General features: G+C 35.9%; 1 protein-coding gene across 3 annotated transcripts; it reads left to right on the top strand.

Moving 5' to 3' along the window:
• Positions 1-29,643: 29,643 nt before the first annotated feature.
• Positions 29,644-95,130, top strand: PANK1 (pantothenate kinase 1). 3 transcript variants are annotated; one of them, XM_051981614.1, is made up of 7 exons: positions 29,644-30,085; positions 61,965-62,317; positions 76,732-76,985; positions 80,976-81,152; positions 81,859-81,982; positions 87,394-87,519; positions 93,043-95,130. In XM_051981614.1, exons 1-7 carry the CDS (start codon positions 29,770-29,772, stop codon positions 93,100-93,102), a joined length of 1,410 nt encoding a protein of 469 aa, XP_051837574.1. In that variant the 5' UTR covers positions 29,644-29,769; the 3' UTR covers positions 93,103-95,130. The 3 variants fall into 3 exon arrangements, with proteins under 3 accessions (XP_051837574.1, XP_051837575.1, XP_051837576.1); XM_051981616.1 differs by lacking the exon at positions 29,644-30,085 and adding an exon at positions 30,661-30,871; XM_051981615.1 differs by lacking the exon at positions 80,976-81,152.
• Positions 95,131-144,179: the final 49,049 nt, after the last annotated feature.

Raw genomic sequence — 144,179 nt, 5'->3', positions numbered from 1 at the left:
CATCTTCCCTACCTCACCTCCAAAAATTACTACCTTTTCTCTCTTCCCCATTCCTTTTCATTTTCCATTTGTGAATTGTTTTCTTCCACTAAAATGTAATGAGGACAGGTATTTTTTTTTTTTGTATTGTATTATCTATGCTTAGCTCCTAGTATATATTTAGTGCAATGTTTGTTGACTGCTTCCTTCACAAGCTTCACAAGTACATCTTGTATTTGGATACATCTTGTTTTCCTACTAAGAGAGATCTCTGCTTGGCGCATAACTCTAACCCAGAACAGGTCCTTCTCTAAGGTCCTGTTCTTCTGACTGCTTAAAGTTCACATTATCTAACCCAAGGAGACACAACATCATTCCCAGACCAGAAATTGAACCCTGGAGGATTTAAGCTCCATTGACTACATGGAGTAGTGCCTAGAATGCTAGCTAGATTTGGAGTCAGAAAGATTCAAGTTCATATTCTACTTCAAACACTTACTAGTTATGTGACTTTGGGCAACTCACTTAATTGTGCTGACCTCAAGTTCTGACCTCATATGTAGAGGTAGGAGTTGATAGATCATAAGTGAATTTCCTATCAATTCCAAATCTATGATCCCCAGAACCTTTTATACTCAGAACTCTTGCCCTGGAGAGTAATGGTTGAATGGTGGTTGACTCAGTCAAAAACAGGTATGTCCACATTATATTCACACTCTGACACATATAACACATTCTTGCCTTGCCCTCTCCTGTTTTCCAGTTCTGGAAACACAATATTTTTCCAAAGTCACCCTTAACTCTTTGAGGACAAGGACTGTCTGCTTTTGTATTTCTTTTCCCAGGGCCTACTACAGTGTTCTGCAAATAGTAAACCCTGGATAAATGCTTTTTCATTCATTCATTGTCTTCCTCCCTAATCCCCATTATCTTTCCTCCCCTATTTCTAGGAATAAGTCAACATCACACCATTCCTGGAAATGACTGACAATACACTTCTATGTTCTGCTCAAAATCCCTATAACTTAGCAAAACAGAACATCTCTCCCCAGCCACCATTTCCATATGTATTGTCTTCCTCTATTAAAATGCAAGCCGGAAAACAGGAACTATATTGCTTTTTTTTCTATTTGTATTCCCTGATCAACTGTCTGTCCGCAGAATCAGAAAGCTCAGACTTTTACCCCCTTCCTTGATAACAAACTGACTATGGGAGCTCAGCAAGGCTCTAGATGTCTCAATAGATGATTCTCTAAGACTTAAGATGTAGAGAAGATGCCAATCTGCTTGGTAGAGAAAGTTTCCAGGAGTTCACTAACCAATGAAATCACTATTGCAGCCTTTGTCTTTGTCCCCAATCTCAACACTTAGGACAGTGTCAAGGAAATAGTAAGGGCTTAATAAATATGCATGCATTCATTTACTATTAAACACTTAATATCTTTTTTTTTTTTTTTTTACCATTTTTAAAAAGCATATCAGCAGTACTATCTAGTGGCTAATGAGTTTTCCTTGGAGTCAGGAAGAGTGACAGAATCAGTGAATCACAGAATTTGAAAATTGATGGAACTTTAGGGGTCATCCATAAAGTCCAAGTCATTTAAGAAAGGAAATCACCATTTTAACATACTCTACTAGTATTTATCTGAGTTCTAGTCTAATCTCTGACACATATGCAACTATAACCATCAGGTAACACTCTAAGACTGTAAGTAACAGAATCATAAGTTGACGATCTGAAACAAAGTGAGTTTCTATATGAGGAACTTCCCAACAGGAGATAGATATAAATAGATATAGAGATACACAAATATAGATGTATATATGTATATGTGTATATGTATAAATGTGTGCACATATATATGTGTGTAAGTATGTGTTTATTACTAGATAGACCTATATGTAAATAGATGTATATGTATACATATACATATGTCTTCATGAAATCACAGGTCTTGATGGAGGGAAAATGCACAGAACTTAACACAATAGCTTGAATATAACTGTAGCATAATGAATGTTGGCTGAATTGATTTGACATTTAGTGAACAGGAATAAATATCAAAGTGTGATTGACATAAGCTGGTCAATTTTTTCATAAGTGAAATCTGAAATTTGAGGAATTAAAGGTTTGAGCTTCCAAGACATGTTAAGCAAAGCATGACAATTGCAAAAACAAATCAGGATCATGTCTCCTCAGCTTGGCATTGGACTTTGAAACAGATTTTTGTATATTTAAGGAAAACAGTAAATAAAAGATAAACTAGCATACAAAATTAAATTATCTGCTTTCTAATTTGAGGAAAGATTAGGGACTTTCTGAGTTGAGGAGCGGATGAATGATTTTGAGATTTGGGAGAGTAGAGAATGAATAGTACAATTACCTGAAATCAGAAAAAATGTTCCACTGGCCTGCCCATAAGAGTCTGTATTCAATAAAAGGAATAAGGAAAACAGTAAGTGATAGACTACTATAGGGCCAGTTTTCAGATAAGACATGCGTTTCTTGAAATATATAATTTATTTTATGTATCTTCAGATGGCATTGGTTTCTGGTCAGTAGAGCCTAAGTCCTTTGTCAAAGATCTCTAAGCAGCAGGTAGACAAAGTCTGGCTTCCCAGTCACATAGACCTAAGTTCAAACAATACAATAAAGTTTTCTCTCAATTCCCCAACTGAAAGTTTTCTCATAAGATAAATATTGACCTAGACCTATAATGAAATAGAAATGGAATTGATGTAGATCCAGAATTGACACAAATAGCACAAATTGGCACAAAATGGTGTCAGTAGGGTCCATTTGAGTAGCACCCCCCACTCCAGAACTTCTGGGGACAATTCTTTAGCTTTCTATGACTTCCTAAGTTTCTGGTTCCTTCTCTCTACTGTTCTCTCTTTTTTCATCTACTTAAATTTGAGGAAATCCTAAAGTATCTTTCAGAGGAAGATATGAGTGCCAGAGAAGGTTTGTACCTATTAGTTTCTATGATCATACTTGGATAGACAATTATTTTGAATCCTACAGGCAATTGAACTAGATAAATCACTCAGGACCAACAAGTCTAAACTTCTGTGATTGTGAATATGTCTTTAACTTTTTTCCAATTTTTGATGGTAATGCACAACTGAGGTTCACACAACTAGAGCCTCAGAGATGGAGTCTGTCAGAACCAAAAGCCTCATTACTTTGTACTAAAAATATACACTTTGTTATAGTAACTTTCCCAGATCACTGAAAACTGTTGCGGATGCAACTGACCATATGTCAGATGATCTAGCATAGAAGTAGGAGAGTGGAAAAGGACATATCAAACTGTTCATTACATTCTCACAATCATTCATTCATTCAATATTTTTGAATGTCTAATGGTTCAAAGCACTATCACCTTCTTTACTCTCTGGCTTCCTCCTTTTTCCCCATGTGACTAAATCAACCTTTATCTATATCAATCTACAACATAGACTCAAGTCAGAAAACTGTTACATCCAATTTATAATTTAGTTTGCAAGATGTATGTCTGCAAGATATAAAAGAATCCCTTCTAAAATACAATAACATACAGTGATCATTCAGCCTTCATTTGAAGACCATTAACCACTGCAGATAGGTAAACAGGGAACAGTGTTGAATTTAGACCAAATTCAAATTCTGTCTCATATAATTACTAGCAAGGTGATCCTGGCCAAATCACTTAGTCTTCATCTGTTTCACTTTTGTCATCAGTAAAGCAGAGATAATAGCACCAATTGAAATAATATACATAGAGTGCTTTGCAAATCTTAAAGTGTTATATAAATGTTGCTGTTGTTGCTATCCACTGAAGGCATTTTTATATCTGTAACTGCTAGAACAGTTCTATTATATCAAAGCTGAATTTGTCTCTTCACAATTTCACATCAGTGCTCCTAACGGTGCCTTGGAACCAAACAGAACAAATCCATTCTCTCAAAAACAGCTGTTATGTCTCCTTAAGATGTCTCTTTTCCAGGATAACTTCCTTATCTCCTCTAGCTGATTTTTGTATAGCGTCACCTTGAACTCTTTCACTATCTTCATTGTCTTTTTCTTGATACTTTAGCAGCTTATCACAGTCCTCCCTAAAATTTGGTGCTTAGACGCTATACCAATCAGACTCCCAAAAAACTACTTTGATGAACTAGAAAAAATAACCACAAAGTTCATATGGAAAAACAAAAGGTCAAGAATTTCAAGGGAATTAATGAAAAAAAAAATCAAATGAAGGTGGCCTAGCTGTACCAGATCTAAAGTTATATGATAAAGCAGCAGTTACTAAAACCATCTGGTATTGGCTAAGAAATAGACTAGTTGATCAATGGAATAGGTTAGGTTCAAAGGACAAAACAGCCAATAACTTTAATAATATAGTGTTTGACAAACCCAAAGACACCAGTTTCTGGGATAAGAATGCATTATTTGACAAAAATTGCTGGGAAAATTGGAAATTAGTATGGCAGAAACTAGGCATTGACCCACACTTAACACCGTACACCAAGATAAGGTCAAAATGGGTTCATGACCTAGGCATAAAGAATGAGATTATAAATAAATTGGAAGAGCATAGGATAGTTTACCTCGCAGACCTGTAGAAGAGGGAGGAATTTATGACCAAAGAAGAACTAGAGATCACTATTACCCACAAAATAGAAAATTTTGATTACATCAAATTGAAAAGTTTTTGTACAAACAAAACAAATGCAGACAAGATTAGAAGGGAAATAATAAATTGGGAAAACATTTTTACAATCAAAGGTTCTGATAAAGGCCTCATTTCCAAAATATATAGAGAATTGACTCTAATTTATAAGAAATCAAATCATTCTCCAATTGATAAATGGTCAAAGGATATGAACAGACAATTCTCAGATGAAGAAATTGAAACTATTTATAGCCAAATGAAAATATGCTCCAAATCATTATTAATCAGAGAAATGCAAATTAAGACAGCTCTGAGATACCACTACACACCTGTCAGATTGGCTAGAATGACAGGGAAAGATAATGTGGAATGTTGGAGGGGATGTGGGAAAACAGGGATACTGATACATTGTTGGTGGAATTGTGAACACATCCAGCCATTCTGGAGAGCAATTTGGAACTATGCTCAAAAAGTTACCAAACTGTGCATACCCTTTGATCCAGTAGTGGTTCTATTGGGCTTATACTCCAAAGAGATACTAAAGCAAGCAAAGGGACCTGTATGTGCCAAAATGTTGTGGCAGCCCTGTTATAGTGGCTAGAAGCTGGAAAATGAAAGGATGCCCATCAATTGGAGAATGGTTGAGTAAATTGTGGTATATGAATGTTATGGAATATTATTGTTCTGTAAGGAATGACCAGCAGGATGAATACAGAGAGGACTGGCGAGACTTACATGAACTGATGCTAAGTGAAATGAGCAGAACCAGGAGATCATTATATATCTCAACAATGATACTGTTTGAGAATGTATTCTGATGGAAGTGGATCTCTTCAATAAAGAGAGCTTTAATTGATCAAAGATGGACAGAAGCAGCTACACCCAAAGAAAGAACACTGGGAAATGAATATAAACTGTTTGCATTTTTGTTTTTCTTCCCGTGTTATTTATACCTTCTGAATTCAATTCTCCCTGTGCAACAAGAAAACTGTTCAGTTTTGCACACATATATTGTATCTAGGATATACTGTAACCTATTCAACATGTAAAGGACTGCTTGCCATCTAGGGGAGGGGGTGGAGGGAGGGAGGGGAAAAATCGGAACAGAAGTGAATGCAAGGGATAATGCTGTAAAAAATTACCCTGGCATCGGTTCTATCAAAAAAAAAGTTATTTAAAAAAAATTTGGTGCTTAGAAGTGAAATAATAGCATAATAATAATGGCAAATAGTAATAATTATTATATAGCACTTGGATTTGTATCATGTTACACATATATTATCTCATTTGAGTCTCACAACAACCCTGAAATGCAGATACTATTATTATCCTCACTTTATAGATGAAGAAACTGAGGCTGAAAGCTTACTTGATTTGTCTGGAATCATATAGCTATTAAGTATCTGAGGAAGATATGAACTTCTTGACTCCAAGTGTACTATTTTATCTACTAAGCCACCTAGTTGTTTCCAAAAGCAATTAATGCAGAGCTCTCTTTTAGGTATTTTTAGTAATATCCACCCTCAGGTCCTACTCTCAACTCCTCTGCTGATCCCTGGAATTCCATGGTACCACAACCAGAAAATAAAATCAGAACTGAACTTAGTTTTAGTTACTTGAGTTTGGGAGTCTGTGGGTAGTGAGGAACACCCATGAAGAGTGGCAGTAGCAGCTGCAGATTATGGATTCCATCCAGATAGTCTGACATCTGACTTCATCATGCTTCTCTGGGATAGCACCTTTGACATCATCAGTTTGCTTAGGACAGGTAATCCAAACCTGACTGTTCCCCTGATAACAGGATACCTGGCCATCTTACACCAGACAGACAGTCCTTAGCAAAGGACAGAATCCAAGCCATTCTGGTCCCTGAGGGACCATAGATAAAACACTATCACTATCATTGCAGTGAGTACTGCAGGCCAGTACTCACTAGATACAAAATGATAATCAGGTTAAAGAATTTAAAAGGGCAACAATTCCAGCACCTTGGCAAGGGTAATACATGCATGACCTAACAGAGAGGACATTAATGACATGAAGTTTTGATATGGTTGTTACTCACTGCTTTCCAAGAGATTCTTGAATCCCTTCCATGTGTGTTGTGTTTCCATTTAGGGAACTCTAACTTAATACTGTTTTAATTAGCAAGAATGTATGAAGCATGTAGATTGTATAGCAAGGAAAGCACAGTACTCAGGAAGAACTGAGTTCAGAACCTAGCTTTAGTTACTTCTAGCTGTACCTCCATTTCCTGACCTGTAAAATGAGGATAATCAAGGCACTTGCCTCACAAGGTTGCTGTAAAGATCAAATAAGGTAATATCTATGGTGCTTAATGTGTAGCATAAATGCTAGCTATTATTATTTTATTTCAATCTTAAATAATCATTTCCCCCCACATAACAAGATGAAAAAAAGACTTGTTGCTCTGTGACTGTACACACGAGACGAACTAGACTGATTCAGGGCCTATATTATGTCAGTTCTCTGGGTTTTAGTGATAAATGTATTATTATTCTAAAAAACCAATGGATCAAAAAAAAAAAAAAAGAGTTGCTTTACTCCCTTGATAATACCTCCATATTTCAGTTTAATGTGGCTCAGAGTTTTGTGTTTTAATAGTATATTCCAACTGTACAAAAAGCATGAGATGCAGATGAATATATTTTCCCCAGGATGTTTCTTTTATTTTAATATATGTTCATATAACAACATATAATAAGTGTTAATATACTTAATGTTATATCAACTTATAATAAGCTAATTTATGTGTTAATAAATGTAGTATATAATAAATAGTAAAATAAATCATTATATTAACTTTTAAGTTAACTTATAAATTTTAATTTATCTCAATATGTAAATGTTAATATAACTTCATATATGTTTTAAATAATTGTTTTATTTTAATACGTATTTAATAAAGGTGTTTCTTACCTAAGTTTTTAATGGACTGGGGTTTGAAGACTAGTATAGCAACTTACCATCTATGTGATCTTAGATAAGGCATTCAATGTCTTTGACCTCAGTTTTCCTATCTGTAGACTCAAGAAGCTGGATTAAGTGTTCTTTAAGATCTCTTCTAGTGCTCTGATATGAGTTAGTCTAGCTAAACTTCAGAAGTGAAATTTATTAAGGCTGCAAATGTAAATAGCCCAGAGAAATCTGTTTCTTCTTTGTCTTCCCTTCCTCCTCAGCATCCCCTTTTCCTTTTCACTCCCTCCCCTTCAGCTTTAATCTTATTTTTATGTTCTGAATTCCAAGGCTCCTGGGTTAGAGGCTATCCGAGAGGAGAAACTCAAGCAGACCCTCTTCCAGAGTTTATCCATGTGATGACATTTTTTGAACTTGGCTTCCGGGGACTGTGTGTTAAGGCTGGGAGAGAGAAGTCTGAAGAAGAGAGTTCCTTTATCTTGCACTACTCAGGTAGGTAAAGTTGAATGATGTCTCTATCACAGTCAGGCTTCAGTGGACTGCTGTTGCTAAATTAAGCAATCAGGGCCCTGAGACTCTTAAGAAACTTCTCAGAACTGGGAGCCATGCTCAGTGAAAAAATACAAACACCACAGTGCGTCACCTCCCTGGGTCCCTATCTCCATTCCAGGTGAGAGAACAACTCCCCAGTAGCTTCTCAACTCATCGGAGCTCCAGCACTTCTCTCTACTGGTGAGCCTGATCATTGAGCTGTCAATCACCTACAGATCCCAGCTCTAAATGAACTGGAGAGATCCCTATTGAATGGGATGATCCCATGACAGAGGTATTTTGTGAAGGTCAAGTTAGCAACCTGGATACCTTAGAATCAGCTAGAGTCAGGATAAGCAAAAGTCCTTGGTCTTTATCCTTGGTTTTTAGGGACAGAAGAGAATTGGAGGGATGCAGTGTGATGACCATGTATTTTAAAATCAGCTGGAGTCAGGAATTCAGGTTAAGGGAAAATCTTCAATCTTTATTCTTTGTGGAGGTGAAGAAGGATGGTGATTGAAATGTGAGCAACTGCAACAAGACACCAGCCAGCAGTCTCTCCTGCCTCTCTCCCTGCCCCTCTGCCTCCACTCACCAAAATCATCTTTTCCTATACAACACATCAGGACTTGCACAAAGAGTGGGCGGGGGCCATTCTTTCTCCAAGCATATATATTAATAGAGTATGGTCCAATTACTATTTAGCCTCATGTGCTTGGGACCTCAGTGCATCAACTTGAGCCTCAGCCCATTACAACGCAGGATCTCCATGACCATCTTTTTCCTCATCTACCACCAAAGTGACTCTGGCTTATCTAACTCCACCTCCTAATCCTTCCCACAATTATCTGTATACACCAAAAGATTGAACCAGCACATAATAGTGGGAAGGGCCATTTTCCAAGCATATGCTAATAGAGTATTCTCCAATTGGTAATTAGCCTTAAGTGCTCTCTTGTCCGACCTCAGAGTTTCAGCCCTTTACAGCACCTGACCATCTTTCAAACAGAAATCATATTTGTTCTGAAACTATGTACAGAAAATATCAGTAACAGTCAACTCAGGGGTAGATTGATGGCCATAGCTTCTCTTTCCCTTCGAGACAGGCACTCTGTTCCCTCTCTATCATAATCAGAATCAGATGAGACTGAGAATGTCTCAGGACAGAATTTAAACATTAATCTCCACTTTTCATTTCTCTCCTGCTTTGTTTCACTTTGGCTTGCCAGGGTCACAACCCCTTTTGGATTTCCCAACATAAAAATAGTGTCAGAAATTGCTCTCTGCTTTTTTTTCTCCTCTGACTTCTGACAAGTCTGAATTGGGTGAAAAAAAAAATGCAAGGTGGGCTTCAGAAATGAGTGAGTTGGGAAGAGAAGGGGAGTCATGAAAGGAAAGACTTGCTGACAGGGAAACAGAGAGGAATTAGGACAACTAGGTTCTAGTTCTAGTTTGCTACTAGCCAAGTTTGTCATCTTGGATGTATAACTTCCCTTTTCTTTGGTTTTTTTCATCAGTAAAATTGGGGTGCTAAACCAGATAAATTACTAAGGTTAATGATTATATTACTTTAAGTTTTATAGTCCATTTTTTTCAGCTCGAAGAAATTTGAAGAGAGAAATTAGAAAAGTAATAGGGTGGAGAGGAAAGGGAAAGGTAATAGGTACAGGATGGAAGAAAGCACATTGACAACAGTAAGAGACAGATGACAACAAGGTAGGATACCACAAATAAGGCCTGAAATTTTTTAAAGACTTAAAAAAATTTTTTTAAAGCATGATCAGTTTAGGGCCATTTAGTTGGAGCAAATAGCTCAAAGAGAAATAATAAATGTTAAAATGATAACCATGAAAACTCTGAAAAAGTTAAATTATATTCTCTTTAAGAAAATAGGGAAGCACATAATGAATTTTGATTTACATAAAAATAATTTAAAATAAAGTAAATTTTGACATTGAAAAAGGCAAGTTTAAAATGTAGAGGAAATCCATTCATTCTCCAATATTGCTAGACAAATAATGTCATTGCAGTTTCAAATATCATTGTTTTTGGTTTTATTTGAAATCAAATAGACTTATGTAATTCTATCTTTTAATGAGAAAAACAAATTACTAATGGAACAAATAAAAAGAGTTAAAATTCAATTAACAAATGAGCTGTTCTCTTCATTATAAAAACCTTCTTAAGAGTAGAGCTTCTTGTGTAGCTAAATGAAATTATATTATTATATCTCATTATATAGTTAAAATACATTTACTTATAAAATATCTTTCTTTTTTTTTAAGATATTTTAAGTGAACTTCCATTAAAATTTCCCTTGGATTCCTCTTGATTTGGAATTACCTGGTGAGCTTAGGGGCTACTCCAGGAAAGAGCATGAGCCCTGGCAGGTTCTACCAAGCTAAAAAGTCAGAAACAGATTCTGCATCCTTAGAGGTGGGGCAAAATATGTTCACCCTTGGATACCTTGTGACAAAATTACTGAGAGTAAACCCTAGAGAAACAAACTGATCATTGCCCATATAACAAATATTGTCTTTATGCCCTTTTCATTTCTATAAAAATTTTACATGTAAAATCTTAATCCCTCTACTTTAGACCCTTACCCTTCATAAATGAATGACCTTGCTTTCTCCTTTATTAAGAAGATGGATGCCATATAATTCTTGATTTCCTTAATCTCTCATTTTCCATTTCAAAACTTTTCCATGATTTTACTTACTCTCTTCTCCGTCCCTCTAGGATAATGCCTTCATCATGCCTCTGATCTCATTCTCTCTCTTTTCCAGTTTCTTGCTTCATTAATAATTCCTTCTCTGTGAGAACTGTGGGTACTGAGAATGGATCACAATATGGTATTTTACCATTTTTTGTTATTTGCTTTTTGTTTGCTTTCTCATTTTTTCCCTTTTTGATCTTATGTTTGTTGGGCAGCATGATAATTGTGGAAATATGTATAGAAGAATTGCACATGCTTAACACATATTAGATTACTTGCTGTCTAAGGGAGGGAGTGGGAGAAGGAAGGGAGAAAAAATTTGGAATACAAGGTTTTTGAAAGGATAAATGTTGAAAACTATCTATGCATGTATTTTTTAAATAAAAAGCAAAAAAAAAAATCCTTCTCTGTCTTTATCTTTTTGGTATTCAGTTCCTCCCTTATTACCAGCTTTTTTCCCTCTGTCTATTATGTTGCTCAGGTAAGCATTAATCCTAACAAAACAAAACAAAACTCTGTCAATAATCAAAATCCAACACCTCCTTTCCTTGATCTTGGGATCTCCTCAAGCTATCATATGTCTCTTTCCCCTTTACTGCCAAACTTCTAAAAAGAGTAGTTTTCTATATTGCTTTCACTTTCTCATTCATTCTTCAGCCCAGGTAACTAGATGTCAGCCTCCACAGCACTGCCTTATCTTTTCTTTGCAACTCTTTTCAAGGCCCTCTCAATTATCTAATTCAATGACATTTTGTAGATAGAATAACTGAGACAGATAGAAATTAAATGACTTGTCAGTCTTGTCTTGTCCCTGGAGTTGTTCAGTTATGCTATACTCTTTGTGATCTCATTCGGGGTTTTCTCAGCATTGGAGTAGTTTTTCATTTCTTTTTCCAGTTCATTACATAGATGAGGAAACTGAGGCAAACAGGGTTAAGTGACTTGTCCAGGGTCATATAGCTTGTAAGAAGCCACATTTGAACTCTGGTATCTACCTGCATCTAGTCCAAAACTGCACCATCTAGCTGCTTCCAGTAGCAATCCTTTTTCAATGATTCAATGGAGCTGCAATTTCCAGTGATGCATACTGCAACCCTTTCATGCATTCTTAGTTTATCTTGTCCATAGTCTCCCATGAATCCTATACTGTTCAATCTACTGGTGGTCTTGCCCATTAGAACCTTTGACATTCCATGGATAAAAATATGGAGTTTGAACTGTCCATGTGTACATCTTTCCACTGGATCCATGACAGTCTCATCTTATTTACATATTCAAATATTTATGATACTGTTTGTTTCCTATGCTTCTTTGTGTACTTACTTTGTCATTTTTAATAACTTAAATTCTTTTGCAACCATCTTGTGTCTCACCACTGCTTTTTGGATGAACTGCAATTTTGATGACAAAGTAAAATGTCAAATATTTTCCAAACTATTTTCAGGCATCACTATGAGCTCAATCATCACAAACGAAATAAAAAATTTTGTAGAACTTGTTAAAAACTCACTGTATGTTTCCTTCTATGACAAGCAATACCAAAGCTCTGATGTTAGGCTTAAAAGAGTGTTAACATCAAAGATAATAGTCCATCAAAGCCCATTGGAGATGAAAGGTTAGCATGCTTTTGTTTTGTTTTGTTGGTTATTGTTTTTTTTTTTTTTTTTAGTGAACCTATAATACTTTAAGGCTAGATCATTCACTTCACTTTAGATCTTTTAAGAGATTTATATGAGAGAAAATTTCTATTTTTAGAGTTAAATAAGGTATCTAGATACTGCCTTCTAAAATAAACTTGATAAAACACTTGAAAATGAACATGTACAAACACTGCCTTACCTGAAGTACTTGTATTTCTTTAAATGTCTCCTTGTCTTCCTCCACCCTCTTAATTTTGTCTTTGTCTCCCTCTCTTTTGGTGTTTGACTCTTAATCAGAGAGAGAAAGAGACAGACAGAGAAACAGAGAAAGTATAGAATTTTAAAAAGTTTCTAGAGACAGAATAGAAGTAGTAGGAGGGGTTTTTGTTTTTGTTTTTGTTTTTTGTTTTTAGATTAGATAATTAATTAATTTATTTATCTTTATTAAAGCTTTTTTATTTTTATTTTTTTAAATAACTTTTTATTGATAGAACCCATGCCAGGGTAATTTTTTACAGCATTATCCCTTGCACTCACTTCCGTTCCGATTTTTCCCTTTCCTCCCTCCACCCCCTATCCCAGATGGCAAGCAGTCCTTTACATGTTGAATAGGTTACAGTGTATCCTAGATAATATGTGTGTGTAGAACCAAACAGTTTTCTTGTTGCACAGGGAGAATTGGATTCAGAAGGTATAAATAACCCAGGAAAAAAAGCAAAAATGCAAGCAGTTTATATTCATTTCCCAGTGTTCTTTCTTTGGGTATAGTTGCTTCTGTCCATCCTTGATCAACTGAAACTGAATTAGCTCTCTTTATCGAAGAGATCCACTTCCATCAGAATACATCCTCAAACAGTATCGTTGTTGAGATATATAATGATCTCCTGGTTCTGCTCATTTCAGGTTTTTTATTTTTCAAAACATATGCGTGGACAATTTTTCAAATTGCAAAACTTTGTGTCCCAATTCCGCCCTGCCCTTTCCTCACACCCTCCCCTAGATGGCAAGTAGTCCAATGCATGTTAAACATTGTAGAAATATATGTTAAATCCAACATGTGCATACATATTTATACAATTATCATGCCATACAAGAAAAATCAAATCAAACCAGTAATAACAAACAGTTAGTTCCTATAGTCTCTCTCTGGGTAGATAGGTCTCTTCATCATTGAACAATTGGAACTGGTTTGAATCATCTCATTGTTGAAGAGAGCCATGTCCATCAGAATTGATCATCCTATAATCTTGTTGCCATGTTTAATAATCTCCTGATTCTGCTCATTTTACTTAGCATTAGTTCACGTAAGTCTCTCTGGGTCTCTTTGAAATCAACCAGCTTATCATTTCTTACAGAATAATAATATTCCATAACTTTCCCAGCTATTCTCCAAATGATGGGCATCCACTCAGTTTCCAGTTTCTTGCTACTACAAAAAGGGCTGCAACAAACATTTTGGCACACACAGGTCCCTTTCCCTTCTTTAAGATCTCTTTGGGATATAAGTCCGGTAGAAACACTGCTGGATCAAAGGGTATGTACAGTTTGATAATTTTTTTATCATAGTTCCAAATTGCTCTCCAGAATGGTTGGATCTGTTCACAATTCCATCAACAATGTATTAACATCCCAGTCTTCCTACATCCCCTCCAACATTTATCAATATTTTTTCCTGTTATCTTAGCCAAGCTGAGAGATATGTAGTGGTATCTTAGAGGTGTCTTAATTTGCATTCTCTGATCAATAGTGATTTAGAGCACTTTTTCAAATGACTAGGAATAGTTTCAATTTCTTCAGTAGAAGGAGTTTTGAGAAATATATTGAATTACCCAGATTTTGAATCAAAGAACTTGGGTTTGAGTCCTTCCTCTTTTATTATTCCTTCTGTGATGTTGAGAGAGACATTTAACTTTTCTGGTCCTTTCTTTTTCCTTCTGTAAAATGAAGTTGAATGAGATTATCTTTAAAGTCTCTTATAATTAAAAATGCTATGACCACACAACAACTTTTTGTAATAGCTTTTTATTTTCAAAATACATGCAAAGGTAGTTTTCAAACATTCACCCTTGCAAAGTCTTCTGTTACAAATTTTTCTCTCTCTCTTCCACTCATTTCCCTCCCCTAGATAGCAAGTAATCCAATATAGGTTAAACATTCAATTCCTCTAAATATATTCCCACATTTATCTTGCTATACAAGAATAATCAGGTCAAAAAAAGAACAAAAAATGAGAAAAAAGCAAGCAAACAACAGCAAAAAAAGGTGAAAATACTATATTGAATTTTCAGTCTCCAATAGTCCTCTTTCTGGATGCAGATAGCTTTTCCCATCACAAGTCTATTGGAATTGCCTTGAATCACTTCATTGTTGAAAAGAGCCAACTCTATCATAGTTGGTCATCACATAATCTTGTTGCTGTATACAATGTTCTCTTGCTTCTACTAACTTCACTTAGAATCAATTCATGTAAGTCTCTCCAGGTCTTTCTGAAATCATCCTGATAATCATTTCTTATAGAACAATAATATTCCATTACATTCATACACCAAACTTATTCAGCCATTCCCCAACTGGTGGGTATCCACTTAGTTTCTAACTTCTCGGCACTACAAAAAAGTCTGTTTCAAATATTTTTGCTCATGTGGATCCTTTCCCCTTATTTATGAACCCTTTGGGACTACAGACCCAATAGAGACACTGCTGGATCAAAGGGTATGCACAATTTGATGGTCCTGTAGGCATAGTTCCAAATTGCTCTCCAGAATGGTTGGATCAGTTCACAACTCCACAAACAATGTATTAGTATTGGTTTATTGGTATCTTCTGCTTTTTACATTACCTAGACGTTCTTCTATATCCTTTCCATCTCCCTTGTGGGAAGCCATCTTTTACCACTAAGAAATTTTTAAAAGAAATAAAAAGAGGAAGAAAAAAAATCCTGCTACTACCACCCACCTACTCAATAAATTCCAAGAGTTCCCTATCACTTGCAGATTAAATATCAATTCCTCTGATGTTCAAATGTTTTATAACCTGTCCTCAACATATTCTAGTCTTGTTACAACCTATATCTTCCACAGAATGACCCCCATCTATACCACCACTCTTCCATCCAGTGACAACTGGACTTGCTGTTCCTCCTTAAATAAGACCCTCCATCTCTGGACTTCAGGCATTTTCCTAGTTGTTCCCCATACATGGAATATCCTCCTTCTTCATCTTCATTCCCTGGTTTCCTTTGCTTCCTTTCAGTAGCAGTTAAAATACCACTTTTTAGAATCCTTTCCCCATCCCCTTTAATATTAGTGTCTTCATTCTGTTGATTATTTTTTATTTATCCTGTATATAGTTTGTATGTAGTTTTTTGCATGTTATGTCTCATGGATTCCTTGAGGATAGGGATTATCTTTTACCCACCATTATCTCCCCAATACTTTGGTGTAATACCTGGCAAATAGTAGGTGATGGTTGACTACCATAGTCTTCAGGATGGATCATAAACAACATATAACTGAAACAAAAAGAAATGAATGAAAGCTACCGTGGAATCAGGGAGAGATGGCAAGACATGACATAATAGGAGACTGTGAGCATGGGTAGTGGACTGATACAGTCTTCATGTAAACTAAGAAGTATGTACAGACATTCTATAATTGGCTCCGTCTTCTAATCCCTTGAGGATGAGGAACTTTTTTGATTGACTGTGGAGCCAGAATTTGGGTTCATTCAAAAGACAAGAATTAGCCAAAGAGAGTGATTTACTTTGGTTCTTTCTGACTTGACTGGAATTGGAGTTGGACAAGCTTCAGTGGGCCTCTACATGGGGAAGAGAGTTGGCAACCTCTCTCAACCAATACCAGATCAATTGGAAATGGCTACAATCTTGTAAGCTTCCAAAGTTCATAATGTCATTCTAATCAGTCAGTCAATATAATTAAACACCTACTATGTGCCAGACACTGTACTAAGTGCTCTGAAATCCATGCCAGGATTTGCTGGAAAGGGATGAAATTCTTTTTGCTTTATCCAGCCCAGAGGAATATAGATATAAACATCCATCCCCCATGACACATTTAGAAATGAATTGGGTGGAATGAATACTATGTAGAAAATGTATTAAGTCTAAACCCACTCTCTTGATCCCCCTCGATTGCCTGGAACTCTTCAAAGGTTACTTGTAAAGTGAATACTGTGTAGAGTAAGAACTAAAAAAATGAAGCAGAGTTTGCTGGAGGCAGATAATGAATGAAGTTGACTATCTAGGACATTTGGACTATTTCTTGTCTTCCTTCACTGATACAGTTTGAAGTTCCATAGCACAAATGTGAAGTGATTATTCTTTTTACTTTCTGTGTAGTAAGGTAAAGTGAAGAAAGAGGGAGAAAGAAAACCGGCTTATTCTTTCCAAGATACTAGGTAAAAAAGGGCTATTATCTACACTTTGAGACAGCTAGATGGAACAATGAATAGAGCACCAAGACTGGAGTCAGGAAGAACTGAGTTCAAATTTGACTTTAAACTCCTACTAGCTGTGTGACCCTGTGGGAGTCACTTAACCCTGTTTGTCCTAGTTTCCTTGATTGCAAAATGAGCTGGAGAAGGAAATAGCACACCACTCTAGTATCTAGAAAACCCCAAATGCAGTCCAAAGATATGGGCATAATATTTATGTACACATTTATAATAGTAATTATTTTTGCATGTGTATATGTATATATGTATCTGCAAATATACATAATCTCATTTGTTCTTCATTATACTGTAAGTAATATGTGTATACAATTTATAAAATATACAATACATAAAAATATACACACACATTTATAAAGAATTCTGCAAACTAAAAAGCACTATAATTTACACATAAAAGTTGGCATTTGTCAAAATTCTTAATATTATTACAGAGAGTGGGATTTACTTCTGGGGGACAAGTTAGCATTTATATAGTACCATAAGTTCTGCAAAGTGTTATCCATATATTATCTCATCTAATCTTCACAACAATTCTGTGAAATCAAGCTATTTTTATTACCATTTTTCAGGTGAGGAAATTGCAGCTAAGCCAAGCTCTGTAGCTTGCTTGGATGACTTAGTTTAAGAGATTCAGTGTCTGGAATGGGATTTAAATTCGCGCTTTCTTGATTTCAATTTTTAAATTTCATTTATTTTAAATATACCAAAACAATAAATGTACATTTTTTTAATGTGGGTCTTAGTGATTCTTGAAAATCAGTAAATAATTTCTAAAAAGTTGTTACCAAAAGTCAAAGTGAAATGCCCCACCCTCAGGTAAAAGTTCATTAGAGCCAGATGAAGTATTTCTGGTAATGATGAACACAAAAAATCCAAGAGAATCCATGTATAAGAGAAAAAGATAAACTCATAGCTTTATTATTGATTTAGACTGTAAATGGACATTTTTTCTTTTTTTCTTTTTTTTTTTTCATTTTATAATAACTTTTCATTGACAGAACCCATGCCAGGGTAATTTTTTTTTACAACATTATCCCTTGCACTCACTTCTGTTCCGATTTTTCTCCTCCCTCCCTTCACCCCCTCCCCTAGATGGCAAACAGTCCTATATACATTAAATATGTTGCAGTATATCCTAGATACAATATATGTTTGCAGAACCGAACAGTTCTCTTGTTGCACAGTGAGAATTGGATTCAGAAGGTAAAAATAACCCAGGAAGAAAAACAAAAATGCAGATATTTCACATTCGTTTCCCAGTGTTCTTTCTTTGGGTGTAGCTGCTTCTGTTTGTCATTTATCAATTGAAACTCAGTTAGGTCTCTTTGTCAAAGAAATCCACTTCCATCAAAATATGTCCTCATACAATATTGTTGTCGAAGTGTATAATGATCTCCTGGTTCTGCTCATTTCACTTAGCATCAGTTCATGTAAGTCCTCTCTGTATTCATCCTGCTGGTCTTTCTTACAGAACAATAATATTCCATAACCTTCATATACCACAATTTACCCAGCCATTCTCCAATTGATGGGCATCCATTCAATTTCCAGTTTCTAGCCACTACAAACAGGGCTGCTAAAAACATTTTGGCACATACAGGTCCCTTTCCCTTCTTTAGTATTTCTTTGGGATATAAGCCCAATAGAAACACTGCTGGATCAAAGGGTATACACAATTTGATAACTTTTTGGGCATAATTCCAGATTGCTCTCTAGAATGGTTGGATTCGTTCACAACTCCACCAACAATGCATCAGTGTCCCAGTTTTCCTGCATCCCCTCCAACATTCATCATTATTTTTTCCTGTCATCTTAGCCAATCTTACAAGTGTGTAGTGGTATCTCAGAGTTGTCTTAATTTGCATTTCTGTGATCAATAGTGATACCACTTTCATATAAGTGGTAATAGTTTCAATTTCATCCTCTGAAAATTGTCTGTTCATATCCTTTGACCATTTATCAATTGGAGAATGGCTTGATTTCTTATAAATTTGAGTCAATTCTCTATATATTTTGGAAATGAGGCCTTTATCAGAACCTTTAACTGGGAAGATCTGCTTCCCTTCTAATCTTGTTTGCATTAGTTTTATTTATACAAAAGCTTTTTAATTTGATATAATCAAAATTTTCTATTTTGTGATCAGTAATGGTCTCTAGTTTATCTTTGGTCACAAATTTCTTTCTCTTCCACAAGTCTGAGAGATAAACTATCCTATGTTCCTCTAATTTATTTATAATCTCGTTCTTTATGCCTAAATCATGGACCCATTTTGATCTTATCTTAGTATACGGTGTTAAGTGTGGGTCCATGCCTAATTTCTGCCAAACTAATTTCCAGTTATCCCAGAAGTTTTTATCAAATAATGAATTCTTATCCCAAAAGTTGGGATCTTTGGGTTTGTCAAACACGAGATTGCTATAGTTGACTATTCTGTCTTGTGAATCTAACCTATTCCACTGATCAACTAATCTATTTCTTAGCCAATACCAAATGGTTTTGATGACTGCTGCTTTATAATAGAAAGTACAGCTAGGCCACCTTCATTTGATTTTTTTTTTCATTAATTTCCTTGAGATTCTCGACTTTTTATTGTTCCATATGAATTTTGTTGTTATTTTTTTCTAGATCATTAAAATATTTTCTTGGAAGTCTGATTGGTATAGCACTAAATAAATAGATTAGTTTAGGGAGTATTGTCATTTTTATTATATTTGCTCGGCCTATCCAAGAGCACTTAATATTTTTCCAATTATTTAAGTCTGACTTTATTTGTGTGGAAAGTTTTTTGTAATTTTGCTCATATAATTCCTGACTTTCCTTTGGTAAATAGATTCCCAAATATTTTATGCTATCACCAGTTATTCTGAATGGAATTTCTTTTTGTATCTCTTGCTGTTGGATTTTGTTGGTGATGTATAAAAATGCTGAGGATTTATGGGGATTTATTTGTATCCTGGACATTGTTTTCTAATATGTTCCTTTTACATGCCAGATCAGTTTTATTGAAATAACATTTGCTTCTTTGAATGTTTATGTATTGATATCTATGATATAAATGTGTTTATTTGTTTAAGGTCTTCTACTAATTAATCACTCACTGCAAACATTTGTGAATTGTATGAATTACTGATGCCTAGTACTTTGGCTAGAGCACACTGTGCTAGCTAATGAATGATCCTTTTTTTCTCTCCCATTTTTAAGCAGACCAATTATATTGCTTTTCTTATTGTGAGATTTTTATGGATATAGATCCATAGGTTAAGAATTACCTATTACGCTAGAAATCTCTAATTATCAATGCCAAGTGTTAATTCCTTTTAGGAGCTCCACATTTATTCAGGGCTTACCTGATCCAGTTTTCTTTTGCCTTTTTGAAATGGGTCTTTTTGTCATAGTGAAGGACAAGTTCAGACTTTTCAATGAAACTCCCATTGTATAGCAAAGTTATTTGGAGATAGATATACTTGGTGCCCTATGTTGTTTCAGGAGAGGTTTTGGGTGCTGCCCATATGTGATTTGACAGTTAGACATGTTTTGTCTGGACCTCCAGTTGAATTTTCTATATCCTCCAGAGATTCTTAGATAAATCTTGATTGTTTCCATAGTATAGCAGGAGCCAAGTGGCGTTTTATGTGATTAAATTAGGTAAGTGAATTTCAGGTCTAATATCCAGAGCATGAAAGATCCTCTTAGTAGAAAAGGAGAGGAAAACTACCCTAGGCCTTCACCTGGACACAGTGCCAATTTCCTATGGTATTTAGTACTCAATTAAGCCCAGAGAAGAGAAGCTCTTTCAGTGGGCAATAGAGAAATAGAATTTCCCAACTTCCCCTGTTGCCAATGGCTCATTAGCGCACTGCTATGTAAATACCAATCCAAATTGGTTTGGTTTCTCACCTGAAAGGTGAGATGATGCCTTCTAGTTTATCCCAAATCCTAAATCCCTATTGTATCCTAGGAACTCTGTATAGACAGAGAATTTTTTCTGTGATAGGGAGCTTGGTTTTTTAATTTTATTTGTTTTTACTTTTTCTTTTCTTTTTGTCTTTGGGTCAGGGAAAATCTTTGCAGTATCAAGAAAGGCATTTCATAAGCACTGGAAAAGTAGTTTAACCTCTGATTTGTAAAATCTGCATAATTTTGCATTTGGGAGCAAATTGTGATTTTTGCTTAAAGGCTTGAGACCAATATAAATAAGATTTGTGCCAGTGAAATTTTCTGAGAATCTTCTAGAAGAAGGATTTCAAAAAATGCCTCCTTGGGACCCCAGAGAACTGTTCTGTATTAAGGAGATGAAAAATCAGACTTTGTGAGAACTGCAACATTTTTAAATGGATGGAAGGATGGGGAGGTATATAGTATATTAGGGAACACATACAGATATCCTGACTGGTCTCTGACGGTAACTCAGACACAGGCATTTTTATCTGCTTGTGAGCCTGTTTCTGACCACTAGTGCTCTGACTATGTAAAGACAAAAAATATCTTCTAATTGGCTGGATGAACTAATGACTCAGGAATTGTTCAGCCAGAACCAAATATGCATACAAAAGGGGTTATCTGTCCATCTCTTACTCTCTTTCCTTGATGACTTTGAGTGATAAGCAATACTTTGAGCTATCTGATGGAGAAGAGGCCCCTGGAGAAATTCCCCTACCTGATTACCATATGTCCAGGAATATACCTTTGTTATTTGTTTTTGTTTTCCCCCCATGCTTAATCCCTTCTGGGGGAAGTGAAGTGGCGAAATGGATGGAGCACTGAGCTTAGAATGGAGAAAACTCATCTTAATGAGTTCGAATCTGGCATCAGACATTTACTAGCTGTGTGATTCTGACTCAGTTATTTAATCCTGTTTGCCTTAGTTTCCTCATCTGTAAAATAAACTGGAAAAGGAAATAGTGAACAACTACTCCAGATCTTTGTCAAAAAAACTCCAAATGGGATCGTGAAACAGACACCACCAAACAACTCCACTGTATAATAGTGTTGTTTATTTTGTTAAACATTTCCCAACTACCCTTTAGTCTGGTTTTTGTCACCATTGGGAGATTTGTAGGCCATATTCAACTGAGAACCATGTCTTAAGAGGAGCAAACCACCTGAGATACCTGTCCAAGGAGACTCAGTAGCCCCATTTTGTAAGGAGTAGCCCCATTTTTGCCTCTGCTAAGGCTTACTCTTCTTTCCAGCTTCAAACATAGATGTGATTTTCTGAGCTGTTAAGAGGTTTAAGCAGGAGGCAACCTTCTTCCCACCTGGCCACAAGAAGTGACTAATGTATTACCAAGTAGATGCCTGAGAGAGCTGCCTCCCTTTTCTGTCTTCATTTCTTTGGTAGAGATTCTAATGGGAACTTAAACCACATGGAGACCATTCTAAGGATAATAATATCACCCATAAGCAAGGAAGCAACTGTGGTGTCTTCTGCAACCACAGTGTTTGTAAGGAGAGGTAGGTACCTACTTCAGAAGGCTCTACGCTTATAACTGCTATTTATGGTTTTAAAGATTTAATTGGGGCACTGAGAGTGACTTGTCTAGTCACATAGTCATTATACATCAAAGGTAGGCCTTACTAAATTGGAAGTCAGCTCTCTCTCCACTTCTTGAAATCCTATATACCTTTCTAGCCCCAAATCAAATGCCATTTCCTTCATAAAGGTTTCATCAAAACTTGCTTCAACCCTTCAACCTTTACTTAGAAGTGGAATTTCCTTCTGATTTTGTGTAAAACTGTTTACAATGTGTTTTGTATGGTAGCCCTTACTTATGTATTTTCCATGAAATCTTTGAGGTCGGGGAGTTAAATATTATGTTATACTGTAACAAAGCACTTTGAAAATAGAAGGCACTTATTAAGTGGTTGGTTGAATTTGAATGTAAAAATACAGCTTTTACTTTAGTATTGTTTCTCTTTGCATCTTTAGTATTTTATTATGTATGTATAATAGCTTTTTATTTTTTCCAAATACATGCAGAGGTAATTTTCAACATTCTGTTTTGCAAAACTTTGTGTTCCAATTTTTTCTTCCACCTTTCCTCCCACCTCCTAGACAGGAAACAATCCAAAGTAGGTTAAACAAGTACAATTCTTCTAAACATATTTCCATATTTGCCATACAGCACAAAAAAGCTGAAAAAATACAAGAAAGAAACAAGCAAACAAATAACAAAAACAACAAGAAAAGATGAAAATACTATGCTTTGATACACATTTAGTCTTCAATGTTGTGTTTGGATGGAATTGCCCTGAATAATCTCATTGTTGAAAAGAACCAAATCCATAACAATTAATCATCACATAATCTTGTTATAACTGTGTACAATGTTCTCTGAGTTCTATTCACTTCACTTGGCCTTAGTTCACGGAAATCTTTCCAGGTTTTTCTGAAACAGAAAAAGTTATGTTATTCCTGAAGGCACCTCTTTCCTCTTGAGTTTCCTTCCCTTATAGAAGTTCGCAACATTGGCTTTCATTGTAGAATCATAGAGGCAGAGCTAGAAAAAAATCTCAGATTCCATCTAATCAACATTTCATTTATATGATCATTCACATAATCAACATTCAGTAAAAACTGAGTTCCAGAAAAGTTAAGTGTGCTCTAGGTCATGCAGCTTAGTGAATGGAGCAACTGGACTTGACTTGAGTTCAATTTCAGATTCAGACATTTACCAGTAGTGTAATCAGGAGCAAGTCACTTAAACTTAATTTGTCTCTGTGTCCTCATCTGGAAAATGAGGATAATAATAGTATCTACCTTCCAAGGTAGTTGTAAGGATCAAATAATATTTATAAAAGTGCTTTATAAACCTTAAATGCTAAAAGTTATCAATGTGGTAATAAAATTATACATATCAGATATATTGGGTATAAAGAATATGATTCTACTATTTTTGTTTTTATTGATATTGATTTCCATTAAAGAAAAATCAACTGGATAAAGAATGAATATTTTTCAAGTTATGACAGACCTCTGGATGATATAAATTATATGGAGTAGCCTATTGAATTATACACACATACACACATATGTGAAAATATTTGTTAAAGACTGTTAGATATATTGTGCTCCTTTTTTGTGCCATAGTTCATGTACATATCTACATATACATTTGTGAATATACTTAGGAATATATATATAAATTATAGATAGTATAGTGAATAGCATTGGGCCTGAAGTCAAGAGGACTTGAGAAATCTAACCTCAGACACTCACTAGCAAGTCACTTCACTTAGTTTGCCTGTTTCCTCATCTGTAAAGCAGGGATAATAATAGCACTTACTTCTCAGTTTTATTGTGTTTATTTATGATGTGTTTACCTCAGTGTCTGGCAGACTATTACATGGCACTATCTAAATGTTAGCTATGATATACACATGTGTGTGTATACATACATACTTATGCATATATCTGTGTATATATACATCCTTAGTCAAACAAATAGTGAGAGATGAGGATTATAGAAGGAAAGTAAATTGTTTAGTAGTTTCAATGATCTGAATCTACTTTTGGTTACAAAAGCTTATCTTTTTAATGCTAATATTTTCCTGGTTCATCATAGGTGCATATATGTGGTAGAACTTCAATACAATCTCTTAGTTTTACAGATAATTAAATGAAATCTTATGGAGACTATAGTTTATCCACAGTCATAGTAATGAAAGAACTGGAATTTGTTTTTGTTTTTTTTAAATAACTTTTTATCGACAGAACCCATGCCAGGGTAATTTTTTACAACATTATCCCTTGCACTCATTTCTGTTCCGATTTTTCCTCTTCCTCCCTCCACCCCCTCCCCCAGATGGCAAGCAGTCCTATACATGCTAAATAGGTTACAGCATATCCTAGATACAATATATGTGTGCAGAACCGAACAGTTCTCTTGTTGCACAGGGAGAATTGGATTCAGAAGGTATAAATAACCCGGGAAGAAAAACAAAAATGCAAGCAGTTTATATTCATTTCCCAGTATTCTTTCTTTGGGTGTAGCTGCTTCTGTCCATCCTTGATCAATTGAAACTGAATTAGATCTCTTTATCGAAGAGATCCACTTCCATCAGAATACATCCTCATACATAATCATTGTTGAGGTATATAATGATCTTCTGGTTCTGCTCATTTCACTTAGCATCAAAGAACTGGAATTTGAATATTCTTTCTACTTTACCACACTACTGATACTTTCTCATTAAGGTACATGTATATATACATGTATATATGTATGTGTGTATAAATAATATGTATGGAGATAGATGATAGCCACACATTGTATTAAGGAATAATAGCTAATAGTAACTCACATCTATATAGCACTTACTAGATGCCAGATACTATGCTAAGTAGTTTCCAATTATTATTTCATTTGACTTTCACAGCAATCCTTACAGATGAAGAAACTGAGGCAAACAGAGGTGAAATGATTTGTTTTTCAAATCACACAACTAATGTCTGAATTTGAATTTGAACTCAGATCTTCTAAACTTCAGGGTGCCACCTAATAAAAGTAAAGACATCCTGCCCTCAAGAAGTTTCTATTCTAATATGGAGAAACAACAATTATAAGAGAGTGGTGATCAGGGAAGGAGTATTTTCTGTTCAGAAAGCCATAAGAACTGTGAATGCAATCCTTGGGATAGTGATTTGATACATCCTTTCCATTTTTAACAGTGCCAATATTGATTTAATTATGATTTCAGAATTAGTAAGGATGGAAGATGGGAGGTAGAAGGGGAAGAAATCAAGAAGTTAGCAATGCAGCTTTCAGGAAGATACTTGAAAAGTAAAGTAAATCATGATCTTGTTGCTATTGTGAGCCACTAAGATCCAGGACCCCAATCCTTCCAGCAGAAAGATTGCATCCTCAATGGCATGGTCTGAGAGACAAGGGACAGGTGTTAATCTCGAGGTTTTTTTTTTCTCTTGTATCAGAGGAGTTTGCTCTTCTTTAGACTGGGAGATCTCATTTGGTTTGTAAATTCTCTTTCTTTAGCAGACCATACTCTTATCATTCTCCAGTACTTCTGAGAAGGATCCAGATGTTCCTACTTCTCCTGATAAACTACATAGCTTTATCCTTGAATGTTATTAATTCTTGGCAGACTAGGTCTGCTGCCAAAAGCATCCCCTTCCCTTGGAGGAGAGAATTCTCAAAGTAGAACCTACCAAAAAAATCCAGATGCCATACTTTTCAGTTTTACAAACTGTCCAGGAATCCATCTGACCATCTGTCTGTAGTACTTTATTACTTTCTGCTCATTTCACTTTCTACTTCCTTAGAACAAAAACTGCCCTATAGGCAATCTTTTTCTCTATTAAAGGTAAACTCCTTAAAGGGCTAGACCTATATCTTTTTTTAAACATTGTATCCTCAGTACTTACTACAATACTTGACACACATTCATTCATTCATGGAAGACTTAATATTATCAACAAGATCCTTAATCAATCAAAATATTCATCCATTTCAGGATTATTAAACTATTGTGTGCCCTATCCATTGACAGGCTGTGTTAATAATGTGACTTAGAGAACTAGGTACTTCCCTGAGAGACAGGACAAATCTTGTGAGAGATCAAGATAGGAAAGTATGCTCATACCTAAGAGTTAGGCAAATTAGAGGTTAGGAAGAACCCGGAAGTCTGAGCTGGAATTGGAACAAGGACAGGTGAAAGGTTCAGATGGAATGATGGAAGGAACAGATGTGGCATGGCCATTGAATCAAAGTTAAAATGAGAGAAACTGAAGGGGTATTGAGGCAAGGGTTGGATTGGAGATAATAATTAGAACCTTTTCCAAGAGGGCAAATTATAGAAACAGAAGCTTTCAATTTATGGGTATTTTTAATATGCAGGTCAGACTATCTAAATACCTCTGCCCTAGGGGTTCAGATTAGGAAGAGAAATGACAACTGATCTCTTAAGAAGTGACAATTGAAGTGACATTCTGTCTCTGTTAGGTTTTAGTTTTTTTTCCCTAGGCCTAGGAATTTTTAATCAGATTCTAGAAGCAGGAAAAAGTGTGTGTGTGTGTGTGTGTGTGTGTGTGTGTGTGTGTGTGTCTATGTATGGGAGGAGGAGTAGGGCTGGAATGGAAATAAACTTTCCTTTAGACTTCAAGGTCATTGCTATAGTGCTGCCCTATTTGTTCCAAGAGTTGTGACTAGGATCTGTAGCAGAGCATTTTCTTGGGACTCTGGAAGATATCATTAGAGCTGTTATGTGTTTTGGGACCCCAAGTATAGGCTCCTCTGCCCCCAGTTGAGGACTACTGGAGATGAGAAGATAAAAGTTTCTTGTCCTCTTTGATCTACACACTAAAAATCTCCTTTCCCTTCCATACATTCCTTTGGTCAAGCTACACCCACAACACACCCTCTCACACACCCCCTGGGTTAAGCCTGTGACCTGCAACCTGGCTATTTTCCACTGGTCATTGGAGGCAGAGGATGGCAGTAATAGAACCAGAAGACCCACAAGTCAAGAGACACAAGAAATTAACCAGGTGGAGGACGTTCTGTCCCGAGGGCAGTCACTTTTGCCCTGAGTCTGTGCCATCTGGCTACAAGTGAAGTATAAGGCTTGGGGGATGGAGGAGAAGGAAAGAGATAAAGTATCCTGGGCTATACTGTAATGTAAAAGCTTCCTATTTTGCATTCCAAATTACCTTGCCAACTAAAGGCTGCATTGCTCATCTAGGCAGGGTTTTGTAAATTGGAGGCATTTGCAAACATAGATTTCATTTTTTTCTCAAAAAAATTTTTAGCAGGAAGAAGTTGTAGAAAGTGAGGGGACTCCTGAGAAAAGTATGACTCAGTAGATATTTTTACCAAATTAAATAGATTTATTATCCTTATAAATCTATTCAGACAGGCTAGGCACAGAGTGGACTTCCATTGGTAGCATGACAATTAATCTATTATTACAATGATTAAAATGAAAATGACAAATAGCAGTTTGTGGCTGTGTAACTCATCCATAAATGATATCATGATTTTGAAACAGAAATAAGGCAGTATCTAGATGTTCTTAAGCCACGGTCAAGGCTATCTTTCAAATCCAAGGATTTTTAGGATTGTGCACAGCCCAGAGGGAATTAGAGGTCAGTTTTGCCTTTTACTTCTACTTCTGTTGACCAGTTCTGATGGGCCTTCTAGGTCAAAGCCACTTTATACTGGTGGTTTCTGAGGATTAGACCAGTGTTTCTATAACCCTGGGTATCTTTATTGGGGTCCAGGTCCTCAGTTCCAGAAGGATGGAGTTTCGCTAAATTCCCTGTATTTTGGCTCTTCCATTTTCACTTAACCCTGTTCCCCACCGTGTCCTTTAATTCCCCTTTCCTGTGTTCCTAAGTTTCTTCTCTGGAAAGAAAACTCATAGTGACCTCATGGTGTGTGACTGCTAGCCCAGAAACCTCCCTCCCTCCCTCCTCTACCGCGTCTGCCTACCTTTCTATAAATAAATGTCCTTCTCTTTCTTCACCACCCCACCCCCATCCAGTCTGCCCCTTCACTGTCAGTCAGTCAACGAGCCTTTATTAAGGCTGACTACTGTCACATCGCGCTAAGGGCTGAAAAACTGGTCAGCTCACACTCCGTGGGGGTGAGAGGTGAAGGGAGATTAGAAGTAAGCAATTACGTTCGGAGTAAATGTAAGGCTTCTACACTGAGCAATGGATAGAGTGCTGGAGCTAGGAGGCTGGAAGACCTTACTTTCTTCTCCCCACCCCGCCTCCCCCTTCAGAGAGAAAATCCTGCCTCTGAGGCTAACTGTGTGAATTTAGGCAAGTCCCTCAAGTGGTCTATCTACCTCAGTTTCCTCATAAGTAAAATGCAGATAATAATAGCACCTACCTCCCAGGGTTGTTGTGGGGATTCAATGAATTGTGTAAAATGTTTGTCAAAACTACCCATATTAATACTATCTATTTTTATTATTCAGATCGACTTGTTGCCACATAAATAAAAACTACTCTTTGAGAACTTAAGAGACTGGAGAGAGTGTTTTCTGCAAAGGATATTTCGTGTTTTTGTTGGGGTGAAACTTTGCTAATGTTGAGAAAAGCTCAGGATTCTGTCTTTGATTTCTTACCAACACGGGTGTGTGTGTATCGGTGTGACATTAGACAAGTCACTTCCCCATTCTCTCAGTTGAATTAGATGAGTAAAAGTGTGTATCGGTGTGACATTAGACAAGTCACTTCCCCATTCTCTCAGTTGAACTAGATGAGTAAAAGTAGAGTCCTTTCCTGCTTTGAAATCAAAAGCTTCTTCTCACCTTCTTCCTAGATTACCTCCTTTCCTACACCCACACAGTTCCCAGCTCGTGTCCCCAGGAATGCAGGGGGCAGGGACCCCGACCACTTAAGCTGTCGGAGGGGCAAGTTAGAGAAGGCCCGGGCATGCTCAGTTGCGGGAACAGGTTTGGGGAGCTAGAACAAGCTTTTGAACTTCAGCCACTCCGGGTGTGGGGATCTCAGGGTACTGGCCGCCCTCCCCCACTCCCCACCCCCCGCATGCCAGAGACCTAGCGCCCAGCCCGGGGGTGGGCTGGCATGAACGAAGCAGGCGCAGTGGGGCCGAGGGGCTGGGGGGAGGGGGAGGAGGAGGAGAAGGAGGGAGAAGAGGAGAGGAAAGAGGGGGGAGGGGAAAGGAGGGGAGGAGCGGAGGGCTCGGCGGCGTCCTCCGGGGCCGGCTCTGCGGCGGCTGGATCGGAAGCCGCAGGGAGGAGGATCCAGGGAAATAAAAACGACCGAGAATGACCTCCAGCAAACGAGTCTGAGCTGGGCCCTGTCTTCCCACGCTGCCCCATTCAGCCCCCGCCCGCTCCGGCATGGGAGACCGAGGGCAGCAGCCCGAGCGCGCGGCCCCGCGCCCGCACCCCCTGGGGGCCCCCGGCAGTGCGGCGGCCGTGGTGAACGGCGTCTTACACGGCGTCTTGCACAACGGCTTCCAGCCTCCGGCGCCACCAGCGCCTCCACAGCTGCAGCCTCGACCCTGTGGCCGGGGTCCAGGGAGCGGCGGCAGCAGCGGCAGTGTGGACTCCCGGCCCCAGCCGCAAGCCGACGGGCCGACCCCGCTCCATGATTCCCCGGCCAAGAAATGCAGGCTCCGGAGGAGGATGGACTCGGGGAGGAAGAACAGGCCGCGTAAGTGTTGTCGGGGGAGGGGAAGCTTGAGGGCGAGGAGTCCGGGCGGGGGTTGGAGTTAGGAGATGTCTCCCAATCCGGCACTACCCACGGGGTGCCCCCACTTCCCACCCCGGGACTACACGGGCGGCTTTCCGTGTGGGTACTACTGGTGACAGCCTGCGCTTCTCCAGGAGGATTTACCGTCCGTAAGGGCTTGAGCTATCTTATTTGTGGCTGGGAAGAATGCATTGCGGGGACTATGGCTGGGAGGAGGGGCCGCCTTCACCGGGCTCCCTGGACTCCCCGAGGCTGCAGCCTCTTACTCCCTTCACTCTGACGATTTTCTTGCCCTTTGAATTGCAGAGTAGCCTGCAACCTCACTGGTCTATTGGTGAACGTCTAGTCAGGAGGTGTGTAGTTTGACAACCCCCAAATCACAGCTTATTAAATGGTGTTTCCACGCAACCAATCAGAGGGTCTTCCCGGGGGGACACACCCACTGATACCATGTGGGCTGGGACAATACGGACCAATGAAAAGCCTCTTTTTTTTTTCTTTGGTTTGGTTGGGAGTTTGTGGCTTGATTGTAATTTACAGTGTTTAGTAGGCTAAAATGAGTTATTTCACAATACGCAGCCTGTGTTATATAATGTTAGGTTCTAAAGGGTGTCTCCAAACTAGACTTTCTGGGATGTAAATTTGCAAGTCGTGTTTACAACTTGCCTCCGAACTAAACTTTATTTATTCTACTGTTGACCCGTTCCTGTGTATCTTTAATGAAGCTGATAAATGGCAAGAAACAGTGTAAGTAAACTGTAGATTTAATATCTAAATTAAGCACTAAGGGAGGAGGGGGAGTAATGAATGCATTCAAGAACCTATAGACCTTTCAATTTAAGTTTCTTCTCTCTTGACACTTTACTTTCTTTCTCTTAATTGAAAATGTTCTGTTATTTCCTAAGTCTTTTAGAAGTATATTAACATCGTTACCCTTGGTACTAAAGTATTCCACGACTTTAATTTATGTGGGCTGAAATTTTGGAACAAAAGTCTCTTGTCTTACCTAGCATTCTGAAATCGTTTTTGTTACCAAAAGCTTTCCAATGCATAGTTTTAAAATTTTCCTTTTATGCCGTCTGGAAAACTATATTTTTATGGACTTGATGGAGACTAATTGCTTCTCATTGCTACCGTAGTTTACTTAGCTTGATCGAACACTCTGAAAACTTAAAGATTCAGTAGGTATCCGGTTTGTATTTAGAAGTGTAATGCACTTACCATGAATTGTGTGTTATATTTACCTGTATTTCTGTACTCCTCCCATTGGACTACAGGTATCATGAATTCAGGAACTTCAATTTTGAATCGTTTCCCTGAAGCGTAGCAATGTATTTTGCATCCCCTATTTAAAACAAATGTTTGTGGAACACCTAGTCAATGCTGAAATGTAGTGAATAATTGAATACACTAAAATGTTTTTGTTCTATGTTTGCATTTTAAGTACCTGATGTTTAGTGAAGCGAAAATTTTCTGGTGATACCATTTTTTTTCTTAAAGAAGAAAAGATACTTTGTAGCAATTTCTTTAACACACTTTATAACTATGTATGCAGAAAGGAATAAAGTAATAGCCTCCAGAACATTTTTTTAAACAAGATAAATGGTGACTTTTTTCCTTTCTTTTAAACCTGTTCTTCTTCTTCTTCTTCTTTTTTTTTTTTAAGGAAGTTTGCTTTCTTAGGGGGGGAAAAAGCCTTTATAGTTTATATGGCATTAAAAGTGATTTGAATAGAAATTGCAAATATAAACTGAGTGTTTACCATTCAGCCATATCTTCTTCTTTGAAGTTTGAATAGGCTACTTGATGTCCAGTTTGATGGAAGACTTGCACTGGAATCCCCAGGTTTACCTTTGTGTGACCTTGTGATACGTTTTGAATCTCAGTTTTCTTCTTTGTGAAATGAAGGAATTGGACTAGAGAACCCTATGATTCTTTTATTTTTGCATAAATGTTAACAAAGTAATCCATAAATAAAGGAAGTGGAAAAATGGAAGAATAATCTTCTTGCTAAATAAAGGGTATACCAAGAGCCTTAATGCAGTTGTAAGCTTCAAAACTTACAACTAAAACTTTTGAAATACATTTTACTGTATCCTTGTGATCCTTGCATAAATGTCAATAGAATAAATTTTCAGTGAAAATTTATCAACAGATATTTAAGTAATAGAGGGGGAATCTTTTTGTTAAATACAATATTCTTGGGGCATGTGTGTGTATGTGTATGTGTAAGTGTGTAGAATTTTAACTTATTAATAGAAGTTTGAGTATTAAAATTGTGCACACTTCTTTCCTTGAGGCTAGGTAAAGTCTTATAAATAGCTGTCTCCCATCTATTGGTTTGTTTTCCTGTACCTTCTTTTGTTTACTCACCCCCATTCTAAAAAGGGAGCAGGATGTGGCAACATAGGCAGAAGCCCTTCTGTGTGCCATAGTTTTATTACATAGGCACCTGCAATGACTGTAGGCCAGCATATAGGTTAAACTTATAGGTCTTTATGTTTCTTGATATGTGTCATTTGCTTGTTTATTTATTTTGTCAGATTGCTGGGTACTTTTAGGCATTTAATATTCAAATTAACTAGAGGTAAGTCAGAGTAAGAGTAAGTAACATTTGATTTAAAAGTAAAGAACAAAAGGGAAGAATAGAATGTGCATTTCAGTGCAAGAGAATATTGGAGATAGGTTTGCTCTGATCTTTAGCAATTACAATAAATTATTCTCTTCTGTAGAGAAACATAGTTCTTTTACCTGAAATGTCTCTTATCTTTTTCCTGCACTTGATTCAGTCTAGTTCCAGCTCTTTAATGAAGCCTTCTCTTCCTTGACCATACTACTAAAGAGCCATAGGACCTTTTTTTTTTTTTTTAATACATTTTTAATTATATGAATTTTGACATCAACACATGTCTTTTTGTAAGCATTTAAGTAAAACAGTAGACAGTACTAGGCCTAGAATTAGTTATACTTGAGTTCAAATTCTACCTCAGACACAAGTTGTATGACTTTGGGCAAATCACTTCACCTATTTCACAATACCTATCTCCCAATGTTAATGTGAGAATAAAATGAGTTAACTATAAAGTTTGTAAAACTTAAAGCATTGTGCAAAGGCTTATGATTATTATCATTAATATAGTCCCTCCAAGTTACTTAAAGCTTATAACAAAAAGAATAATAGTAAACATATATATACATATATGAAAAATAGTAAAAAGAAAAAAATTTAAAGTTCAGCAAAACTAACCAATGTTTCTTTTTTTTTTTAATTATAGCTTTTTATTGACAAAACATATGCATGGGTAATTTTTCAACATTGACCCTTGCAAAAACTTCTGTTCCAACTTTTCCCCTCTTTGCCCCCATCCCCTCCCCTAGATGAGAACCATAGGGTCTTGACCAAATTACTTTTTTGGAACTTAGTTCTCTCCTGAGTTCAGTGTTGTCTTAGGTATATAGGCTGGACTAGGTCATGGAAGTCTTTCTAATTTTGAAATTCTAGGACTCTTCAATGTCCTACTTTCCATTCATCTATTCCTACTCTGAACATTTATAACATGTATGCTATATCATGTATACTACCAAATCAACTAATTGTATTCCATTTTGTAGTGTGTTAATTGTTTCATGTCTTCAATTAGACTATAAGTTCCAAAGGCAAGAGGATTGTCTATTGTCACATCATATAATCTTAGAATTGACATGAATCCCAGAGATTATCTAGCGGATTCTATCTTAAAGGAGAAGTCCTGTGCACAAGTAGAGTACCAAACTCATAATTCTTTGTTGGCTTTAACAGCAGGGGGAAAAACCAAACTCAACAACTGATATGATTTTTAGCGAATTTTCCAAATACAGGTTTGAGTAAAAATTGAGACTGAATTCTTTTAATCCATGGTTTGGGCCATCACAGGCAACAATGGACTTTTTGTTTTGGAGTCTTTACTGATAAGGTCTTACTTCACTTGATTCACAGAGATTCAGAAACTTCTTCAGAATATATCTTTTCAGTCCTAATGTGATCCTTTGGGGTCTCTCTTTAAATCTGTAAAATTATTAAGATTTGGATACCATTCTTAGTTTGCTGGTCTGAAGAATTGATTGGTAGGCATATGGTTATAGACTTAAAGAAAAAAATAGTAATGTGTTACTGTATATCTTCCATCTAATCTGTTGCTTATCAAGATCTAAGCTCTTTGAGGGCAGGGATTGCTTTTGCTTTTTGTGTGCAAGGCCTAGAATAGTACCTGACAGTAAGGGCTTAATAAATGATTAATTTATTTCATTGAACAGTATAGTTCATAAGAATTGTAATAAGTCAAATGGTCCAGTTGCTTCACTTTACAATTTAGGAAATTGAGGTCACAGAATTAAAGTGACTTGGCCAAAGACATACATATGTAGCAAGTATCTGAGCCTGGAATTTGCTATGAAGACCTCAGATCCCAAATCTAATGCTCTTTCCCCTAACTTTACATACTTTCCATCAAGATTTGGTCATTAAAAATGCTTCTCTGACTACAATGCGATTTAAAAAAAATCCTAATAATGTTATGTACTCTTACACCCCTCAAGTTAATATATTTTTTTTTTCATGAAAATGGTGAGTACCTACTTTTTAAAAGAGAAGAAAAGGGACACAATGTACTTTACAAGAGCTGCCTTGAAATTCTGAACTTTTAAACACTAAGGTTACTGTTACAGATGAGCAGCAACAGCAGTGAAGATACTGGAGAAATGTTAAGTACAAATAAAAAAATTAAACTTTGGAAAAGAAAACATTGGGAAGAAATTGAAGGATTTTTGTCACTCTTTATAATTTTTTTTTAAAAAGACTGAAACTGCCCATCAGCTTTCTGAATTGTAGAACTTTTTCTCCAATCCATTGAGTAGAAAGTGATTGGGAGACCTGGAAGAAAGTTTTTAATGTCAAGACTTCTTTACTTGAATACTATAATTGGAGACACTGAAATCTATAAACTGCATTTTTGAAAAGTGAAAGACTTCAACCTGAAAAAGACATAATTTAGATCTGGGCCAATTTTAGCCTTCAAGATTTGGAGTCTCTATTATTCCTGAATCAAGTTAAGTAGAGAGAAAGGGGGATTTGCAGTTGCCTGGTAGCTAGGGGAGCTATATAATACCAACCCAGGAATCCCTCCCGAATTCCTGGTTGTCTTTGCATGGGATAATTAGGTAGGCTTTTTTCCCCCCAGCATAATTAGTATTTCAAAAAGGGGAGGCTTAGTTGTCAGGAGGATTTAAAATTAAAGATAAGGGAAATAAACATTTATTAAGCATTTACTATGCTCCAGGCTTTGTGCCAAGGTATATACAAATATTATCTAATTATCAAAAAACTACTGAGATCTCCTTCACTGGGTAGTACTCTTCTATGAACTGATTTACATTTCAAATATTCTAGCCTCAGTTTCTCCATTCATAACCCAGGACAAAGCTTTTCCTGCCTCGTTGGGATTGCAAGTACCACGTGCTGTGAACTTTTTGAATGATATGGTCATAGAGTCAGAGAATTGTAGAGCTATTAGGGTCCTTAGAGAGAGCAGGATAACAAAATCTAGCGTTGGGATGATCTTAAGAATATCTTACCAAGTCAGTTAGTAAATATGGACAAGATTTGAAATCAGGTTCCTGGCTCAGAATCTAGCATTCTTTCTCCTGTTCCTCACTGTCTCTGGAATCTAGTCCCATCTCTCTTCTTTGTCGATTATCCTTAATGAAGAAAAGTGACTTATAAAAGCATTCTTTTATTTCAGTCATGACCCCCTTAGTTTTTATGCTATTATTAAATGAAAGGGTCTAAGAGTATTCAATATTTCACTGCTATATTCTTTTGTTTTTTTTACTAAGAAGAGGAAACCTTATTTCATCCATCTGTTCTCTGAGGTAAAGTCATTAATCAGTTTGTCTGTCTTTCAGTGTTATTTTCAATTGCATAATTGTAGTTATCATGTTGTCCTAGTTGTGCTTATGTCACTATTCATCAATGCATTTAGGTCTTCCTGTGTTTCTCTGAATTCATCATTTGTTATTGCTTATTTGTATAATAGTATTTGATCATATCCTTTCATTAAAATTTCCCATCATTATGCATCAATTTTATTTCGGTTTTTTACTGAAACTAAAAGTACAGTTGGCATTCATTGGAATCAATGATGAATTTCCAGAAGTGGTTACATGTATTTGGATTTATAATTCAAGGATAATATAACACATGGAAGTTGGTTCTGACTCAATGGAAATCTGCAGTGCAAATCAAAATTATTTTATCTTCACAAATTGGATTATTGGCTCTAATTAGGCCCTGGTTGTGGCCCATGGTTATATTTGGGTATTATACACCCTATTTCTTCTAGTAATAATCCTTTTTGCAGCCAATGAAATTCAGCAGCTAATACAGAGTACCTTTTGTTTCCTGTGGCCAAATGTGTAGAAATGCTATTTGTTAGCATTGAACTTGCTGGACATGTAATAGAAAAGAGTGGAATACAAATAGAAAATAAAACCTACTTATGTCTTAAGAACTAGATTGCCAAATGGGTCTGGAGGGGTTCTGGTGGTGCTTTTTGTCTTGTTTTTAAGGCATATATCTTTTTGTAAATAGTCAGATCTCATAAGAATGCACTTCTAGATGAGATTATTAACGAACGTAGTTTCATAAGCTTTAATGCCCAGGCCAGTTTTCCACCTTGGGATGACATACTTTCAAGTCAGATGTCAAAGGCATATGCCCTGGTCTGGGCACAAGTTCACTGAGCTGCTCAGTGAACCTTTCCCCCACATCACTTAGCTGTCAGGGGAGGTGTCTAGTTACTTGATTTGTGATGTCTTGTAGATGCTTGGCTTATCACATGGGTGTGTGTGTGTGTGTGTGTGTGTGTGTGTGTGTGTGTGTGTGTGTTTAAAAGATATCAGGTTATTTCAGGAGGAAAGGATTTTTGTAGGGAATCAGTGAAATTTTTAAAAAAGAGTCAAATAGTTATAACAGAAAATGCATACAGATCGGTAGGGAAGAGCCTAGAATGACTAATGATTTTAGTAGACTGACAAATGTTAGAGCTGGAAGTGACCTAAGTGATCATATTGTTTATCTCCCTCATTTTTCAGAAAATCCTGAGCTTTAAAAAGGAAAGGTGACTTTCCTAATGTCACATACTTAGCCAGTGGCAAAGTGGGACTTGAAGGAGAATTTTAGGAGGAGGTTAGATGAAGTTTCTCTCCATAGAAAGTTGATGGGGCTATGCTAAGGGTCTTATTCTTTATTGAAAAAATAAAATACATCTGCAAAAACTGTGGAGGATATGTCTGCTATAATATAAGCTAAGAGGCTGACTGTGTACCAAACTAAATCCTTGGAGCTTCTGCAAACAAATGTGCACTCCAAAGGATGATATGATTCAACACTATTATATTAAGTGCCTGGATCTCTTTGCCCACTAAGGATTATACCAACTATGTGACTTTGAATCCTCATTCAAAGAAATGGGCAGCTAAGACATTCTCTCCCTTTTCCTATACTCAAGGTACTTCTAGCAGCAGAATGATGTGTCTGGAAATTTTTTGATCTAATCTTAGTGGGTTGCCCAGGTTTGATAGAAGATAAGTCATTGCCAAGTAATTGGAAGGATTGTAAAGTAGACCCAAGGCCTCCAGAAGCCCCTTTAATCCATAGAATTTTACAGATTGACCAGATCTTACTGGAGAGTCTACCTACCCCACTCTGACTGGAGTCAGGCCTTCATTTCCTAAAGCTTTTGGTAGAGGGGTCACATGTTCTTTGGTACCATGTCTTAAACATGATCTCTATCAGAGATGATTCTCATTTTAATATCCAATAGGCTAATAATGTCTAGAGACATTCTGGTTCTGTATGACCTTACTAGCTCTTTGGCTTTGGGCAAGTAACTTCTTTTTGAGCAATGGTTTCCTCTCCTATAAAAGGGGAGGTTAAATATCTATTAAATATTTAATTTCAATTCTAAAGCCAGTGGTCCCATAAACTTAGCTTGATGCACCACACTGTGAATAATATTGTACAGAATGCGAAGAAGATCTTAAGATAGTTATTTTTTAGTGTGTCAGTATCTCTGTAAATAGAGCACAATAATTTTTTCCTGTGCAAGTTGAAATGAATACATATGTACATTTTTATTATGCCCTGGGATCTAGCATCTAATTATTGCCCCTGCTTTAAACCTTCTACCTAGCATTTGTTTAGAGGCTAAGAAAAGAGTTTGGGGTGCAAGTATAGACATTCTTGAAGAAAACATGGGCCATTCAACCAAAGTATGTTGGAATTGTGTTTGATATCAATCACAATGACCATGGTCAGATAACTTTGATCATTCACTGGTCAAAAGTCAATCTGGAATGTTTTACTTAGTTCTAGGTTAGTCTAGGAAGTTACTTGGGCTAGTGGATGCTTCATTATGTATAGGTAAAGACCAACCAGAAGGGATTCTTTAGCCAGCATAGACTCTATCAGGATGGAGGCTTCACGGGGCAAAAGGGATAAACAATTTAGTTAGTGCTTACTAAATGCCAGTCATTGTCCCAAGTATTTTATGGACAATCATTGTTCAGATGGCCCTTTTGGTATGCAATGTAGAGAATTACATAGATCTTCCAAATTAGGGATGTATAGATCACTGTCCTGGACAAGTTCATGTTCCTTTTTCAAACAAGTTTTTGCTATAGCTTAAATCAAGAGACACCCTTTGTTACCCTGAGTTCCTATATAAAGACTTCTTATATTCCTTGTCTTCTACATTATCCTTCAGATATTTGAAGATAGCTGTCATATCCCATCTGAGTCTTTCTTTCTTAGGCTAGTATACATCCCTAGTTCTTTGAATTGTTCATTCTGTGGCGTGTTCTTGATTGCTGTCCCCCATCCCCTCTCCAACCAACAAGGTCTTCTAAAACCTGTATGTGTAGAACTGAACATGGTAACATGGAACAGCACTGAACAACAACTTCATTATACAAGTTCATTATACATTTCCTGTATGATGAGGGGATTGGTCTAGAGCATTTCTGAGCTTAAAAAGAAGCATTTGGAGTATTTCTGGTAGGGTAAAAACCCAGTTACAGTTCTGGGGTTTCTTGGAAAGCAGAGAATTTTCAACATCACAGAAGACTTCCCATTCCTCAGTTCTCATCCAGTTTTTCAAATGTGGAAAGCCCCTGGGTTTGGTCTGACTGGGTTCAGACATACTCTCTCAGCAGTTCCACAATGAGCTTATCTCTCAGGGTCTAGGTCACACCCTTTGTGACTAGTTCAGGAAAACCCAGTAAAGGCTCTTTAGCCATTTTCACTTATGCCAGTCTCACCAGAGTGCTGGATTTTCTAAATGGTTGGTAGTAAAGACATGTTAGTACTAAGAATGTTCTGGTTCCAATGAGGATAAAGTATCAACAAGCTCTTGAGTCTTTTTGGATGGTATTATGGACTCAAAATTAGTAAGGCCACACATTGTTTGTGAATTTGTATGTCTATGTGTTTTAAAATGCCAATTTTTAAAATAATAGCTATTTCCACATGCTTTGGATAAAATACAAATTCCTATTTGGCATTTAAAGCCATTCCCAGTTTGGCTCCAGGCTACTTTTTCCAGGCATGTTACACATTAACTCTTCCTTTTGGGGTTTATTCCTCTTTACTAACCTTCACACACTCTACATTCCAGCAAAATCAGTCTCTTAGATGTTTTCCACATTTGATATGCCATCTCCATGCTTTGTACAACATCTCCCCAATCCTGACTTGTCCCTAGTAAAACTGACCAAAAAGCAGTGACAGCTGGCTGCACATACCACATTTCTAACCAGCCTTTCACCTCTCTTCTGAGAGGATACCCCTGACATCTTGAATTCATTCCTATTGCCAATGTGTTATGGGAATATTTGAAACTTTTGATGCTGAGAAGTGTATTCAACATTCTCCCCCTTCCCCCTACCAACAGCCCATTATGTTTCTTTCTGTCTCTTTTACTCCCAAATCTGTATATATATGTAATATAAGTGTATTTATACATAGGTATCTACTTATGTGTATACACATACTTATGAAGATATTGTTAAATATTCAATACCTACAACTTTCTGGTATATCGTCTACAATTCTTTTATGCATATTTGTGTAGAGAGCTGGAACTCTGGAGAAGTATACTTGAAATAAGGTGTTAACTCAGTGGAGTTACTACAGCACACTGAGCATTTGTCAACTGTAGAACCATATATCACCATACTAAGTATATGTAAACTAGAGAACCATTATCTCATCACTCACACTGAGTTAACACTCTGCTGTAAGTATCTTTGTTTCAAATAACTTTTCTCAGTTACCCAATATCTGAGGTCCTCTACATTGTACTTATTATCCTAAAGAAAGATTATAGTGTAATGAGAAATTTTGCTTACATCAGGCAATCCATAAATTCTGGACTTACATTGAGCATTAAGACTCAGGCTATTTGGCTCACAGCAGTGGGATCTGGGATATCTTCCCCCATTTCCCCCCCCCCCCCCCCAACTTCTTGATCTCCTCTCCCTTGGGCAATAAGCTCTTTACAGTATACTGGAATACAATACTGTAAGGTCCTGTAAGAGGACTTGGAACCATGCACTTGGTTTACTGAAGGGAAATTAAATCACAAAAATCCAGTTAGTCCATCTTTACCAATACAATTATTACATAATAGAAAAATACAAAAAATTACAAAATAGAAAAAATTTTCTGCCTTCATTACATGAAGCCTCTGTGAGGAACCAGTTTCCTGATTTTTACCAATACTAATACCAAGTTTTCAGTTTTAGCTTTTAGCTTTTTTCCATCCCCCTCTTTCTTCCTTCTCTCTCCCCACTCTCAGTCTGAGATCTGAAACTTTAGACCTAGAATGAAATCATCTTATACCGGGCATCTGCAAATACACCTAAATCCTTGGACTTGAATTTTCTCTCTTATACAGGATTTGTTTGAAAATAAATTCAAATGATGGAAGAAGAGATTTGACATTCAAAACCTTTTACCACCTCACCCCTCCCCACCATTGCTCACTTCTTATATTTTACTTATTTCTGCATACTCTGAGATTGAGTGAGCCTTCTGGCCATTCTTCATATGGGACACTCCATCTCCAGATTCCTTACATTATTTTTTCCTCATGTCTTCTTCATATCTGCTTCCTGGCTTCCCTGGGTTTTTTCAAGTCTCAGATAAAATGTCAATTTCTACAAGAAGACTTTCTTGATTTCTCTTAATGCTGCTCCCTTATCCTGTTACTAATCTCCAGTTTCTTCTGTCTGTATCTTGTTTATATTTAGTTGTTTCTGAGTTGTCTACCCATTATCTGGTGAGCTCTTTGAGGATAGGAACTATCTTTTACCTTTCTTTATATGCCCAGAATTTAGCACAGTGCCTGGCTTTGGATGCTTTATTAATGGACTACTGACTGACTTCTAGAAATACTACAGTGACTAATTTTGCCTCTGTCATTTATTTCCTGGCGTTCTCTGATTAGTTTAGATTTTTAGTGTCACCATGTCTATGCACTGAAGCTTATGCACTTTTGGGCTAGGGGAAAAAGGTGAATTGGAGTAGAAAGTCATTCTTGTTCTCAGATTCTTTTTATTCTAACTTTGCATGGCATGGCTATTAGAACTTGCATATTAGAATTATGATCAAAGTGCCTTCCATGGTACCCTTTCACCCAGTTCTCTTAGGTGAGGATCATGTCCCATAATTCCCTGCAAAATTTCAAACTATTTCCTAATACCCCTTTCTCTTTTTCTGTTGCTCAGATATATCACTTCACTATCTTCTCCTTCACTCCAGTCTCAGATGAAGAGGTGCCAAAGCATCTGCTCATGACTTCCCCATTAAATTCTCCATTTTCTGCTTTTTAATTTTTAAAAATTTTACACTCACATTAAAAATTTTGGGTTCCAAATTCTCTTTCTTCAGCCTCTTCCCCCACTTAATGAGAACGCAAGCAATACGACATCCATTATACATATAAAGTCATGCAAAACATTTTTATAGTATGTTGCAAAAAAGCAAGATAAATTAAAAAAATGAAAAACAATATACTTCAGTCTGCACTTAGAGATGAATAACTTTTTCCTCATAAATCCTTTGGGATTGTTTGGATCATTGCATTGATAAAAGTAGCTAAATCTTTCATGGTTGATCATTGTTACTCTCATCCCCATCCTCACTTCTATCTTTTCTCTTTTTCTATCTGTTGGCTTCTTTTCTGCTAACTGCAAATAATGCTCATGTGTTCCCCTGTAAGAAAAAATTGCTGGTGATTATATACTTTCTGGTTATACATTTCTTGGTACATTATTTCATTTGATCCTCGGAAGAACTCTTAAGGTAAGTAGTGTAATTTATATAGGTAAGAAAACTGGAGCTCAGAGAGGTTAAGTAGCTTGTCCTAAGTTAACAAAATAAATTGATGGATGAGGCCCCAAATCTGTATCTCTTGATTTCAAGACTTATTTTACTACTTGAGTAATTCAGTTGAATATTTGTAAATTGAATTCATGAAAAAAATTTGTGCAAAACTAATAATACGACTGATTTCACCCTGGGCAATGATCTCCCTCCTACTAACCTATTTCAAGCTTTTTCAAGCTGTTCCATGTAGATCTGTGGTTAATCTAGGAAGGTATTAATGGGTTGTGTATATTAAACTACCTTTTATTCATTCTTTGTACCTGCTGCACAAGGTGGTTTTCAGCCTCTCCTCAGATGCCACCTGGTCTACTTTGGAAGCTAGAACTTGATTGTTTAGGAATGATTTAAGGTTGGTATGAAATGGAATAAGATACTGGCAAGCCTGTTCTCCTCAGCAGGCATGGCTGTGTTGCTCCCTTGAGAGATCATTTAATGAGCTACTCCCAGGTGGCAGGTTCACAGATATCAGTGGCTTCCCTGGAGTATGAAGGAGTATAAAGATTCTGATATCCAGTGAAGATATAAAATTAAGCTTCTCCATTGCTTAAACCAGGATTTCATTAAGCAGGTAATGAGATTATACCTTTGTGAGCTGGTTCTGGGTAATACCTTAGGAACTATTTAGTAAAATGATTAAATTAGAACTTCCCATTTTGTTAAACTGAAGTCAAACCTTCCAAATGAAAACTTCAGAAAAAATAAAGAAGCCCAGGTCCAATCTTTATGATTGTGGGGGTCACAGGGATGCTAATAGGATGTAATCCAGCTCATCACTCCCAATGCTATAATTTCATTATCAGCTTAAATTGTTTGAAAGAAGTTTAATAAAAACAAAAATAGAGAAAATAACCACATTATTTTTTGAACTGCATTGAATTGTTTGTGATGGAGAATTTTGGGCTGACCACATACCCAAGAATCTTGGGTCAACTGGGGTAGAATTAAAACATGACTGATTTAGATTTAGAGTAAAAAGACCAAGATTACTTCCACTAATTAGTATGGATTGAACAAGTCACTTAATTTCTTAGCTTCATTTTCCTCACTGGTAAAATAGGCTAATAGTGTCTGCATTGTCAACTTCACAGGAGATGATGGTGGAATATAGTGAAAAGGAAAGCATGGTTGATTTGGAATCAGTACCTGGGGCTCTGAAACTTATATGACCTCTGGGCCAGTAAGTTAGTATTTCTGTGCTTCTCTATGTTCCTCTGTGAAAGGAAGGGATTGGACTAGGTCATCTCTGAAGTGCTTTCCCCTCTCTCATGCACAAGTTTGAATGCACCATGCCTCTGCTCAAAAAAAATCCCACTTGCCTCAAGAAGAAATTACAGCTTTCTTTGTTTGGCATTTAAAGATCATCACAAAGTGACGCTCTCTTATCATCCTCAACCGATGTCATTTATTCCCCCTCAGGAACTGTTTCAGTCTAACTGGACTACTTACTCCCTATATGGGACATTCAGTCTCCCACTTGTAGACCTTTGCAGACTCTGTCTCCTATATCTTAAATGTTCTTGCCCCTCCTCTCTGCCTTTAGGAATTGCTAATTTCCAATAGTTCCTAGTTTAAATCATCTTCTGTGGATTGCCTTTTATGAATGGTACCCCCCTTCCTTTTCAGTTGTTGGTCCTTTTCTTTCCTCTCTCTTCCCTGTCATTATGTTCTCCTATGTGTGTGTGTGAGATTTACTAATGATAGTTCACATCTATGTAAACTTTAAGGTTTACAAAATACTTAGTGTATTTCTTTTTTTAGAACATCTCATTCAATCTTCATAACTCTGTGAGTTAAGTTATAGTCATCATCACCATTCATGTCCTATAGCCGGTTAAAAAAAAAGTTAGCAACTTTGATTTTGTTTGTGTCTTTTGCCTTTGGAGAGCTAGAGTGCAGAGCAAAGAACTCCTTCCAAAGTCTCCAATTAAAGAGGCCCCCAGACCAGCCATTTTTAAATTTCACACCTGGTGATATTCCTTTGAAATGGACTGCATCAGACCTCCAAAAACTTCATCATTAAGAAACTGCATCATTCTTTGAGATTGTGTCAGGTTTAATACTCTTATCCCATTAGGTTCTCTCTCCTTGGGAGGCTGAAGACAACTCTTTCCAAAGCCTCCATTTAAAGAGGTCTCCCAGGCCAGCTTTCTTTTTGTGTATTGTCTTCTTAAATTGCAAACTTATTGAGGGCAGGGATTGTTTTCTTTTTTTTGTATTTGTATCTTTAGTCATTAGCACGGTGTATTTATAGGCTTTTATTGGCACCTAAATGCTCACAATGAATTGAATTGTCAGGAACAACTGAGAAAGTGGAAGCCAACTGTTACAGACATGTGAATAATAAGAGGTAACATCACTCATCTTTTCTCTGTTCATTTTCTGATTTTTTTTTTCATTTAAAGATGCAATCTGTAAACTATTTAGTAAACTAGATGGAGTACTATCAAATTCCTTTTAGGATGCAAATATGGGGCTGAAACTTAAACTAGAAAGAGCCAAAACAGAGAAAGAAAATTAGAGGCCAATTTCCCCCAAACTTTAAATAAACCATTAGTGAAGAGATTACATCAATTTATCAACAGGATAATACACTATATCCAGTTGGGATTTATATCAGGAATGCAGGGCTGGTTCAATATCAGGGAAATTATCCTCAGAATTGACCATATCACTAAGAAAGCTAACAGAAATCATATGGTTATCTCAATAGATGCTGAAAAAGCTTTTTTTTTTAAAACAAAATATAGTATCTATTTGTATTAAAAACCAGGGAGTAGAAGAATAAATGGAGTGATAACATCTATCTAAAACCATCAACAAACATTACATGTAATGGGGATAAGCAAGAATCATTCCCAGTAAGATCACCTGTGAAACAAGAATGCTCATTATCACCACTATTATTCAGTGTTTCACTAGAAATGTTATCTTTCTCAATAAAAGAAGGGGAAAAAATGAAGAAATTAGCCTAGGCAATGAAGAAACAAAACTATCTCTCTTTGCAGATGATATGATAGTATATTTAGAGAATCTTAGAGAATCAATTAAAAAACTACTTAAATAGTGAACAATTTTAGCAAAGTTGCAGAATATAAAATAAACCTACATAAATTGTTAGTATTTCCACATTTCATCAACAAAGCCTAGCAGCAAGAAATAGAAAGAGAAATTTTATTTAAAATAACTGTACATAATAAAAAAAAATTCGGAGTCTATCTGCCAAGACAAACCCAGGAACTATATGAATACTTTTCCCATAAATAAAGTCAGATGTAAACAATTTAAAAATTGTTCATGGGTAGGTTGAGAAAATATAATAAAATGTTAGTTCTATCTAAATTAATTTCTTTATACGGTGTCATACCAAAAATTATTTTATAGCACTTGAAAAAATAAAAACAAAATTCATCTAGGAGAACAAAAGGTCAAGGATATCAAGGGAATTAATGGTGGAAAAAATGCAAAGGAAGGTGGTCTCATTGTATCAAATTTAAAACTGTATTATAAAACAGCAGTCATCAAAACTATTTGGCATTGGTCACAGAAGACAGATGGATCAGTGAAATAAATTAGATACACAAGACAGTAGTAAATGGCTATAGTAATCTACTGTTTGATAAATCCAAAGACTAAAAACTCACTATTTGACAAAATGTTCTGGGAAAACTGGAAAATAGTGTGGCGGAACTTAGACATAGACCATTATCTCCCACTATATACCAATAAAGTCAAAATAAGTATGTGATTTAGACATAAAATATAATACCATAAGCAAATTAGAAGACTAAGGAATGGTTTATCCATCAAACCTATAGAGAAAGGAAGAATTTATGACTAAACAAAAGATAGAAAACATCATGAAATGCAAAATTGATCATTTTAATTATAGTAAATTGAAAAGTTTTTATACAAACAAAACCAATATAACCAAGATTAGAAGGGAAGCAGAAAGTTGGGAAACCATTTTTAGTGTTACTAATAAAGGCCTCATTTCTAAAACATTGAATTGAATTGAATTGAGTCAGATTTATTAAAATACAAGTAATTCCTCAATTGATAAAAGGATATGAAAAGAGAATTTTCAGATGAAGAAATTAAAGTTATCTATAGTCATATGAAAAAATTCTCTAAATCACTATTGATTAGAGAAATGCAAAGGTACCACTTCACACCTATCGGATTGACTAATATGGCAGAAAAGGAGAATGATGAATGTTGGAAAAGATGGGGGAAAACTGAAATACTACTACATTGTTGCTGGAGTTGTGAACTGATCTAACCATTCTGGAGAGCAATTGGGACCATATCCAAAAGGCTACAAAAATGTATATAACCTTTGATGCAACAATATCACTCCTAAGTCTGTATCCCAGAAAAACAAAAAAGGGGGAAGGACTCACTTGTACAAAAATGTTTGTAGCAGCTCTTTTTTTTTTTTTTTTTTGTGGTGGTAAAGAATTGGAAATTGAGGGGATGCCCATCAACTGGGGAATGGCTGAACAAGTTGTGGTATATGAATGTCATGGAATATTATTGGTCTATAAGAAATGTTGAGCAAGTGAATCTTAAAAAAAAAAAAGAAAGAAAAGAAATCCAACAACCTGGAAAGACTTATATGAATGGATGCTGAGTAAAGTGAGCAGAACCAGGAGGACATTGCACACATTAACAGCAATATTGTGTGATCAGTTACTATAGAATTAGCTCTTTAATTCATGATGGAAAATATTGAGCACATCTAGAGAAAGAACTATGGAGTTTGAATGCAGATTGAAGCACATTATTTTCACCTTTGTTTTTGTTTTTGTTTTTTGTTTTTCTTTCTTGTGGTTTTTCTCTTTTGTTGTGAGTTTTCACACCATGACTAATGTGGAAATATGTTTACATGATATATATCTGTAAACCTATTTCAGATTACTTGCTATCTTGAATAAGGAGAGGAGAGGGAAAATAAAATTGGAACTCAAAATCTTAAAAAAGATGTCTGTTAAAAAAAAAACTCTTTACATGTAATTGGAAAAAAAATAAAATACTATTACATAAAAAAATGCAACCTGAAGGTTGGGATGGAGGAGGGTGGTTTTAATTTTGATAAGTATCATAAATGTGTTTCCTCTGCCTATCAGAACCTCTTTGGAAAGACATAGGAAAATGGGTTATTTCTTTTCCTCTAAGTGCACAGCAGTGGCTCTGACAGCTCCAAACTTAGCAGCCATATGTTTCTGAATTAAGCTGCCAGGTGGAAGATGAGGCTAGGTAGGAAGGAAGTGGGGACTGAAGTAACTGCCAGAGGGGTGGCTAGCCTCTTCCATTGCCTACATGATACAAAACCTAGGAACCTATGGGGAAAGGTGTGGAGGGGGAGGGTAAAGTATGCTGGCCTGGAAAACAATGAATTCTGCAGGGTTACATGATTTGGGAAGTCGGGGTCATTAAGTTAGCAAGTCCCTCTTCAGTTTGGGAGAAAATGCAAGCCAGGTAGCACTCTAGTGTTCTGAGAAATAATCTTTGCTTTAAGAATAAGCTGAGACTGGATGAAGACCCTTATCTTTGTGAAAGTATCATAGGAACTTGCCTCTTTGGATCTGTGGGTTTCCCTTTGGTTGGCTTTCTCTTTTATTATTTAAGTACCTATTATTTACCAGGAGTTAAGGAAGACTAAGACAAAAACTAAACAGCTCCTTTCAAGGAGATTACTAAAGGGGGCGAGGTTGGGGATGTTAGAGGGAGAAAAAACACTTACATATATAGGTTTGTGTCAAATAGAGACAAGATTATATTGAGGGAATGTTGTTAGCAGCTAGGGGGACAGAAAAGGATAATATAGAAGGTGGTTCTTGAATGAAACTAGTTATTCCAAAAGGCAGAGGTAAGGAGATGCATTCCAGACCCGGGGCACAGCTAATGCAAAGGCACTGAGATGGGAAATGGAGTTCTATGTGTGGGGAACACTTAAGATCTCTCCCTATTTCTCTTTTTGTTTCTCGCTGTCTCTGTTTCACATTCTTTCTCTGCCTTCTTAAAAAGAGGAGGGGAAGAGGTGAGCTAGACTGTGTTTGTTATTTTGCCTTATGTGCAGTTTTATCTAGCTACTTACATGGTTTTACAAGATGCCAGCAGGACACAGATTCATTGACTTGGTTCCCAGAGAGCACCGCTCCTCCTCCCCCCCCTCCCCACACACACTTTTTTAAATTGTAAGAATGCTTGCTTAACTTTAAAATAAACTTTAGAAAATCAGTGGGGAGAAAAACAGAGTTCCATTTACTGAGCTTAATTATACACAGACTGCTTTAGGAATGCATTTTTCCCTCAAGCCATAGGACACCTGTGACTTCAGAACCATAATTTGGAATGGATTTTAAAATGTTTTGGGGTACTTGCATGATAAATTCTTTGCCCATAATTTTGCTGACATGTAATTGGATGCATTTCTCTGCTCTGGGATGGGGGTGGGGGTAGTAATGTGTTTCACAGTAGAGCATCTAATTGAAACAGTATTGGACCAAATTCCCTCCAAGTACTCCTAAAACTTTCTTCATCCCTTATTGTTTGTCCTTGGTTCTTGAAGAGGACCATGATATTAAGGAGGGGATACCATGACATGCACGTGAACTGGATTTAAGTGAGGGAGGGCTGTTCAAGGTCATCTGCTTCACTTTCCCCTCCAGAACTATCTGGAGGTCCAGTGGACCAGTATCTGGTCCAGTGACAAGATACAGATCAGGATAACTAGAGATGCCCTGGGTGCAGTGGGTTAAGGTCTGACTGAGGCACTACCCATTCAGTGATTAAGACTAGGTAAGAGACGAGGTAAAGGATGGCCTCTTTAAGAAGGGAAAAGAAGTCTAGACTTCTGGCCTTAGCAGCAGCAATTGCTTTTTATATACATTCACTCAGAGTCAGTGCTGGCCCAAACTATGACCGAGTGGAGCGAAAGACCCTAAGTTGGGACTAGAAACCAGGTTAGGTGATTCTGAATTCAGACTTTCCATTGGGGCACCTGGGTTTTAGACCCTTTTCTGCCACTAACTAGCAAATCATTTCTACCTCTCAGGACCTCAGGATCCTCAATTGTAAAGTGAGAGATTTGGACTAGATGAAGACCAAAGGCTATATTATATGGTGGGAAGAGGCCTCCAGGACAAGAGACTTAATCACTTTGAGTCTCATTTTCCTGTCCTATAAAAAAGAAGTGCTTGGATTATATGACCACTGGAGTCTAGCACCTTTAGCATCACAACTCTAGGATCTAGTTATAGTTCCCATCATCTTTGTCATGTAGGACAATCAGACATTAAACTGAGAATGCTTTATTTCAAGTGCCAAGGAGCAGACTAGGATCATCCAATGCATTCAGCTGGTTATCAATGAAAGATCACTTCTTTCCCTGGGAGCAGTTAGTCACACTTTTTGAATATTTTTGTTACTTTTTTAATCTTTTATGCATCTTGGATTGCATTCTGGGCCATTGGGGCTTGCTTCAGGAAGTATCCTTGCCCCAGTGATAGTGCTGGTGTGCCACAAGATCTTTGAGAAATGATACCAACTTTTGTAATTATCCAGAGGTAATAAATCTGCTACATATTTTTGCCTGTGTTGAATTTGGAATATTGAGATATTTCACAATTGTGGCTGTTGACAAATGCAGTTTAAATAAATTAGTCCAGGACAACTTTCCTGATTTGCATTCAATTCTAAATCTCTGTGAGCTCTTAAAGTTTTAGTTTAGAGGTGAAGTTACCCCTTTCATTGGTGGTGGAGAGTTTTCTGCATCTGCTTTTCAATCAGGAAGAAAAAGCCTGCTGAACAAACATTAGAATTGGAGGCTATGAGGAACCAAACGAATTTTATATTCTTGATCTATTGGGTAGCCTCTCTTTACATTAGTTATTAGTTTATTTTGAGGCCTGTGACCCATCCTCACCATTTGAGGTGCTAAGTATATGATTTTCTGCCGAAGAAAGAAAGCCATGTTTCTGTTATTATTGTTGCTTAATGTCTGCTATGATTACAAGAACCCCCATTTTGGGAATCTTCTTTCCTAAGAAGTCTTTTTTAAAAAAATAATAATTAAAAAACCTTTTTTAGGCAATTGCGGTTAAGTGACTTGCCCAGAGTTACACAGTTAGGAAGTATTCCTGAGTATGCATTTGAATCAAGGCCTCCTGGCTGTGATTCCCTCATATGCCGCTTTGTTTTTCATGTTTGAATGTTTCCCTTAGTTTCTGTATCATATAGCTGCCCCTCCTAAGTCTTTTTTTTTTTTTTCCCTGAGGCAGTTGGGGTTAAGTGACTTGCCCAGAGTCACACAGCTAGAAAGTGTTAAGTGTCTGAGACCAGAGTTGAACTCAGATCCTCCTGACTTCAGGGCTGGTGCTTTAACCACTGTGCCATCAAGCTGCCCCTCCCAAGGAGTCTTAAGGCTGAAAAGTAGAGCAAGAGGTAGAGTGCTGGATGTGGGACAGGAAGACTTGAATTCAATTCCTTCATTAGATACTATAAGATAGGTGACTGGGCAAGTCATTCAACCTTTCTCAGTCTCCAAATGTGTGTATTGGTAGCATCTACCTCACAGAACTGATGGGAAGATCAAAGTCAAATGAAGATACTGTGTATAAAGCATTTTACAAACCTTAAGGGTTATATTAATATTAGCATTATTATCATTAAATAGTAGAAACTTTTACGTTACTTATGGTTTATTTTCATCCTTTTTTTCTTACTCATTAGGGATTAATAGTTTTCAATAGTATTTTATTTTTCCAATTACAGGTAAAGATAGTTTTCATTATTCATTTTTGTAAGATTTTGAGTTCCAAATTTTTCTCTTCTCCCTTCTCTCATTTCTCTCCCAAAATTACAAGCAATCTGATATAGGCTATATAGGTACAGTCATTTTAAACATAGTTAATAGTTTTCTTGAAACGTAGTCACGTCTAGTTTTGTAAGTTTGTCAAATATGCAATGTTTTTTTTTTTCTTTTAGTTTTCACAAAACTTTTGTGCCCCACCCTCGTGAAGATAATAGTAGTTCCAGTCAAAGCTGTTATCAGGATATCTGTCTGTCATTTATTTATTTACTTAATTATCTATTTATTGTTGAGGCATTTGGGGTTAAGTGACTGAGTGACTTGCCCAGGATCACACAGTCAGGAAGTGTTATGTGTCTGAGGCTAGATTTGAACTCAGGTCCTCCTGACTTCAGGGCTGGTGCTCTACCCACTGCACCACCTAGCTGCCCAGGATACTTATTAATACACAAACTGAGCAGATTGTCTATCCAGAGATAAGCCAAGCTCCTAATGTCACTGACCTTATATGATCCTTAAGTTAATTATACAAACCAGAAAAAAGAGGCCATTTTGTTGGAGGGTCCTGAGGGATCTTCAGAGATTAATCCCTAGTACTGTCCACTTCAGAAAGATTGCCCTTTGTTTAGGCAGACACCTTTCTGTCAAATGTCTGGCAGATATTTGAGGTCGCTTGCAAAGGGTAGAGTCTCATTTGACAAGAACTCATTTCTAAAGAGTACCTTTGGTATTACAGAAACAGAAGCAATCCCCATTGTATATGGCATTGTTGCCCCAGACATCCTAGGCCTTGAAATGGCATAGATTACTTGCAATGGAATGGAAATGTCTGGCACAAGATCAAGAGAAATATTTCTGATCTGGACTTCCTCTAGAAGTACCTGAGGAAGCCAAGAGCTGCCGTTCCATGCTGACTCTTAGATCTTCATCCAAGATCTGTTGGGGTATAAATCATCTCTGTCCTAACTCACATATTCTTCAAGAATCTCACTGGAATATTTGGGCGTTTTGCTTGGGCTTCTGCTTCCAACAATGAGAGGGTCAGGAGAATGTTTACTACATGACTGTTCTTTTAAAGAACATTGCTGTGGGATTTGTGACTTTTGGAACCTGGAAGGGGTGACAAGGCTGATGCTTAAGGTTTAAGAAGTGGGAAATAGCTGGAAGAGAAGAGTATTCTGCTGGCAACTGACTGGAGGGGCTTAATTTTGCCTCTGGGAAAGGGAGGATAAGCAATAGACAGTTATTGGATTCCTGAGGGGATAACTCTGGGAAAAGTTGAAATTTTATCTATTCTTCAAAGCCCAACTCTGGTGCTGCTTCCTCCAAGAAGTATTCTCGAATGCCCGGAAGGGGAATTCTTCTTCCTCACAGCTCTTCTAGTATGTGCCTGCCCTGTTCACCTCAAGTCATTTGTGCACTTACTGTCTTAGGGAGACATTTTTAGCTTCGTGAAACTGCAAATCACCATCATTTCATTTCAGGAATTATGAGGATATTTGAACAAGAAAAATTTGAACAAGAAAAAATTCATTTGTCTTGTCATTCCAGTGTCCTTAAGAGGGTCAGTAAAGAGAATGAATAGTGTTTGGTTTCCTGTCACAGGTGTGAATCACAACTCTGGCTTGTGAGGGAATTTTTACCACCAAAGAAATGCTTTCCACAGCAAAAATGCTCATAGCCACTTGGGTGGATGCCATGATCTCCAGGACTTTCACCATCCTGGTTATTTCTTTCAGCTGATAACTATTCTTCCTAGAGTCCATTGTTGCAGTACCCCAAATGTGGTTCAACTGAGGCAGAGTACAATGAAATTGTCACTTCTCTAATACTGGCTGCTGTCGCTCTTAAATTTTTTTTTTTTATTTTCCTTTTCTTCTCTTCCTGGGAAAAGAAACTCCCAGGTTCACAAATTCCTCAACTAGTTTATAGGAGGTTATCTTATTCATAAAAAAAAAAAAAATAGCTCCTTTTTTGTTTTCTCCATTTTTTAAAAAAAGTTCTTGATGAAATGCATCTCCCCACTTTCTGCCAGAGAAATGATGAACTTCAAATGCAAGATAAAGCATACATTTTTTGATTATGATCAATGTGGGAATTATTTTGCTTGACTGTATTTATAATAAGGCTTTTAAAAAATTGTTGAATAGGAGGGTGGGGAGAGTACAAAGGGAGAGAAAATACATTCTTGTTAATCATAAAAAATAATGAAATTTGAATAAAAAAGTGTCTAGGTCTTTACACAATAGGCAGAAAAGCTTTCCATATTCACGCAAACACTGAGACCAGCTATATCTTTATTTCTTTTATTTCACTTGACAAAAGATATAGAGCACTAAGGGCTTGCACCTCTCTTTTCCCAGTATACATAACTCCTCAGGGATGATTCCAGGATGAGGTCCTTAGCAAGGGAAAAACAGTCAAGGATTGCTTAGAGATGTGACCCTCCCCTTTCTTCAAGGCCAACAAATGGCAGAAGGGAGAAACATCTGTAAAACTATACATTTCATTTATCTGTAGAACTTGTTCTTTTTGGAATATAAGGCTTAGATGGAATCCTTATTCAGAATAAGTTGAATTAGGCCTCAGGGATCCCTTTCAACTCAAATATTATGAGATTCAAACAAAATTAGGCCATTGCGTAGGGACTTAGGATTTAGGGCTAGCGGAACAATTTGTGTCCATTCACATGCAGTCTATTGTGTTTCTGGATGTGTAGGTGAGCTGACTCTTGTGTAATTGCACCTGCTGTCTAGCAGAAAACACTTAGAAATTCAGAAACTGGATGCAGATTGAGGAAGGAGAATACCACTGTGGAATAGCTTTCTATTTCTAGAACCATCCTTTTGGACATCTTGAAAACCCAGAATGTCTGTGCTTTCTTTGTGGTGAGGAGAGAGTGCATTGAGTCAGGGATGACAATTACATTTTCTTCCTCTTAGCTTGTGTGCAAGAACAACTAAGTTTAGTTCCACAGATGCTTAAACTTGTAAAATTATAAATAGCAGATTGTTTTATTAATAAAAACTCTCTTCTCTCAAAGAGGGAGAAGGGAATGTACCCAAAGTACACCTTTAAAGTTTAATTTCCATTATTAACTCCTAACCACACATCTCATTACTTTAAGTCCAAACAAATCAAACCCTGGTTTTGTGGTGTTTGCTGATTTTAAAGATGTAAATGCCCACAATAAAAATTTTTTACAATGTGCTGGTGATTTGAGCTGTCTCCATCATTCCTGATTAAGGATAATTTGTTGTAGATTCTGCCAGTCCCTTTACTTTTTGGAAACCAGTTTCATTGTCCATAAAATGAGTTCAACATTGGGATTCAAAAGTCTGAAATTTTTCATGTAAGAACAGGGATTCAATTAAATTTGCAAAAATTACAGTAACTTGAAAATAATGAATAGAAGAGGTTGCTTCCTTCATTTCCATTAACTTTAGCAGCTTTGATTAAACAGTTATGTTTCAAAAACTCAGTTATTTTCCCTTAATTCTGTTTCCTGATTTGCTCATTGGGAGGTGGGAAATCACCCTCAGATTGGGTAGCAGTGGAAAGAAGAAGCTAGGACCCAGGTGGCCTACAAATAGTGTAGACAATCCATGCAAAATGGCTGATTGCAACATCTATTGAACTTCACAGGTGGGTATTACATGATATTGAGATAAGGCTACAAAGTAGAGCACAGTTCAGCTCATTTTATTAGAGGAGCTTAGTTTTCCTTTTGTTTCTAATAATTATTATAATAGTCAATATTTGTTTAGAGCATTAAGGGTTTGCAAAACTCTTTATATACCATGTCATTTTATCTCAAAACAATTTTCTATGAAGTGGATGCTATTATAATCTCCATTTTCAATGAAAAGGAAACTTGGAGGCTATAACTTGCTCAGGGACCACATAGCTAGTAAATATCTGAAGTTGGGTTTGTTTTCTAGCCTCCAAGTCTAGATCCATTAATATATATCAGCAGGTCCATGAGCTTGAATGAGAAAATTACATCTTTATAGCAACATAACTGGTTTCCTTGGTAAACTTTTGTATTTTATCTTATACATTTACAACATTATTCAGAGGAGAGAAACACAGGTTTCACTAGGGTCCCGGAGGGCCCATCACCCCAAAAATGGCTAAAAACCTCTGGACTAGACTTTCATAGAAGCATAGATAAGTAGAAAATATGAAAACAATATAAAGTCTAACTTGCTTCATTCTACAGGTGAGGAAATTGAGGTCCCTACAAGGAGAAGAGACTGGTGAGAGGTAACAATGGTGGGTGATAGAGATAAGATTAGAACTCTAGTCTCTTGAATCTTAACAGATCCATGTCCAGCCACTGAAAAAAAACTGCTTTGGCCTTTGCATGATGGTGGGTTTTTATTTTATATATCGTAAAATGCAATGCAAAGGCATAATGTTGGATTTTAGAGGAGTGAAGCATGATTGTAGGAACGATGAAATATTTTTAGTTTCCATTGTTTTTTTCTAGGACAGGGCTATCAGGTCAGAGATCTAGAAAAATTATGACAGACTAAAGTAAGGAGGATTTGTATCGGAACATTGAACGCTTATTGTGGAAGGGAGTGGGGAAGAAGCTGTCTTTCTCTTATGTCCTCATGATTTCAGTTATTCTTTAGGTGATCTTGAGCAGCTGGTTAGGATTAGCATTAAATTACAGCAGGTTCTCTTGCTGCTGTTGGGCAGGAAAGGCATTATCTTGGGGGGGACTTTTCCCATTAGAAATTGCCCGAGACAGGTTGAGGTGCACTGGTAGCCTATAGCAGTATGCGTGTGTGTGTGTGTGTGTGTGTGTGTGTGTACGTTCATGTGCATATATGTGTACTGGTAGAATAGAAATGGGATGAAAGAGATGCTTCTTTCTGGTGGCCTCTCCGTATATTATATTTAATACAAATGGAGAGCAGTCATGTAGAGACTATGATCTTAAATAAAAATGGAACTTTTCTTGAGGAGGTTAATCTAGCATCATGAATTTTCTGTGTTAATGTAAACAGTTTGTATGTTTTTTTCACTGAATCACAGAGCGGTATAGGGAGATAAAGCACTGACCATAGAATCAGCTTTCTTATTTATTAGCTGTCACTTAACTCCCCATTCCCTATTTTTTTCTTTGCTAAATTGGATATAATAACACATACCCATCCTAGAGCCCAGTGACTCTCTAAGTCATTTGAGCTGTGCCCTACTTGGAGGACTTGAACTCCATCCTTCATCAGCCTTTTCTTTTCTTTTCTTTTCTTTTTTTTTTTTTCTTCTCAAAGCAATCCCAGGGATTGCTTCAACAGTCCAAGAACTGAAGCAGATATTGGGAGCAGGAACTAAGATTAATTCTGTCTTCAACTCTTGGTTTAACTTTGTCAATTAACTATATAAACCCTCTTTTCTGCTGTGAGGGAGCAGGCCAGGACAATCAGTGCTCTTTATTGTATCCATTCTCCATTTGGGGCATTTAGGCTCAAGGTCTAAGGGACAAAGTACCTCCTCCCAAAGCCTTCTCCCTAACCTCTCCACTCCAGCTTACTTTACTCTTTGCTTAGCCTTTTCTTATTTGGTCTATAAACTTTCTTACATATTTTGTAACCTCTTTTATTGGTAGCTGATACTTCTCATAAGCCTAACTCACAATGAGTCAAGGAGGGGTGGGCACATTTCTTTCTCTTTACTGTAAATTTCAGGTAATTTATCTACCATTTTCTCAACAGCTTTGCTCTTTTGAGAATATCATCTTTCATACCATCTGCTCATACCAACCTGCCCCCATCCTTGTTGCTTTCATTTGCCATCCTGACTTATTATTGAATTTTTTCTTTTGTCTTTTGAATTCTATTCTCTGCCATCATCCTTGCAGACTTAAATATTCCTGTTGCTAACCCTTGAGCAGAAGTCTGTGTGACTGCAGAATTCTTCTTTGAGGTTCTTCTTCACTTTAACATCCTTTTTTCTGACCCCATTTCAGATCAGTACCGTGACCATATCTTAGAAAATACCATCTTCAAGAATTACATTACTAATAATAACTATAACTTTTAAATTCTATTTTTTGATTACATCTTATTTCATCTATCCCCCATCTCCCATCTCACTAAAATCTTCTTTTTTGCCCTTATTTTCACATTTACTCCCTTGATTCATGCCAGGTCTCTTTTTTCTACTCTGTTTTTGCTTTTTTCTAGCTTAGGACTTCTTAACCTGGGGTCCACAGACTTCAGGGGATTTGTGTACTTGGGTGAGAAAAATTACATTTTTATTTTAACTAACATCTAAAATTTAGAATTTCCCTCTACTATTTAAAAAGATTCTAAGAATCCATAGGCTTCACCAGACTATCAAAAGTCAGTGAGTCAATAAACAAGTTACTCTGTGTTCCGAAATGTGCTAAGCACTGAGAATATAAAAAGAGACAGTCCCTGCCCATTCCAATAGACTTGAGATGGAATATGCAGTCTGCATCCAGAGAAAGAACTATGGAAACTGGATGTGGATTGAAACATAGTATTTTCATTTTTGGTCTATTTTCTTTCTTGTAATTTTTTCCTTTTTGGTCTGATTTTTCTTGTACAACATAATAAATATGAATGTTTATTTAAAAGAATTGCATGTATTTAACCTATATTAGATTGCTTGCTGTCTTGCAGAGGGGGGATTTAAGAGAGGGAAGGAGAATAATCTGTAACACAAAGTCTTACAAAAATGAATGTTGGTAACTATCTTTACATGTGTTTGGAAAATAAAATGCTGTTGAAAATAAAAATAAAAAAAACACAAAGATAGTCCCTGCCCTAAAGAAGTTCACAATCTAATGGGGGAGGTAACAAAAAAGCAAATATGTACAAATCATCTCCAGATAAAAGATTCTCCTTGTCATGTCCAACTCTTCTTGACCCCATTTGGGGTTATTTTGGCAAAGATACTAGAGTTGCTTGCCATTTTCTCTTCTAGCTCATTTTACAGATTAAGAATTGAGGCAAATCTGGTTAAGTGACTTGCCCAGGGCCATGCAGCTAGTAAGTGGAATTTATAAAGATAAGTCCTCCTGATTCTAATTCTGGTCTATCTCCTATGCCAACAAACTACCGATAGATAAACTCCCTTATTTCCACTTGTCTTCAGTCCTGATCTACCTGGCACCTTAAACTTTCGTTCAAAATGGAATTTAATGTCTCTACCTAAAAATGACATTTTTTTTTTGTTTGTGTCACTTCTATTCACCTGCTTTCCCATGTTTAGAATCTTGAGGTATTTTTCATTCTTCCCTTTCCCTTGTTTCATATCCAATTAGTTACAAGATCCCACAAATACTGTTGATGTGACATTTTTCATACCCATTTCATCATTTTACCTTTTGGGGGGTTATTTTGTTTTCTAATTATAGACTTACCTCAGCAGTCTAGACAGACTTGTGGTAGGAAGAGGGAAATGGACTCCAAAGAAAACTTGCAGCTAGTGAAAGCAGAAGGTTTTACAGAGTATGAGAACAGACTGGAATGAAGGTAAGGGATAATCTCTTCAGCTGTAGGTGAATGCTTTGGTGCTTAAGCCTAAACAACCAAAAAAAACAAACAAAAAAAAAACAAATGAGATTTATCCAGTAGGGATTTGCTGGTTTTGCCATCCTGGGATCCTAATGTTCTGTGCCTTTCCTGGCACATATCATATCTTTCATGATATTGATACCTTCTTTCACCTAGCCAAGGACCACACGTTTGCCTTTCGATCAACCAAATCTAACAGTGTAGATGAAAAAACTGGGAACCTTTTGTGTTGGGTTCTGCATTTGTTATGGATGAGATGACAAGATAAAGTTCTCATTCAGAGATTCCTCCCCAGAGATAGCATTAGATTGATTGATGGTTGATGTTGTTGCTGAGGCTATTTGTTCCCTATGCATGAATGCCTTTTTCTTTCTCTCCCCCTTAATGTGTTGAATTCTTATCCACACTTTAAAGCCTGACTCAAATGACATCTTCTTAAGGAAACTTTCCTTGTTTTCCCAATGTATTGCTCTCCCAAACCCCTTTATTATAGTACTTGATTTTATAACACTTTGAAAAATTCCTTAATTTTAATTAATATCTTTGGTTTTTACAGTCGTCTTTGTTCTGAATGTATCTGCCCCCCTTCTATTTAAAGTTTTATTGCTTGCAACAAAATATTTTTTTAAAAATAAAGAAAAAATGAAGCATTTCATCAAAACTAACCAATGTATCTGTTGAGCCCAACAGCAGAAGAAATGTTCCCCAACTTTAAGAGAAATTCATCTAATGTGCTTCTAAAATTTAGTGTATTATGGCGATTTATATTGATGTTTTTGTCTTCCTACTAAAATAGATATTCATAACTTAGAATCTGTGAACTAAAGAGAAATACTTTTATTATTTTATTTCAATAGAATTAGTTTCCATTGTAATTTTGTGTATTTTACTTAATGCATTAAAAACATTATCCTGAAAAGTCCTTAATTTTTTTTAGGCATGTGCTAGATTGTAAATTCCATAGAGGTCAGAATCAGTCTTATTTAAATTTGGGACCTCATTCCTCCCTTCTCCCCACTCCCTCACCTCTACTCTGGACTGACTACAGGAATTTTCTTAAATGTTTGCTCTATTTATATTTTGTTTTGCTACCCTCTAAAAAGGCTATTAGGAGGATTTAATGAGAATTTTTGCAAAATGATTTGTGTTATAAAATATCATGGAACTGAGGGATTAATGCTGGTCATAATTCACCAAGGATGAAGAACTAAAAGAATTTTAATTTTGGATTTGTAATTATCCTGTGCTAATAGTGGTCTATATAAAAGAGAGATAGCATGAAACTAGTACTTTGTGTTGATCGTTATTAATTTTTCTTTGTTTTATATTTTCTGCCCCTTTTTCCCTGTGGGAAAAAAAAATCTCAATTTCTAGATTATTGTAGCTAGTGGGTAAGCCCTCATTTTTTTGATGAGACTGAGCACAAGAAGATGCTTATCTTCCTCATTAGTAGTCCTTGTCCAAACCTGATTCTTTCACTTTGGGGGTTTGGGTTGGGACAATGTGTGCTGGTAAATGTTTTAATATTTAGCTATCTGGGGGGAGCAATATATGGAGAACACACTTTTAAATTTAATTTGCCTTGTTAATATTCTCTCCATCACTTTCTGAAGTCAGTACAATCAACAGAACAATTGTTGTGCCACAGTTCCCTTTTGATGTCCTGACTTGGTTTCCCTATTGTCCTTTTTACTTATTCTGCCTCAGGTTATAATCTTTCCCTCTTAAATGGTTGATGAGATAAAGGTTTTATAGCTTTAGTTATAAACATTTCTTCTTAATGTTTGACAGGATAAAGGTTTATCCATTTTATATGCCATTAAAATATCAGTAACCTCCCTCCATTTGTATCATCCCAGGGGCCTCCCCCCTCCGTTATCTCCATCCAGGTAACTCCCCCATTATGTCTTTGTTTTTGTTATTCTATAAAAAGCTTGCTGTCTGATACTTAATGGCTGGACTCTTTGAGATGATAGTCTTGTCCAGCCCTGGGACCAACCATGGATCCATTGGTCCCAATATCTCTCTCCATTTAATAAACTATTGAATTGGTCTCTAATCTCTGTCTTTGCTCAGTTTCTCCGGCATTACACAATAAATCAAGTTCTGATTTGTAGAATTTGAAGATTTCAGAGTTTTATATACAATTAAAATGAGATTATTCTCAAGTTGGTTTTATTACATGGAGGAGGAGGGAAAATCATATCTGTGCCTAAATTTACTAGGCTGATTAAATAAAAAGTCAATTCAAATATAATCAATAAACAAGAATTTATAAGTGCTTACTACTCCTGGCCTCTGGGAAGAGAAATTCAGAAGCAAAACTGGTTTTTAAGGATTTTAAGGATCCTTTTTGTGTAACAGAGAAGACAAAGAGGTTTTGCCTTTTTGTTTTCCAGTTAGAGAAGTAATTCCCTAGTGTACATGTCACTTCATCGTAGTGACATGTTCATTTTTAGTTTACTTATAATCTATGAACTTCCTCCTTTCTTCTGCCTCTTGGATACTCTAATTTCCAACATAACTCAGTTCAGATATTTCTCTTAAGATGTGGCCTTAAAAAAAATTACTTATGGCCTTTCTTGACCTTCACCACCCCCACCCCCCATTCACCCAGCTAATGTCTCTAAATTTTCTTTGTGTTTATATTGTGTCTCTTTGAATGCTTTATGTATACATGTTATCTTCCCCAATAGACTATGTATTCCTTTAGGATAGGCTGCTTCATTTTTGTCCTTGTACCCCTAAAACCTAGCACAAAACACTTGGAAGATAGTAGGGGTTTACTATATGCTTGTTGATTGAATGTAGCATTCAGTCTCGGGAATCCTAACCACTGCCTTTTGAAACCTCAGGTGCCATTTTTGACTTGGGTTGTCCTGTATATATAACTTGTGATAACATGTTTAATTGGGGCGGTCAGCGTTCCCTTTTGGGACATTTAGTATCTTATAGATTCTTTATCTATCCCTCCCTTGTCTCCTCTAGCCTTCCCATGGTTTGGCATGGACATTGGTGGAACACTGGTTAAATTGGTCTACTTTGAACCAAAAGACATTACAGCAGAGGAGGAGCAAGAGGAAGTGGAGAATTTGAAGAGCATAAGGAAGTACTTGACGTCTAACACAGCTTATGGGAAAACTGGGATCCGAGATGTGCACCTGGAGCTGAAGAACCTGACCATGTGTGGGCGTAAAGGCAACTTGCACTTCATCCGATTTCCCAGCTGCGCCATGCACAGGTTCATTCAGATGGGAAGTGAAAAAAACTTCTCCAGTCTTCACACGACCCTCTGTGCCACAGGAGGCGGGGCTTTCAAATTTGAAGAGGATTTTAGAATGGTATGTGGAGATTGCTTTTTTTAAAAAAAGAAAAAAATTTTGACCCCAAACTGTGATTTTACTAGTGTAGGGAATTCTTGGGGAGGGGAAAAAACAGTCTCTGAAAATGCGGGCAGGCCTTTTTGCTACTATTTTTAGAACTATTTGGCAGATTCTGGTTTTAGGGAATTTTCCCAGACACCCTAGAGAAATGGGTCACTTGTTCTGGGTCACACAGGCCGCCTATATCCAAGCTAGAATTAAAGTCAGTTCTTTCTGTCTCTTGAGGCCAGCTTTAGCCACCTCTATCATTCATTCTTATTAGAAAAACAAAAAAGAAAAAGTCATTAAGAGTTCTTGACATTTTATTAAAAATGTGAATGTAGTTCAATAAATTAGACTACTAATCAAATTAATCTTTTGCTTAAAAAAAGTTTGCTTTCAGAGTATATTTTAATGATGTATTCCATACACATTTAAAGGCAGCTGCTGTATGGGCTGAGGCCCGTAGGTCTTCTGATGATCTCATTACAAGCTGCTAGAAGAAGGCCAAGTGAATCCCCCTAATTTCTCACAGGCTCATAGCATTCTAAAAACTGAGAGCACTTTTGGAGATTTAAGATCTTATTCAGGAGTTTTTTACTTGGAGGTCATGAGCTTGGGTTTGAAAAAAAATTGGAAACTATGTTTTAATTTGATTGATTTCCTTTGTGTTCTTATATGTTTTATTTTGTGCATTTAGAAATAATATTCTGAGTAGAGGTCCTTAAGCTTTCCCAGAATGCTGTCAAAAGAGTCCATGATTTAAAGAAAGGTTAGGAACACCTGTTCTAGTCCAATTGCCTTCATGAGGAAATTGATATTCAGAGGTCATCTAGCTCATGATTAAAAAGAATTAGGCCTAAAATGCAGGCATTCTGACTTCCAGACTTGTTCTTAGTCTCATTACATTAAGTTTCATCCATGAATTTCATTCCTGCATTAAATTGAAATATTTAGAGTTATTTACAGGTCTAGTCCTCTGTTGTTGGAATTCTTGAATAATACTTAATTCATTGTAAATAGAAAGTTCCATGTTTCTGATTAGTAATCTAGACCAGGGGAAGACTTTTTTTTTTTTTTTTTAGTTTTTTAAAATTTTTTTTATTATAGCTTTTTATTTACAAGATATATGCATGAGTAATTTTTCAGCATTGACAATTGCAAAACCTTTTGTTCCAATTTTTTCCCTCCTCCCCCTCCCCCCGCCTTGGCAGGTTGACCAATACATGTTAAATATATTAAAAGTATAAGTTAAATACAATATATGTATACATGTCCATACAGTTATTTTGCTGTACAAAAAAGAATCGGACTTTGAAATAGTGTACAATTAACCTATGTAGGAAATAAAAAATGCAGGTAGACAGAAATAGAGGGCTTGGGAATTCTATGTAGTGGTTCATACTCATTTCCCAGAGTTCTTTTGCTGGGTGTAGCTGGTTCAATTCATTACTGCTCTATTGGAACTGATTTGGTTCATCTCATTGTTGAAGAGGGCCACGTCCATAAGAATTGATCATCATATAGTATTGTTGTTGAAGTATGTAATGATCCCTGATCCTGCTCATTTCACTCAGCATCAGTTCACAGACATTTTTTTTTTAAACAATCTGTAAGCTAAGAGGTTTTTATATTTTAAAATTTAATAAAGCTTTATCTATCTACCTACCTATAAAATTCTTAGCTCCGGTGGCTGTACAAACACAGCAGGCAAGATTTGGCCCTCCGGGCTTCATTTACTGATCCCTGATCCTGGATCAACATTTCTTTGCCCATCTGAATATAAAATGTTTTTTTTAAAGGAGAAGTTGTGTAGGACAAAGATATCCATAACTCTCCATTGGTTTAGCAATTGGTTTGCTTTTGAGGAACAATTAAGGGTATTCTGAAAAGAATGTTAGACTTGAAGAGGAATTTTCTGGGTTTGAATCTCTATAGTGACACTTAGTCCTTATGGGGTTTTGAACAAGTTAATTCATTTCTTTAAATCCAGTTTCTTCATATGTTTATATTTAAAATGAAGTATTTGCACTAAATAATTTCAAAGGTGTCTTTTAGTATTAAATTTATGACATGAGATAAATGTTTTTCTGGGAAGATAATTACATACTTCAACCTTGTATGCTGAAACCAATGTGCAAATAGATTTGGTTCCAAAACTTGGTAAATATGTTGTTTGGAACTCAATGTTACAAATATTGGTTAAACTTCCAAGCCTGTCCATGTTAGCATCTTTACTCCATAATATAGTTGATATATAGCATTAATCCAACACGGTATTGATTAAATAAACTTTAATTGAGACTAGCGGAATTAATGCTGGGCTAGGAATCAAAGGACTGAGGACAACCAACTTTGCCTTATTAAACCAGTTATATTGCCTTGGGCAAGAGGAAATTTAACCTTTGTCCTAATTTCCTCATCTTCCTTATCATTACAGTCATAATTGGTCTTGCTTTGTGCTGCCTCACCTCCATTGACTTTCTCTAGGATAATATGGGAATAATAGCTAAGAAAGTACTTTAAGAAGTAAAAGAACCATAGAAATGGACAAGATCTAAGAGTTAGGAAAGAGGCTGGGAAAATTCTAACTTATGTTACATATCTTTTACTAGAAAAGCTAAAGCAGTGATCTGTCTTAAACTCATTTTGCAAGTTTAAGTTGGAATCTTGAAGAGCACTGACAGTTGTAATAAGCTAAGTCTTCAGTTGTAGTATTCTAGTAGTCATGCTTATAATAGGCCAGAATTCTGCTTATTTATATGTCTTAATCATTTAATGGCATTTAATACAGACCAGAAGAACCTGCTTTGGCATCTTGTCAAAAGCAATCTTTATTCTGATTAATTCTGACCTATATTTGAAAGAGGAGTAGGAAATGGGCAGATTGGTGACAGGAAGTAGGAGCAAGTGAGGAGAGTTGTCCAAGAAGACTTTTGTTTGCTAAAAATGGTTCATGGACTTTATCAAGCCTGAGAATAACTTAGGAGGCAGGCTGATACAGAGCAAAGAACATGCTATAGGATTTGTTCAGGTGACCTAGTTCTGCCATTGACTCTATAAGACTTTGGATATGACACTTTATCTTCTTGGGATGTCTCTGTAGGTCTCTCCCATCTCTTGTTTGAAGCAGTAATGATAAAAGTTGGCATGGAAGCTTAAGTTCAAATTTTACCTCTGACACATCGACTGGCTTTATGACTGGGGAAGACACCCCTTCCCCCCCTATGCACACACCCACTGAGGCAACATTAAGACTAAAAGTTCCAGAGAAGGTGTTATCCCTTCTATTGCTAATTCTCTGTGGTGCTCTTCAAGAAGGTAAAATAAGAATGAAGAGTTGTCTAGCACTTGTCTGTAGAGAACAGTGGTATGTAACGTCAAATTTATTTATAGAGAAATAATTCCATTTCTAAAGTTCCTTTTATGAGAGGTGATGGAGTCACAGGCTACTCTATTGATATTTGTTGAGAGGGGTTCATATCTGAAGAAGTCATCTGAATTTAGATTATGGTCATACATTTAGATTGTGGTACTCAGGGCTCCACTGGTTCTTCCTTGGCTCCTTTGAGATGATTTAGTATAGACAAAGCTTCTTAGTCTTAGTATCACTCTCAGGCCTAGGGCTGACTGAGAAGAAATGAATCTCCTACTGACAAGAACATTATTCTGAATGATTTAGGTCTCTCTTGGTCTGTCCCTTCTAGTGAGGAAGGTGCCTCTGAGATCTGCTATAGTTCTTTATCTGAGCAAGAGTCTCATTCACAAAGTCCTCGACAAATACTTTGTCAGCTGCCCCAAAGCCCTCCCACTGTCTCCTGAAGAAGGTCATTCCACTTTAGGAAAGCTCTAATTGTTGAGAAGTTTGCCCTCCTAGAGAGCTGATCTCTGCCTTTTTCATCTTGCACTGAGTTCTGCCTTCTGGGATTAAGTAGAACCCATATCTGATCTTTCTTCTGTCCAGAAACCTTCAGAAACTCTTCAGAGAACTAAATACAAATGCCTGGCAGTGAAGGTTTTTCCAATATGGCTTTCGAGGTAGCCTCCTAGTTTTACTATATTCCTTTTGCAACCTGGAAGTTCTAGGCCAGCTGGACTACTAGCTGCTTGTTGGCTTGCCCATACCATTCTTCATGATTGGTTGGCTATTCCTTTGCATGTGTCTGCCTGTTGAAATCTTTCTCCAGAAATTACCCAAATTGTCAAAGACAAGACTCTCAGGACGTAGTTTATATACTAGAAGTATCTTATTATGTGTTAAGTGTGAATAAGTCTATTCTGATATTTGAATGCTAAGAGGGTTCACGTACATAATATGCTTGGAAAAGAGAAACATAACTCATTCCTTCCTGTAAAATATACTCCTTTGGGTTCTGTATGTTCAATCCTGGCCAGTATGAATGTCAACAGTGAGAGATTGGAGGGTCCCATATCTTTTCTCTTTACTTACTAAATTAGATTTGTAACTATGAGCTTTTTCAGAGTGTTGACTGTATAAGCAGATCAGTTTTCCTGCCCATATATTCCAACTACAATTAGATATTTTTCTTTGCTCCTCTTCCCTTCCCTGCTTTCCTCCAAAAAAAGATCAATACCCAAGTCCAACAGGATTGGCACAGCATATTGCAAGACTGATGATACTAGTTAGGGGGCCTTAGGAGTTTCCCACTAAGCAAACAAAGGGATGGTTAAAACATGGTGGAGGAGTGAGTCCTAAGGAAGTAATTCTTCCTGTGTTCAATTATAATGAATAGTTTTTTTTTTCTTAAGATTTTGATACTTTCACATAACTCACAGTTATTTCCTGATATTCTTGTCTTTTACTTTCTGTGATGAACCTTCTCTTGTAATAAAGAAAAACAATGAGCTTAGCAGAATAAATCAATCCAAGGACCCCTCAGACAGTGTAAACAATATTTTAAATTCATTATTTTCCCCCATCCCTTGCTCCCATCCCTGCCACACATATATGTGAAGAGGACTGTGGAATATCAGGAAATCATTCCTTAAGAGGACCTCAGTCATTGTTATCTCTGAACTCATATTTTCTTGCCTAAAGAGCAAAAGCCAAAATTTTTTAATAGAAAAAAAATTATATTAGTAGTAGGGGGTTAGGTAACTATAGACCTAGGCTGAAATCTGAATACCATAATAGCTGGCATTTATAGCAGCCACATGTTCATTGTTGAACTTAATAATAAACTGGGGGTGAGAAGTAGGTACTCCTGTTATCTGTATTTTCTAGGCCAGGAAGCTGAAGCACAGTACAATTTAGTGACAGATCCAGGACTCCACAGCAGTATATGTCCAAGATAGAATCCAGAGCATCTTGATTCCAAGGCCTATTTTCTTTCTGCTATGCCTTACTACCTCCCAGAATGTTAATAAGCTTGAGATTGATATTTCCAAGAGTATTTGATTGAATGTTGGAGTTGTGTTGATCTGAGGGATGAAATAATACCAGTACTTCTTGATTTCTAATGTCATGTCTTGAATCTGTATGCATTTAAAGCATCTTCTGCCTAAGGGGAAAGAGTATAAGTAGCAGAAAAATCTGTCTTGCTAAATCAAAAGGAAAATGCGGGGAGGGGAGGGGAAGAAACAAATAAAATACCTAATGTGTGCCAGGCACTATGCTAAATTCACTTGATCCTCATAACAATCCTGGGAGGTGGGTGCAATTTGACTTGAAATCAACTTCTTCCTGAGCAGTTGATTCATCTCTGAAGACTGGAGGACTCACTGGTACTATCTCGGTGACCTGGTTATTTAATCTCTGTGCCCCCACACAGCCCTTCAAGACTGTAAATTGCACAAGTCACTAATCTGCATTGTTAGTGTTTTTCTCACTTCGGGGAGGGGAATCTCCTCCTCAGGAGCTTCTTATGCTGATGGAATAGAGATCCAGACCAAAGAGGCATAGGTATGATGGTAGCCTGGGCTAGTGGACAGTGCACAGTGGGTCTAGGCTTCTGGGAAATGAGATTCTAGTCTGAATGCTTCCATTCATTCACTGTGTTACTTTGGGTAAATCAGTTACCTACTCTTAGATTAAATGAGGACTAATCCAAAGTCATCTGTCCCCCAAGGTCCTTTCCAGCTCTGGTGATCCAGCATTCTTTCCACTGGCTTGACCTTTGTCTGTTTTTACTCCAATTTCAGATTTGAAAGCTTTTGGAGTCTTTTGTTAGGTTGTTAGGTTTCTGCTTTTAACAGGCAGCCTAGCTTGCTCAGTATGAGTATATCTTATGTTCCAAGGCCTTGGTTTTTAGTATTAATGTCATCATTAAATTCTTTCTAGAAGTGCCCAAATCTCCTGTTTAGAAATAGTGATTCCAAGGAAAAACCTGATTGAAGAAAGCTGTGTCTAGAATTCTTCATCCTTCCTCTCCTTTTCCTTGAATCATGTTAAGTAAAACAATTTTTCACAAGTCATAGGTTAGACATTTCCTTAATTCACTAATTCCCTTCTGCAGAATTATTAGCTACATGATTTTGCCACAACTAATAATAACCCCTCTCCCCTTCTCTACCCTCCACCATTTATTTTCTTCCAAGAGAGAACATGAGCCAGGACTTGAATGCCCAGACATATCCTCTAAAAATATAATATGGGGGCATGGATAGACTTGCCCTACTCAGTATCATCTGAGTTCTCATTGATTCTGGGATTTCAGATATGTCATGATTTGGTAATTCCCATTATTTAGAGAAGTATCAATATTATTCATAGAAAGCTAAGCCAAGAGAAAGAAAGTAAAAAATGAAAAAGAAAGATAAAAGCAAATAGAACAAAAGACTGGAAAAAGAATAAAAATAAAAAGACAAAATATTTTCTCATCTTTCAACTGAGAACCAAACCATGATATTTTAATTTATAGTCTGTCTCAGGTGTAAGCAACTATAACGAAGAGACTAACTAACTGGAAAGTATAAAGACTTTCAAGGCAAAGACTTGGGAGAATTTCTTTTCATTCTTCTGATTACTTTCCCCTTGTTGATTATTTCAGAAAGCAGTATTCTTTCCCCTCTTCATTTAAAGAAGCAAAACAAAAACAAAACACAAAACCCATAGACAATGCATATTTATAATCTGATATATGTTCATTTCCAGGACTAAGATAAAGTTGTGGCCAAGGAAGGGAGGCAGGTAATTTGGATTGAAATGTAGCAGGTTTCTAACTCAGGAGTCATGAGAAGGCCAGGATACCTTCTATAGGAATATGGGATTCAGTTGAGGATTAGAAAGTGGTAAAAAGCCAAAGGCAACATTTCCTGGACTAGTAGCAAGCCTAAGATTTGGTATTCCAGGATGCTGACCAAGAGTTGCTAAAGGCCTAAGACCCAAGTCCTTGAGCTGAATCATAATAAATCTGTAGCCAGAGATGAAGAAATGGAAGCCCATATCAGGAATAGGATTTGAATTCTGTTCCTCTTCTTTCATGGCTAATTTTTTCTTTTTTTTCTGCCACTATATTACCAAATGATTTTTTTTTTTGGTAGAGAGCAAGGGAGGTCAACCCATGAAATGGACAATAACATTAATAATTGTGGAAAAATTATATCATATTGATTATTTTGGTGAACAAAGAAGTTCTAATTAGGATCATAGAATTTGGAACTGAATAGTCCAGTGCCTTATTTTATAAATAGAATAACTGAGGGATAGACAGGTGAAATGACTTATGCCATGTAACTGGTCATTTTGCCCAAGAAACTATTCATAATAATTATTATTATTATAACAGCTAGCACTCTGTATCATATTATTATGATGGGTTGCCCTAGTTTTTTACAAAATGGCTTTGTGGGAGGGATCCACTTTTCTAATTTGAAGACAGGGTCTATTTTTGCTCCTTTTTGTATTCCCAATGCTTATTTAGCACAATACCTAGCATATATCAGGCACTAAAATGATGACTGATTGAATATTGACTTTGTTTTACTCAGTATCAATTTACTAATGCTTCAGATATATAGTTAATTCTTCTGATACTTTTCTAATATTTGATACCATACTTTGTACCATGTGAAAGACACTAAGGCCCATTGCATTGATTTTGCGTATTTTGCTAAGAAGAACAAAACACAAACTGATATAGTTCCAAATTATTATCAGCAAAATGTTTCTGCACTTATCTTCCTTTGAAAGAAACTTTAATTAGCTAGCAGTATATGATTGATTCTTAAGTGCAAAGTTTTGCAGTTCCAGGTTTTCAGGTGTTCCCTGAGGCAGAGATGGAATACCATCTGATTTTTCCTTAAATATCTCCATCCCTCATCATTCTCTTTCAGAATCCCCTTTTTATATGAATACTCATTTCGGGTGCCTGATTCTCCATAGGATTCTCTGATCCTCTCTGCTGAAACTGTTGTCCCCTTTCCATAGAGCATTTTTCCTGGACCTATAATAGTTCATCATATCCTATCACATACAAAGTGTACCAAAAGTTCTCTGCATTATATTTAGCTTTGTACAAAAGAGCTCCATGCACACCCACTCCCCTCCCACACACTGTATATGGTAAGCTGCCTGAGGACAAGGACTATCATTTTTTTACCTTGGTATCATCAATAATTAGCACAATAAAAGTTTGTTGCAGTGATTAAAGAAAAGATATTTTTAAATCTGAAGATTGACAAAAAAGAAATGAAAATATTAGTCACTCCATAAAGCTTCCTTTAAAAGGTTGGATTATCCAGGAAGTACAGAGGCTTTTCCAAATTAATATATTATTTAATAAAAATGGTAGACCACCAAATGCTCTACAGTTCATACAGGAAACATGCAAACAACTATATACACACTTAATATAGCTGTTTACCCAGTGTAAATGGGAAGTCATCTTAGAGGGAAGATTTTAGCATTAAGGGAAATAAAAGATCTTTTGTGAAATGTGAATTTAGGGTGAGCCTTGAAGGAAGCCAGACTGAGTCTAAGGGAGCAAGAGAGAAAGAAAGAAAGAGAGGAAGGAAAAGAGGGAGAGGGAAAGGGGGAAAGAGAGAGAAAGCAGTTCAGGAATTGGAGAGAACCAAGCCGAATTGGTCCAGTAAAGGGAATATTGTTTATGAGGAACATGGAGATTTTTAGGATATTTTAAAGTAGTAAAAAAAAAAAAAAGAAAGAAGTAGTAAAGTAGTAAAAAAAAAAAAGTAGTAAAAAAAAGTAGAGTTACTTGAAAAATTATTCTACATTTTAAATTCTATGCTAAATTTATCAATTTTCTTGATCTCTGAACTGAGCTCGATTTACTTTATCTCATTTGTACAGAACGAAGCATTACATTGCTAATTTTTGTAGGAAAACTTTACTAAAGTCTCATGTACCACACTTGAAGCTGAAATGAAGAGATGTGAACTTGACAGTAGGTGTGCTCAGAACTGGTTAAAAGAATAGAAACAGTGACTTATTATTATTAGCCTAATAGAGAAAGATGGCAAACCCATCTCAGAAGTCTGTTTTTGTTTTTTTGCTATTGAACATTTTGGGTCACTTACTTTTCATGTTTTATCTTTCACTGTGATATATGTTGGGTAAATGCTTGTTGAGTGAATGAAAGAATGAGTCAATCAATCCATTAGCCAGTAATCCAATGCTAGAAGGATAGCTCACATTTTGGAGGAAAGAGTTGAGATTGAGAAAGATCTGAAATGACTAGAACAAGGGAAAATTACTAACAAGATAAAATTCAACATAGATAAATAGAAACTGGAAAGTGTACAGAGGAAGTCAACCTAGATAGTGAGGGTACTCAAATGTGCCATCCAATGATTGATGTAAGGAACTGGAGTCATTTAAGCAGGAAAGCAGAACACTTAGAGGGGTTATATCTTGAAAGTGGGAGTAGACTTCTCCCTCTTGGCCCCAGAAGGCAGACTTAGGACAATTCATAGGAGACTCTGAGAAGGAAGTTTAGATTTAATTTAATAAAGAAAAAAGCTTCCCATAATTTGAACTCTCCAAAAATGGAACAGGATGCTTTTAGGACAGAAGTGAGGAACATCAGGCCCATGAGCCATATAAGGCCTGTGAAATCATTTGCTAAGGCAACAGTAAGTGATGATGAGTTGAAAGCTAGGTACAGCAACCTCCCACTGCTTGAGTTAAGTTGATAATTCTGAATGGCTTTGAATGATGTTATAAATATTCCAATGGCTCTTAACAGAGAAAAGGTTCCTCACCCCTGCTCCAAGAGGAAGAATCAAGTGAGGTCTGAATGATTTTTTAGGGACCTTACTGCAGAAGGGATTTTGTCTATATAATTGAAGTCCCTTTGAACTCAGATTCTATCATTTATTTTAAGAATAGTTTAAGAGAAAGAAATGAAATTCCTATTCCTTTAGAATCAGTGTGTGTGTAATGAAATTCCTATTCCTTTAGAATCAGTGTGTGTGTATGTATGTGTGTACATACACTCATATTTGATGTTCTGCTGATGTTATGTTTTAAATTTCTTTGCTTTGGCTATTTATTTCCTAGTCTGCACTCAGGACCTTCACCAGTGTGTCTCATGGCCTCTCTTTTGTTGACAGTGCTTGTCTGAATATGGCCTTCACTATTATTTATTATCCCAGATTAATTTTTAAGCAGGTTAACCTATGATACCAAGAAAAGTTGATGAAACTGCTGTTTATTCAGCATGGACAAGAGGAGTTTTTAAAAGTGCTAACTCTTTACCACTCTCTGAGTCCTTTATACACTGGCCTTTGAACCATTTTGTTCATCATTCTGCCTGGCACGGTTCTCCCAGTCTCCATGAGAATTTCTCTATAAAGATGAGCTCTATATGTATGTTATATATTTGCATGTATGAGTCCTCACTGATTGATTTTCTCACTTGAGCTTCCCAAAACCACTGGGAGATAGTAGTAATGTTGGGTATAATTATTCTGATAAGAAATTGAAGGTTTGGTGAGCTGATGACTTATTTAGGGAAACACAGTTTTAGCTAAAGGTGTATAAAGAGAAAAACAATGGACTTGGAGTTTGGGGTTCAGGGAACCCGATTGAGTTCTATCCCTATTACCTACTTGCTCTATAATTCTGGGTCCTTTTCCTCCTTTGTGAACTTGTCTTTTTTTATATCTAACAGATAGCTCTACTAAGTGATCTTTTAAGGGTCCTTAAGGCATAATAGTTTATGTATGTGAGGTAATAATAAGTTTTTGACTAGATAAAACAAAACAAAAAAAATTCTTTCAGGGGAATATATTTTCATCTTTTCTTGCCAGAGATATAAGAAGATCTCTTAAGACCTTTCCTCTCCCCACAGGTACGGAAGAACAGGGTAGGTGCTTTGTATTGGCTCTACACAGTCTTTCAGGAGGCCTTCTTGAAAAGATTGACTGTGTTTGCAAAGAAAATATTTTCTCAGAATCATAGCATTCATAAAATCTTTGTGCTCTCTCCATGGGTGGGTCCTTAGAGCTCATCTAGCCTGACACCTACATTTCACAGCTGTAGACCCACAGAAGTGATATAACTCAATTTGTGTGACATAAGCTGGAAAGCAGTGAAGCTGGATGTCCTGGTCATCTGCCTCTGGTGACTCGTGTGTTCTTATAACTTATCTCCCTGTTTTTGTACAAAGCTATATTTATGTTTGCGTGGAGATTTTTGGTGGGGCCAAGAGGTCAGCAGTTTTTTTCCTTCAATTTTTTTTTCTCTGAAATGAGTATGGTTTGATGTTATGGAGTAAGGTGCTAAGCCTACATTTTGGAAAGTTAAAATGTGAAGAACTTGGGAGTCTGGGATATCTGGGTTCAAATTCTGCTCTAGCTTCTTAGTAGCTGTATGACATTAGAAGTTATTTAGCCTCTCTGTAACTCAAGTTCCTCATTGATAAAACGAGGAGATTGGACTCAAGGACCTTTGGGGTCCCTTCCAATTACATAAGGGTGACATAATATAGATAGACTTTTTTTGAATAATGCATGCTCATCTAAAATATGAATTTAATCATATTTGGTTTATTTATTTTTTTATTAAAGCTTTTTAAAATTTTCACAAGATATGCATGGATAATTTTTCAGCATTAACTCTTGCAAAACTTTGTGTTCCAGTTTCCTCCCCACCCCTGCCCCTTCCCCTAGATAGCAAGTAATTCAATATATGTTAAACATGGTAAATATATACATATATATTAAATTCAATATATGCACACATATTTGTACATTTATCATACTGCACAAGAAAAATCAAATAGGTAAAAATGAGAAAGAAAATAAAATGCAAGCAAACAATAACAACAAGAGTGAAAATGCTATGTTGTGGTCCACACTCAATTTGCACAGTCCTCTCTCTGGATTTAGATGGCTCTTTTCATCACAAGATCATTAGAACTAGTCTGAATCATCTCATTCTTGCAAAGAGCCACATCCATCAGAACTGATCATCATATAATCTTGTTGTTGCTGTGTACAATGATTATAGGCTGCTGTTAATACTATCTTGTCTTTCTTTCCCTCTTCCTTTCTGACAATCAGATAATCAGGGCTTCCTTCCAGGCAAGACAGAAAGAGCTTTCTAGCTCAGCACCACTTAGTTTAGTAGTAGGTTCTGGCTTTAGTATATTGGCTTATTATCTAAACACTCAACACCTCAACTTCCAGTTCTCATCTTGTTACACCAGATTTCCCATTAAAGACGGTATGGTTTAGTGGAAAGTTATAAAGGTTTGGTATAGGGTCGAGAGGCCTGCATTCAAATCCTACCTCTAGCCTTGACTAGTTAATAACTGAGGAGCAAACTCCTCAGTGTCTCCAAGCCTCAATCCCTGTAAAATAGGGATAATAATGCATCTTTCAGGGTTGTTATGAGAAAAGTGGCAGTGTAGTACATTGGAAAGATTGCTGAATGTGAGATCAAAGGATCTGTGATCAGATACTGATTGCCACCTTGGGCAATCACTTTTTATCTCTCTGGGCTTCAGTTTTTTCCTGTTTGAAAGGAGGAGGTTAGACTAGATAATTTTTAAGATCCCTTCTAGCATTAAATACAAATATAGCTCTAAATGATTCTAAACTCTATCCAAATGTGAGTGGGAGTTGTTAATAATAAAAATAGTAATTTTGCATTTGTTTCTGATATAGAACAATAAATATGGATTTTTGTGTTGCTGCCTGATCATGCTGTTCTAATTTCCCCCAGAAGAGCCCTCTTTTTGCCACATGCTAATGAATAATAGATGAGTCTGTATCTTATAATGTTTGTAGGTATGCAGGTATGTACACGCATATATATATGCTATATATATATGTATGGATAAAAATTGCAGACTCAAAGTCAGAGGTTCCCCTTCTCACAAAATGGCAAGCCTTCCACATGCCTCTGCTTAGGATCCACTGACTCAGAGCAGATTAACACTGCCCACCTTAAGAGTTCATTATGGAAAAAGTGTTGTGAAACTGCCAACTGCTACATTTAAGTGGGTTATTGAGTGTGATTATTATTATTATTATTATCTGCTATAATAGTGAACATGAGAGAAGAAAAGGAAATTGACCCATACTCCAAGGGATAATTCTGCATTATTCAACTGCATCTGTTATTAGAGCACTTTAGTTAAGAGAATATTTCTTATATTGAACAACAACAACAACAAAAATCTGCCTTCTTTCAATTTCTGCCTTTCCAGATCCATTTTTATCCCTTTGTCCTTGGAACTCCCTGTTAAAAATGGTAGTTGATTTCTTTTTTTTCTTTTTTTTTTAAATTTTTATTTAATGATTACTTTATATTGACAACAGTATCCCTTGCACTCGTTTCTTTTCCAATTTTTTTCCCCCTCCCTCCCTCCACCCCCTCCCCTAGATGGCAAGCAGTCCTTTATATGTTGGATATGTTGCAGTATATCCTAGATACAATATATGTTTGCAGAACCGAACAGTTCTCTTGTTGCATAGGGAGAATTGGATTCAGAAGGTATAAATAACCCAGGAAGAAAAACAAAAATGCAGATAGTTCACATTCGTTTCCCAGTGTTCTTTCTTTGGGTGTAGCTGCTTTTGTCCGTCATTTATCAATTGAAACTTAGTTAGGTCTCTTTGTCAAAGAAATCCACTTCCATCAAAATATGTCCTCATACAATATCTCCTGGTTCTGCTCATTTCACTTAGCATCAGTTCATGTAAGTCTCGCCAGTCCTCTCTATATTCATCCTGCTGGTCATTTCTTACAGAACAATAATATTCCATAACATTCATATACCACAATTTACCCAGCCATTCTCCAATTGATGGGCATCCATTCATTTTCCAGTTTCTAGCCAGGTAGTTGATTTCTTTAACCCTGGTTAATTCTGCCAATAGATCCCAAGGTCACATTTGAGCCTCTCCAATCTCTTTTTATGTCCTAATCACCCTTTTCTCCCTGATTTCTTGTTCTCTTTCAGATTGCTGATCTGCAGCTCCATAAGCTGGATGAATTGGACTGTTTGATACGAGGGCTGCTCTATGTTGATTCCATCGGCTTCAATGGCAAACCCGAGTGTTATTATTTTGAAAAACCCACAGATCCTGAACAGTGTCAAAAAAAGCCTTACTGTCTTGATAATCCATACCCCATGTTGCTGGTTAACATGGGCTCAGGTGTTAGCATCCTAGCAGTATATTCCAAGGACAACTATAAAAGAGTTACAGGGACCAGGTAAATAGATCTTCCTTAAGAAGAATCTTCTGCTGCTCCAGCATAATGGTCTTCCTTCCTTAGGTTTTTAAAGGAGTTGGAGGACCTTCAAATCCACTGCTACTTTTTACAGATATGATCTTGAGCAAGTTGCTTTCTGTCTCTCTGGTCCTCAGTGTCCTCATCTGTAAAATGAGTGAATGGACTAGATGATCTCTTTAATTTAATAGCTCTAAGTTCTATGATTCTATTTACTGCATAATGATATGGCAATCAGTAATATTTAGGCTGGATTCCTGATGCATTGACTTTTACATAAGATTGCAACATTAATTACCTACCAATTGTATTCAGTATACTGTGTTAGGAACTGAGGGATATGGAAAATTTAGATAAATCTGTTCTTCATAGAGCTTATAGTCTATTGTGGAAACAAAACATCCCATATAAATTGTTACATTTTAGGATTATAATTGTATTAACTAAAAGTCTCATTACTGTGGGGACTCTTGAAGGAAAAGTTCATTCATCATGATACTGGAAATAGCTTGATAGAGAGGTGGAATTTGAGCTGGACTTTTAAGATTGGTCTAAATTAAGTGTGTGTGTTTTAATTATATGGGGAGTTGGGGGGTTAGAGAAGCCATTCTAGGAGTAGGGAGCATTAGTATTTGCCAAGATATTAGGACAAAAGAGAACTCAGGTCATATTTAGTGGCTAGAGAGGGCTGAAGATGCTTGGAGACTATTGTAGAGTGTACAGATAATGTCGATCTTCAGAACATGATTCCTTAGCATTGTTGGGAGAACCATTGTTCCTCAAGCCATCCTTGTCTAAAAACTTTAACCAATCTTCTGACTCTTCAAGGCCTATTGATTCCTGTAAAAGACATTGAGAGAAAGATGCTTGTATTGCCACAATTTGTACTACTTTATACTATATGCTATTTTAATGGTGTGCTTTTTATTTTCTTTGAGTAGACAATGTTATAGGAGGTTCTTATTTCCTTTGGAATTTTTTCCCCCCCTTTTTTTAAAGGATGTATTTTCTTCAATGAGATTTTTAAAAAAAAAGTTTGGGAACCAACAATTTTTCTAGCCAAAATTTATTATGGAAATCAGTTTGAAAAAAACAGAATTTACTTAGAGAAATTAATTTTATAAGAAAACTTTTCTGGAATGCATCTAGTCTCAAATGAGGGGGCTTAATTTTTTGAGAAAATCTTTTTAAGAGAGAGAGCCTTTTTTGAGAATAATTTAGAATTCTGGATAGTGGTAATACTGTTTTTTTGGTTTTTTTTGGGGGGGGTTTCATTTTTTAATGAATCAATTTAGTCCAATCAGCATCTGTCAAGAGCCTGTGTAGATCAGACAGTATGGCAGGTATGGGAGATTCAAAGGGTTCGGGAAAAAAACAAACATGAAATCCGCTCCTACTCTTCAAGAACTTGCACTCTGCTAAGTGGAAAAAGCGGAATTTTTCATTGATGGGCAAAAATGAAAGCAACACCGAGTAAATGGAAAATAATTTGGGGATGGGTGTGTCAGAGGAGGGGCAAAGAAGATGGGTTTTGTGTGGAGATCTGGAGGGGTGGATGTGAAGAAATCCCTTGAGTTGGGGCTTTGAATGGAGCTAGGAACTTCTGAGAAGTAGAGTGAGCATGAAAAAAATCATGTCAAGAGATGAAGAATTCCTTCTCTTTTCCCTTATGAGCTTAAGCTTCTTAAGAGTCCCTCTTAAATAAAGACTTCTTTTAAAAAAAATACCCAGCACGACAAAATATTGTTTAATAATTAATGTAAGCCCTGAGAATGGACATGTCTTTTTTTTTTTTTTTCTTCTCCTGAAGAACCTGAAGGTTTAAAGGAGTCTACCACCAGAAAGTTGACCATCATTGGATGGGTATTTTTAGCCTGATAGTTCCTCAGATAAGACCTTCAGATAAAGCCAAAAGGGCTTGTCATCTGCCAATGGAAATTTTCAGTGATGTGATTTGGCTCTATGTCTGAGAAACTAAAACATTTCTAATCTCATCCTAAATATGTGTCCAGACAATCAGATCTTGAGAGAAAGTGTTATTGTTTGTATATAATATTCCCCATCTACTGTTATCTTTGATAGACAAGGAATCTTTTGTGTCTAGTGTGTTCATTGTTTTTCTGTATACCCCATTTTGTGAATAATGAGTGATTTCCCTCAATCATTAAGATTCCTCTGTTCAAAATCTCCTCTTCAGTAACACAAATATAAATATGTAAAATAATGAATGGCCTTCCTTCTAAGGTAGTCAGTTTACCAAGGCCATGCTATATTATAATTGTCATAATTCTATTTGTTGTCACTTTATGACTTTGACTTTACAAATAGATGTATATGATGTTATTTCCTTACTGCTGTGCCCACAGTTTAGATAGCTGCCACTGGGTAAGGGTGATGTATGACTTATGGACATGGAGTCCAAATGGCCAATCTTTCATAGGTAAAGGTGACTGAAGAACACAGGTTATATGGTTCTTGCCCAGTAGCATTTTTTAAAATCCCTATAACTTTTTTTTAAAAAATATAAACTGTTGCTACTTAAACTCTAGCTAATATTTAAAGACATTTAAAAAATGCAATGGCTAGCTAGGTATACTATAGTTCTCTACTCATTAACTTTTTAGTACTAGGGATCACTACCTAATCTGTCTCTGATCTTTTCTCCCAGTCCAAAATGTAGAAAACACCATCTTTTTTTGGTCTCCAAAGCTCTTTGTGCCATATGCATTGCTCCTATTTTCAGCCCTTTGAGGTTTCAGAGCAATTTGGTGCAAGAAGCTCTTTTAAGCTTCTACTATTTGTATAGACCTTTAAATATCTACTTCAAATTCCTCCCCACAAAGGATTGTTTTTGCCCATTCCCACTTCACCCCTTCTGCATTCTGTTTTCTTTCTTTTAAGCAAAAAGAATCACGAAAGGAGTTTTAAAATTGTGCAGACATCTGCACCATGTGATGACCTTGGCCCTCTCAGGGGCTTCTCTAGTTATTAACTTTATTCTTAATTTAACCTGGCTCCTCTTCTCCCAGGTAATCCCGATTCAACTGACTTCCTTAGTATCAGATGTCTAACTTCTTCTACTTCCAAAATGTTTTTTAAAAGGAACCATTATCTCTTTTCTAGGACAATTTAAATGTACTTAAAACTTTAAAACAGATGGCAAGACAAATTTTAAAGGGGGATGTTCAAGTGGTTTCCTTCTGTGTGTATCAAAGAAGCATTGTCAGAGAATATGTCCAATTCAAATAAGAAGTCAAACATTCTCGCCATTTTATGCTATTGAGGGATTGCAGAATGTCAGTCATCTTTTTTCAGATTCTATTGGATAGAATCTAAGATGAGTTGCTTCCTTTCAAAAATCTCAGTTAAAAATACACACAGATAAATGGGATTGTCTCCCTTAGAGGATGAGTCAGAGGACAGAAGGAAGAATTCTCTAAGCAGAAGCATCCAAAGTCAGTATTTTTATTGAAGGGTTGAAGATTCCATTCATGGTCTCCATATTCAATGCATGCAAAATTTATTTCTAATTGCATATCAAGCACATATACTTTTTATATCTATTATATGGCTTTAATCATTTTCCATACACAAACCACGCAGAGGAGAGTTACTTTCATCTTCCTGTAATGTGTTCAGCAACCAAGGCTGTCCAGTTCATGGACTAGCGCAAGGTCTCACAACTGTGATTCGTGGAAACCTTCTCTTTGATATGGCTTTCATCCCAAAGCCAAGGGCATGACATTTTCTCAAAGTGTTCGTTTTTAATCCCAGCCAACCCTGCTCTCACTTCCTGGTCCAAGCCTTAACCCTGAGCTGCTCCGAGCCATAGTCCGTTTGACATGAATTACCCATTGTTTTTCTCCTCCTGCCTCATTTCTGTGCTAATGTTCTGAATGTGCCTCTTTGGGTACCTCGGTGGGCACTTTTAAAAACAAATCTTAAAAAAAATAAACCTTATTGTTCCTTTAGTCTTGGAGGTGGAACATTCCTAGGCCTGTGCTGTTTGCTGACTGGTTGTGAGACCTTTGAAGAAGCTCTGGAAATGGCAGCTAAAGGAGACAGCACCAATGTTGATAAGCTGGTGAAGGATATTTATGGAGGAGACTATGAACGATTTGGCCTTCAAGGATCTGCTGTAGCATCAAGGTAGAGCCTGAGTAGAGAGCGGTGTAGGGGAAAGAGTGCACTGGATTTGGAGTCAGAGGTCTTGGGTTCGAAGCTCTACTCTGCTGCTATGTGACCATGGGAAGTCACTTAAGCACTTTGGGCCTCTGTTTCCTCATCTGCAAAATGAGAGGGTTGGACTAGTTGATCTTCCAGCTCTAAAGCCTATGATACTCTTGTCCTAGGCAGGTACAGTCACAATTGAAAACATGACTGCCGGTGCCCTGAATGTTTTCTGATGTGGCCATGCCCCTGCTGACGTAGGCTAGCGTAGCACTTACCGTATTGTAGAAGAGCTCGGACCTGATTTTGACGTCTTAGCAAGGGCAGGGATATTCATGCTATTGAAGCATGTGTTCTAGAGAGGGGCAACTTTGGAACTCTGACAATTACCACCATTCCCCCTTGTTAAGTACTTACTTGGGGGCATTTTTACCACCACCACCATCACTACTACCAACCCCTTCCTCATCAGTGGTCCGTCTTGAAAAGAAAAGAAAAAAGAAGTCAACCATTGATAGAAAAAAAACATTTGAATACAAATCCTGGTAGCAAATTTAGGGCTTGGAAGTTACAGGCTAAGTTATCCAGACGAAAGTTATGGAAGAGTTTTGCCACAGTCACGTGGCTAAAATGTAGTCCTTGTTGCGGGATGATTTGAACCCCTTTGCTAATATTTCCAACATAGCTTTGGCAACATGATGAGTAAAGAAAAACGAGATGCCATCAGCAAAGAGGACCTAGCCAGAGCCACTTTGGTCACCATTACAAATAACATCGGTTCCATTGCTCGGATGTGTGCCCAGAATGAGGTAAGGTTACAAACTCATCATCGGCCTATCTAATGTGTGCTCATTTCTCTGTGCATTTTATCCTTTTCTGTTCAGTAGGATTTTTGATCTTTGTGAATCTTTCAGTAAAATTCCTTCAATGTATACACATCTTACAAAATGTGGACTATAAAGGAGACCAGGTACCATGATAGGAAAAGACGAATACTCTTAAAGGAGGAAAAAGGAAAAAACAACAACAACAAGCAAACGTACTTTTAATTAGTCTACTAAAATAAAAGTTTTCTCCGTATAGTATTACTTTTTGAGGAGTAAAAAGGAAATTATTTCCAATTAGGGAAAGCCCAGATCTGGAGGGTGGAGAGTCTTGCCTCTGCCCCTCCCTGGCTTTCTGACTTGGGATAAATATTCCACTTTGATGGACCTCAATGTGGTTGGATCACATGATCAGGGAGGCAGTGTGATAGTAAAATGGGAAGAGAAAAGTTGGCTTTGGAGTCAGGGCTCGGCTTTACCCTCTGAGAGCTGGTACCCATTGCCAAGTCAGTTCACTTGGAAATGTCAGCATTGTAAATTTCAGATTCAAGCTAAACCCTTTATAAGCCATCATCATTCATCACATGCCTAATAAAGTGAGACATGCGATTCTTTGCACATTTTCTTTTGTTTGTTTCCTTGTATCTGCATGTAAAGAGTTATTGGTAGAATGAGACTCTGAAGCAGTTCAACCCAGTTTCACTGCCAGAAACTCAATGGGAATCCTTGCTTCATCTCCATCCTTTCTTCTTTCTGCTTTCGGCTTCTCTACAGTGTTGCCTTGTGGCGTGGAGTTCAAGCAGCATTGTACAGGGCTATCAAAGCATAGAGAGCTACAGCGGAGGCGAGCAGGACCCTCACCCCAACCCCTCCCCATCCCCAGTTACAGGAAATTGCAAAATTACTGTGATGCCGCATTGAAAGATAACACCTTTGGACAAATAGTTGGTTTTTAAAATGTGAAATGTCTGACTTACCTTGGTGAGGAAAAAGAGAGCTTGGATAGATGAGGAGGGGAGGAGGGAGAGTCGGAATATCTGATTTTCTAAGACTTCGAATCTCTGAGCCTTTATGACCTCTGATTCTTGAGTAGGAGGGAGAATATAGGTAGTGAAGTTAAGCTGTTCAACAAAGCATGCAGTTGCATTGGTAACTTGGCTTATTAGGTAAGCAAGAAGGATCAGGGGAAAATCCCTATTAAACTTAGAAAACCTGGATTCAAGTTCTGGTTCTGTACAATCTTGAGCAAGTTGCTTAACTGCTTATACTTCACTTTCCTCATCTCTAAAAAAGGGTTGGGCTAGAAGATTTCTTGAAAGATTTTCCCAAGCTAAAATCATGTTATGCAAGTCACATCACCTCAAAATATGTTTGTGATACAGGTAGAGATCTAGTAGGAGATCAGCCCATGAAGGTATTAGTCCCATTTCCAAATTCCAGGATTGCAGTGGTCTTTGACTATATTTTATTTCATGTAGGAAATTTTGCCATGTCAGTATAGTATTTGTGAGTCTTGACAATCTGTGTGTAAATAAGAATATGAAAAGCAGGTTGAAATCTAGTCTTTAATCTTGGATCTGTCTTAATAGAAAATTAAGTTAACACATTCCAGAGATATGCTTTTTAAAAGTCCTCTCCTGCCTTCGGAACACCCTGTGCTCTAAATAGAAGGCTTTGATGTGTGTGTGTGTGTGTGTTTTTTAAACATTATCTTCTAAAGGATCCTCTCCAACTCTCACCCCCAACTGCCAAATATGACCTTAGACTAACATGCATAGAGTGGACCATGCTCATGATCTCCCAAAGGTCAATCGACAGATAACAACTGCCCCCCCTCCCCAAGCATTGATTGTCTTCTCTTTCCCCTCATTTCTATCTTTTAAAATTGTTCCTTGCTATTTATGAGTGTATGGTTGGCATTTTGATTAGTTAGTATCCCAATGTGTTTTCTTTTTTGACCTCCATTTCCTTGCTTTGGCTACACTGCAGTAGCATATCCATGAGAGGCTTAGTCATACTAAACACCTTTTTGAATGATCACACAGCTTTGGGAAAGATTTTAAGACTTGGGGAATTGGTTTTACTACCTTTGATCTGAGTATATCACAGGCAGGTGTAATAGAAAAAAAATACTTTATTAGATGATTATAGGTTAAATTCCATAGCCTTGTGTTTTTGTCAGCTTATTGGAGTTCTCTTCCTGTCCTATCAAGTATTTCAGAGAGTGGGGTTTTCCCATGAGCCCCATTGAATTAGTTTTTTAGATACTTTTCTGGGAAGGTAGGTTTGTTTTGAGTGGGGATAAGTTAAGTTTTATATTTATACACATACACACACACACACACAAAATCTTCTCCTTTCAATATTTGATTTTGCTTCTTATTGAGAGGTTCTATCCCTTTAGAAAGGCTACCACAACAGTCAGACTACTTAATTTATTATCAGCTTTTAATGTCTTTTTGTCCTGGGCTCTCCACCAATGTTGTCCCAAGATTGTCGAGATTAGTGCTTTTCCTCAGTTCGAGAAGAAGCTTCATTCTCTGGCAATATTGTGTTGGGAAGGAGGAAAAGAAAAAAAAAGCCTCTTCTAAATTTAATTGGTCTCTTCCCAGGCCTCCTCCTTCTTTTTAATATTCACTACCACCTCCTTCTTTGTTGAAAGCAGTTTGCCTGTTCCCACATGGCCTTTTTCTTTCAAAATCCCGGGGGTCATAGTAGTCTCTGCCTTATTCTAAGAAGCAAGATTCTTTGAAACCCAGGTCCAGAATGGGATGCCCATATAAATCAGATCCTCAGGGTTTTTTACATGGTTAGAAATTCAAGCCATTGGAAATGGAGCTTCCCACTAGGTTCTACTTGCTTTTGATGCACTGAACAGGGAAAGTAATTCTGGTTTCCAAGACTGGGCTTCCTTTCCCTGAAATGTTTCCATAGCAACAGAGCCATTCTTTGGAGGGCAAGCTCTGTCAGCAGGTCAGGTTGGTTGGTGATGGTTGAACTGGACTCCAAGCAACCTGGGAGGTCTGGGGAGTGGGAAGAGCAGTTAGCTTATTTCTATTTCCAAGTGTGTGGGACTTGGAGCTAGTCTACATGCATAGAATGTAATACAAACGTGAATAGGGAAGTCCTAGAGTCGAATAATAGCTAGGGATGGAATTGAAAACAGGGAAACCTGGCTTTAAATTCTACCTCTGAAGCATACTAGCTGTGTGACCTTGGAAAATACATTTAACTTCAGTTTTCTTATTTCTAAAATGGGGATAATGAAGATTAAACACTCTCATTATACAGAGTGATTATGAGGAATCTAGGATCATCATTCAGAGGTCTTCTTAGTCCAAACCATTCATTTGTCAAACTGTAAAACTGAGGCCAAGGGGGAAAAAAGAGACTTGACCAAGATTTCACAGATTGTAAGCATTAGAAAATTTGAATCTAGGTAATTTTCCTGGAACATGTGCCTTTCCTACTCCACCACATAGAGGTCATGCTTGTAAAACAACACCATGCAGGCTATTACAGAAGTCATAGTATAATTTAAACCTATTAAAGCCCAACCACACTAAGTCTTTTGGGATACCCTGCATAAATTATAGTTATTATTTTGAGTGTAAATTTATTCCCCAAGGATGACAGGAACTTCATTTGCTGGTCTAGTCATAGAATCATAGATTGAGAGTTGAAAGAGACTTCAGGAGCCAATTAATTTAACCCTTATGTTAAAGAGAAGTTCTGAAGTCCAAGATAATTAATTGACTTACTTGTCATGTTGGTAGTTAAGTGATGGAACTGGCATTTAAAGCCAAGGCCTTTGATACTACCTCCAGGATACTTTTTACCACACCATGCTGTCTTCCCAGGATTTAAAACATTGAGTGGTAGAAGCATGAGGTTTTCTCTTTTGTTTCCAGTTATTTCTAAAATTTCTAAACTACAATGCAGCAGCCTACTTCCTGAATAACACAGATCCTTTGCTTAAAAGAAATGCCACCTTAGGTCTTCTGTAGCCTTAGACCATATGAGTTGAACAGGTATTTTTCGATTGTCTTGGGTTGAAAGTCAAGTTTGGGCCCTTCCACTGCATTTCTGAGGCTTAGGGTTAAATGGAACTAGAGCTTATTTTGGCAAGTGTCATTTTAAAATTAAACCCTTAACTTCTTCCCTCCCCACAATCTACCAAAAAAGCTCCTCCTAATTCAGAATTCTGCCATGCAGGTAAGGTTTACCTTGAGAATTAATTTGCTTTTCTCCTTACCATTACCTTGAATGTCTTCTATAAGCCAGAGGTATGGTCAATCTGTGGGAATTGGTCCCCAGCAACATTTTGGGTTGTGAAAATGTTACCAATTATTGTTCATTTGTGCCTATTTTTCAATTATCCATTGAATATTTCTAGAAACCCTAAGCTGGCTTGTTTCTTCTATTCTTTTGTGCTTTGGGGCTCCCATCACCCCATATTGATTATTGTGCTCAGGGAATATGGAACAACTCAGATTCAATAAACATTAATTACCCACTGTGTGCAAGGCATTCTCACTAGGGATTCAAAGACGGAAAAATGATAATCTGTCTGACGGATCCTACTGTCTAAAGACAGAGATGTAATAAGATTACACATGAGTATACTACAAAGGTAAAACATGATAGAGGGCAAAGGTAGGTCAGGTAAATTGCTGTCAGAAATTTGATGAGGGAGACATCATTTTCATATGGGGGATTCAGGATAACCTGTAGCAGAAAAGAGCTTTTGAGAGGATTGCTAGAATGCTGGTCTTAGAGTTAGGAAGACCTGGTTTGCCACTACCTGGGTGACTGTGAGCAAGCCCACTAACCTCTCTGCGTCTCTATTTCCTCATCTGTAAAATAGGAATGAGAATACCTTCAAGCCTATTTCCCAAAAACTGGTTTGAAGATCAATAGAATCAATGTGTGTAAAGTGCTTTATGAAGGTGAAAATGCTGTAGAAATGCTCCCTGTTATCACTGATTCTTGTTGATTTTGTCTCAGTGGGGTAGAAAGGGGATTCTCTCCCAAGCAGGAGAACTCTTTGAGTGAAGGCACATAACCAAGAGTTGATTACATTTGGAAGCCTTTTTTATGCTAACAGGAGTAAGCAGTGCTGGGAGTTGCAGGTAAACCATTAGTAGATACCTACATTTTGAGCTGTTTCTATCATCAGATTGCCAGGAAAACCACTCTCTCAGAACTGGGGCAGATGCTGACTTCTGTTCAGCCTTTGTACCTTCTGGTACATGTAATTGTGTAACTCTTGGCATTAATCCGGAGAATACTAAGAAACTGACCTTTAAAATAGAAATTGTATAAGAAATTTTTGGATGTATTGTTTCCATAGTTCTCTAATATAAAAAAATATATATTTTTTTTCCCTCTGGCAGAACATTGACAAAGTGGTATTTGTTGGGAATTTCCTTAGAATCAATATGGTCTCTATGAAGCTGCTAGCATATGCCATGGATTTTTGGTCCAAAGGACAACTAAAAGCTCTGTTCTTGGAACATGAGGTAGGTATGATATTCATGGAATCATTTGCCTAAAGTAAATGCCCACATTTATATAAGGATATTGAATTTGTCATTTAATTGCTAAAGGGAACTCACATATGAGGAAGCTCCTTCTCCCAATACAAGTCATTATTCTTTCGGCAATCTGTAGTCTGCAGTCTTAGGCGGTTATCTAGAGCAGTGGTGTTAAATTCAAATAGAAATGGAGGCCACTGGGCCATCTACAAGTTCTGGCTGCTTATTGACTTAAAACACAACATGTTAAGGTTTTCTCTATCCTATTACATTTGTTTTAATTTTGTAACATACTTCCCAATTATATTTTAATCTGTTTTGGGTTCCAAGTGGGTAAATAATTTGGCTAGAATTACAAAATTGGATTTTTTGGGCTCCCAGGCCAGCTCTCCATTGGCCCACAGCTTCCTTTTTACGTGTGGGTCTTTGTCATTGAAAAAGTGATTTCATTGCAACAGCCTTATGGAATGTCAGTGTGATCATGGGGAAACAAGTTATCAGAGAAATTAAATAACTTATCTGTGGTGTTATTTCTGATGGAGGCATCAGAATCGGGCTCTGGACTTTCATCTTCCAATCTACCTCTGTCTGTCTGTTTCTAGATAAACAATACTTTACCTAACTGTTTTTATTTTTTGACTAATTGATTTATTAGTCTGACAATTGAAGAGGTAGAAGATGGTGCTGGATTATAAATTATAAATGCCAAGTCATTATTCACCTCAAGAGAAGTGGAAGATTTCCTTTTATTTTTCTCTTTGGAATTCATTTTGTATACATGTGACAATGAATAGCTATTGTAAGATTTTGCTATTTCCTTAAGGCAAACTCAATCAAGTGAGGAGACAGCTAGGTGGCACAGTAGAATGCTGGTCTTAGAGTCAGGAGGCCCTAAATTAAAATCCAGCCTCAGACACACTAACTGTGTAACCCTGGGCAGTTAGTAACTCTATTTGCCTTAGTTTCCTCATCTGTAAAATTAGTATCTTTCCTAAGAAAACCCCAAATGAAGCTACAAAGAGTCAGACATGACAGAAAAAATGATTGAACAACAACAAATCATGTGTGAAATGACTTTTTAAAAAAAAAATAAAGAGGGAGATAAATTACATTTGCTTTTATTAAAGTGTGTGAAAGCTTGTGAGCTAGTTCTTTAGGACTTCTGTCTATAGGGGCATTACCCTAGCTAGTAACAATCACAACTTATCCACGATACCCATTAGTGAAAATCAAAGCTGAAAATAACATAGGATTTTGTTTTCCCTTCTTGGAAATATTCTAAAGTCACATGCTCAGAATTTAATGATGTAAAAGACTGTTTACTTATCTTTACAGTTGAACAAACTGAGGCACAGAGAGGAAAACTCTTCAGCTTGGCATTCACCAACTGGCTTCAGCCTCCTTTCCAGACCCATTTCATATTGTCCAGAGAAAACTGGCCTATTTGCTGTTCTCTGAACTTGATATTCCATCAGTTACCTTCATCTCTTTGCACAGGTCATCCTTCCCTATCTTCATAGCTTATTTTCTTTCACTTCTGAGATGCTTTGGCTTCTTTCAAGGAAGCTCATGTATCAATTCCTATAAGAAGTCCCCTTTGATCCCTACAGTTTTTAATGGCTTTTTTTCACTCCTCAATAATCCAGTGTGTCTCTCTGTATGTGTTTCTGTCTACACCAAGTAGAATGTAAACTCCTTAAGGATAGACGGGTTTTTGTATCTTCATAGGATCATAGATTAAAGTTGACCTTAAAGGCTACCTAATTCAGCCCTTAAATTTTATAAGGGAGAAAACTGAGGACTGGAAAATTTAAATGACTTGTTAAAGATGACATTGAGGATTTGAACTCTAGCCTTTTGGATTCTGAATGCATGGTATTCCAGTCCATCATACTGCTCATTGGGTAGGATTGGAAGGTAACTTGTCTGTGGTCACATTGCAATCTAGTGACAGCACTGGGATTCCAACAGAACTTCAAGGGACTCTTAGCTAAACATTTCAGTATGTTAAATAGGCTGTTTCTGTAGAATTCTGAGAATACCTCTTACTGTTTTCTTCTATCCACTTGTACCCATTGGACAGAACTTTCATTCAATTACCAGAAGAATTGAGGACCCTCCCTCCATGGTCTCTTTCCCACTATAATCTTTTGTATCATCAAGCTGATTTTCTCTAGTACTTCTATTTAAAGCTGTTATCTGACTGAAGACAAGGTTGTCCTTTAGAAGATGAACTGTGTCAGCAATTTTAGCCTGAGACAAAACCATGCCATTAAAAATTAGTCATAGATTCTTAGAGTTTGAAGGACTTTAGAGACTGTCTAATTCCTTTAGTCCATGCTTGAGGAAGCTAAGACAGAGGAGGCTAGAAGATTTGCCTAGAGAGTCAACATCACAACTTAGGCTCCTTAACCTCCCAGTTAAATGTTCTTTCACTTTTATGTGCTGCCTTCCTAATGATCCTCCAATAGGCATTGATTAAGCACTTCTAGGTTAGGCTCTTTGCTGAGCCTTGGAAATACACAGGAAGGTAAAAACATACTCTGCCCTGGAAAGAACTTATATCCTTAATAATGATTTTTTTCCCTTGGAATCTTAAGCTTTGCTCAATCTCTGCTTTTGCTCCACTATTTCCTCTCATTCCTGGGGATCATGGTCTTGTATAGTGCTACAATGTCTGATAAAGCATCACTCTCATGTCTGCCCTGGAGTTTAATGGCCTCTTGACTCTGGGGAGGAGAATTTCTGGGTGTAGGGCAGCAGATCTCTTCTTATCCATGACTTTCCATGGCTTTTGATGTTTCTTTCCCTTGAAGTCACAGAATCTGGGCTCATAGGACTGCTCTGCTACTCTGTGGCAAAGCTACTTTATCTCTATTTGAGTTATCCAGGGAAGTTATACCCTTGCAGCTATAAATTCTCCAACTATGATTATAATTAACCAGTAGATGAGACTGTTGGGACACCAAATCGCAGTCTCAAAGCTAGAAGAAATTTCAGAGGCATCCATACTGGCATCTGAACAAGGATCTCATCTGTACACCTAACCCAAAGAATCTTCCAACCCGAAGACTTCCAGTGTTGGGGAAGCTTCTCAGCTTCCAAAGCCCATTTCATTTTTAGATGACTTTGGACTTTTGGAATGCTTTTCTTTACATCAAACTTAAATTTTCTCATTGCACTTTCCATCCATTACTACTTGTCCTGCCCTCTGGGACTCTTCAGAGCAAATGTGATTGTTTTTCTACATGATAGCCTTTCAAATATTTGAAGATCAATGTTATGTACTCTCTGGGGCCTCTTCTTTTCAGGCTAAACATCTCAACCAGTTCCCATGTGGTATGAACTCAAGGCCCTTAACCTTCTTCATTGACCTTCTCTGGACACACTCCAGCTTATCTAGGTCCTTTCTAAAGAGTCACCAAGAATTGAACATATTATTCTGGATGTGATCTGACCAAGAGCAAAATACTATCATTTCCCAATTTCAGTTATTGTCTCCCTTGATGTAGCCTAAAATTGCATTCTTTATATACTCATTGAGCTTATGGACCACTGAAACTCCTAGGTCTTCTTGAGATTAATTGCTGTCAAAGCACACACCTTTTATCTCATATGCATGAAGCTGATTTTAAAAATTTATAAGATCATAGATCTAGGGCTGAATGGGACTTCAGCTTTGAAGTATAACTCCCTAATATTGCAGATGAGGAAACTGAAGCTCAGAATGATAAATGACTTGCCCAAGATCACATAGGAAGTGTCTGAGGCAGTTTTTGCCTTCAGTTCTACCCAATTCCAAGCCCAACATTATTCACAGTGCCTCCTAAATACTAGTGAAATAAAAGATTTAAATTTCACATGTAAAGCTTTTAAATTTTAAAATTTAAATTGCAGCTAGTTTGCAGTGGATAGAGCCCCAGCCCTGAAGTCTGGAGGATCTGAACACAACACTTTCTAGACCCTGGGCAAGCCACTTAAACCCCAATCGCCCCAGAAAAAAAAATAAATTTCATTGTTATAGATTCAGCTTAGCATCCTAGCCTGTTAAGATCTTTAGGAATCCTGATTTTGTCATCTGATATGTTGGTCATCCCTAGCAACTTTGGGTAATCTGCAAATTTGATAAATATACCATTTATGTTGTTATCCTCATCATTGAAAAGAGAAAGGAAACAAGCATTTGTTAAACGCCTATACTGTGTTAAACACTGTGCTAAGTGCTTTACAAATATTATTTCATTTGATCCTCACAATAACTCTGGGAGATGTGCTATTAATATCCCGATTTTACATTCGAGGAAACTGAGGCAAACAGAAGTTAACTGATAGTAAGTTTTTGAGGCTGGATTTGAACTCAGGTTTTTCTGATTACACTATGATTGAACTAAGCCCTTCTGGCTATTTCCTTGATCACTGCTTCGGAGCTGAAGAAGGGATGGACCATATGGAAAGGAAGAGACTGATTACCTGAATGCAAAGCACAGAAGATAAGGGGACATAGGAAGGAATGGAGAGGTTATCCCAGAGAAGGTAGTATGTCTTTTAAAAACAACAACTGAAGAAGAAAGGCATTGGGGAAAATCCAGAGGGATCTAAAAAAGAATAGGGAAATTTTGGTTTTCTTGAGAAGATTAGAAGATGAATAAATTTTGAGACTCTCATTGAAAAGGAGAAAGCTATACACTCTAGAGTCCCTTACTCAAAAACCCACAGTGGCTCCCTCTTACCTTTGGGGTAAAATTCAAATTTGTCACCTTGGCTTTTAAAGCCCCTCATAATCTGGTTCCTTCAGACTTGTTCAGATTTATTCCTGTTACTCTGCTTCATACATACTACATTTCAACCAAATAGAACATTTCTATATTCCCAATTCTTCTCCCCTTTTTCCCTGGCATATTCTACCTCTACAGCCTTAATAATGTGGAATTCATTCCCTCCTAACTTTTATCTTCCTTCTAGGTTCAACCTAAGTAACACCTCTTTCTTGAAGCCTTGCTGGATTTCCCTCAACTGACCCATTAAATTGCCTTATATTCATTCACTTGTAAGCTCTTTTGAGCCCAGTGATTATTTTTTTCTTTTCTTTTCTTTTTTTTTTTTTTTTTTTTTGGTGTTTATCATGTCTATTTTTAATGCCTGTTTGCTATGTGCTTATACATATATCTGTGATGTTTTATACATGTGCTATCTTATATATGTGCTGTTTTGCCTGAGTTCACCAAAGATAGGGATCATCATTTTTGTCTCTATCTCTCCAGGAGCTAGCTCAGTTCCCAGAACATATTAGGTGCTTAATAAGTGCTAAATTGATTAATAATTACATGTAGTAAGCACTTAATTTTGAATGGAATTAGATGAATGTTTGATGGAATTGATGTTTTAGAATTTAACTATTGCCACTCCAAGTTTTAGGGATTTGACATTACAATAATTTTCTGGGTCTTTGGCTATTTTGACATTTTTCTAAATAGCTTCTTATCCCATGCTTTCCTTTTTGTTTTGAAGGGCTACTTTGGTGCTGTTGGCGCCCTACTGGAATTGTTCAAGATGAGTGATGATCAGTAAAGATGTCTCCTGTTCATAAGAAGGGAAAGATGCCTCTGTTGAGGTTGCTGCTGGGGAAAAGTGAAAACCACGATCAGGATGGGAACGAAGCCATTTTGGCAGTCGTACCTGCTGGATTTGTAAATAATTTGAAATCCTTCTAGCTGATATTTTACCTTCGGGTTTTGAGCATAGAATTCAAAATTCACATGGGAATACAAGAGGTTTTTTTTTTTCTTCCTGTATACTGTATTATTATTATTATTATTATTTTTTAAAAGGACAAAATGTGCAACGTGGCCAAATGTCCCAGTTTTATGCATTCATTTTAAAAAGCTGAATAATGTTTCAGAAGGACCTGAAATGTAATAGCTGTGTTTTTCTTCTGGGGTTTACTGATCAGTGTGGTAATTTTAACTTCATTTAGTAATCACTCTAGGAGATTTTTATCTTGACTTATATTTTTCATGACGTTTCATGATTTGCTGTTGGTTTCAAATGAAACTACAAAGCTAGCATGTTTTACTGTGAACGCTTCCTCCCTCTTTTGAGTTTGTTATTTTTGTTTTGGGGGTTTTTTTTGTCTCATATTTCTGTCCGTGAATGAATGTCCCAGGGAAGGAGAGCTGTCTGCTAAGCTCAATTTCTATCCTCTTCATCCACAATGAAAGACTGTTTTCTGTCAACATATATTCATATTACCCATGGCACTGACCACTCTACTGGCTTAGCAGTGAGAGCTAAAGCTTTATGAAGTGCCCATGCAATAAAGACTCCAAAAATCACTAAGAGTCACAGGCTTAGGAGGAACCTTAGACCATAGAATGTCAGAACTGGAAGGGACCTACATCTAGCCCCCTTATTTTACAGGGAAGGAAACAGAGACCTAGAGAGTAAAGTGAATTGTCTGATTTTGGATAGTTGGTGATAGAAGTAGGATTACAATACAGTGGTATATACAACAATCATTAAATGGGTACTTTTCTAGGCTCTAGGAAGGATACAATTTAGATAAGGTAGGATTGGTCTAGAATGTGGGCAACTGAGTCATCCCATTCCCAGACCAAGGTTTGTCGTCTTGTATGTTTTATTAATAGACTGTGGCAGTAAGAAATAGATATACATTTTTGCCGTGCCCTTTTAAAATCTGTAGTATTAAGTGGGAATACAGAAAAGATCTCGGATTCTATCCAGTATGGGAATTCTCACTGCTGGTGCAGATGACAGCCAATACCTGACTTATTTAATTAAGACCTAGGGAGTTGTCTCAGGCACATAGAACTCAGATGGTAAGTGTCCAAGTTAGCATTTGAACCCAGGTCTTTTTGATGCTAAGCTCAACACTCTAGCCACTAAGTCATGCTGCCTCTTGGTTTATTTTATATCAGCAATTCAATACTAAATGACACCTGAAACCCTTTATGAAGATAACTTTCTAACCTCCACAAAGTAAATTATATGAAACCTTTATATAATATGTTTGGTATTTGAAGGGAGTTCTCCAAAGAATTCCAGCATCATTAAAATTCTGATGCAAATTGGAGCATCAGAAAAAGAAATAAAATCATGGCAAGAGAATCATCTGGTGATGATTCAGTCAACAGGCTACTTGTCTTTTTTGTACTTGTGCCCCAGAGTGTTGTAATTAGATCTTATGAGTAGAAATTTTAAAATGTTTTTACTTTTAATATTTGAGAAAGATGATATTTCTAAAAAACAAAATTTTATTTTATTAATTTTTTGGGTCAAAAATAATTTTTATTTTGAAAAGATGTCCTGATGATTACTGATTTTGGTTTTGTTATCTCCTTTTTTGTCTTTGCCTTGATGACCCTGGACAAAAAAAAACTAGAAAGAACTGATCTTTTTGCTTTGACTTGTTAAAGAAGGGAAGTTAGGAAGGATAGTCTGTATCAAAACAGATCGATTGGCTTCCCCCTTTGTCTTTTGAATGCAGTCATTAATTTTTATATCTTCAAGTTGTGAAGAAGTGGGTACTAATTGAAGTGTTGACTTGTCTGGTTGAAATAAAGCCCGTTCCTGTTGTGATGTGTTTTGTGTATATGTGGCTTTCATTTCTGAACTCCCTTGTCTTGATTAGTTATTATTTGAATAATTTGAATTTTTATTGAATTTGAAAAAAAATTATCATGCTTTTTCCCACAAAGTTTTATATAATCTGAATCTTTTTTGTATTAGTCTCTTGGAGATACATGATATACTGTTTCCTCAATAGAAACTGTATCCTTTTACAGGATTTTTTCTTTTCTAGCTTCATTACCTTTTAACAACTTCTGAAATGGAGGACTTTTTTTTTTTTTAATATTGCAAAATGTTCACTGAACCATTCTGTTCTGTCATTATTTTCTCATTGTGAAAGAATGACACTACCCTATCTGTCTTATGAGTGCCTCAGCTGTATTGAATCACATTTTTTTTTTGTTCCAAACTTATGATTTCACTACAAACTGACAAAAATATAGGCAACTTGATCAGTTTATATGCAATGGCAAAAATCCAAAGCAGCTAATTGCCTTATCAGTTGTAGTTCCTATAATCATTGGCCTAAGTTGGGTGAGGGTAAGGCATATATCATTCTGAATTTCATATATGAGGAAATAGCAAAGTTTCCATAGGATGTTGCTATTAGAGTGACTATTCATCTAGTTCAATGCCCTCACTTTACAAATGAACAAAGTGATGTTCATGGTATGCTGGCAGTAAGGAGCAGGGCTGGGATTTGAATCCAGTTCTTCTCACTTTAAATCCAATGTTCTTTCCACTACACCATGCTGCCTTGAGTCCCTTCCTGGAACTGATCAGAAAGCTCAAAGTGAGATCCTCTGATGTGCTTCTGTTGTGCTATTTTCGTTGTAGGCCATAAGATGGTACATTTAGAACAGACCTCTGAGATCATCTTCTCTAAACCTCCCCCCCCCTTTTTTTTTTCTTTTAACAGAAAAGGGAACTGAGGCCCAGGGAAGTTAAATGATTTACTTAGTGACACAGGTAGTATCAGTTAGGATTTGAACCCAGGTTCTCTGATTCCAGAGCCAGTGCTTTTTCTATTATAAAAGGTCTGTCATATAAAATAATACAGTCAAGTTGGCATCCCATAAAGAAATGTACTTGCTTATCCAGAGAATGTATCTGAAATTACTTGATGACTTTTATCGAGCCCTTTAAGTTGGTTAGGTCTGACTAATGGGAGATATTATTAAATAATAAAAAATGTTTCCAATGAGATTTTAACTATGTGGTCAGCCTTTTTTTGTTGAGGTGAAAAGCAACAAGGCAGATTTCTACCATTGGCTCCATGTCACCACTTGAGATAGAAGTCATGAACACATCAGACAAACATTGGGCCTTGCATCTATCTTAGAATTAGTTTGCAAAGTGTCTGCTTTCATGTGATTCCAAGATTTTTACTGTGATCATATATTCAAATGGTCAGAGTATACCAATTTATGGCCTTGGGAAGTGAAACCAAAATTTATCTTCCTTTTTTGGTGTTGAAGATGGCTCAGTGTCTTTTTGAAGAGTGAAGTGATTGAGCCTTTCATTGTTTTTATGTTATTCTTGGACAGGAAACATTTATCGTCATAGGCCACATCTTTTGTTATCAAACCTTGCAGGGTGTCTGTGTAATTCCAATTCAAAACTTTTTAATTTTTCTGTTATTTCTGTTGTATTTTATTCTTCATGACTCCATTTTGGGGTTTTCTTAGTAAAGATACTGGAATAGTTTGTCATTTCTTTCTCCAATTCATTTTATAGGTGAGAAAACTGAGGCAAAGAAGGTTAAATGATTTGTCTAGAGTCATACAGAAAATAAGTATCCAAAGCTAGATTTGAACTCAGGAAGATGAATCTTCTGGCTTCAAGGAGTGGTACTTTACCTACTGTATCATTACTTGTCCTATTTACTTGTTTTCTTCTACTTATCTCTCTCCAGTCCATAGTGAATCCAGCTAAATGTTCCATTCATACCCAGGAAATATAAAAAGCCCTGAAGGAAAGCTTCTCATATGTTGGATAGATCCTTTATAGAGAATATATTGGAGAATATGGACCATAATATTGTCTGCTCGCTCTCCCTCTCTTTCTCTCTCTCCCCCCTTTTCTCTCTGTCTCTTTCTGTCTCTGTCTCTCTTTCTCTCTCTATCTCTCTGTTTCTCTCTGTCTCTCTCTTTCTCTGTCTCTCTGTCTCTCTCTTTCTCTGTCTCTCTCTCTCTCTCTTTCTCTCTGTCTCTCTCTGTCTCTTTTGTGTGTGCATACACACAATCTTTACTCCTTCAACCCTGTAAGATAGGTGCTAATCCCATTATATACATGTGGGAAAATGAGACTAAAAAAGTTTAGGTGATTTGTCTGCTTCCAGATACCACAGATGAACAACTAGTAGATCCCACAGTTTGATAGGAGCACTGCTGAGGGAATTGCATTTTGCAAATTATAGAATGCTTTTAATGATCCCAAGGTATTCCTCAGTCTCCCCCTGTCCCGCCCTCCCCCCCCCCAAAAAAAAAAAAAGCCTCTCCATGATTCTGTATCTTGAAACACTCTATTCTTCAGAGAATCAAAGTTGTGAGTAAACCTAGTAGATAGGAGTAGGCATAAGTAAGCTACAGAATGTTTTCAGAGCTGACCTTTGCAAAAGAAGTGGTCCCGGGGATATAATGGAGAAAATGAATAACTAGGAAAGTGAGTCAGTGATATAGCAAGACCAAAAGATTATAAATGAAGAGCCTGCGTTAGAGCTGAACTGATTATGAAGTATAAGAGAAACCAAGTTCTCTAATGGCCAGGAAGATCCTGGGAGATCTGTGGGAAAATATAGGCAATAATTGAGAAGTCAGATGCCTTGTTATTAACACACCAATGGAGGGAATAACCAAACTGATGAAATCACAAATCTACTGAAGCATTGCAGAATATCTCTTTTTTAGGTGAGAAAACTGAGGTAGAGGATAGTTAACACTTTTTCCAAGAACACAAGCTGCAGAACTAGAACTAAAATTTCAGATATTATACAAAGAAATTCTACTTTATTTCTCTTAAGTGTTTACCAAAACTTGAACCAGTATAGCAAAGTGTCACCTTTGATATAGGGTTCTTCTTTTGAGATCCATGGAGAAGAATCTTGGAATAGATTTTGAAGGAGTCTGGAAACTTGAATGGGGAAAATAAAATACATGTTATTTTCAATACCCTCCGACTGAAATAGAGCATTTCCTTCAAGTATTTTCTGAGTAGGGATCCATAGATGTGCTTAACCAGATGACTGTCAGAGAGGTCCATGGCATGCAAAAAAAGTTAAGAACCACTGTCTTCAAGCATCTACTTTAACAAAAAGATAAGAATGTGTTGTAGCCATCTTGCTTCTATAGTATTTGAAAAATTCTTTACTTGTATAGTTTTCTTTCTACAATTTAAGTGATCAATGTTCTTAATGAATTCAGCTTTTATTCATAGATGGGGAGAATTTAAACAAAAACCTTAGTCTATAGATACTTCTGGGCTTCTTATAAATGTGTTAAGAAACTTATAGACATAATTCTCATCCCACCCCCAGGTCCCCTCTATGTGTTGTTTTTTTCCTCCGTTAAAGTATATAAATCCCTTAAAGGAACAAACTTTTTTTCTGGACTGCACTCTCTCTCAGAAATATCTGTCTGTCTCTTTCCTCTTGTTCTCTCACCTCTGATTTCTCCTTAGTTCTCATCCTCTAATTTCTATCATCTCTAAGTTCTTTGAGGGCAGAGACTATCTTTGGCTTCATTTTGTATCCCTCGGTTTAACATGGTGCCTGTCCCATGATGGAGGCTTAATAAATGTTTCTTGAGCTGGGCAACAAATCCAGCCTTAGACATTTGACACTTACTTGCCATGTGACAAGTATTTTAATACCATGTCTAGTGCAAAAAAAAAAAAAAATTAAATCTAATCTATAATCAGTTTTGTTCACAGAACTTTGAGTTATAGATTTTTTTAATTAAAAATAATTCATAGGACAGGGGCATATTAGGGTGGGAAGAAATCTTAGAGATCAGTTAGTCCGACCTTTTATAAAGGAGGAAATGGGAGTTTGGAAAAGGCAAGTTACTTATGCAAGGTAATGCTTAGTAAAGCATGAAGTTAAGATTTATATTAGTGTCTTCTGATTCCAAATACTGAACTCTTCCATTGCATTGTTAGCAGCACCATCTGCAAGATCTTCATTGTTTCCAAGTCTCTAGTGTTGCACAATTTAAATTATCCTAACCATAGTTTGATTTTTTTTTCCATTTCAAATTTAATATTACTTAATAAGTCACAAACATATTTAGTCACTACCTACTTTTGTAGATGATTAGAATATGCAGTTACCAAGTTATATAGTGGGGGACATTGTGATCAATATTATTTCTTTTAGAGTTCGCTACTCATAGACTTTTTCCTAGAAGGAACTTTACAAATCTATCTCAATCCCTTTTTACTGATTGTAGAAGAGATTTTTGGCTTTGATTTGCATAGGTTAGAAACTCAGAAGAGACTTAAAATTTATTTTGAAGTTGTGACAAATCTAAGTGATTTATCAAACATTCTGAAGCCATGATTTTCCATTTTCTTTTACTAAAGCTTGCAGGGAAGATTCAGTCAATTTACTATAACAGGGCAGACATCCAAGTAGCAATTTTTTTTTTCTTGGTGGCTCTATGTTTTATATATATGACCAGGCTATTGCTAAAAATTGATCATTAGTGGAAATAGAACCATATCCTATATGTAGCTAACATGAAAATGAATTCAGTGAAAATGGATTTGCTACTTTAAGATCTATCAAATGACATGTTTTGAAAAATTAGCCTTGAGTGTTTGTCTATAAATAATTACTCACTGTTATAATCATAGGCATATTGGTGTAAAATACTATGTTGGTCCAAATAGGCCAACCTTAATATAGGTGGCACCCCAAGAATGAAATATTTTTAAAGTAGATACTTTTTTTGGTCTTTATGGCACCTGAATAATCCATTATATTTCTCCCATTACCACGCAAGTATTTTTCCTTTTTAAATAAAAAAAGCAAGAAAAGGATAAGGCAGTTCAGCAAAACCATGAACATAGCAAATTTTTGTTATTCCAGGATCTTAGGAGTAGCTCAAACTGGAGCTCTAAAAACTTTCCATGCTCCCAGAGTGGTCTGATAGAGGGCAAAGTCTGATCACCACCCTCTGAGTTCTGCAAGCTCTTGAACTGAGTTTGGGTCTGTGTAACCCTTTAATTGGCTTGTCCCTGAGTCCTCTAGATTCAGTCACTATCAGCCATCTAGAAAGCTTTGCAGGTTTAGAAAGATATAATTGCCAGATTCCTTTTGATCTAAAATTCCTGTTGTGGTTTATTCTGTTACAGGTTTCAGAATGGATTGGAAGCTAGAACTAAACCCTGTTCTGCTCTTGGGGTCAGAATTAGATAGCAACCTGTTCCTAGCTAATTCTATGAATGTTCATCAAAGTAGGACTTTAATCTGGAACCCCACTCTAGGCACAAGTTCCCTTTTCAGTCTACTCTCAGTGTGTTCCAAATTTGGATAGTATATGACAGAATTACCAGTTGGCACAAATTCCCGTAGGCTGAATAAGGTTGCAATCTTCCTGGATGAGTCTGGGATTTCTTCCTTTGGAGCACAGCCTGTAGTTCCCACAAGCTAAAATATTTGTGCAGCACATCCCTGACCAGACTCCCCAGTGTCTACTAGCCTCCTCCTATTGAACTGGGCTAGAATGACTCACCATTTTTTTCCCCTTGGATTTCCTTATTAGGATTTAGTCTGGTGCATTTTCTAAATCATTGTGGAGAAATTGTGTGTTGGGGGGAAGCTAAGCTTTCTTCCTATTGTTCCTTCACCAACCAACATGTCGGCCAAATTCGATAATATATGAGGTGTTCCATACTCATAGATTCTAGTATTGCAAAGAAGGGAGAGAATTCTTTCACATCTCTTCTTCCAGACCAAGTTTGGTCATCATAATTATACAGTTTTGATTTGCACTATTCTTTCCATTTACATTGTGGTAGTTATTATGTATCTTGTTCTCCTACTTTCTGTTTCATTTTGTTGCATTATTGAATGGAATACTTCCCCATGTTTCTCTTTCTTTACTACTGTGTACTACCTGATTATATTCCATTATATTCATGAACTACAATTTACCCAAAACTCTTCCCAGGATATGGACATCTGGTTTGCTTCCTCACTGATCTTTTGATAGTTTTTCCCTGTTTTTACAGATTGACATTAATTTCTTAGATACCCACTATGTGATAAACTCTCAGCTGGGTTTTGTTACTACAAATACAATGAATTAAACAATATTCATTCCTCAAAATCTTAATTTTTAATCTATCTGGAAAATAGTTATATTGAACCTTTTTCATAGGATGGATGTCTTTGGGAATCTGATGAAGCCTGTGGACCTCTTTTTCTATAACAGTTTTAAATGCATAAAATAAAGAAGGTAAGATCATAAAGGAAGCCAGTTATATTGAAATATAACTATCACACTATTTAAAAAACAAGGTTATGAATCCTAGGCTAAAAACTGCTGGGTCTTAGGTTGCATTTAAGATTTTTATGTAACTTGAATATAGAGAGAAACCATAATCTTTATTCAGACCTATTTAGTCAATGAGCTGCTTAAATGACCACATGACTTTTTTTTTTTTTTTAATACAGGATTTTTAACATAGAAAACCACTGGATAGTTGTTCTTTTTTTTTTTCCCCATTGGATTGTTATTTATAATCTTTGATTTTCAAAATAAATTATGAATTAATTTGAATTACTTTTATGACTCAGATTTTATTTTTAATGGGAAAAATCGTTTTCTGTCAGGCTATTCATATACAGATTCAGTTCTACACATATCTTTTTTTCTTATTTAAATTTTTTAAAACATTTAATGTAAAGATGGTTTTCAACATTCATTTCAGTAAGAATTTGAGCTCCAAACTTTCCCTCTTTCCTCTCTTAAATCCCTACTGCCCATGATAGCAAGCAATATGATATAGGCCATATGTGCACATTCATTTTTAACATATTTCCATATGAGTCATGTTGGGAAAGAAAAATCAGAACAAAAGAGAAAAACCACAAGAAAGAAAAAAAAAACAAAAGAAAAAAGATGAAAATAGTTACATGCATCTTTCTTAAACACTTGTTATTTGCAGAGCACTTCCTTAGGCTCTCCAGGAAATTTTTTAAAAATGTAGCCAAGATACTGTCCTAGCCTTGTGAATTGTATAGTTTGCTGAGGGTTGTGAAATGTAAATGTAAATGTAATGTTGAGGTAGAGAAGAGGTTGGAAAGACAATCATTAACAACTTAGCAAAAGGGAAATTTCACAGAGGAAGTTATCTCGGGCATATTTTAAATAGTATCTACTCAGATTATCTCCTGATAATCAAAATGAAATAGAGTTAATCCAGATGGTTTAGTAAAAAGCCTTTGCTACTAAGGTTGATCTGAATGTTCTTGTTTATCTCCATAAATCAGTAGATAAATAGTTCATTTTGACAATTTGTGTAACCTATGGATGTGTAACAAAGAAATCAGAGAACCTGAAAGTTAGAGATAATATTTTTAGTGACCATCTAGTCCAATCCGTACACCAAAATGATCTCTACTATAATCTGCTGGATAAGTGTTCTTCCAACCTAGCTGGAAGATGACATTCTATTCATCACAGTCACTTCCATAGGCAAGACATTCCATTTTTGGACAGAAGCTCTAATTGTATGGTTGATTTTCCTAACATCAAACCTCTTTGTGATCTCTACCCATTGATCCCAATTCTGCCCTAAGAGGCAAAGCAGAAATAATCTAAGTCTTTTTCCAAATAGTTCTTCAAATTCTCAGACATTTATTTTGTGTTTCTTGAATTTTCTCTTTTTTACTTTAAAAATACCCAGTTCTTCAACTGATTCTCATATGTCATGGACTCAAAACACCTCACCATCCCAGTTGCTTTCCTTTGGATGCTTCATTTTACCAATGTCTTTCTTAAACTATGGTACCTTTAACTGAGTATAATAGCTAGATGAGGCTTGATAAGTAAAGTGGGACAACCAATTCCATATTCCTGGAGACTATGCCCCTCTTAATGCAACCCAAGAGAGCATCCACTTTTTGTCTGTCACATCACACTGGTGACCACAAAAGCCACTAAATTACATTATAGGCCATCACCATCACTACGGATAATATCTAACATTTATATAATGCTTACTAAAACCCAGTGAGCTTTTTTTCCACTACAATTGCCATCTATCCATGCTTTATACTTGTAATGTTGATGTTTGTACCTAAGTGAAGAACTTATGCAACTCTTTTGAAGTTCATTGAATTAGATTCAATCCAAAGCAATAAGCTGTCAAAATCCTTTTGGATCCTCTCACCCAGTCTGCTTGCTGTCTCTTTCAGCTTGCTGCCATATACAAATTTAGTGAGCATATGATCCATGCTTTAAATTAATAATAAAAAATGTTAAAACAGCAGAGGTCCAAGCACAAATCTCTGGGAGTACTCTACTGGAGACTTCCTGCTACACTGGTGTTGGACTGTTAACAACTATTGCTTGAGTCTGATTATCTGTATGATTGTATTTTCATGTATTCTGTTGATCTCCATCTTTTCCATAAGAAGAAAAATTAAGAGATGTCACTGAGAATTTTATGAGAATAAAAGTTAATTTTTTTTTTGTTAAAATCTATTTACAATATTCACCTTATCTAGTTTTTGAACCAAAAAGGAAATAAGTTGAAACTGGCATGACCTTTTTTTTTTTTTTTTGATAAAACTATACTTCTTTGTAATCACTATTGCCTTTTCTAAATGTTCACCAGCATTAACCTCTATAACGCAAAACACAGAATTAAAGACCACTAAGGGAAAGTCAATACTCAAAATAAGAAAGAGAGATCTCTCTTTTCCTACCTGCCCTTGATTAATTCTGGTCACCTGGTTCAGATGAAATACACTCTTGAGTTCTTGATAGATGTGATTGCTGAACAATTATCAGGTATTAGTTGAAAGGAACTGTTCTATTATTTTGTCCTGTTGTGATCCTCCTTACACTTTTTTTTGGTTAATACTCTTGGGAAAACAGATTAATTTGGTTCCATCCATGGTTTCTGCAGATACTTTTCTTATTCTATCAGCTATTTTAGAAGGCGATAATTTTTCCCATAGTCTACTGTCTTCCTTAATATTTTGCTTATATTCTAAAAGGAGATGCTCTAGAATGCCATATTTGTCTGCTAGCTTGTTGGGATGTGCTATGAAGGTGTTTCTTGGCCTCCTTGTTATGGTGACTACATAATATTCCCATTTGAAATAGTGATAATCCCTGTCAATATCCTTTCTTTTTGCCTACTCATTTCTTTTTATTTCAGATTCAACAGCTTAAATAGGTTGGCTTGAATTGTGTTCTCATGAAGCATATTTTTATTTTATGTGTTCTTCTACTCAGTTCTAATTTTGATCTACTAATACCTGATTTGACTGCACACAAATTGCTAATTTAGAAATGAGCTCCATATCAGTGTCCTATTTCCCCATAATTTTTTAGATAGTTAATTTCATTTTTTTGGTCATGATGTTGTGAATCTTTTAACATCAGTAAACATGATGCTGTATGTCCAAATCATAGAACACAATCTCTGAAATCAAAAGTGTGATTGGCCCAAAGTCCAAAGAAGAGATATATGGTGGTCTAAAGAAGTTTTGGCATTTTTGCTACAACTAAAGATTATTTTCATGTAAGAGGGATTGTAGCAAATACCATTCTGGAAATTTTGAACAGAAAGGGAAGAAGGCCAGCAATATGGTAAGAGCAAGGAATAATTGATGGATTTCCCAAGTGCTTCATTGATATCCATGGAATATTGAAATTTTTAGATAAAACCCTTGAGATAGATCCCTTGTGGGAATATTGATACAAATTGCACAGAATAAGAAGGTGAGGATGCATCTGACATCTGAACTACTGAAAGGACAGCCCATATGGAAGAGATCATAGGCTCATTGAAGACATTCTGTGGTCATCATCTTCAGTCCTAACTTCCTCCTAGAAGGTAATATACAAGAAAGATGGCTTGAAATTTCTGAGGTTAAATACCTTTGGCTTCTTTGATGTTTTAATTCTGAATTAGGTTCACATGTTTGTTTGTTTGTTTTTTGTAATTTTATATTGAAGCCTCTCATTTTCAAGTTATTATTGACTTAGTTCAGAAACTGTTTTCAGGTTTTTCATAAAATTTCTCTACATCTTCATCCTCATCAGGAGAATCTGAGGTTGAAAGGGTCTCATAGGCCACATAATACAACCACATCTGATCTTTTTACAGTATCTCCAAAAAGTTGTCATTCAATGTTTGAAAATTTCTAGCGAGAGAAAACTAATGACCTCTTGCAATAGTCAGCTACGATCTTGAACAACTCTAATTGTTAGGAAGCTTTTCCTTATATAATTATGGGGCAATTCTCATCTTTTCCTCTTCCAATTCCACTCCTTTTAGAGTAGCTACTAGCAATTAGTGACTTTATTCTTTGTTCGCCTTTCTTGTACAATTTAACAAGAAGCAGTCCTGGACAATTTGAATAACTTAGGCCAGCTTTCATAGAGGAATGACAAGAGAAAGAATGAAAAACAAGAGTGGTCCAGCAAACCCCCAAAGAGTCAGAGGTTCTGGTACTAGCGGGAAGCCTACAATCTTGGCACTGGAGGAAGAGAAGAAATAAACAGCTATGGATTCACTATAAAACAACCTGGAGGTGGAAAAGAGACCCATTTGAGTGATTTAAGAAAGAGGCATTCTCACAGCAATCCTAACCTTTTGTATGGAGGATGAGGTCTGTAGAATCCATATAAAATAACAAAAAGATTTAAATAGTGGAGAGACATTGACCCCAGGGTAGTGAAAGACCTGTTTAATTGTCAACAATTAGGATAGTATAGTTATTGTTTCACAATCCAGCTGTGTAGCACCATCTGCTGGAAGAAAACTGACAGAAGAGAATAATAGCAGAGCAAAAATGGAGGAGTCGAACTCGGCCTCTTTTCTTACTGTGGCTTCATCCAGGGTAACACTGTAAGTCATGGAGAGAGTACTCATCTTTGTTGTCCTACGGAGGGGACCTACCTCTCCCTTTAGGCTTCTAATGCAAATGCTTTGTATACTTCATTGAATTAAAAAAAAAAAAACTATTGGATGGAGTTTGATGTAGTTCAGGGTAAGGAAACTCTTTTTTTCTGCCAAAATATTTATATTTAAATATTTAAATATTTGTATATTTAGAACATCATTCATGGACCATATAAAATTATCAACTTGAAATGTGGGAGATTTTGTCAAATGTAATTTCATGGGCCTTATATGGTCCATGGGCCAAACATTCCCCACCCCTGGTATAGTAGATAGAGTACTAGCCTTGTTGTTGGCTAGTCTGTGGTTTAGACCTACCTTCCATCATATGTTAGCTGGGTGACTATGGGGGCAATCATTTAACATTTAACATTTTTTTTCCTCCCATAAAATAAAGATCATAATAATAGTGTACTTATCTCACAGATTTGTTGTAGAGCTTAGTGTAGTTATGTGTGCAAAGTTCCTTTCAAATTGTAAATCACTATGTAAATTATTATTTTGAAACCCTGTAAAGTTAAGTGCTTGTGAAAGGTTCTAGTGGCTACCCATGGGGATGATGACACACAGAAGTTTCCAGTATTCACTTTGGACAGAGGTAAGGAACCAGAGAAATGAGGGAGACTCAAAGTTTTACTCTTTGATTCAAAGCTTATATTAACTTCAAGCCTAAATCTACCTCTTTGCAACTTTTATCCACTTATCCTCATTCTGTTCCCTGGTACTATGACAAACAGTCTAATTTAGCTTCCTCATGACAGTCTTTCTCATAGTTAAAACAGCTATCATTCCCTCCTAAGTCTTCTTTTCTTCCTTAAACTTCTTAGTCTTGAGGCATCAACAATGGCGGTGTAGGAGTTGTAATTATCTTGCTTTCATCTTTTTGCTTATGTTCTTCAAGCGCACAGCAAGATGTGATGACTAAGCATCCCATGAAATTTTGTTTCCTATTGCCTTTAGATACAGGAGGAAACTAATGCTTTTTTTTCCCTAAGGAGAACTTGTGAAACATTTTTTCTTTATAGTTTTCTGGAATCTTCTATTTTCAGTTTAAAGTAAGAATGTCAATCTTGATGTGGTTCATTTTCTCCAGTGGTATAATTATTCATCATTACATAAAAAATTCATGGAAACTGTGTACTTAGTACTTATTTTTAATTCCCTTTTTCTCAACTCTCCACCATAACTTTGGAATCAGAAAGAGGTCCGCAGGACTTAGGATCATTTTATATTTTTCTTTATTTTATGAGTTGCCATAGCCACTCACTTAGTAGCCAATTTATAGATGATGAACTTCTTCATGAGTGTCCAGGTGAGGTCTTCAGATACCAGGTAGAAGTTTTGTCATGGAATAAAAACTTAAAGAATATGCCAGAATTGTACCTGAGAACCTAGGGCCATTTCTATATCACAATGATATCTGACTTTCCTGACCAAGTCAAATTTCAAGAATATCCCAATATCACTGTTCAATTAATTCCCAAGAGCAATTCAGTTGCTGAATTTGATGTTCACATATATTGATCAATCAACATTTATTAAGCAGGCACTGGAAATATAAATAAAAAAGAAATAACTCTTGTTCTTATAAAGGTTACCATTGGGGGTAATTTTTTAATTTAGTTGGGGGATAGGGTAGAGAATAGTATGCAATAAGCTGGAACACTTATCCTTTTCCTTTTCTAAGAAAGCTCTCTTCTTTCTGCCCCCATATGTGTAGAGCATGTTCAGTCTGTTTCTTTCTCAAACCCTCCATCTCTTTACATCCCTATCTAGGATCCCTAGGAAGAATCACTTGAAACTTAGTTTGACTTGTATTATAGATTCTTCCTCAAAGAGAAGAAAAGAAAACTATTTATTTCATTCACACAAAAGAAATGCTTAGCATAAGAGACTCACCAACTGTTTATCCTTTTTTTTTTCTTATAGCTTTTTATTTACAAGATATATGCATGGGTAATTTTTCAGCATTGACAATTGCACAACCCTTTGTTCCAACTTTTCTCCTCCTTCTCCACCCTCTTCCCCCAGATGGCAGGTTGACCAATACATGTTAAATATGTTAAAAGTATAAGTTAAATACAATGTACGTATAAATGTCCAAACAGTTATTTTGCTGTACAAAAAGAATAGGACTTTGAAATAATGTACAATTAGCCTGAGAAGGAAATCAAAAATTCAGGTGGATAAAAATAGAGGGATTGGGAATTCTATGTAGTGGTTCATAGTCATCTCCCAGAGTTCTTTTGCTCACCAGCTGTTTAGATAAAGATTTAAACAGATACTAGTAACTCATAATAACTGTTGGACTCTTCTGGGGGGGGGTGATACTTTAAAACATAGAAATATGAAGCATTTGTGCACTATTGAATCAACATTTCATCTTCATTTAGGCTCTACATTGTGTGTTTCAAAGTCCAGTGTTCTGAAAAGCCTAGAGATTGCTCCTTTTCCTGCCAGTGGTCATTATCTCCAATACAGAATTCCTGCTGAATGTGTACTGAAGGACCAAATTGCTCAGATCTCTTGAACTCACAAGTTTGTTTATAAGGCTGGAGAAATCAATTTCAGGAACAAAGTTCAGGGGAAAAAATTACAGAAAAGACAGGCAGGAGCTCAAGGCCCAGTCTGTTTGGCTAACCCAGGCATTTTAGCTGCAGAAGTAGGGACATTTTTGCTGGGATGGGGGCCCTCACTACTCTTTTACTCCTCATGGGAAATTTTAGAGTGGGGAATCTTACATATTACACATACAGAGAGAGGAAGGGAGGAAGAAAGATCCTAAAGTTGTCCCTTGTAAAACTAATTTTCTTCCTATTTCTATTGTTATTGGGTAGTGCTGGGGAAGGTGAAGCTCCCAGACTTTGCTGCATAATATGAAAGTACCAAGTCTTTTAGCACTGAACATACACAGATGTTAGAAAGATCAAAGAGACTGATTCTTGAGACATTGGAAAGGATCTTCGCTCTGAGTATACATGGTCAATGGGTTTTACGCTAGCTGGAGCCAGTAAGAATGAGGTACCCCTGTTTGCACTCCTATAAGTATACCAAAAACAGGGTAATCAACAAATAAACATTCGTTAAACACTTACTATCTGCCAGATACTGTGTTAATTGATGGGGATACAAAAAAAGGGAAAAGGTAGACCCTGCCCTCAAGGAGCTTACTATTTAATGGAGAAGACGAAATGAAAACAAATATAGATGAAACAAGCTCTCTGGAAAATAAACAGGAAATAATTTACAAAAGGAATAAACAAGGGGGAATAAAAATTTACAAATTTCTCATTTGAGCCTCACAACAACTCTGCTAAAGTAGGTATTCTTATTAATCTCATTATACCATTGAGGACACTGAGGCAGATAGAGTCTGAATGAGGTAAAAGAAACAAGAAGGCAGAGGTGAGGGACCAGTGCATTTATGCCTGAAGGATGTTCAGTTCAAAGGCAATAGAGGTAAAAAATGGAATATCACATGTAAGGAACACAGAGAAGACCAGTTTGATGAATCATATGGTGAGTCAGTCAATAAACATTTATTAAGTGTCTATTGTGTGCTGAGTGTGGGAAGAGAAGCAACATATAACTAATCTGTCAAGTATAGGTTGTGAAAAGGCTGTAAAAGCCACAGGGAATTATTTAAGAGGTAACAAGAAGTTGCCAGAATTCATTAACCAAAGAAGTGATATGATCAGACCTGATTATAAACAAAGTCACATTTGTGGCTATTTGAAAGATGGATGGGAGTAGGGTGGCTAGGCAGTTGCAGAATCTGAACTAGATCCCACATCACTTGACTCAGCACAGACACAAAAAACACTTGATTGTTCTGAAGAAGGGGAAATAAACTGGTTTAAGTTCATTACCTAGTGGGTAGAAGTGGAAGGGAGAATCAGGGAAGCCTTCATGATGGAAGTGGCAGCTTAGAAAAATTTAGTTATCAATTTAATGAAGCCTTCTGTTTCTAGTAAAAAATGTGATTTTTGGGTGCTCTGAATGATTTGGCTTGATAGTTGAGAACTATCAGAGGAGAAAATGCCTTTTTCATTTCTCTTTACCCAGAGTCCTAGAAACATAACTGGAAATTAATCTCAAGAGTTTTTTTTTAACTTATTGAGCTAATCATAGCTCATATTTCTATAGCTTTAAGGCATATACCAAGTGGCTTAGAGACATTTCTCAAAAGATTCAGACAGATCAGAAACACGTCTTCATTATAGCCTGTTTTAATTAACACAAGGTGACTAACTCTAACTCTGAAATACTTCTTAGTGGTTACAGCATTCAACTGTCTATTCAGAGGAAGCTCAAGGTCTAAAGCAAAAAAAGAGGGGGGGGGGACAGTAGGGGACAAGAATGAAAGGAATAAAGGGAATGGGAATGATATAACCAGAGTGATTCTCAGAACTTCTCATGCATTGTTTGAAAGATTTGCTTCTCTATAGACAAACTATTACAGTTTTTTTTTTAAACAGTGAAATATAAATTAATGGTTTTTATAGTGAATCTTTTTTTTATGTTCTACTGTGTACATGAAAATGTTCTCCCTCTTTTTTGTCTTTATGTATTTAAATTCAAAATGAATATTTTTTTTTCTTTTAAGAAAGATTTGCCCCTCAACTTGGCTTGTCAAACTTGCCTCTCAACTGCACAGCTCACTTTCTTTCATTAGGATTGATTAGGAGTGAAGGTAAAGGATTCCACCTTTTCTTATATTATATAGAACATTAAGTTGTTCTATGTCCTTTGCAACTCTGCTTTTGCTCTTTGGGGATTTTAGTTTCCTTGGGGAAACTGTATTGCTCTTTAGATGAGACAACCAAAGATATAAACCTTAAACTAGATGGTATATCTTTAGCTCAGTCATTAAGTAGCCCCACTGTCTTTTGCCTATTGGTACAAAAAAGAGTCATTCTGATATCAGTGTGATTTTACTCACATATGCTTGTTTAGCAGTGGAGAAAAAAGTTAAACAATGTCAATCAACACATTGATTTGTATTTGAGGGGATATCCCATATTTTATATCAGTAGTGCCTCATCTATGTCCTGTAATGAGCAGGGATGCATTTCATCATCTGTTACCTGGGATCAATATTGATCATAGTAACATGATTAGAGTTTGACTTCCTTTTAGTATTCATTTAGCCTAGTGCCTGGCACATAAGAATCACATAAATGCTTTTCCTTTTTCACTTCAATTATTATAGTTGTCATATGTTTTGTTTTCTTGATTGTGCTTGCTTTGTTCATATCATTTCTTGAAGGTCCTTTCCTATTTTTCTTAATTCTTCGTAGTCTCACTTTTATATTGCATTACATTCATTTGCCACAGATTGTTCAGCCATTCACCACCTATTTTATTAATTTTGTTTTTTTTCCAATGAAAGTACAGTTATGAATATGTTTCTTACTCTGGGAATTCTTTTCTGTCATTGACTATTATTTTGGGGAGGAGGGTGAGATATATGCTCAGTAATAGGATCATTATCAAGTGGTATGAAAAGTTTAGTTAAATTACAAATGTTTTTTCAGAAGTCAAACTATTGTGCCATTCCCCTAACAATACATTAATATGCATATATACTGACAGCCCCTCTAACACTGACTATTTATCTTCCATTTATGTTTAAAAATGCCAAAAAGCATAGGAATAAAAGAACATTTTTCTTAACATAATCCCAAGAATTCATATAAAATCAAGATGAGATTCCTTTGGAATGGAGAAGCACTAGTTTTCCAATAAGATTAGGGATAAATAAGAGATGTCTATTATCTCCACTATTATTTCACAAGATTCTATAAATGTTAACTATAAGAATATGAAAAGAGAAATAAATTGAGAGAATAAGTATGGGCTAAGAAAAAGCAAAATTATTTATGTCTATTGGTGTGACTAGAACTGTTAGCTAAACCACTTTTCAAGCCTTCATTCAGTGCATTCGCTTTCTGTCTGAAATAACTATTTTCTATCTCTTTCTAGTTTTTTATAATAATATTTTGGAATAAACTGATAATTTTTCTTATTTTATGAGACTTGATTTTATATCCTGCTACTATATTAAAATATTGATTAGATTGATTGTTTTTTCCCCACTAAATCTCTTGGGATATGGTCTTAGGAATTGATTTTTCCATACTAATTATGTTCCCTCTCTCCCTGATATCATGGGAACCTTTGGGGGGCAGTGCTAGTATGGAGAGATTTTCTTTGTTTTTTTTGTTTTTGTTTTCATTTATTTATTTATTTTTACTGTTACGCTGGGTTGATTTCCATAGATTCACAAAGAAGAGAGAGCTTGTAGAATTTGAGTAGTAGAAAGAGCTTAATTTTACTAGGATGTATAGAATAGGAAATGGAACAATATGGAAAGGTAGGTGAAATCTAGAATAATTTTCATGTTAAGGGTGTATTATGTGATATATGTATATGTATTCGTGCATGAGCATCTTTTCTATAGGCTATTGTAATAGATTTTCTGAGTAGGAGAATTAAATGGTATGATTTAGTCCATAGAAAGTTTAGCTTGGCAGCTATATGAAGGCTGATTGGAAGTCTCGTAAAAGAATTGTTAAACACATAAACTCTGATCCCTCAAATGGAAATGTACCATATGGTAAGACATAAGTTGCTTCTTTCTATCCAAAAAGATTCTAAAAGAAAAGCAACTAACTGGTAGAATTAATTTTTAATTTACTTTTAATTTCTTTATTAAAGCCTTTAATTTTCAAAACATATGCATAGATATCAGCATTCACCTTTTTTTTTTAATTTTTATTTAATAATTACTTTATATTGACAAGCATTCACCTTTGCAAATCCTTGTATCCCCAAAATTTTTTCCCTTCTTCCTCCCCTTCCCTACATGGCAAATAATCTATGTTAAAAATGTGCAATAGAATTTCTTTTATAAAATATTTACTATTAATAATGAAGAATTTTATGTCAAGGTACAAATGAAAATATTATAGTTTCTGTCTAATCATTTAAAAGTGTATTTTAAATCATTGTTAAACAATTTTTTAAAAGAAAAGTTTTAAATTTTCTTCATATTGAAATAAATTTATTATACTTTCTGTCCTGTTTGTTGATGTGCTGTTTTTCTAAGAACTGATATAGTTACATGAATATTTATATCTAATCAAGCTCATTTAACTCCATTTGATTTAATTTTTTCCATTGATAGACAAAGGAATAATTTTTCAAAGTTAGAATTCAGTAAATATTTCTCATCATAATTTTTGGGAAGCTCAAATTCTTGACTTTGCTAAATAACATTTCGTCCCTTTATCTTTTACCTAAATAGTAATAAAATGAAACTTAAATATTAAAAAGTGATCTAATAGAAATAAGTATAGTGATACTGAACGATGTTGGAGATCTGTCATTGACTCACTAAGTGACTGGATAAAGGACATCACCTTTGTGGGCCTCAGTTTACTCCTCTGTCAAATGGACTAGATGGATTCTAAAAGTCCCATCTAGTCTTCACATTCCAGATCTTAAAATGAAAAAAAGGTATTGTGGTATTTTCTACTTCCCTTCAGCTCTAACATCCTATGTCTCTATGATTTCTTTGAAATTTTTCTTCCTATTAAAAAGATATTTACTGTTCAAAGAGAACAAAAGTTTCATGTGGAGTCCTCTTATTCCTGAGAAGAAAAATGTGTTCTTGAAAAATTATATTGGGTTACATGTTCTTTCATAGAATAATTCTTCACGCTCAATACCTTAGCACAGGCAACATTATTTAAGCTATTTTAGTATTATTAGCATTCAGACATCTTAAGACTGTCTTAAATAAGGGTTAGCTTGTTGGCAACATAAAAAAAGCACAACCATACTTAGAAGAAACCTTAGTGATTATTGGCAGAGTGCCTCTGAATTTCAGGGGAGAAGAGCCATATGAGGTGGAGCTGCTGACAGAACAAACACAGCTCACCATCCATATGTTCCAAAAGCTTCCACATCCTTGAAGCCATCTCTCCAACAGACAGATGGAATGGGTCCTATTCAGCACCCATAGAAAAGCTGTGAAGATGATGGAAACTAGGATTGAGGGGCTTTTTTGTATTTAGAGTCTGATGTTGGTGCTCTCTTTTTTGCCATCTCACTCTCAGTTTCGGTGCTTTTGGCATGTTTTTCTCATTACTCCCTTGGAGTGGGGAAGAGAATGTTCTGATCTCAGTTCGCAGGGAAGAAGGAATCTATGAACTCCACTGAAACTCAGCTTGGGGCTATCTTGAGGTCAGTTAGGGTGAGTCATTACCCATTCCTAAATTAGAGACTGATAAAAGATGCTTTTAGAAGATCATCAGGCACTTTATGTAATTTTTGTTGAAAGTGTAGTAAAGAGTTTACATTATCAAAAGGCTCTAAAATTTTATATGAGAAAGTGAATCTTTCGGTTTTTTGAATGAATACTTGAAATTTGAATTTAATCTGAAAAAGAGTTTTTATGGGCTTTTCTGTTATGAATTTAATAAAGAGTAGAAGATGCGATATATCCTGGACTTACACTGAAGCACCATAGCAAAATTTTGGACGACTTATTTTTGTTGTTGCTGAGTTGTTGTTCAGTTGTGTATGATTCAATTTGAGGTATTCTTAACACAAATACTGGAGTGATTTCCCACTTTCTTCTCCAGCTCATTCTGCAGATGAGGAAACTGAGGCAAATGGGTTAAGTGATTTACCTAGGATTACAAGCTAGTAAATGTCCAGATCAGGATTTGGGTTCAGGTCTTTCTGATTCCATGTCTGAAAATCTATCCACTGTGTCATGTAGCTACTTTGGAATAATCATAGATATAGGAGGGATTACAGAAGTCATGTAGTCCAACACTCTCATTTTACAAAAAGGATACTTGTGTCTAAAGAAGTTAAGTATGGTTTACCTAAAGTCATATAGGAAGTAAGAGTAAATTTGGGCTATAAACTCAGGTCCTCTAACTCTGAATTCATCACTCTATCACATCATGCTCACTTCTTATCTTGTTTAGGCTTATATAATGAAGAATTCGTAGAATAATACACTGTAACATTCCTTATGGGGGTCTCCCCCAACCTCCACTGTTGCTCATTGGTACTCAGTGTGACTGACTGCTTTTTTAGGGTTCTAGTGATAATCAGGAAGGAGTAGATTTTTGATGCTATCACTGATGAGCCCATTAGCAAATAGCTGACTATTAACTTTTTAAAGAGGAATTTTCTTTGAAGATATATATAGCAGGAAGAGTTAGTTTACAACATTTCTCCCCAAATCTAGAGCATGTTTTCCCATAAATGTACACAACTTTGATGAGGAAAATTAACTAAAACTTAAAGTACATTGATAGAAAGGTATACATGTAAAAAACATACATGACTAAAGGATATCTTTTACTCTGAGACCTGGAAGTCTTTTTCTTCCTTATAGAGTCCTCATGAACTTATCTTCAGTGTAGTTCGCAGTTGGTTTCTGAGGACAGCTTCAGATGGGAACTGAGATGGAGACTTTGAAACTCCCAAATAAAATTGCCAGGGCACTTCCATCTCAGAATATTTAGAAGAAATTCAAAGATAAAGAAATGGAGGCAGGTTCATAGCTAATATGTAAGGATGGGAGACAGGCTGCCTCTCTTCCTCCAACTGATTCTCATGACCTAATCTAAGAAGTTCTGTCTCCTCAAAGTTACAAAAAAGAGAAAGATGAAGGGGGTGTGTTGCCCCTTTTCAAGTCTATCCAAGTCCAACTTAGCAACATCTGAATTATTAGTTCTTTCATCTCTGCAGTCACTTCGAAGACTTTCTGCTATCACAGAATATAAGCTCTTTAGTCAGAAATGGACCAATTTCTATCGGGGCAATTGGATAAAAATCATGCAGGAATATCTGAACATGTTCCAGGGATATTTTTTTTTTAAGAATGTCATCCCAAATTATCACTATGTACTCGCTAACACATATTTATTATGTTTTAATTATATACAAAATGACATAGTCCTTTCCTTTGGGGGTCTTATATACTTATAAGGATGGGAATAGTAACAAATTCTCAAAATATTGTGTATATAGGCTCTCTTTTCTGGAGAGCAAACCTGGAATTGGTTCCCTTCCAATGACACATCTTCCTTGGTCCTTCTTTGTAGATTCTTTGATAAAATACATAAACAACCAGAGGTCTCCATCTATAGTTGGTCACTATGTTCCAACTTGTCACTGCATCTCTACTCCATAATTGGTCCTGCACCAAAGAGTATATGCTACTGAACACCTGGACATTCAATAAATTTTAAAGGATGAGATAATTTTCATTTTTGGTTCTTCTTCCTCTCTTATAAATATGGTTTTATATTGGACAATAGTAATGTGGTAGTAACCTGTGGTATCGTATGCAAGCATGGGGAAAAATCTTTTTTTGCCACTTTATTTACTATGTTTTTTATGGATTAAAAAAATCACTAATATGGTCTTTGATTAGCAAATAAAAATAAATACTTTGGGAGAGTCTTATGAACTATGGCTTTGAATTGGTCACAAAAGGCCTTTAACTAGAGGTAGTTATTCTGAGAACCAATGATTCAAGTGATATTTCAGATGCTGCATGTGTCAGAATCAGATCAGGAACCTGTAGAAAAAGAGACATTGAAGAAAGGAAAAATGGTTGATTGTTGGGTCATGTTGCTAGAGGTAACAGATGAAATTAAGGATGGTGGGGGAAGTAGGAATAGAAATGGAAAAAATAAAACAAGGGACAATACTTTCTTAGAAATTAGAATAAATCAAGAGGAAATGGATTAACATGTAAAAGGGTTTGAAGATACAAAATAGGAGAAAGAAGGAGGCTATGGTAAATGGCCTTTAATTTTATCAGTAACGCAGGAAACAGGGTTCTCTGCTGAAAAGGTGCTATAATGGGGCTTAGGAAGCCAATTAGAAAATGACGAAAAGGAGTATGGTTTAGAAATCAAGGTCTAGTGAAGATTAAATGGCTTAATTTGTAATGAATCCAGTCATATAGTTTCTTGACTTTCTCCAACAGCACCCCAAAATTTATAACCAGACATGCAGGTCTCTAGGAGACACCCAGGTTCAATGATAGGCAGAAAAGTGATAGTTCCAGAAAAAAGGATTCAAAGGTAGAAGATCATATATAAATGAAATGGTTTTATACAGTGTCAAAACTGAAGGGGAAAAAAAAGAAGCCTAGAGAAACAATGATAAATCTGGGATAAAATAAGGGGAATGATCAAGCTGGAGCTTGAAGTGAGGATGATGAGTAATTAGAAGAGGAATGAACTCAGGGAGACGTTGAAGGGTAGAAGTGAGTCAGAAAAGTGCATAACAGAGTGCAAGATCATAGAAGTGAGGTATGTATGGAGTATAAATTCTGACCATCTTTGTTGATGGTTTGAGGTAGTACAGAAATCACAAGAGGATCAGAGATAACTGAAAGCAGTGATTCTCAAAGTATAGTCTGAGAATCCCCGGGGGTCCCTGAAACCTTTTCAGGAGGTCCAACATATTTTCATAATAATGCTAAGATGTTTTAATTTCATTTATCATAATTATCAATAGATATAACTTACTTTTAAAAAGCTCTTTGAGGGGGTCCTCTATTATTTTTTTAGTTTTTTATTTTAAAAATATATGCATAGATAGTTTTCAGCATTCATCCTTGTAAAATCTTGTGTTTCAAATATTTTTTCCTTTCCTTCTTTCACTTCCTCTTTTAGACAGTAATTCAATACAGGTTAAACATGTGCAGTTCTTGTATACATATTTTCACATTTATCATGCTGCTCAAGAAAAATCAGATCAAAAAGGGAAAAAAAATGAGAAAGAAAACAAAATGCAAGCAAACAACAACAAAAAGGTGAAAATATTATGTTGGGATCCACATCCATTTCCCACACTCAGAGAATGCAGATGGCTCTCTCTATCCCAAGTCCATTGGAACTGGCCCGAGTCACCTCACTCTATGTCCAAAAAGATCTATGTCCATCATAATTTATTTTATTTTTAGAGTGTAAAGGGATTTTTTATTATAGCTTTTTTATTTACAAGACATATGCATGGGTAATTTTTCAGCATCGACAGTTGCAAAACCTTTTGTTCCAATTTTTCCCTTCCTTCCCCCAACCCCTCCCGATGGCAGATAGACCAATACATAAATATGTTAAAGTATATATTAAATACAATATATGTATACATGCCCATACAGTTATTTTGCTGCACAAGAAGAATCGGACTTTGAAATAGTGTACCAGTAACCTGTGAAGGAAATCAAAAATGCAGGTGGACAATAATAGAAGGATTGGGAATTCTATGTAGTGGTTCATAATCATCTCCCAGAGTTCTTTCATTGGGTGTAGCTGGTTCAATTCATTACTGCTCTGGTGGAACTGATTTGTTTCATCTTATTGTTGAAGAGGGCCACGTCCATCAGAATTGATCATCATATAGTATTGTTGTTGTTCACTTCACTTGGCATCAGTTCATGTAAGTCTCTCCAGGCCTTTCTGAAATCATCCTGTTGGTCATTTCTTACGGAACAATAATATTCCATAACATTCATATACCACAATTTATTCAGCCATTCTCCGATTGATGGGCATCCACTCAGTTTCCAATTTCTGACCACTACAAAGAGGACTGCCACAAACATTTTTACACATATAGGTCCCTTAGGGATTTATTTTTTAAGAGTCTAAAGGGATTCTGAGACAAAATGTTTGAGAACTTCTGATTCTATGGGTTAGAAAGGAAATTATCAGGTTCAACTTCCTCATTTTACATTTGAGGAAACTGAGGCTCTGTAAGGTTAAGTGACTTAGAATTACTCCATTTCCTCCTCCATGAAATAAAGGAGGTTGAATTTATTTATCTTTAAGACAATGTTTCTAAATCTATGATTCTAGAGGTGAAAGTAGCATTGTATGAATGAATAAAAAAAGCATTTATGAAATGCCAGATACTGGGCTCTTAAGTGCTAAGGATACAGATAAAAAATTGTCAGTCTCTTCTCTTAAGGAGCTCAGACTATAATTTGGTGAGATAACACATAAAGGAAGGTTCAGCTGCCTGAGGTCCTTAGGACACATTACAGGAGGCAGTATAAATAGAGTAGTGGTCCTCTCTCTCATGGGATGAGAATATAATTGCTGATTCTCATTCTTCCAAGTGGTGTGAACATTTAAACCATCTGGATGAGTTTTGGGTAGTGAGGCTCAGAAGAAGAGAAAAGGAGGAAAAGGAAAATAGCTCAATGGATTTCATGGATCTTTTAAAAGGATCTCAGCCAGCTTGGGAGGTCCTGGGTTGTCCATACTTCGTTTTAAAGACGCTAGAAGTTAAAAATGACTCATTAAAGGTACTAAGTAGCAGAGTTAAGATTTTAATTCATGTCCTCCCCAAGGTCCCCAGATCCTGGTAACAAAGTCAGGATTTGAATCTACTTCCAAATTTGCTTCCCCTTATTTTTGAGGAGAAGAGGAAAGTGCATTTTCAATGAATGTAATTATGTAAATAAAAAAAAGCTCAGGCTTCAGCTTTTACATGGAATTTTTTATGATTTCACAACTTATTTGTGCCTTCCCTTGACAAACTGCCTTGTACAGGCTTATCTCATTTTATTGTACTTTGCAGATATTAAGGATTTTTTGTTTTTACAATTTGAAGGTTTGTGGCAAGCTTTCAAGCAAGTTTTTCTAATAGCATGTGCTCATGTAATATCTTTGTGTTACATTTTGATAATTCTCATAATATTTCAAGCATTTCCATCATTTTTACATATATTATGATGATCTGTGATCAGTGATCTTTGATATTATTTTTGTAATTTGGAGGGGCATCATTAACTGCACTCATATATGTTGAATTTAATCAATAAGTATTGTGTGTGTTCTGACTGCCCCACAGAGCAACTTTACCCCATTTTTCTCCTTTTCCTCAAACCTTCCTATTTCTTGAGACACAACAATAATTGAGGATTATTACATTATCTTAGTTGACAAAGCAGTGGCAGGATTTGAGAAGATTGACTCCAGTTTTGAAAGAACTTCTACTGTGGGTAAAATGCTATTAAACAGCATTGTATAATGCAGAGAGATTCTTCACGAAAGGTAGAGTCAATTGTTAGAGTAAATTTCATTGTTTTCTTATTTTTAAGAAATTGCCACAACAATAATAGAGGAAACAAGTAAAGATAAAAATACATGTAGCATAAATATAAAATTTAATAAATACAAATATATGCAAAATAATTAAATACAAGGTAGTTTGGGAGGAAGGACAGAGTGGGGGTATGAGGCATAGTTTCATGTTTGAGCTGCATCTTAAAGAACAATGAGACCTGATGAGGTAGAGTCAAGAAGGGAGTATATTTCCAGGCTTGTGGGACAGCTGGTTCAAAGACATGGAAGCAGAAGGTAGAGTGTCATGTGTGAGAAAAAGAAAGAAGACCAGTTTGAATGGATCACAGAGTATTCTAGAGAGAATCATATTTAATCATAAACTCTTCACGTTTTTATTACATCTTTCCATGTCTTAGCAATATTCCAAATTGCATACTAAATATTATAGACTTCCTCAGTCTCTCATTGTCTAGTCCTTATCTATATCCATAACTATAGTTACTTGGTAATGCATAAATTGTATGCCTTGAAATTTATAATTATTCCCTGATCCATAGATTCTAATTGTGAAGTAGTGTTAGGAGGAAGGTAGAGTACTTTTACACTTCATTAAATCATCCAAATAGGTAAAGTGACCTAAGATTATCCACATTCAGTTGAATGTTGAAATTATTATTACAAAATTTCATGATTCCCTGAATGAAGCAGTGTATAAACTATTGTTTAAAGATGAGAAGGATTATTCATGCCTTAATGTTGGTAACATAATTCAAGGTAGTGTTTCCTTGATGATTTCTTTCAGTGATCTAAGATTCTCTGTATTTTGCACACAGATACATTTTAGATTTGCAATTTCTTCCAATGAGAAGAGCAACCATTTTTTCCTCAATTGTATTTTATTTTTCAAAACACACATACATTTTTTTCAATGTAATGCAATGTTTTCAACATACATTTTTATAAGACTTGGTATTCCAAATTTTTCTCCCTCTCTCACTTATCTCCCCCCTTCCCAAGACAGCAAGAAATCTGATTATAGGTTAAATATATGCAATCCCTTTAAATATATTTCCATATTTGCCATGTTGTACAAGAAAAATCAGACCAAAAGGAAAAACAACCACGGGAAATAAACAAACAAACAAACAAGATGAAAATACTATGCTTCCATCCATAATCAGTCTCTATAATTCTCTCTCTGCATGTGGATGACATTTTCCATCCCAAGTCTATTGGAATCACCTTAAATCACCACATTGTTGAGAAAAGCCAAGTCCCTCACAGTTGATCTTCACATAATCTTGTTGAGAGTCACTATTTTTTGAAGTTTTATATTCTGGCAGAAGTTTTTCCTTCACTGAGATATGGGTTCACGATAACATTTTTGGATAAAATAAGCCAAAATAAGCCAGTTTCATCTACATTAAAGATTTGCTCCAGCAAGTAAGGACTTTTATCCGGTACTTTAATTTTTTTCTCTTTCATGTTTTCTAATTATTTTCATTTTTATTTCTAAGTCTATTGACTTGAGCTTATGAGATGCTTCACTTTTCCCCTAGAGCATATTTGTTACCAACCATGATAAAAATATAAGGATCACTATTGAACACAGGGAAAGGTACACGATCACTCAGATGGGTGGGAACTGACTTTAGAGACATTTCTCAGCTTCTCACTACCATTTATGCTTCCTGCATCATACAATCATACAGCTGTCTGTTTTGCCCAAGAAATTTTCATAAAATTTTTTCTTTTTGGAATTCTTTACTGAATTTGAATTTCCATATTACAAATTTACACATATCTAGAACTATCTGTACAGCCAGTTCTTGTTTAACATAAGTCGACATCCCACAAACTTCCTCTTCCCCTCTGGATCCCTATTCACTGTGAGGCTACATGCCCCATAGTTGGAGCATCTTCAGTGCCTGAGATTCTGGTAGAAGACTGAATAGCTTCAGTTCCTAAAGCAGAACTCCTAAAGAGTCCCCTTGGCACTCATACCAGTATTGCTCCTGCCACCACCTGCAAGAACCATAATATGATTTTACATAAAATTAGAACTGCCTGTGGCAATAATAATAGTTACTTTGTCATTTAGATAGAGGTCATCTCTCATGGTCAACTTCAGGTATGGCAAATAGTGGTGTGGCTGTCATGAGCCAACTACTACTTTTTTTTTCCATAAAAAAAGAATAACATGGCTTCCAATAATTAGGAACTGTAACTTACTCCCCCTCCCCCCCCCTTTTTTTTTTTTTTTGCCAAATGTATTCTCCAAGCTTGAATTCCTTTACTCTTAGATTGTGTATGTTCTTGTAGGAAAATGTGTCCCAGATTTTGGTGGGAGGATTTGCTTTGTGCCAATTTTTCTATTATCTTTTCTTTGTAAATACTCTAAAAGTTAATTCTGTCTGGCTAACTGGTAATCACTGGGAAGCACAATGCTGGGGACTCAGATTGATAATATGAGAAACCCTAAGAGTTACATCTAGAAAACAGGAGAAATAGTGAAGCTGGTCTAGCAATATCACAGTTATCACTAGAGAAGTAATCCCAGAGACGATGCTACACACACACACACACACACACACACATACCACACACACACACACATACCACACATACACACACAATATATATACTTCACATATACTTGGGATGACTGCCACTGAATAGATTTTTCTTCAAGTATATATGAAACAAAAGCTATTCTAGTACATGTGGGAAAATTAACTATGTTTTTCAAATTAAGTTTTAATTACTATGTTTCATATTTTGAAAACCCAGCACTCCTCTGTCCCTTAAAACAGAAGTCAGCAGGAGATAAACACAATCTTGAAATGATTTTGACATTTGATGCAATCATATCATTTAGGTCAAGACTCATTGTTCTTTATGGCTGCCCATTAAAAATTCATTTTCCCAGAAGCTGTTTTAATGGCTGCTTATTCTCACCTCCAACTGAGGGAAGATTTAAATTAAGATATATCTTCTTTCAGGGTAATTTTTGTAGCAATCATTTGTTAACATTTCCCCCTCTTAACCACAATGTATTTTCCTTTTAATAATAAAAGAACAGGATAAAAAAGGGAAATCCTACTTTCAAATAAAGTTAACATTGTTTTGATCAGTAAAAGGAAGAGAATAAGAAGTGCAAACTACAAATCAGGCCAGACCACATCCTTATGAGCACTATCAGCATAAAGTGGTGATTAAGAACAATTGGCCAAACCAAATAATTATGATGATGATAACCAAACAAATTAACAATAAAAAACACTTTAGCATGATTCTAAAGGAGAGACTTTGTTATTGTTGTTTTTTACATGAAATAAAGATTTTACAATCTTCCATTTTGCTTAGAAAATTTATTATTATTATTATATTCAAGATTACTTTGTATTTCAGAGCCACTTCAAAATTATAGTCCTTTTAAACTAAATTTTCAACTAGTCCACTGATTGGAATAACTGTAGAAGGATACTTTGCCTTTCTTCAAATATAGTAATTTAAAATCAATGACCTTATTAAAGTGATCCCATGGAGAATGGACAAAATGGATTGGTGAGATTTTTATTGCTTTGTTATATTGCTATTACAATATATTGGGCACCTTTTGTTTTCCTTTAATTCCCACCTACTCTTCCCAGTCCTCTCTCCTCATACCTTTCTTCTAAGGAAAAAGTAAAAAAACCAGAGCATTTGGAATGTGACCTGAAATTCAAATTCAAAAATTCAAAACTAAAATTTGAATGCATCCTGAGGAAGTTAAAGGTCCATTCGAGAGCTGAGTTTTTTGAGCTGGCAGGACCTTGCAGACTATCTAGTCCAATTATGGAATTTTACAACTATGGAAACTTAAGCTTGGAGAAGCCATAGGTAGATATCACAGATAGTTGACAGTATGCTTTCTGCTTGCTGAGCCAGGCTCTTTGCCTCCTCAGGACACATTAGAATTGCAAGAGCAGTGAAGCAGAATTATTAGGCTTCCAGCTAGGACTGGAATGCACATGCCAGAATAAGGGGCCCCCCATTCCGTTATTTGTACCCTCTGTTTTAGACACACTTGTTTTTCTGGCACTTTATGGGCTCAAACCTGGCACTTTTCCCAAACGCTAAGCCCATTACTATTGCTCCCTTCAGAAAAGATTAAAAAAATGAGTGCTATTTGACTTAAAGGAGATTGCTATGATTCTGTTGCTACCAAAATACTCTTGATCTGCAATGAACATATACAGAAAACTTCCCTGTGACTTAAAAACATTGCTTCTTAATCGTGTGTGTGTGTGTGTGTGTGTGTGTGTGTGTGTGTGTGTGTGTGTATGTGTGATAGACTTCTGAGACAATCAGGTAAGATCTTGGATACCTTCTCAAAATAATTTTTTTTAAATGTATAAAGGAAAATACATAGAATCACAGAGGAAATCAATTACATTAAAATTCCTTCAAGAAAATATTTAAAAACCAACAATTTCACAGATCCAAATTTTCCAGTTAGTTTTCACTAGATTCTCTGCAACATAACTTACTGATTTTTGCCGATATAAAAAAATTCCATTTTAAACTTCCTTGAAATTTTGATCTATATGTTGTTATATTGAGAAGAACTCAGACATTACTACTTAACATAAATTATCATCTTCTTCAAACAATCATGCACCATATACCTATTTTGAATGATTTCTTACCCAACCTTAATCAATGATTGGGTGTTGCTTCAGTTAAACTGAGAGCTGTTAAAGACCTTAGATTTAAAAGACCAACATCTCCCACTGCATCCAGGATCATCTCCAGACTTCCTGATCTATATCGAGTGGAAAAAAGTTTAAGAAGCCTTGCCCCGAGATAAGCAAGGAAAGCATTCAGTGGCCTTTGATGAATTCAAGTCCCCTGGTCCAATTGGATTATATTCTTGGGTTTTTTAAAAGAACTGGCAGATAGGGCTGTTGACTATCAGTAATATTTGAAAGATCATGAAAAAATTACCAGAAGATTAGAGAAGGGTAAATTTTCCTGTTCCCCAAAAAGAAAACAAATGGTCTGCTATCTATAGACCTGACTTTGATTTTGGGCAAAATTCTGGAACATCTCATTAAAGAGGTGACTGGTGAATATCTAGAAGGGAAAGTGATGATTACAAGAGCCAGCCATCATGCCTTCATCAAGAATAGGTCATGTCAGATTAATCCCAGTTCCCTTTTTGGTAGGATAACTAAACTACTAAATGAAGGACTGTTATGAATATAGTTTGCTTAGATTTTAAATGTTATCTTAACATTTAAAAAATGTGAACTTAAAAAACATTAAATAAAATGGGCATTTCCATATATATATATATATATATATATATATATAGTAAATCAGAAGAAGAAACAAGAAGAATTTTCATATGCTTACTTGCATATGAAAATATGAATCTCTATTATATATATTAGAACAACTTTTGATAATATAAAGTATTTCATACTATTCTGAGGGAAACTGAGATGACATTACAGTCAGATTGATACATGTACGATTGCATGTCAGTAACAAAGAATAGTAAAAATTTGATATCTATGTAGTCTCCAGTAGAATCCAGGGATCTGTGTTTGCCTCTGTGTTGTTTCACATTTTTATCAGTGATGGATAAAGGAGTATATACTCTTCTTATTATATTTTCATAGGACACAAGGCTGGGAGGGATAGTTCAGATATTGGACAATGGGCCAGGATACAAAAGGATCTGATAGACTATATTTGAATTGGGCTAGAGCTAATAAAATAAATTCCATGAGGATAAATATAATGCTTTTGCACTTAGGTAAGAAGCAATTTCCCAAGCAAAATAATAACAGCTAACATTTACATAACACTTAATAGTTTGCAAAACATTGTATAAGTATTATCATTTAATTCGATCTGATCCTCATGAGATAGATGCTTTATAATTCCTATTGTTATAGATAGGGCAATGAAAGCAGGCAGAAATAAGGGACTTGCCCAAGCTCACATTACTAGTAAATATCTGAGGTCAGATCTGAATTCAATTCTTTCTGACTCCAGCTGCCTTTTGGGTTGCCTTATGAAGGGCACAACTTCCAGGAATAGGGAATTGATAGTCTCTCTGTATTCTGCCTTTGTTAGATTTAATTTGGAGCATTATGTGGAGTTCTTGGCCAAAAGGTTTAAGAAGGACATTGATAAACTGGAGAGCATCGAGGGGAGGGCATCCAGATGACCAGTAGCCTTAAGTACATGATATATGAAGATTGGTTGAAGGAATTGGGCATGATTAACCAAGAACATGGAATATTCAGGAAGCCTGTGCAAGATGCATTCAGGGTTTTGAAGGGCTATTTTGAAGAAATAATTAGTCTAGTTCTATATGACGCCAGGATCTAGGAGCAATGGATGGAAATTGTAAAGTGGCCAACTTAGGCTTGATAGCAGCAAAAACTTACTAATAATTTTGTTGTTGAGTCATTTCAGTTCTGTGTAACTTTTTGTGACTCCATTTGGGATTTTCTTGTCAAAAATACTAGAATAATTGGCCATTTCATTCTCCAACTCATTTAATGTTTATTGACTCTGGATATTGCTAAAATGAAGTTTTAAAGCAATAAAAACTATTCTCCAGAGATGTTATAAGTAAATTTTACCTGGACAAGTATATTGCAGTCTGAGGAGGAATGAGGGTGTGAATGGGCAGGATGATAAAATTACATTTTCCTTTTTAATGACTGAATTAAGATTTTTAAAAAGTTCTTACAGGTTGAATCTAACAAGCTGAACTTCAGTAGACAACAAATATTTACTTTAAATAGTAGGTTTATCATTTCATTTACTCTAGTTTCTACCCCTAGATGGCAGTGCAATACAATTTTACATGGTGGCCATGTTATACCAATAAATCTCATTGAATGTCAGAACTGCAAGTTAAAAGACCTTAAAGATCATCTGATCCCACCCCCTCATGATGACCAGAGATGGCATGACTTCTCCAGGCTGTATAATTTCATTAGTTGTTTAGCTAGAATCAGAAACCATCCCCAAATCCAAGAACAGTGCTTTTCCTATTTCTTAGTAGTAACAATAATTCAAGAACTGTTTCTATGGCTTCAGATTATCATTTGTAATAATTAGGATTGTGATGACATCACAGTAAATAATTTTATTGAAAAAATCCAGTGTGTATAGTTGTATAGTGGCAATAGTTGTCCAGCCATATTTTTCTTTTTTACTTTTGCTTCTTTCTAAATGTTTATTTCAAATATATTTGAAACATAAACTGCATTTGAATATTGTAGATTTAGGTTAAGTCTGAGGTAATAAAACCCCTACTATGATCATTAAAATTTGAAAACTAAGCTTGCATTGTACACAAAATTTTCCCTCCAACCTTCGGTTTGAATCCTAGCTGTTCTACCTCCATGACTTTAAATTAGTCACTTCCTAGCCTAGGGAAGAGTCTTTAGAAAATGAGGAGGTTATATTTGATGACCCCTAACGTTCTTTCCAGTTTTAAACCTCTGAATCTATCATTAATTACTCTAAATGTCTAATCTGGCTAGAAGTTGTTGGGTTCTAAGGTAGTGGAGATCATGCTGGAAAGGCTTAAAGTACAGACCAGTAACAAATTATTGTTCAAGAACCAACAAAGCTAAATTTAGAAAGCCTCCTCAGTGGAAGGTTGGGCGATGGAAAAAAAAATTCAGTTTGGGTTTTTTTTTTTTAATTTTGGTCACATAGACTCATTAAACTATCTAGGCATTGAGTTGTTACCTACTTTCACAGATATATGCACAGAGGTAGAGTCACTGCTCCTTCAAATATTATATTGAAGTATAAGTATACATAAAATATATAGACCAACTACATGCTCTAAATCAGGGATGGAGAACTTTTTTCAGCCAAGGGTCATTTGTATATTTATAACATAATTCTGGGTCATACAAAATTATCAACTTATAAAAATCAAGCAGTGGAAAGTTATTTTACCAAGCTTTCAGTTCATCATTGCTTGTAGTTGCTTTAGCAAATGATTTCATGAGCCTTATACAAAACTTAGGAGGGATGTTCCCTATCCCTGCTCTAAATAGATACTATGACCTTTAAGGCTGAGTTGAGAATTCAGCTGGTTTATGTGACAAAGTATTTTTTTTTTCTGATGGTGATAGTAGCTACAAACAGGTGTATGAAGAAAATGTTAGTAATATCAGTATGGAGGATAAGCAGTATGATAATAGTAGGAACCTAGGCTTGAACTCATGAAAACCTATTTGACAATTTTGACAAGTCCTATTTATGGGTGAGGAGGGTTGGGAGGTAGAGGGAAAAGTGTTGTGTTGTGTTTTGCCCATATAGATTATGTGTTTCTGCTGGAACTAATCTAAATAGGCATAAATAGGTATCTCTACAGTCTTCTCCATCCACCCTTCCAGGAGGAGAAGATGTGGGTCTAAGGCTGGCCACTCTCCTCTCTTCAAAGAAAGGGTGTGCCAGGTTAGAATTATATCTATCTATCTATCCCTCTAAATATTGTTAGTTAAGTGAGATAATTTTTAGTTTCAAGCTGAACACCTGATTAATATCTCTTAACAGGATTGTTGGAAAGTTCTTTAATGAACTCATACAGCAAAGAGCAAAACGCCCATCTATCCAAACTAGTGGCAAACAGAGATCAGAGAAGATAGATAGATGAGAATAAACCAGATATTATACAAGAAAAAATGAGCTCTTCCACCTGGAGTGAGTTAATTCAATTCAACCAAGAGAGAAAATCCTGTATCCCACTCAATGAGAAATTCCCTGAAGATTATACGCAAGATTGGAATATTGTTGAAATGTTGACTCTTTTATGTTCCAGTTTCTTTCCAGAGTTTTTCTCTCCCTTTAAGAACTTGAAAAGATTGTGGAATCATGTCTCTTCTCTTTCAAAGACTTCTCTTTTCCCTCAAATTTTCAACAACTCCACAATTTGAGTAATCTGATCTTCACCAATGGTGAGACTCTTATGCAAATAAGTAGAAGTAGAGTAAAATCTGATGACTATGGACTCTGAGCTTGAGGCCACTTTCTAGGACTATTAATTTAATTTAATTTATTTTTATTTTTTTGATGAGATAATTGGGGTTAAATAACTTGATCAGGGTCACACAGCTAGGCAGTATTAAGTATCTAAGGTCTCATTTGAACTCAGGTCCTTCTGACTTCAGGGCCAGTATGCTAGCCACTGTGCCTTCTAGCTGCCCTCAGGACTCTTAATTTTACACAAGCTTTCAAAGAGAGAGAATTCACACGCAGAAAAAAGAAATTATAGGGCCCTTATGTATTGATGTATCAGAGTGTTGATGGCTTAGAGTAGAGGCTAATATTTACAGTATCATTGAAATAATGTAATCTTAATAAGACTGAAAAGAAATCTATCTGAGATGAAGGTGAGGTTTTAGAGAGGGTAAGAAAAAAGTATTCAGTGCCTAAAACTCTTTGAATTTTTCTTTACATGGAATTTTTATTGTCTTTTTGTTTCTCTGCAATTGGATAGATATTAAATTGTTTTAATTCGTATCTATCTGATTATTAGAGTGTTTCAATAAATTTTCATTTGATTGTATATTTTCTTGAGAACTAACAAAACCCAATCTACTTGCATATCATAACATTATCTTTCTAATGCATAATCCTCTTCTAGAATGGAAGACAAACAACAACTTATTCATGACTTTTGAGCAAGTGTCTGTTGAAGAATGGAGCTCTATCTATAACTTTGAATTAATTACTCATAAGTTTTAACAGAAACAGATGACTAGTTTGAAAAGTAGAAGGGATCTCAAGAAATTAATTAGCTCAAACCCTACCTCAAAAATAATTGTCTTAGTGATAATAATAATCTCTAGAATTTACATATTTTTATTTATATTTTATTTATAATTTATAATGCTTAAAGCATTTCACGTGTTTTATTTCATTTAATCTTTATAATAATCCTGTGAGGTAGATGTTAATATTAAACTCATTTATTAACTATGAGACTTTGGGCAAGTCATTTAATCCTGCCTTAGTTTCCTCATTTGTAAAATGAGCATTGACAAACCACTCCAGTATCTCTGCCAAGAAAACTCCAAATGGAGTCATGATTGAAATAACTTAACAACAACAATAACATATGTACACATAAATATATATCATTGTTCATTAACTTCTAATTTTTATATTTATTTTTTATTTTTAAAAAATGTGAATCATGGATTTATTTGAAATTTATTGGGTATAGTTTATATAGTGTGAAGAGTAGGTCTACTCTAATTTTTGGCCAAATTGCTATCATTTTCTTCAGCATCTTTTATAAAATGATAAATCATTTCTCTGATGGTATTTTAAAAACACTAATTTACTATATCTATTTATATGCATATCATGATAATCTACTCTGTTCTACTCATAGATTATTCTATTTTTTTCTAGTATCAGATAAGTTTTAGCAATTACTTCTTTAGAATAACATGTGAGCTCTAGCAATGCAGCTCTCCTTGCTTTCCATAATTTCCATGTAAAGTCTTGACTTTGTGTAACTCCATCAAAATTATGTTATTGTTTTATCTAAGTCAATGAAATAGTCCAGTGATTCTTTGGTTTGTATAATCCAAAGGTTAATTCTGATAGAATTGTTTTCTTCACTCTTACAAATAGTACGGTAGATGGAGTGCTAGGTCTGAAGTAAGGAAGACTTATTTTTAAATGTTTCCTCAAACACGTAATAGTTCTGTAACTTTGATCTCTGCATCAGTTTTTTCAACTGTAAAATAGGAATAATACATTTACCTCCCAGGATTGTTGTGAAGATCAACAATTACATAAAAATGTTAAAAAAAAAAAAAAAGCACAATATATATTATATGAAGCTCACTATTCTCTAGTTCTTCATTGGCAATGAATTCCTCCCTTCTCCACAGATCTGAGAGAGACTGTCCCTTGTCCTCCTAATTTGCTTATAGTATCATTCTTGATATCTAAATCGTGAGACTAATTTCACCTTATTTTGGTGTAGGATGTTACATGTTGGTCCATTGACCCAGTCGATACCATATTATTTTCCAGTTTTCCTAGCACTTATTGTCAAATAGTGAATTATTATATCAGAATTTGGAGTCTTTGGGTTTGTCAAATACTTCATTACTGTAGTTATTGACTATTGTGTCTTGTGAACCTAATCTATTTACCTCATTCACTACTCTATTTCTTAGTACCAAATGGTTTTGATGATTGCCGCTTTTTAATATAGTTTTAAGTCTCATATAGTTAGGCTACTTTCCTTTGCATTTTTTTTTTATTAATTCCCTTGAAATTCTTGCAGATGAATTTTGTTATTTTTTTCTTCTAGCTCTATAATATAATTTCTTGGCAATTTGATTGGCATGGCACTAAATAAGTAGATTAATTTAGGTGGAATTGTCACTTGCATTATATTAGCTCAGCCTACCCATGATAATGAATGCTCACTGTTATTATTAGTTTGATAACCATTTACATTTAATAGCTTTTCAATTAATTTTCCATTAATATTTCTGTAAGAGCTGTTTTTTCTAGTTTTCTAGTTTTCTTTATATTGATATTTCCTTGATAAATTTAGTCTCAAATACTTTATTTGAATTATTTGAAATGATTTTTCTGTTTCTATAATTTTTTCTATATTTTGCATTATTAATATATAGAATCGCTGGTGATTTTGTAGTTCCATCTTGCATACTGCTATTTTGCCAATGTTATTATCTCAAATGTTTTTGTTGAGTCTCTTGGATTTTCTAAGAAAACCTTCACAGAATTTAAAATAGACATTTTGATTCCATCTTTGCCAATTTTTATTACTTTCATTTCTCTTCCTTGCTTTATTAGTACAGATAGCATTTCTAACTATATTGACTCATAATGGCAAGAGTAGACAGCCCTGTCTTAGTGAATGAACTGCCAGTGTTTCTTTTATGTCACTTACATAGAATCCAGTTAAATGCTTTTTTTATCATAAAATCCTTCATGCCTGTGTTTTGTGTATGATTTAAAAAACCCCATGTAAATAGGTATTTAAAAAATCTATCTAAATAGATATTTTATCATAAATCTTTTCTTGACCTCTTATTATAATCTTATCATGTGTTTTTTATATTTTTATAATCTATTTCTTTTTTGTTATTGATATTGAACCATTTTTTTTTCTGTTATAAATTCAACTTGACCCTATTACTGTGTCTTCTTTGCAAATAGTTTTAATGGACATTTTTACACCAATATTCATTATGTAAGTCTATAACTCCCCTTTTCAATGATCCTTCCCTGGTTTAGGGATCAGATGCTATAGTAGGTAAAGTGTAGAAAATGGAATTGGAAAGAGCTGAGTTTGAATCCTATCTGAGATACTAGCTGTGTGACACTGGGCACACTCTTAAATTTCTCTCATTCTCAGATTCCTCACTTGTAAAAAAAAAAAAAAAAGTAAAATTACTTTATAGAATTGTTGCGAGAATCAAATGAAATAACATATTTAAAGAGTTTTTCAATTGTAAATTAAAGGCAATATCTAAATCCTAGCTATTATTATTAGGTTTCATTATATATAAGAAACTGAGTGAATTGGTATTTATTTGTGAAAACAGTTTACAACACAGAGATGATTTGTTTTTTAAATATTTGATAAAACCAACTTATGGATACATTTGATATTGGCATTTTTCAAAGAGGCAAGTCATTAATAGAATAGCCTATCTAATTTTTCATTCTAATTTTATTTTATTTTGGATATTTCCTACTTTGCCAATTTGCATATTTTACATTTTTGCAGATATCCATTTCTTTTTTATTCCCAACTTTTGTTTATATCCCAATTCTTTGTTTATTTCCCAATTCCCAACAATTATATGGAAAAGATTCTTGTAATTTTTACATTCATTGTAATTTCCTCATTATAAAAAAATCTAATTTTCCTTTCTCTTCTTTGAACTATGTAAAAAAAAAAATTTTGAAATTTGTTTTAAAATTTTTTAAGTTCCAAATTCTCTGTCTCTCCTTCCCTCCCTTCCCTCTCAGAGGGCAAACAAAAGGTTATACATGTGTAGTGACACAAAATATTTCTATTTTAATTAAATATGTAAATAGCTTATCCTTTTATAAATCTCTTAAAAACCTAATGCTTGATATTTAAAATTAATTTAAGTTATTCTTTTGATTTCAATTTTGTGAATTTGATTAATTCATCATGATATTTTTGGCCTACTTATTTTTGGTATACTAATTTTTTTTAGCTGTACTATTTATTAATTTTCTCTTTATTTTGTTAATATAATTAGTAAAGATGAAAATATTTTTATGAAGACTACTTTAGCTATCCCATAAATGTTTCTGTGTTTAATTTATGTCTTTAATAAAATTTTTATATTTTAAAGATTTGGTCTTTGAACTAAGGATTATTTAATAATTTATTTTTAAATCTCCAGCTAGGCTTGTATCTTTTTTTTATATATTTTTCTTCTTGAATAATATTTTAAGGTGCTATTGTGAGAAGAAATATGGGGTAGTGAATAGTGACTGAGCCTCTAATGCCAAGAAGTTCTGAATTTCAAACTCTTTCTCTCTAATATACATGGCTCTATGATCCTGGGCTGATCATTCTTGGTTTTTCTAGGAAATTCTCTAAGATGGTAAGATACATAGGAAGTAGTAACTTGACTCAGTGGAGAGGAATTCCTTATCAATAAGTTTTCTAGATCAATGAAATAAAAAAAAGGTCTTTTCTATTTCTATGGCATATACAATTTTTTTAAAACATAGAAATTCTTTATATCCTGTACTTTTATATTTTGAATCTATATCTTGATTCATTTTTGTGTATATTCATTCCATTACTGAATAGATAGAAAATTTCCTACTAGTTTCCTGGATTGTATATATATATATATATATATATATATATATCTCCAGAATATAAACATGAGTCAGGTATGCAAGAAGAAATTTTATTTCTATATGCAAAAAGGGAATATAATAAGTAATAAAAACCACAAAATGATGAAAACAGACTCTTTGGGATCTTGCAAACCGCTGCTTTATAAGAACTGTTCAATAGCTATTACATATTTTCACTTCCATTGGTTACAGAATGATCAGCACTAAGCAAGCTCTTTCTTTCAGGGCTTTTTCTCTCACTGGGGATCCCTGGGGGGAAGAAGCCATGGTTGCTATTTTTCTGTTGCTGTTGCAATTTCTCACCGTCAAAGATACCCTGGTGCTTTGTTTGTTGTCCATGAAGGGAGAAGACATCAACCAACTATCTTTTGAAATCTTCCTTGGCTCATTGTTAAAGAAGACACAAACAGGAGATGACCAGATTCCAAATTCAGGCTTGAATGTACTCACAGCTTACATAATGGGGAAAGGGATCCTCATAAAATTTTGGCTCAGCAACTGATTAAGAGTCCTTATTATTGACAGGAAGCAGTTAGAGAATACCTGTTCCTGTTCTGAGATGCAGGCTTGGCAGAGGGAATAGTGCCTTCTATCATGTATCCTAAAGGGGTGCTATTTATTGTTGCTAAGCTGTTTTTGTGTTGTGTACAGATCTCTGTGATCCCATTTGGGACATTTTTTTTGGCAAAGATATTGAAGTGGTTTGCCATTTCCTTGTCCAACTCATTTTATAGATGAGAAAATTGAGATAAATAGGGTGGAATGACTTGTTCAGGGTCACATAGCTAGTTAGGGTCTGAGGCAGGATTTATACTCATGAAGATGTCTTCCTGATTCCTCTATGCACTGTGTCACTAATATGTCTCAAGGGATTATACTGTAATACATAATAGATGTGTATAATAATAATAACTAGCATTTACACAGCACTTACTATATGTCAGGTACTGTGTTAAGTGCTTTACAATTATTATCTCATTTGAGTCTTATAACAATGCAGGCAGGAAAGTGCTATTATTGTCCCTATTTTACAGATAATAATGATGATGATGATGATGATAACTAACATTTATATAGCACTTTTTGTGTTCCAGGAACTATTCTAGGGGCTTTGCAATTATTATTTTATTTTATTCTTACAATAATCCTGGGAATTAGATACTATTATTATTCTCATTTTACTGATGACAAACTGAGGCATGTATGTGATAAGTAAGTGATAAGGGTAAGTGATTTTCTCAGAGTCACACAGCTACTTGTTGTCTGACATAGAATTTGTTATGAGGTCTTCCTGACTCCAGGGCTGGTGCTCTATCCACTGTGTTACCTAGCTGCCCCATGGGATTTCTTTATTACCATGAATTCATGTGGAGGAACTTCCTCTCCCAAACCAACCTACAATTTTGAATAACAGAGTATTGTTAGGAGCTGTGAGGTTAATCATACTGTCCACAGGCACATGGCCAGTATGTCATGAGTCCAGGTTTTCCAGATTCTACAACTGGGGCTTTCTCCATCACAAAACACTACTTTTCTAGTCTTGATCCTCATTCTATCTACATCAGCCTCCTGGCTTCCTTCTAGTTCCAGCTGAAATCTTTCCTTCTACAGGAAGGCCTTTTATAGATGCTCCAAGTTATTATCAATCAGAGAAATACAAATTAAGACAACTCTGAGATACCACTACACACCTGTCAGATTGGCTAGAGTGACAGGGAAAGATAATGCGGAATGTTGGAGGGGATGTGGGAAAACAGGGACGCTGATACATTGTTGGTGGAACTGTGAACACATCTAGCCATTCTGGAGAGCAATTTGGAACTATGCTCAAAAAGTTATCAAACTGTGTATACCCTTTGATCCACCAGTGCTTCTACTGGGCTTTTACCCCAAAGAGATACTAAAGAAGGGAAAGGGACCAGTATGTGCACGAATGTTTGTGGCAGCCCTGTTTGTAGTGGCCAGAAACTGGAAACTGAGTGGATGCCCATTGGAGAATGGTTGAATAAATTGTGGTATATGAATAATATGGAATATTATTGTTCAGTAAGAAATGACCAATAAGATGATTTCAGAACGGCCTGGAGAGACTTACATGAACTGATGCTGAGTGAAACGAGCAGAGTCAGGAGATCATTATATACACTTCAGCAACAATACTATATGATGACCAATTCTGATGGACATGGCCCTCTTCAACAATGAGATGAACCAAATCAGTTCCAATGGAGCAGTAATGAACTGAACCAGCTACACCCAGTGAAAGAACTCTGGGAGATGACTAAGAACCATTACATTGAATTCCCAGTCCCTCTATTTTTGTCTGCCTGTGTGTTTGATTTCCTTCACAGGCTAATTGTACACTATTTCAAAGTCCAACTCTTTTTGTACAGCAAAATAACGGTTTGGTCATGTATACTTATTGTGTATCTAATTTATACTTTAATATATTTAACATCTACTGGTCATCCTGCCATCTGGGGGAGGGCGTGGGGGAAAGCAGGGGAAAAATTGGAACAAGAGGTTTGGCAATTGTCAATGCTGTAAAGTTACCCACACGTATAACCTATAAATAAAAGGCTATTAAAATAAAAAAAAAAAAGAAAGGCCTTTTCTGATTCATTTTAACTCTGGTAACTTCCTTGTGGTAATTATTTCCTGGTTGTCTTATCTGTAGCTTTTTTAAAAAGACCTATTTGTTTATATGACCAAATGGCTATCAAACTGTATATACTCTTTAATCCAGTTGTGTCTCTACTGAGTCTGCATCCCAAAGAGATCATAAAAAAGGGAAAAGGACCTACATGTGCAAAAATGTTTGTGGCAGCCCTTTTTGTGGTGGCAAGAAACTGGAAACTGAGTGGATGCCCATTATTAATTGGAGAATGGCTGAATAAGTTGTGGTATATAAATGTTATAGAATATTATTGTTCTATAAGAAATGACCAGCAGCATGATTTCAGAGAGACCTGGAGAGACTTATATGAACTGATGCTAAGTGAAGTGAATAGAACCAGAAGATCATTGTACATAGCAGCAACAAGATTATACGATGATCAATTCTGATCTCTTTTCAACAGTGAAGTGATTCAAGACAGTTCTAATGGACTTTGAGGAAGAGAGCCATCTGCATCCAGAGAGAGGACTGTGGGAACTGAATGTGGATCACAGCATAGTATTTTCACCTTTTTTGTTGTTGTTTGCTTGCATTTTGTCTTCATTTTTTTCTTACTTTTTGATCTGATTTTTCTTGTGCAGCATGATATTTGTGGAAATATGTATAGAAGAATTGCACATGTTAATTTATATTGGATTACGTGTTGTCTCCAGGGAAGGGGTAAGAGAAGGGAGGGAGAAAAATTTAGAACCCAAGGGTTTGCAAGGATGAATGTTGAAAATTATTTTTGAATATAATTTAAAATTAAAAGCTATTATTAAAAAAGTAAAAGAAATAAAAACAAACAAACAAAAAAAGACCCTTGTTTGTCTGTGCTCCTTGATTAGAATGTGAGTTCCTTGAGGGCAGAGACTATATTTTATCTTTCTTTGTTTTCCAAATACTTAGCACAGTATCTGGTAATAGCAGGCACTTAAATTCTTATTGACTTAATGACTGATTATAGATATGTATTTTTAATATGAGCTAGTTGATCTTTTCCTGGTGCATCCACATTAAGTATTTGCCTCCCATTTAGGCATGTCATAGTTTTTACGGTTTTCAGAGAGTTTTAAATGCGTCAGTTCCACCTGTCCCTTAGACCAAAACCCCATCATCCTGAATTCTAAGATCTTGCAGTATCTCTCCCATTTTCTCCTTTTGTTTCTCCTATTATTTTTTAAGTTTTCAGAATTTCTTTCTTGACTTCCTTTTATTTCTGAGCTAATTTCCATTAGAGAGTTTTATGCCTTGGATCATACTTATTCTTTGAAAACTGTTCTCCTAAAATCTAGGATGTATTTCAGGATCCAGTATTTCTGATTTTCCTCTCCTTTATTACTCTGAGATGTAGTGGTCAATTCCCTCAAGGTTCCCATCATTTTTCCCCTTAGTAACCTGTTAGTTCATTCTTTGTAGGTGAGAAATAATTATAGAATAACACCTTTTCCCCTTATTTCTTCCAACTTTTGGAAAATTAAATTACCACTATCTTTAATTAAATTACCACTATTACAGAGAGAGGAAGAGAAAAAGAGGTGTCCATGTAATGAAGGAATCAATTCATATCCCTATTTAATAGGAACAGCTCCATGCCTTGGGTCAGCTTTGCTCCCAAAGCTAAAAAACAGAGGATTCATGAATAAAAAGGGGAATGTGACAGATATAGTGGCAACTGAAAGGACTTCCTCATTTATGTTTACCAAGGGATTTTAGATTTGCTTCCGGGGGTAATAGTACTAGAGTTTATTGAATAAGGCTGGGACATGATCATATTTATGCTTTAGTAAAATCACTTTGGTGACTAACTGGAGGATGGATTATACTGGGGAGAGCCTTGAATGGCAGGGATACCTACCTTTGGGCTATAATAATGGTCCAGGAGTGAGATGATGTCTGTTCAGAATCACTGGGATGAGAGAGTTTATTTATCATTCACAAATGAAGTCAGATTGATTATAAACATCACTAAAGGCTTGACCTCTGGATGGAATTCTTTCTTTTTTTCTTTTGCCTACAGGCAGACAAGGCCAGGAGATGAGCAAGAGGAACAGGATGGACTTTTTGTCCCCTGTAAGCATGGGAAGAATACACCACAAGTGAGCATCTCTTTTCCTTTGCAAACAGGAAAAGGCTAGCCTAAGAGCCCAGTATGTTCTCTGATTCCCTTGAGAAAAGAAATAGATTAGCCATGAAGACTAGCATACAATGAAATGATGTTTTTCTAAAACCCTGTGGGTAGGAAGAGGTAGGAAACGAACACATTCTCTGTATTTTACTGAATAGAAAGAATCCAATCTCTTCCTTTAGGATTCTCTAGGAGACTGGCAAAATGATGGAGTGGTATCTCTGATATTCTGAAGACAGGAAAAGACTGGTCTGAAAGACCAACATATATTGGAATGGTGTCTCTGTTATCCCCTCGTCCATCTGGGATCTGGTTCACCTTATAGGAAATTTTCAAGAAAAAACAGTTTTCATTTGGCCATCAAATAAACTAACATTCTTACTATACTTGATTTATATATATATGTGTGTGTGTGTGTGTGTGTGTGTGTGTGTGTGTGTGTGTGTTATACATACATATCAATGTAACCCTTGGCTCAAAGAACCAGTTGCATGGGACTATCTTCATTAGTGGAAACTGATTGCTTAGTGCTCTGCACCTGCTTGAGAGAGAGAGAGCTGGTGAGAACTAGAGAAAAGAGACATTGCAGTTTTCTGGTTTTTATTTTGAGGAAGAAGCTTTGTGATTCCAATCTCTCTTCAGGTTTCTGAAGGGAGAGGAAAACTCTGAGAAGCCAACAAGTAGCTGATAATCTCTATCCTATTCATATCCCTATTTAATAGGATCTGAGATCTGAGATCTCTATATTGAGATGAGTTATCTCACTCTCAAAAAGAGAGCTCATGATCTCTGTATTATTTAACATATATTCTCTTATGTATACTTTCATTAATTTCTGTTTTATTATCAGCTTGGGTAAAGGACTTTATTTGCTATGTAATCTCTGTGTTCACTATGGAACTAGCATTAGGTAGAAAGGAAGTCAAGTCTTAAATAAATGGTTTGCATCTTTCTTACCCATTAAGAGAAAACAATCAATAGTGCAGTTTGAACCTAAAAATCATTTCCCCTTTAATAACAATAGTTAACGGAGCAAATATATATGGTTCTAGCCTGCTACCACCTCTCTCTGAGGAGAGCAGAGCCACTAGCCTCTAAATTTCATGTCTTCCTTCCCTTTCTGGCAGGAATCAAAATCTCACTTAGGAAAGGAGAGGAGCAGGTTATTCTAGAGTTATCGAGTTTTGTCTATATCTGAGCCAAATCCAGACAGATTCACATAGATACACCTAACCTATAGGAACAAATCCCAAACTGAAGCAGTACAGCAATCTACCTACCCACAATATGCACAGAGCAGAGGATAGAATGTTCATCCTGAAGTCAAGAAGACTCATCTTCATGAGTTCCAATACTTCCTCAGACACTTAATAGCTGTGTGATCCTGGGCAAGTCATTTAATTCTGCTTGTCTTAGTTCCTCATTGAAAAAAATAAGCTGGAGAAGAAAATGGCTAACATTCCAATATCTTTGCCAAGAAAACTCCAAATAAGGTCACGAAGAGTGGGATGGGACTGAACAACAAATAATATAGTATATTAAACTTTATATAAGTATATATTGTATATAAGTTGCTTATAATGTATAAAATATTAAAAATAAATAATATTTACCAGCATATTACTGTTAATTATTATTATTGGATCACAGTTTGCAGCAAAGTAATTCCTGTAATGACTAGAAAAATGTCTAAGCCCCTTCAAGTAGAAGTTTAATTACAATTTCCAATTTACTTAGTCAAGTCAATAAGTATTTATTCAGTACTCACCATGTGCTAAGTTCTGGAAATACAAATATAAGCAGAAAGCTGAAGGAATTTACATTCTGATAGGAGAAAGAAACTCTTAGAAGAAAGAAGAAATGGAGGTGTGGGAAGAAGGTACCTCTCTTCCTTTCTAGTAGGTAGATGGACAAAGTATAGAAAGTAAAGAGCAGAGCCTGGAGAAAAAAAGAAGACATGATTGATTTAGACTCTTTATTTAAAATGGAAACTCTAGGAGGAAAAGAGTATGCTTCCCGTGTAAGAAGACCAGGAACTGAATAAAGTAAGTGTCATAGTTCACGCATAAACAATATAAACAAAAAAAGGAGGGAAAGACAGATATATAGTGGGAATGAGCAATATGGTGCTGTTTGAAAATATTTGCTTTGTGTAAATGTTCTGAGAGGTTTGTTAAGGTTAAAGCAAACATGCTCCAAGGAGACTTATTTCTCCTCCCTCCCTTTTTTTGGTATGTGTTTTTGTTAATAACATACCTGTTTTGTGTTCTTTAAGTTTCTCTTTGTGTATAAATGATCTGGTAGATAGAGAGCTGGATCAAGAGTCAAAGGAAGACTTGAATTCAAATTTGCTTCAGATACTTTCTAACTATGTAACTTTGAACTATCTATTTGTGAATGTCCTCAAGTGTAAAATGAGACTTATAAAAACACCTACCTCACAGGGTTGCTATAAAGATCTACAAAATGCTTAGCACAGTGCCTGGCAAATTGTCGGTGCCATATAAATGTTTATTTCCTTCTCCCCTTTATTTAAAAAAATTAAATTGAAAAGCTGATGTGATGATAGCATTAGAGATCTAGAGCTACAGCCAGTTCATAGGACATTTACATCAGTTACTTCTTTTTATATATGAGTCCACTGAGGCCAAAGGAGTTATGATTCTCCCAGGGTCACAGAGTGGTACCTACTTTTGAAGTCTTCTGACTCCTGAGGAATATTTGTGATAACAATTTTTAAATTAATTTTTAAACTTAAAAAAAATTTTGAGTTCCAAATTTGTGAAGAGGTGAACAAAAGATGGAAGAAAAAAATTGGAAAGAGAAAACAAAACCTGTTTGGAGGCTATGGTATTGTGTAACACTATTAATAACCACTGAATTATAGAATTTGATAAAAGGGACTCTAGAGATCATTTAGTTTAGCCATTAGAAGAATCCATTGTAAACTAGAAAAAATACATGGGAACATAAGGTGGCCAACTCTAGGTTTTTTTACATTTCATACCCTAACTTAATCTATAGGGCACCTTGGTAGCACCATAGCACAGAGTTCTGAGTCTGGAGTCAAGAAGACTCATCTTGCTGAGTTCAAGTGTGGCCTCAGACACTTAATAGTTGTATGACTCTGGACAAATCATTTAACCATTTTTGCCTCAGTTTCCTCATATGTAAAATGAGCTGGAGAAGGAAATGGCAAACCACTCCAATATCTTTGCTAAGAAAGCCCCAAATAGGATCACTAGAAAGTCAAACATAGCTGAAAAATGATTTAACAAATGATTATGAATGGAGTTTTTACTTATAGCAGACTCTGATTGCTAAGTTAAAACTTTTCAGGGAAACATATTACTTCAAATACTATGTTATCTTTTAGCTACAGAAGGTCTCCCAGTACTAACCATCCTAACAGCATAAAAATCATAAGGAAGAAGATTCTAGAGATTCTTACTTATTAGCAAAGGTTATGCTTTGATAAGGCATAAAGTGGATTTTTTTCCCTACGTGGTTCAATTTGGCTCTTCTACATTAAAATTATTGACCATGTCATAAAAGATTTCTCCTTTACCTTAGTAGTTTTTTGTTTAATTTATAAGTGCAAAGTAAAAAATATTTTAAAAATTAAAGAAGAAACATACAAATTGAAATTTATGACAAATAGAATAACTTTTTCTTTTAAAAAAAAGCAATAAGTAGACAAACTTTAGATAATTTAATTTTCAAAAAAGAGATAGAGAAGGAAGTAGTGGAAAGTGAAAGTTAGATTTCATCAATATGTTATTTAAATCTTTATATATTTTCTTTCCAATTAGATTGTAAGTTCTATGAAGGCAAAACCATATCTTATACTGCTTAATTTCCCCAAAGAGAACCTAAAATAAAGCCTTTCTTGCACACAGTAGGTGCTCAGAAAATATTTGTTGCTTTGATTTCAAGGAATGAATAAATGAGAACAGTCTTCTTAGACCTCTGCAGCTTGGTCACTTAATAAGCCAGCTCATTGAAAAAAGGCCTTTTCTTTCTTTTTCTCCACAAAGAAATGGCTCACAAAATGCCTTTTCCTGAATACTTGAAAAGAATAGCAGTTTAAGAACAGCAAAGAAACATGGACTTATTTGGTCTCGTTTCCAATAAGTTGTCTCTTCCGAACTAGCATAAGATTTAAGATACCTAAATACAAAAAGATGTCTTGCTACTAACACCTAAAATTTGTATAGTACTTTACAGGCTTCAAAGGTTCTTCATATACATATTCTCTGGAAAGAAAAAGTAATTTGGACAAGACAATGAAATTCTGAGCCACGGTTAAATCCATAAATCAGCCCACATTACTGTAAAGGGTGATCAATCATGTGAAAAAAAGATTTCAAAGTAAAGCACTGGGAAAATGACATTTCTTTCAAGTCAGTAGCTTAGGAAGTTAACTTAGATAAGCTGATCCCCCAGGAACAGAATAATAATAATAACAATAATTATAATAGTAATTGTAACTCACATTTTTATAGCACTTTATCATTACAAAATGCTTTACAAACTTTATCAATTAATCCAATTGTTGATTAATCACTTTGTGAGACAGATGAAGAAACTGAGTATCTGACAGGTTGACTGACATTCTCAAGGCCATATAACAAATGAATGGCAGAGCCAAGACTCCAACCTGCATTTCTACTTCAAGTACAAGACTCATTCTATTATGTCACGTTGTCTAGATTACTGGGATTGATGTTTAGCTCTCCTCGCTTTGTCTCCAGTTCTAATATTTCTATCAATCTACTTGGAATGACAAGAGTATCATACATGAAAAAATTAGAAATTCTTATAGAATGACATGTAATTAAATGTTAAATTGTGTAGTAGAGCTCAAACTAACAACAAGGGGGAGCTGGAGTAATGGGGGAGGCAAGATAGGAAGAAGCAATGTGAGATGGGCTTTAAAGGATGTATGTAATTAAGACAGAAGAGGGAGAGAGGGGAAATTATAGAAGGGGAGAAGACTTTGAGCAAAAGCACATAATTGAGAAGAACCACACTAAATTAAAAAGAGAATGAGTTATCTGCTCTGACT

This window comes from Antechinus flavipes, chromosome 2 (genome assembly GCF_016432865.1).
Source record: "Antechinus flavipes isolate AdamAnt ecotype Samford, QLD, Australia chromosome 2, AdamAnt_v2, whole genome shotgun sequence".
NCBI lineage: Eukaryota > Metazoa > Chordata > Mammalia > Dasyuromorphia > Dasyuridae > Antechinus > Antechinus flavipes.
This window is presented reverse-complemented; position numbering and strand designations above follow the sequence as displayed.

Bases quoted from the DNA above. Each gene is read 5' to 3' on its own strand.
- PANK1 (XM_051981614.1), top strand. From the start codon at position 29,770: ATGGGAGACCGAGGGCAGCAGCCCGAGCGCGCGGCCCCGCGCCCGCAC. The intron at 30,086-61,964 runs GTAAGTGTTGTC...TGTCTCCTCTAG, and splicing joins GGGGAGGAAGAACAGGCCGC to CCTTCCCATGGTTTGGCATG. The intron at 87,520-93,042 runs GTAGGTATGATA...TTTGTTTTGAAG, and splicing joins CTCTGTTCTTGGAACATGAG to GGCTACTTTGGTGCTGTTGG.